General features: G+C 39.6%; 7 protein-coding genes across 16 annotated transcripts in view; 3 read left to right on the top strand and 4 right to left on the bottom strand.

Annotated features, from left to right (window-relative positions):
* Positions 1 to 23659, bottom strand: part of zak (sterile alpha motif and leucine zipper containing kinase AZK) — a 25010-nt gene extending 1351 nt beyond the window's left edge. Inside the window, exons 1-17 of the mRNA XM_039818299.1 lie at positions 23457 to 23659; positions 20820 to 20907; positions 16686 to 16787; positions 15739 to 15804; positions 15618 to 15646; positions 14791 to 14928; positions 13270 to 13356; positions 12525 to 12599; positions 12325 to 12431; positions 6159 to 6294; positions 5047 to 5355; positions 2879 to 2929; positions 2690 to 2752; positions 2511 to 2600; positions 418 to 534; positions 190 to 264; positions 1 to 25 (exon numbers count right to left, since the gene is read on the bottom strand). The exon at positions 1 to 25 is cut by the window's left edge and continues 126 nt beyond it. Coding sequence (XP_039674233.1) covers positions 1 to 25; positions 190 to 264; positions 418 to 534; positions 2511 to 2600; positions 2690 to 2752; positions 2879 to 2929; positions 5047 to 5355; positions 6159 to 6294; positions 12325 to 12431; positions 12525 to 12599; positions 13270 to 13356; positions 14791 to 14928; positions 15618 to 15646; positions 15739 to 15804; positions 16686 to 16787; positions 20820 to 20907; positions 23457 to 23615 — 1717 coding nt within the window. The 5' untranslated portion in view covers positions 23616 to 23659. The remainder of the gene's footprint in view (positions 26 to 189; positions 265 to 417; positions 535 to 2510; positions 2601 to 2689; positions 2753 to 2878; positions 2930 to 5046; positions 5356 to 6158; positions 6295 to 12324; positions 12432 to 12524; positions 12600 to 13269; positions 13357 to 14790; positions 14929 to 15617; positions 15647 to 15738; positions 15805 to 16685; positions 16788 to 20819; positions 20908 to 23456) is intronic.
* Positions 23660 to 27269: 3610 nt separating this feature from the next.
* Positions 27270 to 60126, bottom strand: rapgef4a (Rap guanine nucleotide exchange factor 4a). 3 transcript variants are annotated; one of them, XM_039818974.1, is made up of 31 exons: positions 59968 to 60126; positions 56819 to 56961; positions 55292 to 55380; positions 54606 to 54752; positions 44121 to 44193; positions 40796 to 40860; positions 39686 to 39736; positions 39473 to 39579; positions 38959 to 39080; positions 38675 to 38858; positions 38491 to 38575; positions 37931 to 37991; positions 37712 to 37788; positions 37456 to 37602; positions 35554 to 35669; positions 33584 to 33669; positions 33131 to 33209; positions 32884 to 33034; positions 32283 to 32371; positions 32080 to 32110; positions 31898 to 31976; positions 31038 to 31184; positions 29926 to 30023; positions 29396 to 29521; positions 29109 to 29287; positions 28919 to 29009; positions 28794 to 28844; positions 28510 to 28597; positions 28318 to 28382; positions 28151 to 28205; positions 27270 to 27984 (listed from the first exon to the last, which is right to left on the bottom strand). In XM_039818974.1, the coding sequence occupies exons 1-31, from the start codon at positions 60033 to 60035 to the stop codon at positions 27860 to 27862; spliced, it is 3075 nt and encodes a 1024-aa protein (XP_039674908.1). In that variant the 5' UTR covers positions 60036 to 60126; the 3' UTR covers positions 27270 to 27859. The 3 variants fall into 3 exon arrangements, with proteins under 3 accessions (XP_039674908.1, XP_039674910.1, XP_039674909.1); XM_039818976.1 differs by lacking the exons at positions 54606 to 54752; positions 55292 to 55380; positions 56819 to 56961; positions 59968 to 60126 and adding an exon at positions 53158 to 53370; XM_039818975.1 differs by lacking the exons at positions 54606 to 54752; positions 55292 to 55380; positions 56819 to 56961; positions 59968 to 60126 and adding an exon at positions 48652 to 48907.
* A 6859-nt stretch (positions 60127 to 66985) lies between these two features.
* On the top strand, positions 66986 to 92764 carry ppp1r9ala (protein phosphatase 1 regulatory subunit 9A-like A). 5 transcript variants are annotated; one of them, XM_039819079.1, is made up of 20 exons: positions 66986 to 67100; positions 67718 to 69815; positions 80287 to 80419; positions 80745 to 80865; positions 81278 to 81382; positions 81726 to 81861; positions 83706 to 83864; positions 84012 to 84065; positions 84486 to 84715; positions 85003 to 85099; positions 85196 to 85322; positions 85507 to 85658; positions 87537 to 87852; positions 87936 to 87993; positions 88082 to 88153; positions 88582 to 88783; positions 89318 to 89362; positions 90306 to 90422; positions 91116 to 91301; positions 91537 to 91695. In XM_039819079.1, exons 2-20 carry the CDS (start codon positions 67884 to 67886, stop codon positions 91693 to 91695), a joined length of 4401 nt encoding a protein of 1466 aa, XP_039675013.1. In that variant the 5' UTR covers positions 66986 to 67100; positions 67718 to 67883. The 5 variants fall into 5 exon arrangements, with proteins under 5 accessions (XP_039675013.1, XP_039675012.1, XP_039675014.1 ...); XM_039819078.1 differs by having other exon boundaries at positions 67028 to 67190; XM_039819080.1 differs by lacking the exon at positions 66986 to 67100 and having other exon boundaries at positions 67884 to 69815; positions 91537 to 92764.
* A 1695-nt stretch (positions 92765 to 94459) lies between these two features.
* Positions 94460 to 100433, bottom strand: pdk1 (pyruvate dehydrogenase kinase, isozyme 1). Of its 2 annotated transcripts, XM_039819088.1 has the most exons (11): positions 99941 to 100433; positions 98626 to 98767; positions 98461 to 98532; positions 98188 to 98372; positions 97028 to 97123; positions 96855 to 96932; positions 96637 to 96701; positions 96448 to 96546; positions 96217 to 96327; positions 95590 to 95703; positions 94461 to 95498 (listed from the first exon to the last, which is right to left on the bottom strand). In XM_039819088.1, exons 1-11 carry the CDS (start codon positions 100047 to 100049, stop codon positions 95358 to 95360), a joined length of 1212 nt encoding a protein of 403 aa, XP_039675022.1. In that variant the 5' UTR covers positions 100050 to 100433; the 3' UTR covers positions 94461 to 95357. The 2 variants fall into 2 exon arrangements, with proteins under 2 accessions (XP_039675023.1, XP_039675022.1); XM_039819089.1 differs by lacking the exon at positions 96217 to 96327 and having other exon boundaries at positions 94460 to 95498.
* A 591-nt stretch (positions 100434 to 101024) lies between these two features.
* On the top strand, positions 101025 to 103487 carry nup62l (nucleoporin 62 like). The gene is made up of 2 exons (XM_039819086.1): positions 101025 to 102926; positions 103042 to 103487. The coding sequence occupies exons 1-2, from the start codon at positions 101385 to 101387 to the stop codon at positions 103198 to 103200; spliced, it is 1701 nt and encodes a 566-aa protein (XP_039675020.1). The 5' UTR covers positions 101025 to 101384; the 3' UTR covers positions 103201 to 103487.
* A 512-nt stretch (positions 103488 to 103999) lies between these two features.
* itga6a (integrin, alpha 6a) lies at positions 104000 to 122597 on the bottom strand. Of its 3 annotated transcripts, XM_039819084.1 has the most exons (26): positions 122312 to 122597; positions 115022 to 115146; positions 114847 to 114926; positions 114476 to 114737; positions 114183 to 114314; positions 113359 to 113572; positions 113021 to 113214; positions 112843 to 112937; positions 111948 to 112075; positions 111777 to 111866; positions 111611 to 111672; positions 111354 to 111523; positions 110299 to 110442; positions 110084 to 110199; positions 109375 to 109537; positions 108411 to 108497; positions 108258 to 108337; positions 108075 to 108152; positions 107882 to 107984; positions 107605 to 107772; positions 107409 to 107498; positions 106742 to 106849; positions 106558 to 106656; positions 106336 to 106461; positions 105477 to 105602; positions 104866 to 104978 (listed from the first exon to the last, which is right to left on the bottom strand). In XM_039819084.1, exons 1-25 carry the CDS (start codon positions 122503 to 122505, stop codon positions 105495 to 105497), a joined length of 3216 nt encoding a protein of 1071 aa, XP_039675018.1. In that variant the 5' UTR covers positions 122506 to 122597; the 3' UTR covers positions 104866 to 104978; positions 105477 to 105494. The 3 variants fall into 3 exon arrangements, with proteins under 3 accessions (XP_039675017.1, XP_039675019.1, XP_039675018.1); XM_039819083.1 differs by lacking the exon at positions 105477 to 105602 and having other exon boundaries at positions 104000 to 104978; XM_039819085.1 differs by lacking the exons at positions 105477 to 105602; positions 122312 to 122597 and adding an exon at positions 116930 to 117213 and having other exon boundaries at positions 104000 to 104978.
* A 15757-nt stretch (positions 122598 to 138354) lies between these two features.
* Positions 138355 to 140591, top strand: dlx2a (distal-less homeobox 2a). Its single transcript, XM_039818549.1, has 3 exons — positions 138355 to 138847; positions 139287 to 139471; positions 139570 to 140591. The coding sequence occupies exons 1-3, from the start codon at positions 138529 to 138531 to the stop codon at positions 139882 to 139884; spliced, it is 819 nt and encodes a 272-aa protein (XP_039674483.1). The 5' UTR covers positions 138355 to 138528; the 3' UTR covers positions 139885 to 140591.
* Positions 140592 to 144179: the final 3588 nt, after the last annotated feature.

Below are 144179 nucleotides of genomic sequence, written 5' to 3'. Positions count from 1 at the left end.
TAGACTTTGGTGACTTGACATCATTCTGAAGTGTGAAGTCAAAGGAGAATATAAGGATATTTAGTGTTAAAAATATGTATACGTGTTGCACAGGGTTCTGTGATTGCAGTTGATGCATTTTCAAATAGCTGACGTGTATATTTTACTTTGTTTTGTGAGGTGCTTCCCACAGCTGCTGAAATGACTCACCTCATAATTGACTGTGTAGTCCACTTTCTGGTCCTGCAGTAATCCAACGATCCATTTGTCCATCACAAAAGGTGGCTGCGTTGAAATGACATTAGTTCATGAATAAATCTGTCAATGGCAACAACAATACAACAATCTAATAGATGAATGCAACCAGTTAGGTCAGAAACATAGACAACATTTAGAATTGATTAAAACATGAGTGGTCATGTGTGTTTCTGACGACACCTTAGTCATCCGAAGGATTTCCACATCCTGTCGGTTGGCATTGAAGATGACGTCTTTGATGTAGGTTACTGCAACGTCATCTCCATCAAGTTCCATGTACATTTTCCATTTGCAGTCCTTGAAAGGAAAAAGATAATAGTGAGATAATGTAGGTCTGGTCTGGTGCACTCAGAAACAACACCTGATTGCACGGAAAAGTTTATAATTGCAGTATTCTGTGTGGAGAACTTGGTCACTCTTGTATATAAACCAACAGCACAACCTAGAGGTAGATTATGGGTAGTGGGAAGCTAGTGGCCACAATGCCTCTTATTGTGGGGGGAGGAAAGAAATTATAACATACAAATATTATAAATGAATTGCAAGGGCACGAAAAACGATAAATTATATAAAATACAATTTGTGTGCAATATCTAAAGCATTGTGTAACACCTTATTTAGAGAACAGATCTTAATGGAAATCAGTACTATACTAATGCCTCAACATTGCAGTGAGAATAGTCATATTTCATACAATAATATAACAGAGAGATAGAAACAAATGACAACAGTAGCTAATATTGTTATGTAGACATTGTAAATTCCATGTCAAACATTTGATGTTATTATTCTCTGTGGGATCCAGGATTAATTCCTTGGAGCAGGAATCTGGTCGATTTAAGGTGATAAGGGTGAAGGTTTTTCCTCGTGACTTGCTGCATGCGGCACACATCAAATCCTCACTAGGAGGCACAAATCTCAATTCCCCAGCTCTCTTCTCCTGCATACTGAATGCTGACGAAGCAATAATGATTCTGCCAATCCCCAAAAGCCGGCCCTGAAGCCATAGGTCACCGCTTAACCACACAGGGTTTATGGCACAGGCCAATTCATTGTGTAGTGATCACAGAGAAAGACATCAGAGGAATGGCACTAACATACTCGTCTGAGAAGCCTTCGCCCTCTCCTGTATTGTCCCCAGGGGCTGGAAACAGCTCAAAGGGGAAGCTTCAGCAAGCCTCTGGCTCAGAAACACACCGTGGCCCCGCGTTGGCCTGGTGTCGGCACTGGACGGTCGCACCGGGGCTCCCAGGTCCATGCTACTCTAATCACTCCAGCAGAAACAATGTCTGGTAATGATGCCTTGGACCCGAGTGCGTCTAATGACAACTCATACATAATTCAGCACCTTTCACTTGGCTGCACGGTGATATCCTCATTAGTAGGGGACCCTCAGTGGCTGTCAGATGGTGGCCGCACAATCGCAGGCCCTCATTTTGTCTTTGAGAAGTGCAGCTGCTTCCATGACATCGCCAGCAAAGACGGGCAAAGAAAAAAATGCAGTGCGGGTTTGTTTTATTTAGTGCAAAAAACCTTCCAGTTTGTAAAAACAAGGCTGACACGGAACCTGACACCAGGCAGGGGAAAATAATTAGCTCTCATTTTCTCAGCCTCCTGTTTCCTTCTCCCTGCTGTGTTTTCTACCCACTAAACCACCACATGTCAGAAGAAATGGGAGGCAATTAGCAGGCTCGTTTCAGCCCTGCCGAACACACTGAAAGAGGACTATTTATGATGGGACAATGAACAGCTGAAAGATTAAATAACGTTTGCCTTTTAAAAAGAAAATGACTTCTGGCTTAATGGGCTATTTTTGATTAAATTGAAACAGCAAGTGAAGAGCCACCCTTTCTCCACAGTTTGAGATCCTAACAAAGGGCTGTGAGCAAGTCGAGGTGGATGTGGTACATGGCTGAGAATGAAATGTTTATTTATCTGGTTTTATGCATGTCTAGTGATGTCTTCAATGGTCAGTATAACAGCCATCATCATGAATTCTCAGAACAAAGCTTCAGTGCAAGGAGGCTGATTCAATCATGGCAAAAACATGATTCTGTACATCTACTGTACAATTAATAATCAAAGCAGATACAACATTTATTTTTGATTGTCCTACATTTTTTGGTTGACCTTTACAGAGTGAATTATGAACTACATCTGATGCTCACAGCTGCAGAATATACTGATGCAGTCAGTGTGTGTGTGTGTGTGTGTGTGTGTGTGTGTGTGTGTGTGTCCGGTGTGTGCGTGCGTGCATGCAACGACAAACTTACAGATTTCCCAGTTCCTGGTTTCCAGTGGTACCCAAACACCAGCTCCAGATTCACAGTTTTACTCTTCTGCACCTCCTTTTCCAGCTCATCCTGGGAAGAAAGGGGAGTTTAGGCACCAAAGATGCACAGAAAAACCAAAAAACCAACTCTACCTGAAGATAAAGAAGAAACTTTTATACCTTCAACAGAGGTGGGAAGTGGACAAACCCGAGGTACTCATTCGTTAGCTTTTCAATTTCTCCCTGCCAAAGAGACAATGTGAGATTGATTGTTATTCCAAATATCAAAGAGCAATGATCTCATCCTGTAAAGTATGTATAGATTAAAAGAAATAAGACAGTTGTGGTTAATTGATAACTGTGCCTTGCCTTGAGGTGCATGACGTGACCTTTGGATTTGACCCCCATGTCCCGCTTTTTTTTTTATCGGTAATAGCAACTTCTTATCAAGTTACGTAGTATATAAAAATGTTTTTGCTACGAACGATTACTTTTTCCGGTTATTGTGCTATGCGATTAAGACAACTTTCCTCTAATGGTATATATCAAACCGAAATGTCCATCTGACTGATCTAACGTGATCTGTTTGAAAGATAAATCATTTATTGCTCATTAAATGTAATCAGGCAGAAACTTGCCAGCCAAAATAAAGATTTCATCATTGTGATCATGAGACTGGTGTGTAATGACAGAAATAATGCAATAGAAAATTGGAGGAAAGATGACTAAATGAATGAGTAATCCCCCATTCACTGTCTTCTTCCCACGACATCTGATAACAGCTCAGATTATGAGCTGAATGCCGGTCTCAATAGACAGTTGCTGCCATACATTTCAGTGCAGCCCGCCGCCCCATAAAGCCACTCAGCCCTGCAGCGTTTTCCGCCTCCTCCAGTGCTGCAGTTCGGAAGTAAACAGATTCAGAAACACTCTTCCGCTGCCAAAGTCTCATTGGAGTGACTTAACATCACTTTTCAAGCAGCATATTGAATTTCACAAATGTGCTGCCATGCTTCTTTCTCTAAGCACTATCTTAAATTCAAAATGAGAAGCACAGTTTTTGTGTTTATGATACGTGTATGTGGAATCTGCAGGGGGAAAAAGACTTGGGTTTAGTTCACACAATTCTGCCCCCATGTGGACTAAGTGGATGATGGGTAACCAGACCATGAATACTGGGAGTTACAAAGTGGCATAAAGTTAATATCAGAAGAAACAGCTCAACATACAGTAAATGCCTAGTGAAGCAATATATTTTACAATCTTATTAAAATGGTATCAGTCTCTTTGCTCTGTTCTGTCTTCTATCATAAAAGGTTTGGCAATAATAGTAGTAATACAACATCATTCTCATAAAACAGATTGGCAGAGAGTTGAAAGAGAAACTGATTTATTGACAAAACAGTGAAGGGAAATAAGTCACATCAAGAAGGTCTTATATTGGCAAAAGCTTGATGAGATGTGAAGGCTGAATGTTTCTGAAGTGTCTGGATTTCACACAGGGAAATGTAAATAATGCTAAGAGTCTGTGTTCATTGTTATGTCTTGTCTAGTGTGTATAGGGCTTGATGGCAGAGGAGTACAGGCGATGTTTCAATAGGAATATTAGCTCATGGCAGGATGCTAACAAGCAACAACACAGGAATACAGAGGATTACATCCTCATGAGACTGACTGATGATAACAAGCGAAGGGGACAATTTAATGGGCTATGCTCAAGGAAGCATGTCCTTCCCCCAGATGAAGCCTAATACCTAACTGAACACTAATGCTAATACGATTTTCTCTACTGTAAAGTGCAGGTCTTGAGGCTAATATTCAGTTAGACCATATGGTGTGATACTGTATATAAAACATGTGTACAGAAGGAAATAATTCTATTAAAATCTATATTTGGTCAAATCTGTGATGTCTGATTGAGGCATTTTAGTACCGAAATCTTGTTATTGTTAATTATTTTTTTCTTAATTTTAAAAATCTTTTCAGGCCTAAGAAACAAGCCTGTCTTAAAAAGTAAAATGTAAAATTTGAGAATGAAGCTGACAGTCACACAGCAAAGTCCCTCTCCTGCTGTTTTGAACCTGGGTCAGTCAGAGGAAAAAACATGTACTTTCTCAACAACTGCACTCCACCACATCCAGAACAAATTGGCCAATCTTAATGTCAGCAAAATGTCACTTCATCATAAAAGCCTGGCCTTCTCTAAGCAACTGGCTCACGTGGCTCTTTCTTCACAGCATGGCACTATACATCCAGTACATTAGGCATACGCTAAATGGCATCCATTATATCCATAGGTTGAGGGCTACAAATATATTCTATTATATCTTTATGATTTCTGAATACAACTTGAACAAAACAGAAGAAATAGTAAGCCATTCCTGGTGTTTCTCAAGATTATTGAAATGATTGAAATAATCATGACTTAACAAGCAATTAATTACCAAATAGTGCTTCCATAACACCAATAATGCATTAAGTGAGATAACAGTATTTGACAATGCAGCTGTGGCAACACAGAACGTCAGAGAGCTTTATTCACTGTCGTCAGACCAAGTGAAGCGTCCCATCCCCAGAGTCATGTTGATTTTGTGTCCTTCTCTGACACTGCTCGACATGGAGGAGTTCTGCTTGGCCTGCATGTTGACCTGCATGCCCGAGTGCAGGACAGGCCGGCCAAAGTCCAAGGAAAACATGTCCTCAAAGCCTTTCATCATGGACTGCAGATTCACCTCCTCGTTACTGGAGGTAGTGATCTGACATGACATCTGTGAACTGTTTGATTCCTCCGTCTTAGACTGATAGAACGACTTAGCGCTTATCTTTTTTGCCACAGGTAAGAAGAGCTGAGAGGGAGAGAGAAGGGACATAGGGGTGAAAAAAGAAGAGAGGATAGAAAAGAAAAGAAAAGAAAAGAAAAGAAAAGAAAAGGAAGTAAGTAATCAGACAAACCACAAAATAAGTGTAAATAAGTAAAGTGGACAATTTTAACCCCAACCCAAGAAGAAAACTAGATGGTAAAGGGAAGTTAACAGAACAGAACAATAAGGGGGGAATAGGAAAAGAAAGGAAACACAGGAAACTTTAGTGTGCTTAATTCAAAGGTGTTTAAGTTATCTCTACTGTACAATACTGTGGCATTTGGTCACACACAGTTTTGAGAAAGCAACCACGTTTTGTTCACAGAAACACATAAAGTGAAAACCAGACTGTAATCTGTTGTGTCTTTTGCATGCAAATAATACAATGCTGGGAACAAGAGCAAACAGCAAAGCTTAAACTAAAGTTCTGCAACGCTCACAATTCAATATGAATTCTAGTGAGAAATGCAGCATTCACTCTTCATCATGATGCAAATGTACTTGTTGGGCAACCATGCACTACACTGCACATACTGTAAGTGAAGTACTGGCAATAATATACTCTGCCAATAATATGCTTTTTCCTTTACTTTTCATTTCACTGCTTTCGTCTTTCCACATAACGCCAGAGGAAGAATTCTGTCACTCTCCCAATGTGATTGAGGAAACACGCATGTGAACAGCAATGTAAAAGTGAGATGCTGCTGCTGGGACCACCTGACAGTTAATGGCGGCTGTCCTGAGCGTGAAGGTGGCTCAAGGTGTAGAGGAGATAGAGAGGAACTCACCGGGCTGTTGGACTGTTCGATGAGTTTGCGCTCCCACATCTTTAGACGGCGCTCTCGCTCCTTCAGCTCCTGCTCTTTGGTACTCAGGTCTCTCTCCAGCTTCTTAAGTCTCTCAAGTGTAGCTTCAATCTCACACCTGCAGTATACAGCAACGGAACACTGTCAACAATTCACCAAATATCGCCACATTCAATTATGTTAAAGGCTGGCATGATTCAATATTTTTCTTTCTGTCAACAAATCCCATGGAAAGACCAAAACTAACAATTTATCAGTCCATCTCTCAATACTTCCCTGCCTGTGGCACTCAGCCCAAAGCCCATTTCTATTAATATATGTATATTAAAAAGGCTGTCTTATATCCTTAAACAGGACTACATAGTGCATTTGTTAGGGACAATTCTCAGCTGCAGATTAATACACATTTGGTGCCCTAGAGGCTCTTCTTGCAGTAGGATGGTGTCTGTAGGGTTGACTCAGTAAACCACCGCTTGAGTTTGTTGAAATGAAGAAGCATGTCATCCAGTGCACCGTTGTGTGCTCATGTGTTTTAACCCCCAAAAATCCAGTTTCCCCTTTTTAATATTTTTATTAGCTTTAATGTTAACTGACATATCAGATTTGTATTACTCTGTTTTTTTGTGGCTATGTCATTTCATTAAATATAAACGTTTGGCATCTTTGGAAACTTTGGGATTTCCACTAGAATCTGAAATGAAGTTATGTGGGTTTGAACAATGTTTGGCTGCACAGCAATTGTTTGTAATGAGTAACTCACCGGCAGGTCAGCTGGGTTTAAGAGGTTTTAAGGAGCTCTTAGCTTAAGTTTGGTTCTTTAACTGAATTTGTTGACAATAACAAAATATTAAATATCACCAGCCTTATCCTTTAAACAACCCAGTGTAAAGTTGAGTGAAAGTTAGTTAAATTAATCACAGTAAGAGTACTAGGGCAGTAAGCAGTGACACATACTAAAACAAAATCAAATTAAACTGTGATCAGTGATTCCCTGCAGTCAGAAGGTGATTAGTTTGTGTCTGATGCTTTGAATGCCAAGGACAGGACAATATTCACTTCACGTTGGGGGAAGTTTGTTTTGTGTGTCGTGGAAATCCATGCTGAGCAACAGCCCAACAAAAAGCTAGTTCTCACACTTTCTGTTCATAAACACATGTAGCCCAGGCAGGAAAGCCCATCCTTACTCTTCCAGCCCCGACCCGTCCTCCGGTTCTTCTGCCCCCACTGTAAAAAAGGCCATAATAACACTTGCTCTATCTCCTGAGATGCTCCTGGCAGAAGGGGGTTTTGAGCTGCGCCAGTGAGCAAGCACCCGATCAGCAGTCATCAGCCACCTTCCTTTAGATGCCAGGTCGGACAGTTCTGAGCTCTGGATAGCGCAGGGCCAGCCAGATGGCCAGGAGTCAGCTCTCGGCCTTCACTGGCACTGCCAATCTCATACCCTATCTTACAAGCTCAGAACCCAGACCTACCCACAGACTACTTTACGCATCATCTACATGGTAATAGCAAGCCAATATGACCCCATTGGTTATCTGGTGCCCTTCACCACAAGAGCTAAGGTGGTGGTGCAACAGCTTTGGACAAAACATAGAGAGTGGGATGATCCTGATCTACCTGATGACCTGCTCCAGACCTAGAAGGAGTGGGAAAAGGAACTGCCTGAGCTTCAGCACATCACTCTTCCCAGATGCTACAGTAGCCCCGAGCTAAACAACCCAAACAGCCTGAGGGACATTCATGTGTTCTGTGATGCTTTGGAGAAGGCTTATGGTTCTGTAGCTTACCTTAGAACTGAGGACCTCAGCGGTAAGGTCGAAGTGGCCTTTCTCACAGCAAGGTCACGTGTGGCTCCAAAGAAGCAGCAGACCATCCCTCACCTGGAGCTTTGTGCCGCTCTGACAGGTGCCCAGCTAGCCTCAGTTCTCACCACCAAGCTTACCCTGCCCATCCTTCATGTCATCCTGTGGACTGACTCGACTACTGTGCTCACTTGGCTTCTTTCTGATTCCTGCCGATTCAAAGTCTTTGTGGGTACTCGCGTGGCTGAAATACAGGAATTGGCAGAATGGGGTGCTACGTGGACACAACCAACAATCCGGCAGCTGATATAACCAGGGGAAAGAAATCAGTTGAGCTTGGAGCACAGAGCCGCTGGTACCAGGGACCACCCTTTCTTCGTGAGGAACCAGAACAGTGGCCAGAGACTCCACCAGCTACTTACCTCGACAGTGAAGAACTCAGGAAGGCAACCCTCTGAAACCTCACCACCTTAAACCCTGGTTCCAGAGTACCTGATGCCAACTCATTCACCACATTGGCAGACCTTATTGAAGCCACCATCCAGACCCTGCACGGGTCGGCTGACTTCATCCCATCAGCCAGTGACTACAAAGAAACTGAGAGCCACCTCCTCCAGCAGGCACAGCAAGATTGCTTCATCTCAGAACTCTCATTTCTTAAGGAGGGGAAGCCACTCCATAAAGGTAGCCATTTGCTCACCCTCGCTCCCGAACTAGACACCACGACTAAGCTGATCCATGTGGGAGGGCGCTTACGACGCAGTTTACATCTTGACACTTATATAAACTGCGCCATCCAGGACTGGAATGGGTCTTCACTGAGACTTGCAGAAAGTACTGGATTCTGCGTGGGAGAGAGGCCATTCGTCGCTACCAGCGAGGGTGCACTGACTGCCGCAAATGGCGCGGTAAACCAGAAGTGCAACGTATGGCGGATCTTCCCAAATCAACCTGCCTTTTACTCTACTGGAATAGATTTCTTTGGGCCCTACCAGGTCACCATAGGAAGAAGAAAGGAAAAGAGGTGGGGGATCATATTTCATCAGACCCGGGAACTAACTTTCGGGGTGGAGAACATGAGTTGCAGGAGGCCTTCACCACATTGCGGCCTGAACTCCAAGCTCAACTGGCCAAGGAGCAGATCCATTTTCGTTTCAACCCACCAAGTGCCCCACATTTTGGTGGATGTTGGGAGAGAGAGATCTGTTCACTGAAGCAAGCGCTACAGGCAACCTTAGGTGCCCAGTTGGTGACCGAAGATGTACTCAGGACTGTTTTGGCTGAAATTGAGGGGATCCTCAATTCTAAGCCCCTTGGCTATGTCTCGTCCAACATAGCAGATCCAGACCCAGTCACCCCCAACTCTCTGTTGATGGGGCGGCCAGATGCATCACTGCCCCAGGTTGTGTACCCGGAGTCGGAAATACTCAGCCGACGCAGGTGAAGGCACAGTCAACTACTGGCTGACCACTTTTGGAAACATTTCATCAAGTATTACCTTCCTTGTCCAGAAGCGCGCCACAAATGGACCTCAGAAACTGCCGACCTACAGGTTGGTGTCACTGTGATGGTCGTCGACACTCAACTACCTTGAGCACTGTGGCCAGTTGGACAGGTCTCCCAAATCCACATAATAGAGTCAGGACTGTTGAAGTAAAGGTAGGGGATCACACCTGCGCCTGGTGGCCCGTAACATTCGGCCCTCCCTGCCCTGCCAGACTAGAGACTTATGTGGCCTTTCCGGATTGTTCTGATTTCCAAGGTAAATCTGGGGTCGGCTGTAAAGTCCATAATAACAATTGCTCTCCTGAGATGATCGACCAATCAGTGACGAGAGTCTTTGCTTTGATCTCCTGCCAATCACTCACGCTCAGACAGGAGAAGGGGACAGAACGCAGCAGCTGTAAACTGACTTTTCTTTATCATTCCTTTTGCGTTTTCGGACTTGTTGAAGTGATGTGTGTAGCCCAGAATGTAAGTTAAAACTATTCTGTAGCTTGCTAAACTGTCATAGGTTTTACTGCCTCGTTACCTGTGTAAATGTTAAAGCTACATTTATTCATATTTCAATAAGTGTTCTGCTACAATGTGGATAACTTTAGCCCGTGTTACGATGTGACATTTATTTGGAGAGAGAGAGATATATTATCACCTTGATAATATTGCTGTTGCTGTTTGCATAGCTGATAGATGTGCAGATTGTTTAATATAACTTGTGCAGCCACGTGTTGATATTCAGGTTGTGTTAGGGCAATTTGCTAGCAACATGCAATCGCCAGTAAACAGACTAGCGCTGTGGAGCCACGTGCTTAGCTATTAAAGGTGTATTACACTGTTTTCTCCATTATGGATATGTGTGCTGTAATAGATGTGCCTTATTCTCAGTTTGTGTTACTGAACAATATGTTACATTTATGTTAATTATTACAGAGAAATTAATGTAATTCTTAGTACTGTTTCTTGTTATATGCTGGTGGCTATAACATTTAGTTTTGGTAAATAATGTTCATAGTAAGTCAGATGCTTATTAATGTGCATTATTATTTGCTTATATTTCAGAACCACATCCAACTTCACATGTAACGTCAAATACAATTTCATAGTTAACTTCATGTTCGAGTTGTGAATAAATCTTCCTGGATCTCAAAGTCAGACATCTCTGGTTCAAGTTCTTACCGGACACCCTACAGTGGGCCAGTGTTTCAGTAGCCAGTTTTCAATAGTTTCTACACCCACGCTTCCCACTTTAAACAATTTCCATTCTTGCTCAACTTCCCAAATAATTTGTCTTCTTACCTACCATTTTCCCGAGAAACGTCGCCCTGTACTTTGCTCTTACTTTTTTTAAAGAGTTTTTTAAACTGTCATATCCAGACAGTTGCAAGATGAGCAAGGAAATGACAAGTCTGGCCAAAATGGTCTGATAAAGAGTGTAACACGGAGGTGTTTGTTTAGTTTACATGATATTTAACTAATGTGACTCAGTCTATATTTGCTTCTTAGACAAATAATTAGATTACACAATACCGGATATTAATTTAGTGGTTGTAAGACATAGCAACCATTAAATTATATCAGCTGCTTTTGACTATTATACTCTCAGTGCTTGATATTTAATCTTTGTCTGTACAAACAATGTACAGTGCAGTCTGTAAGTACTGGATTTGACATGAAACAATGACTGTCAGTCAAGTTGTGACTCGCCCCTTTAATTTGAAGTTGTTTGAATCTGCATTAAGAGAAGCTAAACGGTGATGATGCAGAAGAGCAGGAGGACATTGAACTGTGGTTTAACCATCTGAAGCACTGCTGAACACATGTTGGCTGTCTTTTTTGTGTTCATTCATGTTCCCCTCGTTGTGAATTGTAATAACTTCCCTGACTTTTCTTCTAGCACCATCATCAGGTCAAAACTTTATTTATGACAAAATACTTGCAAAACTATTGACACACCCATCAGCCTCACTCAGCTGTACTTTGTGTTTAGTGCTAATTAGTTAATGTTGGCACGTTAACACACTAAACTTGAATGGTGAACATGGTAAACATACCTGCAAAACAGGATGCTAACATTATCATTGTGAGCATGTAAGCATGCTGATGTTAACATTTAGCTCAGTGTGAAGCCTTACAGTGCTGCTGGCATTGCTGTAGACTTGTTAGGTTTGTTATACCGTAGCCCAGCAGATCTCATTGCTCTGAGGTCAACACAATATCTCTCCACCCTTTCTGGTGAAGCTACCACCTGCTCTTATCACCATCAAGCCTGTCCTTCCACTTTCAGCCAGCTAGGCTTATAGTATCAAACCTCTTGAGCTATAACAAATGCTTCTTTCCGTGTCACACATTCTCAGTTTCTGTTTTCCAGCAGCAAGCTTCACTCCAACCTGCTTCACCTGCAGATGGCTGCCTGGACATGATGCCACCAGCACAACTTCTGAGGAAAAACCTCAGAGCACAGACAAGCCCCGCAGAGAGGGAGATAGAGAATAAAGTAACAGCTGAGACTCACCAAACCTCCAGCTGCTCATACAACCCAATTAAACACTTCTACTTGAAAAAGATGGTGATTATTTTTAGGGCCTTATGGGTAAAGAGAGGAAGTATATCCAGATGGATGATTCTCTGGAGGTTTTCATGCCTTTATGTAGCTATCAGTGTAATTATTAAAGATCTATATGCACAATCTCAAGTCCTTTTTGTATTTCACGGCCCCCGTCAGCTACATTTCCACATCATTCTTTGAAAACAGTTGCACATTTCCTTAGGCTGAGGCAGTATATTGGTGAAAAAAGGAGAGTTATAAATACATTTTCTGGGCCTGGGAGAATGGCTGATCACATTACCTCCATTCAGCCTTGTTGTGAAGGAAAGAGTTGCACTGTTGAGGAAGTTGGCTGTCATTAGACATGGACTCCAAAGTAGAGAGGATCTGCTTGAACACTGGCCTTTCCTAAATCAACACACAAACATTTGTCTGTGATTCAAATTAAACCATACATATGTTGTTAATTTGCAAGCTAACGTGACTTAACGGATCACTCACTTTTGGCTCTGTTGCCCAGCAGTTCCTCATGAGCTCAGCAAAGCTGGCAGGACAGCCACTCGGGATAGTTAACCTCTGAAACACAGTCAGATGTAGGATGAGCTGAAGGGGTGTATGTAAATTGGGAAGCAGATTGGAAAATATACAAGCAAGACCTGTACGTACAGTACAGAATGCATATTTACATTAGCTTTTCTCTCCGTAAAGAGGACTATACTTATGAATTGGAAAAAAAGCAAATTAGACTGCTATAACAAATATAACTGGTTGAAGAAGTTTCTGGATTTGCTTTCTATGGAGAATGCAGCATCAACCATTGCAGACTATAATGTCTGCACGTCTCCAATGTATATGTTATTATAATGTATGTCTTTAAGGTATCTTGTGAATTATGTTGTCATTTTTTTTGGTTTTTGAAAATGTCAAAAAAATCTGCTGGCTGTAGCTTTATATTTACCTACGGACATAAGTGTGGTCTCAATCTACTCATCTAGCTCTCGACAAGAAAGCTAAATTTCCTCAACAAGATATTTTACACCTATGATCCCAAGCAAGGACATACAATATACTGTGTATCACAAAACTATTTATATATATATATATATATATATATATATATATATATGTAGTTGTTTTTTTTTATTTAGTGTGAAGGAAGTTTTTTTTAACTGGACAATAATGATGTCCCAGTTCCAAGGGTCAATAAATGTATATGGAATGTACACGTAATTACACACTAGAGCACCTCATTTTTCTCCACCACGAGCCAGGCCACTTGTAAACCTTCCAGGCCTTTGAAAGGTATCTCACGGGTGAGCATTTCCCAAAGAACCTGCCACAGAAGTCAAGAGCCAAGGTCAGTAAACAAACAAAGTGATAATACTGTAAAATTATAAGCATGCATGTATGCTCTGTCAACATGGGTTGGCTTTCACAGAATAAATATTGTTGAGGGGATGTATTTGTTTCTAAAGAATGCATATTCATATATGAATAAACATTAAAACACCTTTCTGCCTTTCTTAGAGGCCAAATGCAACATACAAAATAGACAAAAAGATTAAGTTTAGATTTTCAACAATGATTAAAGGCTGCCATGATTTCTGAAGTACAATAACAGTACTCCCTTGATAATTTAGGTGCTTTTCAGTTGATATTCAGCAGTAACATAAATCAGAAATAACAACCTGCGTCGGCATTAAATTAGATCATGAAAAGGTGGAGGAGAGCCATGCAAAATCCAGAGCCAAGGGCTCTACTGTATATGTGTACCATATTTCTACACTTGCCAGCTGCCTTGTATTACATGTATGTATTTGACTATAGAAAACAGCTCCTCAGAAAAGTGATTGAGGGGGAAAACTGCATACTTAATAAATCTGCAGTCAATTTTGCAGTATCCCTGGCATAGAAAGCACTTATCATAAAATCATAAGAATGCTTAGCTTGTAAAATCTGGGGAAACATATTTTTTGTTAATTGATTGGGCTTTTTATCAGTAATTTACTCTTGTAATACAGGAACTGCAATTTGTAAGCTGTTTCCATTTTGAAACTACTTCCCAAAGTCTTTAGACAGAAACTTCATAAGAGTTTCAAGAAGAAGAAAGACAGAAAGTTTCTAAGAGGCTATACTTATGAAAAGGTCAAAACTACTTTTATTGTCTACTTACGCAGAGAAAGAAATACAGAAATGAAAAAGTCAAAGGGACTGGTTGACTGACAGTTTTGTTTTTTAAACCCTGGGTGACTTCAGTGCAATTTCTACAAATGTATTATTGAACATATTTGATTAAATTTGAATACGTTTTTAGGATATAAACCAAAAGCATTATTCCCTTAAATCTTTCCTTTGAAACCAAAAAGCATTCTATAAATGGGTCAGGGTGTGAGACTCACTGTTCTTGTCAATCATTCATTGTATGATCTTTGAAAGAAATGGTCTTAAGAACGGTCCTAAACTTTGACTCATGAGTCAAAGAATCTTAGTAAAAACGTATAAAGAACCTGGAAGTAAGTCTTAAGGGGCCAGTATACTCCATCAAAACTCCTTGTAGGATAGTCGGATATTAGACCCCGAAAAGATTTAGGAGACATAACACTGAGGAACATTTGTTCACAGAACTTATTCTTCATTATAAGAATAAGGGCAACTGTCCAAGACACTATCACTCAGTTGATTGCTGGCTCTTACCCTAAATTAGGCAATATGTGCCAAAACAGTGATCTACAGAGAATGCCGCTTTCCCCTTCTTCTTGTCACTCACCACACCATAGGAGAAGGTGTCACAAGTCTCAGACACAGGCAGGCTCTGAATCACCTCCGGAGCCATCCAGGGAAATGTGCCCACCAAGGACATGTGTGTTGTGTGAGTCAAGAACTTGGATGCCCCAAAATCACAGATCTGAAGTGACGAAAACAGAATAGAAATAACCATTGCAACTAAGTCAAAATGTGTATTTTGCAATCCATAGCCACCATCCATAGAACAATGTCCTTATTGCGCACTAATCAAACCAGCAATGCAGATTTTCTTTTGCTACTGAAAAAGAACAGTGGCTGTAACTCGCAAGTGTGCATCTGGTGGTGATGCTGGTGTTAGTAAATGCTACAAATGTGGGTATCTACTGTACTGCAATCAACTGCTATTTTCATCACTGCAATTTGCCACACTATGTTCTTGGATTTTAGCTCTATGATACATCAGATACATACAGGGGAGGTTTCAAAATACTTATGAAATTACTTAATAGTTTTACATATTATACTAACTCTCTTGCAAATAAAAGGTACAATATATTGCCATGAGTTTTTGTTAAATCTCCTTTCTACTAGTCTCATCCACCAAAGCACCTATAGTGAAGCTCAGTGGTTTCTTGAACAAGCTAAGTTAGTCACTGCCCTCTTGTGTCGACATACTGTAGGTAAATAACATACCAGTATTTTATGCTCATATTCCTTTCAAATTCTGAGATAAAAGTTGAAACATTCAGCTAACCAGACAATATCACCTCATCAGAGCCGGCTTATTGTGCAGCAAAATGTATATATGAGATGAAACTCTACAGGGTATAAGTCATAATGAAATCCTACCTTTAGAACCTTGTCTGCTGCCACAACAACTGCAAGAGAAAATAAAAGTATGTATTCACTTTAAAGAATATGTAGCATAGTTTTGGAAACAAAAGAATATTCTAGAAATCAAATCCTTTACCATTCCTGGACTTTAGGTCTCTGTGGATCACCTTAACAGGGGCCTCTGAATGTAAATAATGCATTCCTAAAGCGAAAAATAAAAATAAAGAGACATTTTTCAGAAGGAGATCACTGGAAACTCCTATATACACACTGGTGGCTCTGATCAATCACACAAGAAAATAATGCATCTTTGTTTGAAATACTGTATATGTAGAGTAGCAATGAGGGAGACCTAGGGCTGCTTTGAGTAGAAAATCAAGGCTCATTTTGAGTCTTGTTTATTTATATTTCCATGTAAAAGTGCACCTACAGTCCCTGCAAACAGTAAAGCACATAATGACTGCAACAAATTAGGGCTTACGCGAGGAGCAAAGTCAAACACTTTGTCTTGCCTTGTAAAACGTTTGAATACTTTCCAAGCTATGGCTGTTTCTTACCAAAACTTCTGATTTAACCTGCTGACAATCTGGTTTTCAGAACTCCCTAAGTGTTAGGCCTCTGATATTATAATACTTACAGTATGTCAAGATTCTTAAAGAAATTGACTAGTTAAGATATGACGTTTTCAAGGTGAGCTAAAGATGTGAACTCTGAAAATCTTAACATCCATGCTGGTGTTCCTCAGGGTTCAATCTCCATCTAGATTAATAACCTTGGGTTGTATCAGTTAATTATAGTTTTTTTTCTATTTGTTTCCAAATGACACTACATGATGGACAAATGTAGCCAAACTTGATCTTGTGCTTAATGATTTGCAGTTCAGTTTTTATTGCATCCAAAAATCAATCTAAATCTTGTATAAGATGAATATATAATATTTAAATAGTTTTTTTCTTTTCTTAAAATCTTTTTTTCACATATTTTATAATATTTATAATATTGCAACATATCTTGAATTTTGGATAGATAGCAAGCTGCCTTTTACTGATATAATCAAGGAGATAAAATAGTTGTCACATTTACCTCTGGCCATCTCTGCAGCCCATGTCATGATCTGCCCCATGTCCATTTCCTCACTCTCATCGCTGGACAGGTAATCATACAATGATCCACCACTCGCATACTCTGTAAAAAAAAAAAAAATGATTATGTTTTATGGAATTGACAGTTTGTGATGGTAAAATGACTTACAGTCACTTACAGGCGTTACATTGTACATATGAGTGTAGTATGTGAGAGCATTATGTGAAAACAATTGAAAATTGAAATTCTGCCAGATGACTCCTGGACAGTGTCTTGTTTACAAATTGCTCCTGCCACTGACCTGTTGCTGTGGAAGAGCTCAATTTATCACTAACTGAACACAATGAGCCACCCTGTTACCTCAGGAGCCCACACATTTATAAACTCTAAAACACAAAATAATAGTCTAACTACTTTTCTAAAGTTTTAAACACTTCAAATGGGGCACTTCTTATGGGTATTGACCACCATGTAGCCTTTTGCAAAATCCCCCTCACAAAACTTTCCAAAGACATACAGATAAAGCTTTTGTTTAACACAAAGCATATGCAGAACAGGCAAATCAACCTTTTTTGCAATCTGTAGACAGAGATCTCGTGAGGTAAAGTGCTTGTATGAAGATAAACAAGCACTATCATTCCAGCTAAAACAGCAGGAAACCTCTGTTTGTGCATAATAACCCAATCATGGTCCAACACAGTAATGTAAACATGCAGTGGCACCAAGACAGGATTTTAATTAACAATCATAAAACACACCAATGTCTTTTATTATGAATCTGGATTTTTGCATGGCTTTTTTTATTTACATTGTAGCAAAAGCTGACTGACGGCAGACCTACAAATAAGATCACCTCACTTCACCTGTGTGTGCAAGTAAACACTGGTCTGCTTCTGCACTTTTAATACGTTTAGCCACATTCCACAGATAATATCCTGCGGCTATGTTGTAAACTTCTCTTTCGTTTTAGTATCATCTAGCTATTCAGAGAGAATTATTCTTCTGTCATGAAATAGTTTAAATCAGCTTGTGTGAAACCCTTGCAGACAACGCTTTGCAGTGTATCCCACAGGTAAATGTACCTTTACCCCAAAACAATAACTAATTCATTAGGTTTATGAGGCGGCTGAGTGACAGCAGACATTGTAAACCCATACAGGTTAACATAGACAAACGGGATTCTCAAATAGGTTGTAGATATTGGCTGTAGAAAGAGGGAACTGCCTAGCCTGATGCTGTATGTCAACAGACTGAGGCAATTTATAACAGAGCTGATGAATGTGGACAAGGCATGGTCAGGATGGCCATAAACATTTTTCCTGTATCTGGTGCTAATTAGATTCTGCTTTGATAAATAGAGACACCAACCAGCCCCTTGACAACAAAACCTTCCTCTTTCACAGATGCAAAATACCACAGCGGCTGCTAAGGTGGCATGAGGTTTACATATGTTAGCGGTCACAACTGCAAATGCTTTCACCTAACTGTTAACGATTACTCTCACACACAGCTATCACAAAGAAAGCATGGTTTGCCTAACGTTTAACACAAGTTTCACATGAGAGTGTTCTGCTCACAATGACCTTAATCTTCTTCTTACTGAAGAAAACAAAACCTTTGAATACATGATCTGTGTAAAGTCGCATGTAAAGTCACATGCGGTAAGTTACCTGGTGAATGAGGATATACACCTGCACGACATGCAGCTTTGTGAATGTAAGATGGGAAACTCTGTAGAGGCACCAGTTGCCCAACTTTGTTACAGTGTCATTTTGTAGAAGATGAGGTTCCATAATACTGTATGCAGAATTTTAGCAGAGTCTTCTACCACCCAGAAATCCTCAATAAAAGGACAATTATTTCAGCATGGTGATGGAACACAAATCTCAGTCATGGAGATTATGGGTTGACCTGAGATGACTGTAGTCATGCCATCGATGGGTGTGTCACACTGGGAAAACATTTAGGTGAGTGTGATGTGTAGAAGAATATATATCTTGATGTAAATGACAGGACGGTTATCTAGTACAAAACAGAAAAACTGAAAATAATATGTGTTTAAAGAAAGTTTTTTTTTGTCTTGACTGAGGAGTGTTTTTTTAAAGCATTTTCTGAAAAATGCTGATTTTGTTAATTTAATGAAGACAAAACAACTTGGAGCATTGGCTGTTTTGATAACGGCAACACAGTTTTGTTGCTTTTGTCACCTCTTCCCAAAACCTGGCCTTTTGTTTCTAACAATTTATCCAAACAATGGACTGTCGTAGAGAGATATTGGCATTTTTAACAAACAAATACAGGGCTCCTTCTATAACATCTTTACAAAGGTAAAGAAAGAAAGGCAGAGCCACAATCTCTCCATGTTTATCATTCACCTTTCACCCTTCAAACAGCACACATCGAACAGATCAAGTCATGTTTTACCACAAGATACTTGCGCCATTTGTACTGTATCACCATACATGCTTGTTTGTTTAGGTTGCTGTTGGTGTTTTTGATGACTTCTAGCTCTTGTTCTCATGGATTTTGAATGCATTTAGTATAAGGTGCTTTAGCTAAAGATTCTGTCAATACATGTAATGTTTGTAACAACACCCCTGGCTGGGAAAGAAACACATCTCAGTTTACTGTATTAGATAACACACAATGAACACACTTGATTTATTCAGGAAAAATGTGAACTATGGGTTTCATTGACCACAAGAACAAAGAACATCTTTCATGTGTTTGAGCTGCGCTGTGCGGGATGTTGTGTATTGTCCTCATGATGGAAGGAGGTGATACACCCTGTTCAGGATGTGAGTGAGGGCTACTACGACTTGCACTGACAGTGTGTTAAACTTTTTCCTGGAAGGAGAGCATTGTTTGTGGACAAGACATTGAAATGATATGACTCTCTAGAATCACAAGGTTTCCCGAACAAGCAGTAACCCCTGAATGTCACAGACATTTCAATAATGGCACTGTCAAATAGAAATGGTACTTCTTCGTCATATCCCAAGGGGCTCAGTAGTTCAGCCTTTGATGTAGAGTCAGTAAACATTTTAAGAGTCTATAACACAGCTTCTTATCTACATGTAGGCTCAGCTACTGCCTGCTGGACTTTAGGCGGATGGTGCTCTGATGTTTCAAAGTTTTTCTTAGAAAGGGAATGGACTTTGGACATTCGTGCAACTGCAAATTAAATCTCAATTACATACAATGGTTCAATAATTAGTTGATTAATTGATAAGTTGATTGACAGAAAACAAATTGGCAATCATTTTGAAAATCGATTTATCGTTTTTCAAACAATACATGTTGCTGTTTCCAATTTCTGAAATGTGTGCATTTGCTAATTTATATGATTGTTAATTCAATATATTTTGGGTTTTCTGCTGTTGGTGGGACAAAACAAGGAGTTTGAAGCATCACCATGGGTTCTGGGACATTTGGCATTTTTTTTAAGATTATGTTTTGACATTGCACAGTTGACAGTGAAGCGGCGGACAGGAAACGAGGGAAGAGAGAAGAGGGTATGATTTAATAATAATAATAATTAATAGTAACATTATTATTATTATTATTATTATTATTATTATTATTATTATTATTATTATTATTATTATGGGGCATCATCATCAGTACAGCAAACAGCATAACAACACTCAGATAGACCAAACTGCAAAAATGGCAAATTAAGAAACTCTGCCCAAAACAAGAGTGCAAGATGACAAAAGAATCCAGTTGATGGTCTTAAATCCAAATGTGGAGGTTTATTAATGCAGAAGAACAAGGGGAGATCAATGCTATAACAATTAGACAAACAAAACACCAGCAGAAAAAACTTAAATGACATCTCCACAATAAAGTGAAAGTTTGTGCAGAGGCATCGAGGGCCCCTTGCTACATGAGCTTTATTCTTCTCAGCCTCTAACCTGAACACACAAAAAAAGGGGCACACAACTACTGTATCAATGTGTGCACTTCCTGAACCCTCTGGCATTCACTAATGCTTCCATAGAAACCTCTGCACTATTCAGTGTTGAGCAAACTGCAACTGATGCAAACAGATTCAGCTGCTGCGTTTTGATGTAGCCCGGCAACTCTGCTGTACACTGATTATCATTAAGACATACTGTATTTAAATCTTACCGGTGACGATTCCATAGTTGGGAGCCTCAACAATCGCGCCATAAAACTGGATGATGTTACGGTGGCTGAGGACACTGAGGATTTCAGCCTAAACAATAGAGACACAAGAGGAAAACATAACTTTTTCATGATGATGGAGGTTGCTATAAAAATGTCTGAACATCATTCTATCAGTGTCTAAAGAAACAAGAGTCTGCAGCTATGTTAACGCCCAGCAGCGCTTTGAGCTAAATGCTAATGTCAGCATGCTAACATGCTCACAATAAGAATGTTAACATGCTTATGCTAACGTTTACCGTCTTAGTTCAGCAGGTTAGTGTTTGGTACACAAAGTACAGCTGAGGCTGATGGAAATGGCGTTAGTTTTGTACCAAAGTGCTGGACTTAGTGAAATTTGGACTTGATGATGCCACTGGATGAAAAGTTTAGGGATTGACATCACATGCGGGAAATTAATTTTTTACCAAATTACATGGCAATTAATCTATCTAATATTTACTGAGACATTTCACTAAAAAGCACAAATGTTAACTTCATGATAACGGTAGAGAAAAAGTCAAGGGATCACCAAAGTCAGTAATATGCATCCACTTGGGACTATAAATATCTGTATAAAATTTCATGAAAATCCATGAAATACTTGATGAGATATTTCATGGACCAAAGTAGTGGACTGTCCGACAGAGCCATGACGCTAGCATGGGGCAAAGAGTATATATAAATATATGGTCCAGTGTGTTATATTGATTTATTACACATCTTTGTTGAATACTAGATTTTGATTGATGAATTACGGCATTCTACAGACTGCTATTTCTCCATAGCGGGTCATTATTGCGAATTGAACCCCGACAGGGTGATGCAGGGGTCTTAAATCACTCTGAATGGATTTCCTTCACAATAATTACCTGCTCGCTTTACATTAACCTTGCTTATTACACAGCTACTAATAGGGCTGTACGATATGAGGAAAATATGCGATATGCGATAATGTTATTTCAATGTCAATGTCAAATTTATTTATATAGCACATTTAAACAACTGTGGTTGACCAAAGTGCTGAACAAGACAGAATATCAAATACAAAATGATTATGTAAAAATACATAGTTACAAATAACATGAAACAACAAAACACATTAAAAGACATTTGACGCCCACTCAGCTAGGACCAAAGGCCAGAGTAAAAAGGTGTGTCTTTAGCAAGAACTTAAAAGTATATATAGTCTGCGCCTCTCGAATATACAATGGAAGGTTATTCCAGAGGATGGGAGCACCCACCGCAAAAGCTCGATCCCCTCTACTTTTTAGCCTAGCTTTTGGGAGATCCAAAAGCAGGTGGTTGGTTGACCTCAGTGTTCTGACTGGTGTATAGCTATGTAAAAGTTCAGCCAGATACAAAGGGGCCTAACCATTTAAAGCTTTGAAATCAAGCAATACGATCTTAAATCGATACTGAATCGTACAGGAAGCCAATGAAGAGAGGCCAAGACAGGTTTATATGTTCCCATTTTCTTGTACCAGTTAAAAGGCAATGTCTACGTTGTTGAATATCGCGATAACAATATTATTTGCGATAAACAGATATTAAAGTGTACTTAGTTCTGCCTTGCTGCTGCTTTCAGTATTCTGCAAAATATACAGAAAATTGCTTGTAATTTCCAACATTCTTTTATTGATCAAATTGAACATAGAATTTAACATACAAAAGAACCCTTAACAAAATGAATTAGTTAATTAAGTGTAGGCTAGTTTTCTACTGATACTCTCTATTAACTAACTTAAAAAATCTCTTTGGTGTCTTTTGGGATATGTAGCAGCCTTTCGCGATGTGTTTATTGCGCAATAAACGATAAAAAAAGATCTATTGTTCAGCCCTAGCAACTACCTAAAGAAATCAATAAATAAAATATTGATTTTAAAATGATTTTATTGACTTAAAAATGGTCCTCCAGATGATGATCAGAACTGCGTCCAGAGCAACGGTCTGTTATTCACAGCAGCAGTCTGCTATTCAAAAATAACAGAAAGTAGAAAGCCGTAATTGACCAATCAGAATTGAGAATTCAACAAAGCTGTGTAATAAATGAATATAACATACTCTGGCCCAGAAAGATTAATGTGAAACCATTCCTAGAATGAACAGAAACCTGACAAAACCAATCCATTTAATTGTAGCCAAACACTGTAATTAATAGAACAATTGGTTCAATGTGAAAGGATTACATTATTATTTTCACTGAACAATCATCTCTCCAACACTTGAGTGAAGTTGAATGGATATCTGTGATCTTTTACAATTTCATAAAAGAAACCATGAATCACTTTCTGAAGATCCTATCACAGGCCAACAACTATAACACAATTTCTGTGAAAAGATTTTTTGTCTGTAAGACAATGAGCCAGAGCTTTTAAAGAAATCTCAAGAACGGTCCCTGCTGTAATTGGGGCCAAATACATTCCTTCATTTGGCAATACTGTTTCTTTCATGGCACATTTCTAAAAGAGGGGGTGTATAATGACCGTGAGTGATGGGTACAGAAGTCACCACATCGGGCTAAATGGGGTAGCAATTAAAATGATTACTATACTGACAATTAAAAAGTATATGAAAAGCCCAGGCAATTATGACTCCTACCTCGTTTTCAATCTTGAGCAGTTTCTTCACCGCCACCTCTTTGTCCTGGGAGATCCACCTGGCTCGGTACACACTCCCAAAGCTGCCGCCGCCACAGTTCTCGTAGAAGTGGATGTCATCGAACCTGATTTGCACGAAGGAGGCGCTTGGAGACGACATCTCATAATGACACTCAGCACCAACTCTGAGGGAAGGAAGGAAGTCTGGTTCAACTAAGTCCTGTAAGGTAAAACAAACGTACTCCTGCTGTGCAAGACGCTTCAAAGAATAGCTTTACTCTAAAACACCACCTTTGAGAGTGTGACTGCAGGTTAGACGAGACTCCAACATAATCCAAAAAGGGGGCCACTGAGGCTGATTCTGCATGTAGTGATATCCCTGTCATTTACTGACCATCTCTTTTCTATGCTCCACACACTCCTCATCATCAGCACCAGTAAGCAATGAGCTCAGGGTCCAGGCTCTGCTTGTATAAGGATGATGGCATGCCTGGTATGCTGTGATCATGCAGCCAAAGTCAGACACTATTCCAGCATGGTCTACAGTGTCCGGTACAAGTGAGGCCACAGACAGAGAGTGCAAAAAAATGTAGAGAAAACCTCATATTCTCTAAGGTAGAGAATATGAGTATTTGTGTAAACCAAGGTTACAAACGTAATGCTACCAAACTAGAGTCAACACAGATTGATTATCACATTTTGTTTGTCCATAAGAGCATAAAAAGCATCTTATAAAGGACATAATTCCATCATTACCGGAAATTGTAGCTCTGTTATTGTTCATAGGTTTTCCATTTCAAGCAGAGCAATTACGGCTGTTAAAAGGCTGTTACCTGGGTCTTCATTGGGATTGCTATCCAGCCCAGCAGGAAATGCCTTCATTGTCACAAAGGGGGGCCATTGCTTTCTGCTGATTTACTTGTATGTGTGCTATACTTAGCCTCACAGCAATCTGCTCAGTGGACCAGCCCACAGTATTTTCCGTCCACTCAAGAAGCCTGGGTTACTGGGATATGGTAGCGCTCCTTCCTGCTAGTTCTCACTTAATAGTAAACACTGCAACAATAACGGCCTGATAGCCATATGTCAAACCACAAGTAGTTACTGTAATCAAAACCAAATGAAAAATAAATCACACAAAGCTAGCGGATAGTAGGTTAACCTGCTAGCTTCTATTTAATATCAAAACTGTCAGCAGCGTGGTGAAATCTGAGCACAGACACATCCAGATGTTGATATCACAATCTTAAATAGTAACCAATGATCTTACAGTGCATGGTTAGTTTGGATGACTAATGTCACATGGCTTTATAAAGACATGATGCACTGCAAACATTTCACAACATTCAAACATGAAAAAGCCAAGGGCATAGTTTACTGTATTAACAATTAAGAGAGTTGAAAATAACTTGCATTACTATTACTATCAGTATTATTATGACTGTACATGTTATCATCTCACTTTAACAGAAGCCCTTAATTAACACTGCGTTATGTGACACACTCAACAGCCCCAAAACAAACCTGTACACATATAATGTGTATTGTACATTATGAATCAGCATAATACTGTTCATAATCACATGGATGTCAGTAGGCTACCGTGTGAATAGCCTGTATCTAACTTTTACTTTTACTTTCTGACAGGGTAAACATACATACCGACATTAAGTGCGAAGTTTTCGTCTTCAGAGCAGCTCGTCGTCGGTGCACTTTACACACGTTTAAGACGTTTAAGAAGTTCAGTGTTCCGGTAAATCTCATGTGACGTTTTTTTCTGTCTCCACTCACTCACTCACTCACTCACTCCGCGGTGGTTTTACTGGTTGCACAACTTCTTCCAGCAGCAGCCAACACTGACTGGAGTGGACTCTTTCACACTCACGATCCTGATGACAACAGCTCCCCCCGCCGGACCAAAGTGGGACAGACTCCAAGGTCCTCCAATGTTGTTTTCCTACAACATCCTGGGACGGTGGTGCTCCATGTGTGGTCTGCGGACCAGTCGAGGTCCAGACTAAAATGCTACAGGTCCCTTAAATGTGGAACAGCACTGGACCCTATAGCTTTTATTCTTCTGTCAAATGTTATTGGGTCAATTTTTAGTTTTAGTTTTAATGTTCCCCTCGTTTTAAACAGTTTGATGCTTTGAATAAATGAGTTTAATTCCCTTTCCTGGCTCCTGCTCATTCATATTAATTTATTGGTTGGAATTATTATTGGTGGAAAGTAATGAATTACATTTACTCAAGTATTGCACTTAGGTACACATTTGAGGTACTTGTTTTTTTACTTGAGTAAAGATAGAATATATTATTTTACTCCATTAAATTTAAGAGGATATTGCACATTTTACTCCACTACATTTATCTCGAGGAAAAGAAAGAAAAAACAAACAAACAAATAAAAACAAAAACAGAAATCACACCTTGCCTAGTCACCCTCCTCTACTTCTTGTGATGCTGAAGTCATTAGGACTGATACCTGTGGTGCTGCACCTTTCCATAGGTCTATAGTAGATGATTTGGCTTTGTTAATCCTTGCTGTAGAGAGCTCAAGCATAACTATGTCCAGAAAATATGCTAACCACTGTTTTACACAAAGCGAGTGGGCGGGAGCCAGCGCTGAGCTATCATTTTCTTGGTCGCGGTTAAGCCAGCTATCCAACTTTCTTTTGTCTCCCAAGCAGGTGTAATTTAGAGTCGTCATTAAGTAACAAAACAATCGGGTCAGTAGGAATTGGACATCCTATCACATCAGATATTATTGATGTTGTTTTATTCCAAAACTCATGCACCTGTTCACACTCCCAGACCATGTGAAAGAAAGTTGCAGATTGTTCAGGTTGACAGATCGTACAGTAGGGAGTAGGAATGGCTTTAGAGATGTATCTCTTCTTAGGAGTCCAATGTGTCCTATGACATATGTTGAAGTGATGCTGTTGATTTGGGTTCTTGAAACAGTGAGAAATGTTGTCCCAAACTGTCTCCCAATTAATTATGTTCCCCTCCAGGCTCAGCTCTCGCTCCCATTTCTTTACTATTGGGAGTTCTCCTACGGATACTTGCATCAATTTAGCATAAATCCTGGACACTAATCTTCTCACAGGAAAATCAACAAGCCATTTAATGATTGGGTGGGTACTTGTACTTTACTTGAGTATTTCCATTTTATGCTACTTAACACTCTGCTACATATTAGAAGCAATCTTATACTTTTTACTTCATTACATTCAACGTAAATTACTAGTTACTTTGCAGATTAAGTTTATTAATACAAAATATAAATCAACTGTTAAAGCATGATGTATTATTAAAGATTAAGCTACCCAGCAGTATATAAGTATTTTCTTTAAGTGAATGCATGCTAATACTTCAATGTACTTTTAAGATTTTGAATGCAGGACATATGCAGGATTATTTTTACACTGTGGTATTGCTGAGATTAAATGCACTGAATCAATGAGTCTAAATTTGGGATCAGAGTTAGAATCCACTAATATTTTAATAACTATAATTAAGAGGTGAATGCAGTAAATGGGTAATACTGACTTCTGATTAGGTTTCTATCCTTCTTGTGCCCAAAATATTATGCTCCTCTCCTCTTCAATCCTCTCAGATGACGATATCTTAAACAGACCTGTATGAAACTGGGCTCATGAATAAACAAGTCAGTCTGAAATGTTTAGGAACTGTTATTGTATGGAAAATCAACAAAAAACTACAAAAGTTATACTATTTTAACATGGCATGATTGTAAACAATGTATTAATGAAATGGCAAAACAAAACAATAATGACAATACGATGCACAAATACATCTAAAATATTTAATATTTTCAGCACACAAAAGGTTTTCAGACATTTACTGTATCTCCAAAGAGAAATATGCTCACATGAAGCAAAGGCAAACAATCATAACAACTCTTTGCATGCTGATGTCAAAATAAATATTTGTATACAGTTTACAACACATATTTTCACAAACTTAAATATGTATAAATATTGTTTGATACAAAAGATACGAAACAACTGAATATCAGGAATATCAAGACTTTGCATTTTTAAAGCATCACATAGTGTTTACATGAAATGTTAATCTGATAAATGAGATACCCCCCAAAAATTGTTAATTCCTTAAATTGTCGCTCTTGTTTGACTTGGAGATGATGGTGCAGCACAGAGATATGAGAGGTACTTCACCCACCAACAATTACTGCTGTTAAAGTATCACAAATTACTGTAATAAAAGGCTTAACAAGTCATGCATCTGAAACAATATCTCATTATCAGATACGTCATTAGGCCCTCCATGTGATTGCCTGTTGGAGTAAATTCATCTCAATGCAAGCGCATGTCATGAAGTGAAGCAACATCAGAGTGTAACATTTCTGTCCCTGAGTGGTTTAAGACCTGCGGGGCTCAAGTCCATGAGAGAGCTGAGATAGCGTCCTTTGGTTGTCGATCACGTTGAGTTGACGTACGTAAGTCCGAACTTCTGGGTTCTTGCTGGCCAGAGGTGAATCTGGACCTGGTTAAATGAATGATGGATAAGTAATAATGTTAAAATGAAATTAATTCCCTGAAAAATCCACAACAGAGAACTGGAGTCTAATTGAAATTTGTTATTCAAACCATTTTGATACTTTATCCCAATTTTCCTCGCTATGAAATTAACTTTTGGGATGTACACTCACTGAATGGTTGGCTCCTACAGTATCTCACTATCTTCACCGTGTTAGCGATCATCCGCTGAAAACCAAAGAGCAATGATCAGCAACAGATATCAGCAATTAACTGAATAGCGAAAAAAAAAAGATTTACACCAACTGTTAGACAATAATCTGCACCTTCAGAGCCTCACCATTTTCTCAAAATTGACCAAATAATCGATAAACGTCTTGTTGCCCTCATGAGTGAATGTCATGTCTGGAAAAGACCAATTGTTTAGATGGTTAAAGCTGTTGAAGAAACAATTCAATAACAGAACAATTGTGTCATAAAGGTTAAAATGATGTTGAATTCAAAATAAACGGTCATCAAACTAAATTCTGACCTTTGATCAGCAGCGGCATGAAGGGAATGATGGGAGGCTCCAGCTTGGCAACTGTCAGTCGGTACGCCCGGTGGTTCCTGGACGGGTCCTGTGGAAACAATCACACTGTTCTGAGATCTGCCGTCGCCGTGTTAAACAGATCCTTCACAGTGCCATCCGAGGATGATGCTGCTAAACCCACACTTGACCAGCTGACAGTGGAAGATATGCTGATTTTGGACAGAAAACATGACAACTCAAAGATGGAGACCCTTTGAAGTACAAAATGAGTCATTTCAACTTACCATGAAGTTTTCAAATTCTGAATAAAACTTCTTGAATTTGTTGGGAAGTTTCTGTGAAAACAGATGCAACTAAAGGTTAACTTGCAGTTGGGATAAGAATCATTTTGACACAGGCAGGTACCCACCTCCCAGGTCTGCCTCAATCTGCACACTGCTGGGTTACTCAGTCCCATAATGATAGCAAAGAAGGCGTTCAGATTCCTGTACTCTTTGCAGCTTTGACAGAAAACATGAAAAAGTAGAGTAGTGAATGAACAAAACTGTAAGCTAAATCAAAGTAAAAGCAGAATAGACAGTAAAACAAAGTCCACTTACTGGGCCGCAATCTTGATGAACTTCTTTAGAAGCTGCACTCTCTTGCTAAGCTGAGAACATAGACACATCTCTGTGATCACCCAAAACTGAATTTCATTAAACCTCCTCAGGAACAGGTCCAGGTTCACCGTGGTTTTCTTTACGTTTTGCCTCCCAAATGTGTGGTAGATGAGTTCAAGCTGTTGGACACCAAAGAAAAACACTTTTGTGAACAAAATAGTGGATCAACTGAAAGTAAACCAAATTAACTTGAAGTTATGCCACCAAGTCTGGTCTCACAGTCATACCTCATGTACACAGTGAAAGAGCTCCCAGTCATAGGAAGTCATGTGGTAAGCCACATCCTTAGAACTCATTAACTCAAAACCGGCCAACAGCCCTGTAGAGGAACCCTCCTGCTCAGGTAGAGGGGTCTAGTAAACAAGAAATAACAGCCTTTTCATATTTGATAATCATGTAATCTACTGTTTCAGGAATTCTTGTTTTACAATATTAAAAACAACAATGCAAAGACCATCTTCTTGTGACATAAGCCAAAATACATTAACATGTTAAAAATGAAATGAGAAGAAGGCAGCTAAGCTGCATATAAAAGTAAATTCTACAGTTTGACTTTACAATGAAAACATTCACATCTTTATAACAAATCTGCACATTCACTAGGTTGCTTAAAAGCTAAAAGCATGGACATTTACAGTATATAATATGAAAAAAGCTAAAAAGCAAAGGATTTCAGAGTTGTACAGCTATGCATAGGGTTTCAGTGAGCCCTCTTTTATATGATGACAATGTGCTGTGTAATTAGAGATTAACCCACCAAAGAATCCAACTGATCCCTCCGGCAGGCAAACAGCCGTCCATTTATGCTGAGAGTGGAGAACACTGAAACATCATTGGGCTTGAAGATGACTTTCTCTGTAGAACAAAAAAAACATGACACAGAGGGTTAAAAAAACATTTATATTATTATTATTATTATTATTATTATTATTATTATTATTATTATTATTATTATTATTATTATTATTATCTATAAAACAACGAGAGGATCTACAACTCTAACATGGTGGACTTATGGTCTGTCCAACACTATGATGCAGATTGAAATATCTCAATAACTATTAGATGGATAAATAATTTAGTGAAAATAGTGAAATGTCTTGACAACTCCATGGATTGGATGGATTACCATAAAATTTGGTACATACATTCATGTTCCCATCACGATGAATTGTACTAATGTTGGTGATCCATGAACTTTCTATATAGCTTCATCTTCAGGTCAAAATACATTGACATTCCTTGTCTGCAACTGTCTTTTTTCAATTTCTAAAATTATTGAACAATGTGGTTGAGGTAGTTGTGAAGTCTCAAACTTTCACACTGAGAGATGGTAATGGTATTGGACAACAACGTATACCATTATGTTATAATACTTTACTATCTGTCCTTCAAGAGCTCTCTCATGCTACATTGTAGCCTTGATTTTTCCTTGCAAAGCTAAAGTTCACTGGTTAGAGATACAGTATATGAGCTATATGATAATAAACTCCAAGCAAGAGAGCAGCTACAGCTCTGTATCTGTTTACTTGCCTCCGATAAGGAAAGTGCAAGGCCAAGTGTGGACGAGTAAGAGCTGCATTAGAGCTTTCTGGCAGAGACAGTGGAACATCACTACAGTAAGGAGCAGCCACTAACACCAACAGCATCATGCTGAATGTCATGAAAAAAACTGAGCTCAGGTTTTTCCCAAGCTGCTTTAAAGGCCATTCTTTAGCACCTACTGTAGCACCCATTTACAGTCCGCAAAAGGGAGCTAATTTGTCACTAAATCAGTCGGGAATTTATTAGTATATCTCCCTGCTTGGGCTCTCCCTGCTGGTGCCGTCTCCAATCATTTGATTAACATGTAGCTGCCGCCGCTCTCACCTCCTGTCGAACTGAGGTTGACCAGGAGCAGGTCCTCCGCCGACCCTAGCTTGTCGGCCACAGCACCGATGACCTCCCTGACTGAGGCGGCCACAGGGACACGGATTGTTGTGTAGGTGTGGTCACAGCAGTAGACTTTGAGCAGAACTGGAGGCATGAATCAGAGCAAATATGGGACTGTCAGCAAGACGGAAAGAAGGAGTGGTGAAGCTGTACTGGAAAGTTGGAGGCAGTTGGATTAATGCAAATCTGAGGGGTCACTGGGTACATCTGAGGGGTTGTGGATTGATTCACAAGGGGAAAAAACACATGTTTATAAATGTTTCTCTAGTTTTGCTTTTCTTTTGAAACCCTGGTTAGATTTTCCACACACATTGCTTTTTTTTTAAGAGGTCATAAGCCAAAAAGGTTAGGATTCACTAGGTTAAAGCTTCCTCTGTCCAGCAAAGTTCAATGAGAACTGACTTTGATTAAGCATTTGCAAAATGTGTGTGTGATTGTGTAGGCAAAAGATGCACAAAAAAACAAAAACAAAAAAACACACCAATGAAGCATTTCCTCTTACTCAGAAATAATTTCCACATTAAACAAGTAAATCCTTTTTGTTTACAGAAGTGGGTGTATAGTTTTACAGGGTAATCAGTATTAGGTAAAGGGCAGGAAGGAACCAAACTTAAAAGAAACAGGCGTGAGTGTTTGTCTAATGAAGACCTGATGACGTAAAGACATTGCTAAATAAAAGTTTCAAATAGCGGATATAATATAACAGTGACGGCAACAATTTACTGTTTACGATCCAGAGTCTCAGACAAATTTTTTTATCATACACCCAAACATGTGGAGGCATGTCCATTACTCACTTTCGTCATTACTCTTGATGGGCTGACGTTTCTGAAGCTTCTCATCCCCCATACTGAACTGCCGCAGTAGGACTTTGTGCTGTGACAAAGTTTAACAGATTAAGGCATCGTGACATTTTCGCACAATACAATGAAAACTACACATAAGCTTTAGTTTGAAAGAAAAAAAATCGGTATCTTACCTTTTTCTGTGAGACTCTGACATCTTCAGTACTAAAGTATGAAAAAATGAGATGCAATTAAGCTAAAGTTAGGGATGTTGTATTTGTGTTGTTTTATATAACCCAGAAAACCTGCCTATTTGCTTATAATTATGTGCGCAAACAGGAGGATCACAGTACAAAATTAAAAAAGATTTATGATTAAGATTTATTCATTCACTTACTTTCGCTTTACACTTCTCTCCAGTTCTTTTAGTTGATCCCTGAGGGCTGGAATGGCTTTGGCATCATTAGATACCGCCATGAGAAACTCCTGCAAAACACAACAAGCTCTAAATTAAAAGAAGTATTTAATAAACAAAAGGTAACTTCATTCGGTATAGCGTCCAGAGTCATATCATAGACACAAATCGAAGAACAAACATGTAAAATGCAGTCAATATCCTTATTGCATAGGGCAGCCGATAAGTATAAACTAGATTAACAGTTACTGTGCATGCATTATATCATGTTGTTAACATTTAACATATTCTGAATCCCCAAACCAATCTTGACATAAATCTGTTTTATCACCGAAAAATTCTCTAGTCTGAGTGGTTAGCAGATGTCTATTTATAACCGGACACCTCTGACGCAGGTGTTAGTTTGCGGTTGTAAGTTCAAAGTAGTAAACTCAAGATAAAGACAGCAACAATGAGATGTAGCTAAAGAGCTTGGAGTCAGTGTTATTGGTTTCACCAATATACAAAAAAATCAATCATTTGAAACACAGTTGACCCCTGGTTATAACAGTGGTCTTAATGTTACTCATATCTATATGCTGACCTCTAGGAAAGCCACAGAGACATCCTCCTCCTGCAGGTGATCTCCATGTACAGCAGCCCACTGCATCACCAGGCGGATCACCCTGCGCTTGTTGTTAAGTGTATAGTCCAGCTTCTCCTGTTCAGAGCCCTGCGAGGCCTGGGCATGGTAGGTGCACAGCAGTTAAAGATCAAAACAATGTCAGAAGAGCAGAGTAGGAAGGGTTTCACATTTAACCACATTAAGTAGCATAGTGCTGAAAGGATATTGCGCCATCAACACCGGACATAGTTGACTGTTTGGGATGAAGACACAATGCATGAGCACATAGTCATCTAAGGCTGAGTCTGTCACAAAAAAAGAGAGAGAAGGTTATGTCAAACACCTGTGTAAGAGCAGATCAAAGAGCGCCCAGAGCCATCAGGCCTTGATCCTACATGGCGCTGTCTCTGTCACCTCTGCAGACAAAGGAAAACCATATGTATCCACACAAGCGAGAGTAATTAGATCAGCTCTGTGATGTGTGGCTAATCATAGATGAGAAGAAACAGGTCAGTGCAGAGCAGCAGGCTGAGGACAGAGGAGAGAAACTCTGAGCCACAGAGAATAAATATACTGCACTGAAGAAAACCCTTCACAGTAAATCATCATCATGCTGATAGATTGTATTAGATACTAATGTACTAATCTGACATGCTGAATGTTGCATGCTGAGCAGTACCTGACTCTGTGAATTGAGAATCCAATCGCATCATTTCAAGGAGGTGCTCCAAAATCTTCTCCGGAGTCCCTGACATTACCTTGTATCTGAAGAAACACAGGATAAAACACACCCTTCACTAATCAAGAAACACTGGCTCTTAATGCTCTGTGACACCTGCATGGTCCTTGACTGATTCGTCTTACTTGAACATGTTTCTGTGATTGCTTTATTTGATAACAATCCTATTTACAATCACTGGGTTATCGGCCAGGTTGAAGATTAAGGGGAGTCTGGGCTTAGAGCTGTCAGAGAAGCCAAAATAAAAATGTAGGGGCATCTTCTCTGTGAAGGAGAATCAACACGATCCAGTCTCGGTTGTTTTCATTACTTGATAACAGCATCACAAGAGGGAGCTGCACATGTTGTGTCTTCCCCACAGTCTTGACACTCTCATGTGTGAGGAGCCAAGTTGATTAGAGGGCGACCCCGAACAAGTAATTGTGACTTGCCAGGCCTTCCTTTTCCCGTAGGAGCTCGTGCCATCATTACCATTAATGTGTCTTTCTGTATTACAGCAACTGTGGTGCAGTGACAGATGCCTCTATTAAGATAACACTCATTGGCTGCAGTGCACAGAATTGCTCTGTGCTTATGCTGCTGGCACGGCTGGGAAGCATTTTCATCTGTTGGTCATACTGACTGATGGAGTTCCTTTCAATTATAAGGCTGGTGATATTCTATATTTTTCTTATTGTCAACAAACCTCATGAAACCAACAATAAAGTAACAAAGTAATCTTGTGTGGCCGAGGATTGATATATCTCATATCTCCACTGCAGAAACTGTTAAACACATATAAAATAGTTTCCCTGCATGACATATTCCTTCATTATGATGAACATGGGCACTGTAGTTAATGCAGGAGTTTTGTAACCTCTGCAAGAGCAGCCCTGAACAATCTGCCTCGTTGACACTGCTGTGAGCTGGCATGATTAATGCATGTATGGAGATTTTGTGTATTGTCTTTATGTGGCTATATGTGTATATATCTATATTGCTATGTGTTGTGTACTGGCTGTGAAAACAAATATCCTTCTGGGGCAATGAATCTAAATCTAATCTAAATCTAATTCTGAGTCAATCCCAAATACATTAGTGCTGCCTTAAAATATCACCACCACACCAAATGTGTATTAATCCACAGCTTTTAGCTTTTAGCTCTTCGCTAAAAGCCACTGACAGACAAAAGGTTTTGAGAGATACTGTAACACATTGTGGATTTTAGTATTTAAGTGAGATTTGTTGACAAAAAGAAAAATATATAAAATGGCAACACACTTCAAAACAAGTCAAGTCATATAATATTTTTTACATGATATCAGACTGCAAAGATATCTCAAAATATCACAAAAAAGGGAGTCACCATTTGGGAGTGACCAAAGTCATCATCCATTTTTCAAAGATAAATTTCACCAGTGACTTAACTCTTGAAGTGTAAAGTATTGTAACACAGTCAACTATACTTTTTTATATTTTGCTCTCTGACTGTATAGATGTTCAACTGTTGATTAGAAATGCATTTAAGGTTATAATCTTAACTATGCTTGAAGTCCCCTTATTAAGCATTTATAAGCAATATATAAAGATGTAATAAAGGGTTTATAACACACTCTAATGTTTTTAGATGCATGTAAAAGGGCATTTATATTATTGTAACAGTGTTTTCCCATATGGTCATTCATTGTCTTTTTATACAACAGCCTCCACTTATGGGTTTTGTAGTGCGATATTTTACATGTATTCAATGTTTATATATTGCTTATAAATAGTAAATAGGGGAACTAAAAGTGTTGTCATTTTAACAAACACCTGTCAGACAGTTAGAAATCAGTATTTCTGTATATCTGATTTCTAAGATCTACAACACACACACACACCACACACACACACACACACACACACACACACACACACACTGGTGCATTTACTTGTAATGGGAGGACGAGGCTCCATGGCTGGAGGTTCGACTGCTGCCGAGACTCTTCTCTAACACCAGAACATCTTGACCGTGCTCCTTCAGACGCACCGTGTTGGCCTCCACGTCCTTCACACAAATACACACACACAGTGCATATAAGTTATGCATTTTAAACTGTACATTATGAGCAAGAAGCTGTGTGAGCTGGAAGGTTGTGTGTAGTTCTATCTGAGCCTTATTTTGTTTTAGTGAATATGAGCTGTCTCTTCCATAACTACCTGAGAATAGCATGTCATAAACTGAACACAATGTTTACATCATCATACAATCATCTCAAAAATGCCGAGAGGTTTGATTAATTTTCCCTACTGCAGAGAGAGTGGCATGACACTGGGCTCTGGTCACTGAGCAGAGTGGATTAGTTGGCTTATCCAGTGTACAGTCAGCACACACAACACCGCAGCAAGCAGGAGGCTTCAACAAAGTTCCTGACAATGCAATGACGCCAAATAATATTTTGTGAGTTGTAACACAATCTAGTGTCTAGTGTAGTGTTGGTACTTCCCAAGTGAATTAATTTAAAATATAGATTGAAAAAACACAATAGATTCTTAGAATTTTTCCAAGACACTGGATTATTAATCAGTGTTATTGTGGCAAACCTCCAGTATTACACCAATCATGAGGTAGCAGTTGGTTAACTCCCTCAACAAGCAGCAGCCTGCTGGAGGGGTCAGTCTTCTGTGCAGAAAATATCTTGATGATGCTAGAGATCAGAGGAGAATGGGCCGACTGATTCCAGCTGATAGAAGATCAACTTGGACTGAAATAACCACTTGTTACAACTGAGGTATGCAGCAAAGCATTTGTGAAGCCACAACACGAACAACCTTGAGGCGGATGGGCTACACCAGCAGAAGACCCCACCGGGTACCACTCATCTCCACTAAACATAGGAAAATGAGGCTACAATTTGCACGAGCGCACCAAAATTGGACAGTTGAAGACTGTAAAAATGTTGCCTGGTCTGATGATTCTCGATTTCTGTTGAGACATTCAGATGGTAGAGTCAGAATTTTGCATAAACAGAATGAGAACATGGATCCGTCATGCCTTGTTACTACTGGGCAGGCTGGTGGTGGTGGGGGTGTAATGGTGTGGAGGATCCCTTTCGCCTTCAGAACTGCCTTAATTCTTTGTGTCATTGATTCAACAAGGTGCTGGAAGCATTCTTTAGAAATATTGGCCCATATTAATAGGATAGGGTCAGACAAGGTATTAGTATGGTGTTCCTAATAATCCTTTAGGTGAGTGTATGGTGAAATGGTGCAACCATAAAGATTAGGAGTCTTGGGTTTAAATATTTCAGTCAGTGTAAACATCATACAGCTTCAATGAAGAGCCAGTAGAGAATAGGAATGTGATGGGGTCAGACAGAGTGAAATAAGATTATTTTAACAACCTTGAAGCTATTTAAGGAGAAACAAATGTTGTATGTTAAGGGGTTATTAGCATAGACTGTTAATATTATACAGTCTATGGATATTAGTTAACATATTTATGTTACATATTCAAGCCATTAAGAATGAATCTTTTTAAGTTCATTGTTACTAGATTCCTAATGTCTCCCAGTTCATACTGTGTCAAATCTCTGCGGCTGTATTTCCAGTTTTCCACACAAGTTTTCATCCACAGTTAATTAACCCCAAATCTGCATTTTATCTCTAGCTTGAAAGATAGTAACACAAGTCATTACCAACATATTTCATATTTAGATGACTAAGCTAATGGGTGTATTAAATGTGAGTATTAAATATCTTTTATAGCTGCATTGCTGATGTTTTGCCAACAGAGGGCAATAGACCTTTTAAAATGTTACTGTAAAAGCATCAAAAGATGTACAGAAACTCACCCTCAAAATCCTGTTGAAGTCCTCCTTGTCGACTCTCAGGAAGTGACAGTTGTCCTCTCGCAGAACAATGGAGGCAGCTCGGGGGGCATCGTTGACTAGAGCAAGCTTTCCAAAGTCGTCTCCCTCATGAAGAGTGCAAACAACACCCTGCGAGACACAGCGTACTGATCAGTTACTGACCAATTAATCAATGCTCTGGTCAGAGTAACATGATCATTTTATTGTTTTTAGAAATAGTGTAAACTCAAATTCCTACTTTTCCATAGATGACAACGTTGACTGAGCCCTTCAAAATAATGTACCATGATGTGCCCTCCTCCCCCTGACTGAACACTGAGAGAGAAAAGAAGATTTTAGTCTGATATACCCTAAATTGGGATTTGTTGGATTCATTCTGACTCTTTAATGCAATTATTAATTAAATTGTTTGGCATCGGCTGTTTGAAAAGGTCACTTATTTTATCACATTACTTACACACTGTTCCTGCCTTTGCATGAGACTCAAAGATCAGCACTCCTGCCAGTTCTCTCTTTACCTGCAGAGGAGAAAGATGTATAACTCAAGCAGATCAATATGAACACAAATTCTCTTTAGTGCAACAGGGAGCAACCAGAAAGAGTACAGCCATGCAAAGTTTTACTCTCCCACTAGTCAATACTGCCAGTGTAAAACAGATTTTCCTAAAATTGAATGCAGTCAAAATCCATAAAAAGCCATGCAGTTTTCAGCAATTTTCACATAACTTGTTTTTCAATTTTTTGTGAATCCTAGCAGCAATGCAAATCAATGAGTTTAGTTGCTGAACATGTATTAAACTGTTTATAAATATGTGATGATCAGTAATGAGATGGCTACACGGGTACAGTAGGTGTGTGCACTTTGCATGCTTGCATTTTTTCCTTCAATCTGCTCTTAAATGTTACAAGTGTCTGAAGAGCTGAGTATGTTTTTTCTGCCACCGGAAACAGAATTAAGATTAATGTCTGCACAGTGACAACAGGGGTTCATATGACCTCATAAAACAGAAAACTCACAGTGGTGGATAGGTGAGATAAGGCCTTTATATGGAGCAGCTCTTCATAAATGATCTCCAAATCATCTGCTGTTCTTTCAGAGGGACTGAAAAACAGGAAATATGTAAAGAAAATCATAACACCACCACTGCACTGATTCACTTTATTTAATTTTGCTTAAGAGACCATTGCTGTATAGCCATACTGTTTCCTCAGAATCATCCTCATGTGGGCGTCAGGTCCAATCTGTGAGAGGAGAAGCAGGGTGTCCTGCAGCTCCTCTTGGCTTTCCTTCCTCTCCTCCTCGCCGGGTAAACTAGCATCCTCCTGCTCGTCATCCAGGAAACGGTAGAAAAGGTACTTGTCCTGGAAGCTCAGCTCCTGGTCCACTGTGTCACAACAATAAGGACAGCAGAGTTTAAATGTATTTAGAAATCACTGCTTTGCATGTACATGTGGTGCAGACACAGACATCACACAGAGTCTCACCATGGTTGAGAACACCTTCTTCTAGCAGCACCTGCCACATGCCCACAGCCTGAATACGAGAGTGGATGCATGAGCTCTGCTGCATTTGCCAGTCAACCAACTCTGTCCCCACGCAACACTGCCTGAGAAAGACAGGAAAAGACTAGATAAGATCTTATACAAGGCTGAGCAGCAGTTATATATTATATAATATGTTTGGTCTTGAGTTTAATTGAATCTCCCTGTTCTTTGTTTTTTGTTTCTGTTGTTTTACTAAACTGCTAAACAGTCAGGAGGTTAAATAAGATAAATAAGGTGTTACATTTTATTGGTGGTTTTCATTTTTTTCTACCTTTCTTTAAACTTTACACTCTCATATATGTATTTTCAGATTGTTTTCATGTGCGTGAATGAATTGTTTGTATTGTTGCTTGCCTCACATTGCCCCTTGAGGGACTAATACAGTATTTTTAATCTAATTGAATTGAATGTTGCAATCTCCCACAAATAATGAAGAATTAAGATGCCAACTAACCTGTACGTCTTCAAATGGTACTTCCTGTCTCTGATCATGTGAGGCGCCCTGGAGAGGATGGCGTTACGGAGAATCTTCCCCGCCCGCAGGATCTTCTCAGACGGGACCTGCACAGAACTCAAGTTAAATCTCAGCACAGTAGAGTCCCACTGAGTACCAACCACATAAACAGGTAATGAAACCTACACTCAGTAGGTTGATTGTGTTTAATACCTGAGAAATGCATTTAAGATGAGATTTTGCTGGACTTTCAATGACTGACTTCTGCAAAATAAAATGAAACAAAATATAAGAGCAATTGAAATAAAACAAACCATGGATGACAATCAAACTAAGGCTCAACATCACAGGAATCGGATGAGATTTAAAGCTGTTGTGGGAAACAACAGTCCAGTAATTGCTAATAAAAGACATCAGGAAAACAACAACATGCCAGACAAGTCAAGTGTTTTTCCTCTCACAGGATGTCTTCCTCACTGACTTTAGCTGTCAACTTTAATTGAACGTATGGCTTTCTATATTGCTTCTCTGTAATAATAATAGTCTGTTACCAGACTCTTGACTGATTCATTCAATTGCTTAATTTGGACACAGATATTGTCAATTACTGTATGGAAATGTATTTTTGTTTAGTTCTTTTCCCACTAGGGCCATGGGGTGGGCTGCAGGGCTGTGACATTTAAAGTGCACTCTGCATGCTTCGGAGAGCAGCGTAACTCGTGCATTTATGTGGAGGCTTTAAAGTTCATGATTTATTTACAAGAAAATTACTCCACTCAGTACCCAAAGAAGCTGGGCTTTCATACTTATAATTTATAGTATAAGTAAATTAGAGCTGTTTGTGTGTTATATAAAAATAAAACAAGCTATTTTTAAATAATCTTGTGGCCATGTTGTGACTAAACTCTATGTAGGAACAAAGCACAGGGCACCATAAATCAGCTGTAGTGCAACGTTATCAAGCGAGTGGTCAGGAAACGACAACAGGAGAAAGGTGGGACAGGAACTGTTATGGATAGAGACAAAAACTCCAATCTTATTGTTTATATTTAGACCAATTTTAAACAAACTTCACATTCCACGCTCTTTTCCATCCTCTGTTAGAGAGGCGAGTAACGGTAAAGGATGCCATTACATCAAGCAAAATAAAAGCACAAAATGAGTTATTATAGCCTATAGGTTTAAATGTCAAACTGTCCACTTGACAATGACACTACCCTTGACAGGAACAAGGCCAAATAACCAGTATCATCTCACTTTCTGTTTCTCTCTATCACGTAACAATAAGTCATACAAATATTTCATGTGTGTCAGTTAAACTACCTTATTCTGATGTTTGGAGACTGAAACAAATGAGTTGTTGCTTATGTTCTCTTTGTCCGGCATTCCTTGTGGGAGAAAACAGAGACTATATTAATGAAGTGAATTAAGATGTGTGACAAACAAAGATCACTGAGAAGAAAGTCCTATTCTCCAACCATAGAGGAAATGTACAGTACAGAGACTCTGCAGGTCCACGTGTTGTAAAAAAGTGTAAACCCACTTAATCCTTGAAAAGGGATTTAAAAGTAGGCTAAGTAAACATAGAACAACAAAGCACTGTATATATAAACATATAGTTATACTTAGTATGACTTTAGAACAATGAAATAAATGCAAAATACCACAAACAAACTTATAAAAAAAGTATAAAATACTTTACAATCTTTATGCTTAATGTGATTTTTGCATATTAAGTTGTTGTGGCTGAAAACTAGAGGGTCCTCATTTTCCTCTTATATTTTTATGCAAAGTAATCAGATTCTTCTGTAGATCCACTGTTTGAAACTTCAGATTAATTGTTTCTGGTGTGAACCCGCGGCTGCTGCGTCAAGGAGTAAACCTCTATATATGGGCGCACGCTCTACCAACTGAGCTACCCGGGCGCCCTTCAATAAATGTTCTGACATTTTTTAACAAATCTATACCGAATATTTTTTTTATTATCATTTCTTCTTAAATAAACATGCCATTAGACTTTATTACTCTAATTGTTACTGTATGGTCAGCGAAGGGATGTAAATGAGGAAATGTGACAGTCCTGCAGATAGTTTGTAAGGTATAGTTATTTCTCAGTGTTAGGAGCTTTAAGCTTGTACATATATGCTTCTGGCTCTACATCCAGGAATAAAACTTGAGCAACTTTGTTCACAATGCTTTGTGTAATTCCTGGCTACTTTAAATTCCTGATCATTCTTGTAAATGTATGTAAAAGTTGTTTCTATTGTTACCTTCATGTTGCATAATATTTGTTAGCATGTAGACCAACTAACCACTGGGCAAACACTGCCCAGGGAAAAATACAATCCGTGTTACAAATGTAACACAAGGACCAACACAGTCAGCAATAGTAACTGTTGCTGGTAAAGGTTTGCTTATATCAGAAACCAATAAAACTGGATGTACAAACCACAGTAACAAGTACAGTCTTTCCCAAACCTTAAATAATAGTTTTAGTTGCCTAAATTTAAACAAATTACTCATCATTTCACAGTTATAGAGAAAGCAAACATTGCATTTTGTCATTTACTTATGACGACGTTAAACCTGCAATAACACATTTTTGATCACTTGTGTTGCTTATTTACACATCCAGCAGTTACAGAGCAACAATATCTTCTGTTTGGAGTCATGTTTTTGTCCACCTGATGAATGTCTAATATTCACCCTTTTTTTTTTTTTTAAGATTATTTTTTGGGGCTTTTCCCTTTATTGACAGTGGATAGACCAGAAAGTGGGAGAGAGATGGGGGATGACACGTAGCAAAGGGCAGCAGGTCTGGTTCGAACCCTGCGCCGCTGTAGGTCTCAGCCAACATGGGGTGAACGCTCTTACTGGGTGAACTAGAGACCGCCCCGTATTCACCCTCTTTTTTTGCTTCATTTTTGGTCTCCACCGACTCCTGAGGGAAATATCTGTCACTTTAGCTGCTAAATGCTCCACTATATTCACCAACTTGTAGCTATTTGTGTCTGTTCAGCGCTGATAATTCTCTGTAGGTTATCACATTGTTTTTGTATGGAATCTGTACTTGTTGGCTTTTTTTTTGACGTTAACACAGCTTTCCATCATTTTATTTATGATGCTGCCACGCTGGTCCATGTGACATCACACCATTTATTTTAATGTCACATCAATTCAATCACATTAAAAGAAAAACAGTATGTACGTAAGAGATGAATTCAAGATAAGACGTAAGTTATAAAAATCTAAAATTGAATTTGTTGGTCAAAGATCAGATCTAGATGGAGTATGTCGAGAGCAAAGTGCTTCGTTTTATTGAACAATAGTGGAATAAGTTGTGCTTTAAAAGGTGCTCAGTTAGAGTGGTACTGAATGCATGACTGAATGAAACAATGCTGACTTTAAAAGCTCTACCTGTTTGCACCAAAGTGCTGTAAAAGCACAGCGTTGTTTTAACAAAGAAAACTATTTAAAATATGTTTAATTCATTCGACTTTGCCAGTACAGTTACAGAACCACTAAGCTGCTGTAGATGTATTCTACAGAAGAGTGCATCAGCCTCCAGCTGCTTGATGCTTGCGTGATTTCTGTCTTGGTTTATTCATGCATAGAGTACATACTGTAAATCCCCTAAGTACTCCACTGTATACTGCAAAATAAATACTCAGAGCCTTGCTTTTACAGTGCTGCTCCACAGTATGTTACAGCGATGAATACTACAACAGACACATCAACTTTTAAAAGCAGCCCAAAAGGCTACAGTAGTCAATCAAATCCTCTTTGATTGGAACATAAACCAGAGAAACAGTTTCTTTAAAATGTGTCGTTCATTTATGAACTCTTAAAAGATACATTAAAACATAGTAGTGAACCCACTGCCAGTGAGCTGACAGACTCTCTGGATTTTCTCACTGCTGTTCATCATTTTTATGGTACATGACTTAGAAGAAGGTAAGTGGTCTGTTTAAGCAAAGTCAATATTGAGTTAACTTGCAACAGAAAAGCATAAATAAAAGTATCAGCCTTTATCACAATGCAAGAAGATGGACAGTTGGACAGTAATGGAATTAGGACAAAAGTATTACATATTGTACAAATAAGATTAGCTATGTTATATTACACTACCTAAAGATTGTAAAATATTATTATACAAACAAAATCAAAGTTACTTTAGGGAATATTTACAAAGTAAAATTATGCCATTTTACTGTGAACAGTGTTCTACATCTTGATAAATACATCAAAGACAATCTGCATACAATCTGCATACTCTTTTTTTTCTTATCTGTACCTTTAAATCTCGAGTAACTGATATGAAAGTAGCTGAAAGTAAACCAAATGCACCACTGTACTATGTATTATGTAACACTGTCACAGAACGTCCTTCTGTGTGCACCAACTGCAACCTTTGAACATTTAGGAGCTCCTGCACTGTTATATTTTACAGTCAAATGTTGTCTTGAAGATCCTGTTACAATTCAATTTAATTCAAAGTTCAAATAAAGCTTTCAAATCTCTTACAATCTGTACTGTGTGAAGGTGAATATGACAACAACAAAAAAACTGTGACAAATTTAGGAATAAAATGTGTGATTGCTGAGCCTAAACCACTCAGAAATGTAAACAGTAATTAAGGGCTACTTACTGTCACCACTACATCCACTGTCCATCACACCATAGGGTGGGGCAAGCAGGCCAGCCATGCACTGATGATATTTCTATGAAAATCAGAAAGTACAAGGACAAATCAGTCACAGCAGTCAATAGCTTGCAATAAATTATCAATTTTACAGAAATGTGTAATATTGCAGCGCATTATGTGTCAATAAGAAGAAAATTGTAGCCTCGTAAACAGCAGCACTTTTATAATTGGGTAAAGAAAGCTTTGTCCTTCTGTCTTATCACTGTATCAACTTGTCCATGGGAGGCCAAGGTAATGTCCCATTGCCAAGTGTGTGTGGTAACTTGCTGTAACTCAACAGCTGACTTTCACAGTTTATACTCTGGATAAATACTGAGACTTTAGTCAGAGATCTTGCCTTTTTCATTAAACCGCTCACACACAGCTCTACAGGGCAGGATCACCATCAGTGAAGACATACTCAGATCATTTACATTTGTGTAAATGTCATGTTTTTGTTCGTTAGTGTACAGAGGTCAGTTCAACCGTAGCCAAAGAGACGTACAAAATATATGGCCTTATACACTAACATTGAAGGTCCCTTGGCAACATTTCCAAAAGCTGGATTAGCATTCATTAGCTAACAAAATATATGGAAAATATTTGAATTTTCGCAAACCAGGGGCAATTTGGGGTTCAGACCTTTAGGGGGGCTCAGCCCCTAATGAGAATGTGACACAGATACAGTGCCTTGCAAAAGTGTTAACCCCACCCCCTGCTTAATCAGTAATTTAACTGGAACAATGAATATACATATTTATTATTATAACAGAGGATGAATGCTAAATATTGAACATATGAAAAAACTACGAAAGTCCCTTTATGGACTACCAGAATCAAATTAAATGATAATGAGGTGTAAACACCTCTAAAAAGGGTCTAAAATCGCCACTGTTGCAAACTGAGGTTGACCATTTAGTTATTATCATCTAATAGGGATTTCTATTCTGCTTTGAATGCTTTTTCTCTTATAGAAAGTACTTAACTCTGCATCTATAAAAAAAAGTATCCCCACCACTTTTAGCATCTACTCTAATAGGAGCTGATTTTTAAAATTGTATTTTCTATCTGATTTATAAACAATTTGTCAAGTAGATTCATGGTTCAAGATTAATTTATGGTAAAAGACAAACAAAAACTGATTATGTGCCGAAGCAACTACGTTCTGAGTCGATAAAAAGCTGATTGAGGACCACTTAGTGACCGATCAGTTCTCTCTACCTTCCCATCATCTGGTCAGAGAAGATTGAACAAAAGCTAGAACTATAGAGCCATTTGTTCCTGGATGTGTAATCTACTCTCAGAGGTCATGTTTTAAATTCAATTCTATCCCCTTAGGTCAGTTTATCACTTTAGCAACCCTTTAGGGGCATACAGCTTTTTACCTCAATTAAGAAGCAGTTTAGAAACATCTCAGTGACCTCAGTTTTTAAAACACATATCTACTCCAAGATGAAGATTGACTTGCTGCTCATTAACCCAATAACAGATATTGATTAATGTCGCACTAACGCCACACTCAGATTATTAAAATGTGTCTTTTGTGAAGCAGTGTTTGTACACATGCAAACACACACACACACACACATAATATATATATATATATATATATATATATATATATATATATATATATATATATATATATATATATATATATTAAAAGTTGATCAACAGAACTGAAGCCTCCAGAGTCACTTCAACAAGCCTATCTGTGTATCTTTGTTGACAATTAAAGGATTTAGGATTAGGGAGGAGCACTTAAACTGAGCAGCACATGAACAAATGAACTCAACCCCTTTGAGTCAATAAAGCCATGCTCCCTGAGGGGTTAAATACAATATGCAGGGTGGGTGTTGTTTTAGAGGAGGATTTAAGACCATTGTCAGGTGTGCAAAAAAGCACTCCATTTCTATTTTGTTAGTAATGATGTCTCTGACTCTAATGACACACTTTGCATTTGTTTCTTTTACAACCCTCAGCTTGTCATTGAGTCACTGACTTTTCAAGTGTGATTTTATTTTTCATTTTATTAGCGTATTTTATCTGAGCTGAAACCATTAGTCGTTTAATCTATTAATCGATCAATAGAATTTTCAGCAATTTTGATGATCGATTTATCCTATAAGTCATTTAACTTCTCCTTATAACGTATAACCATAATACTGACAGAGATGTCCTTCTCAGCTATTGCCTCCTCCAGTAGTACAGGAAAGGCAGACCTGTAGCTAAATGCTTTATTGGCTCACTAAGTTGTTGCTTCACATCAGCATGTACTGAAAAATGGACAGTCAATAGTCATAAGGGACAAACAAACGCCACTGGGACTCAGACACCTCCAAACAGAACGTCCACTTTTGTTTAAGCGGTACAAATGTTTCTCACTGCAGCATGGATACACCTTTAGGCGTATTGGACTGGGTCAAAAAATCTGTCACGATCTGACATCCAGATAAAATGGTGTAGTCAGACAGCTTACAGCATCTCTTACGAAATATTTTGTTATTTCTAGAAACTGATTCCATTACGTTAGAGAAGATTATGATCTGTTCCTTCAAGCGGGTTTACTCACAAACACTTCCACAATAAGGAGTCTAAATCCCATCACATCCATGACTTCCACAAAGGCAGCCTAAAAGGCCCTTTTGAAATGAAATCCATCACTAACATACAGCAGAAACATGAATTTATATTTTCCTCATTTGTAGTAGATCTCCCAAGTTAGAAAGCCAATCATCTTTTATATATTTAGTGACTCACGTAGCTCAAAGAATATGACTGACAGACAGTGATACAAGAACATTTGGACATAAAAAATATCTTAAAACGATCAGATACACAATAACTAAAGAATTATGTTAAATGTGATCAACAATTAGCAAGTGCACAAGTGCTCTTTCTTAATGTTTTAGGGCCCAGCTTTTACAAATGCATTATGTTTATAAAAGTAGGTATGTACTGTATGCTTGTCCTTGTGACAGCGATATCTCAGGAAAGCCTTGAGGGAAGCTCTTTAAATTTGGTACACACGTCCACTTGAACTGATAAGAGTTTGGAGGTCAACGGTCAAAGGTCAAGGTCACTATGTGAACTCACAAAACGCAATTTTGGCCATAATTTAAGAATTCCTACACCTTATTATGACAAAATGATAAAATAAATAAAATGATGACATTTTATACAAAAAAGGTCAAAGTGTGTCATCATCATAATGTTCTGCAAACACACTTTTCTGGCTATTATTCAATGCTATAAGAGAAGAGGAGACATTCGGTCGGATACTGAATTGGTGACACTAATTTTGGGTGCCCACTTTAAAACTTTGGTGATTGTAAAGATCTTCTGTGCTGTCAGGTTGAAGCGTCCATGTTTCACCAAAAAATACACTTAACTTTATATTATATGAGTCTGGACAGACATGGATGTAAACTGCAACTATACTGGTTGGCAGAGGCATACAAGTGCAAAGTGGCAATTCTGGTATGATATTCATTTAAAATCTGAGAAAATGCTATTTTATAAACTTTTTCACACTGTTTAAATAAGTAATATTTGATGTACTTGACTAATATTCAGGTAAATGCAGCGTAAAGACATTTCAGAGTCATTTAAGCACATGATCCTGCATTCATCACTACACAGCTTTCATCCTTACATGAAAAGGAGGTTTACAAATGACTGCAATAACAGATGTGCCATTCTGTATTCCTCCAGTGAAGCTTGGTCAACTGTTTTTGCTCATCTGCTCTCATACACTGACTTCACTGTTCACAGCAGCAGGAGAGCTCTTACATATCCCTTAACCCTGACTTCTACTAATGGTTCATTTTTCCCTTATACATCTAAATCTGTATATAATCTGTATAAAAACAGTGTAAAGATTGTCACAGTGGAGTGAGTCCATATCTCTATCTGATGGAATAGCTATGGTTTAAAGAGTCTCATCTAGAGTTTAGATATGTCATAACAACATATCAATGAAGATACTGAAATCATCTCAGTGCAGTTCAAGCTCCTCTACTGCCTTTCACGCTTGAGCACGTGATTGCATTGTGAGCATCAATGTGCATGAATGCACTGCTGTATTTTGAATAATTCACCCCAGATTACATAACCTACATAGGTAAACTGTTCTCAAAGCAGTCACTGATTATTCTGAACTCTCACAGGCACACTTCAAGCCACTTGGGGGAAACAATTGGGGGGAAAGCCCCTCCTAAGAGTTTCACTTCTCTTCTGCTCTGTTAGATTCCCTCCCAAACAGAAACAGTTACAATACAAATTCAAAAATGTCATGTTTTTAGTAGGAAGGTAAATTCTGAATTTTAATTTGACATTTGGATTGCAAATTCTGAATTTCCAGATAGTGTGCAACACCAGCAAGAACAATTCTGTACACATTTCTATCCAGCATTGTTTCACTTTCCCCATATATTATATAGTGTTTCTCATGCAGCAAATGCATTGAATTGTTAAAAAGTTTGGCATAGATTACCGAAAGAATGCTACTAGCGTCCCATGCAGCCTATTATAGTTGTTAATGACTGGAAGGTCCTCCACACCCTCTTAATCCAGGCGTAAAGAAACACCCCAAGCATATAAGTCCAGTTTTTAAGAGTCATGGGTCAGATGGAGCGTGGTCCAGCATGATCCAGCAGCTCCGTCACCACAGCAGCAGACTGTGTCAGCCCAGCAGAGTGCCAGTCAGCTGCTGACTTCTTCTGAGCTGCAGTTGCTAGGTGATAACTCAACTCCAGCCACTGAGCACTGAGCACGCAGGGGATCTCTCTCTCTCTCTCTCTCTCTCTCTCTCTCTCTCTCTCTCTCTCTTTCTCTTTCTCTCTCTCTCTCTCTCTCTCTCTCATTTATGATCAGAGTTGTTGCTCATTTTCAGCTTGACCACCTTCACAAGTTGTAAGAGTTAAAATCTGAAATATCAAAACAATTATTGCAAAAATGTCTCTGCTGTTTTCATCAACTTATAACCCCTCAGGAAGACATTTTTACTCCTTGGACATACTGGTAGAATTCAGTTTAACTTGTGTAATTTTCTTTGTGTGCATCCAGTCCAACTCTAAGATGTACAGACAGTCCCATCCAGTATCCTTTTCCTATCACTGAGCTCCTTCCTCTAAGGACATATGCCAGATGGCGTCTTATCTCTGACCTTGTTACTTATCAAAGTCCCAAGACAGCTGCATTGAACTCCCTGAGTGTTTTCCAGCAAGAAATAAATCACACATATTATAACACCTTATAATATGTATGCATACCCAAGATTAAGTTTTCAATGTGATATATTATTTGTCTGATTTTAAGGATGAAGGAATACAAATTATTACAAATTACACTCACAAATAAATCGCACAAGCAGCTTCATCAGCTCATGTCATTGCTGCGTGTTTGTGAATGACAGTGCTGATAAAGGTTGTAACAGTGAATTTAATAATAGAAAATAGTTGGTGAAGGCTCATGAAATGCTTATTAAGTATATTTGACCAAAATTTGCACATTTTAATGAGTTTTACACCTTTCTTTGCATAGATGACACGTAATCATGTTTGATGCCTCAAGGAGAATAACAAAATAACTTTGTACATGGCATTTGGTGTTCACTTTTATTTAACTTTCTTCATCTACAGTATATCTCCATTTATCACATGCAGAAAATGTGAAATATGATTAAATTGCCATCTCACTGATTTTGAGTCAAAAGATAAAGAAGGGGAATGAATGTACTGTAACTAATATAAACAGAGAGGTGGGGCTGAGCAGGTGTAGGTGTGTGTCACTGAATCACCATGTCAAATATGTCACTGTACACCCCCAACTGACAGTAAAGACGCATGTGATTGGAAATAATATCTTATTTTAGATCTGACAATGGTCATCCTGAATTTGATGGAAAAAAAAGGCTTGTATTAAACAGGCACAAATTTAAGACAAGGCAATTTTACAAAATGTATTTTGAACGTCAATATAATGGACTGAGGCAGAAAATATTTTCCTTATTTACTTCCCATGCCAGTAACAAATTTGATTTGACATTTGAATTTGATTTACTGTTTGATTTGGTTGGAATTCAGTTTAGTCAGCTCCTCCATGCTGTGGTTTAACTTGATGTGCAAATGCATATACAAGGCAATGATATGGAAGATGAAAGCTGAGAGAAATCTAGTTTGTGTGCCAGCTGAATGATTTTAGTTTAACATTGTTCTTTCTACAGCGGACACAGTATTCTGCATTACAGAAATTGAGCTGATAATAAAAATCTGCATGGCCAGTTACAGTTGCACATGTTTTATTTTCCAGGTTGGAGTTCAGATTTGGGGCTTTTAATTATGTAACAACTCTGTGAGCAGAGATAAGGGAATAAAACAGAAATGTTTTGATATAATCTTCTTCATCTTTCCATGCACATATCCGCTGTGCACTTGGAGGGACTCCAGCCCTGGATGTGGCATTCTACTTGGATGCTGAACCACAAGAGGATCCATGTGGCCTCCTTTTTCCAACCCCCCTCCATCCAATCCTCAGACACCAGAGGGCACGCTGCGTCCCTGCCACTTCCTGTTCATCAGCCTTCTCCACTCGCTGCCCACCAGGCTTCTTCTATGTACTGATGACACACCAATCCCACCCACCCACCCACTCTCTATGCTCAGCACCCAACAGATACGCCTCCAGCCCAAACATGCAAGCAAAAATACATGCATACATACATGTATCTATGTATAGGTACAGTATGTATATATACCTTTCTAACATGTGTAATTTTTCACATCTGATCCAAAATATGAATGCTTCTAGATAATGAAAGCAGGTCTATTCAGGCCACATGCAGGCTGAAATGACTGTATGACAGCTGTCTTATGACCCTTTGAACAAAAATCACAATTGTGTTGTTTCAATCACAGTGCCCATCGGAAGCAGGATACAAAGAGAAAATTGATGATCAGGCCATCTAAGCTTCGGTCAGCGGAGCCGTGTGTGCTGAGCTCGGCTCATGTCTGCTCTGTTAAACAAACAGCACGCGGCTGCTCGCTCCCAGTGGTTGTAGCAGTCAGCAGCATAAGAAAATAAATGTTCAAGTTGCATGCATGAGTACCCATAGACACTAATACATGAAGTGACTTTGCCACGTGTACTTGTCATACACTATAGTCACATGCAAGAACCATTAAAACAAACCCAAATACATATCCTCAAATTTAATGAACAATTCCATAAAGATATTAAGAGAAAACTGGAGATATACACTGAATAATTGACATGGACTATCATGAATATATAATATTATATATTGGTTCATTATAGGGCAATGCTTTGCTCACTCTGGCACAGTTTTGTAAGAGTGCTCGGCCACAGGAGGACAGATATGTGTGGGAGGAAGAGGAGGAGGTGTGTTACTTTGTTTCAGGGCTTCCTTCTCAGCTTAAAGCAGGGTAGGTGGTACCTTTCCCTTAACATCACTCCTTTGCTATTTCCCCACATCAGCTGGCATCAATCAATGGAGTACTTCTCTGTTCACCCTGGTTTTCAGGGCTGTAAGCAATAAGACCACTGATCTCATGCAGCTTAAGGTTTTTAAATGCTCAACTAAATGTATTGAAGCCTTAATAAAGCCTGTGTGAACAGATACACTTCATTTATTTGAACAGCCGGGGCACCCAGGGAGGCAGTTTGTCGCCACAATGCATCAGAACTGGCAGATAAAGTCTGAAGTCTGATGCCACCAGTAACAAGATACTACATAAGAATGTCTGCATTGCGGCAATACTGAGAGAATAAATAAGCACAGTGCTAGGCAGAATAATTTTGTGAAAATGTTGTACTAACAACACATGTAATGATTATCTGTCAACAAGCTGATAATGTAAATGTTGACTTGATAGCCCTACAGTTACAGCTTTTTTTTCCACCTCAAAGTTAAATTACCTTGTTAAAAATATATTTAAATGACATCTACTCCTTCTCCCTTATTGAAAAGTATATAAGTATGTAAATTGTTTACATGTTTAACTGCTGGACAAAGGATGTCTGCTACTTAGCTGAAAGGTCCGTTTTCAGTGTATGTGCACTGGAGGTTTCTGGTTTCCATGTGATACTTCTATAAGATGCATATCATAATTGATGACCATGATTAGCTCACAAACTAGTTGTGATCTCACAAAAACCTGCTCATTTGTACATGTCTTTAACTCAAAATTAAGGTGAGCACAGAGAAACTTTCCACCTCCTGCAAATTTATGTGAAAACTTTGTGTCAAACTCTGCACATACATTATTTTGCACAGCGAAGTAACAATAATCAAACACATTTTTGAGTGGAGGGGGACTTTAACATAATACATTGGGTGATAACACTGCCAGATACAATTGATTCTCCAACATAGATTGATTTACTCCCTTAAGCAAGTGAGCTGGAAAAGATGACACAAGACCAGAAATGATTTACCTAATACTGCCAACCTAATTGTTTAATTAAAAAATATGCTGCATTAAACCAACATACTATCAAACTAAACTACAAACTACAAAACTGGCTTGATGGTGTTTTTTGCCCCCAACTGCTCCTTCCAGGAAGCGCTGTGACCGCTGCCTTCAAGGTACCTAACCCTAACCTTAACCTTAACCTTAACCCTAACCATAACCAGTGCCTCCCAACGGCGCCTTCCAGGCAGCGCTGCCTGGAAGGCGCCGTTGTGGGCAAAAAACACAGATAAACACAAAACTGCAGCTGCATTAGGGGCAATGTGTGATACAAAAAGGGATTTTGCTTCTTCATACCTAGGTTAATAAAACTACAACCACACCAGATATTTTCCCAAAAGAAATAGTCCCATTATATCTGTTAAACATTCTGTGCTTAAACTACAGCTTAACACAGTAACTTCACAGTGTGTCATCACATCACAAAACAACCTAGACCAGAGAGATCTAAGGACAAGATACGACAATGTGGGCGTAGAAAAAGCCATAGCATCTCATCTGAAACACACCTTGCTGAAGAGGTCGCCTGAGGGCAGAAGTGAAATGTGTAGCGTAGTAGTACTTCCACGTGATCCTCAGCACACATCCAAACAGTGTTAAGTATCCGGTCACACTTCTGCTGGACACTACACTGACACAGACACACAGCCCATAATCTAACAGCCCCTTACGCCCTTCGGTCCCAGAGGAAATGGGCTGCCTCTCTCTGTAAACCAGCCCATTGCAGTGGCTCCAGCAGAGGGGGAGCTGAGAGAGGAGAGGGACCTCTACACAGCATGACAACTAACAGCTAACATGCAGGAGATGGAGGGATGAGTGTTACATGGTGACCAACCATAAACAATACTAAAGAGTAAATATTTGTAAGACGGATTGTGACAGTCACTATCAATCTTACAAATATTTACAGTATGTTGAATTTCATGTTTGTCCTGACACAGTGAGATATACTTCTATTGTATCATGTTATGTTATCTGAATAGTTGGTCTGTGTTATAATTGTGCTGAGTGATTAAATTAAAACATGCAATAAAGACACCAGTTAACACACAGAACCAGAAAGAATGTGTTTCTCCTCAACACTGCACTTCCATCTAGTGGTCAAACAGCGTAAACCTTTTACACCCTGATAAAACCCTTATTTTGTGGAATGCTTACACACAAACTTGGGAGCAGAAGGTTACAGTATAATAAGTGGGCAGCTCACTTTATTCCTGCAGGGGGGGAAACAATATATTCACAATCAAACCACTAATTCACAAGACATTGTGCCTTTAAGCCACCTACGCTTTGGCTTGTGCTTAGCTCAATTTGTCACAGTTATCACATTCAACATTTCAATTCCAACAAGAACAAACTAAAACAGGTGGCTGTTCCCTGGCTCACAGCAGCCCCCGCAGTAGGTCAGAAATTAAAGGATGAATGGTCAGAGATGCATGCTGCCTTTAGGCATCCAACTCAGCTGTTAAGGAGCGGCTTTATGTGTGCAATCAATGACTTAAACAATGAAAAAATAATCACATTTTTACTTTAAATAGCCTTATTTCACCTGTTACTGTGGGTGATTCTACAAATAGGATTCCTGTTTCATTACAGCCTCATAATCAGGCTGAATTTTGTTTTCACCTCCTCATTATTTGAATTGCTAAAAAAGAGGGGTGTCAGAGATTCTGAGATCTGAAAATGTAGTTAAATGCATCCTCTGCATTTTTGTTTTAAGAAATGTGTGTACTTTATGTAATGTCTCTAATCTTAGTCCTGTGACTAAAATATAATAAAGTCAAACTAGAGAAAATGACAAAAACATGTTTAGACATATTTTGCTAGCAGCCCTTTCAGATCACTTGATACAAGCACTTACTTTGAGTTATTCTGTGTATGTGTCACAAACTGCAATGGAGCCAGAGAATGTCTGTAGGATGATACAAGTACAGATGGAGCAGACAGAGGTACTCACCTCCCACAGAGACCTGAACTCCCTCTGCTCAATGCGTAGGAGCTCACAGAATTCCCGCGTGACAATGGTGGCATGCCGGGGGGTGTTATCCAGGATTGACTCCCCAAATGCCGTGCCAGTGCCCAGCGTGCATATAGTAACAGCATGCTATAACAGAAACAGAGATGTTGCTCCACATGGATCATTCCTCCATAAAGATTAAAAAAATTCAGCTAGACAAGGAACCTGTAAAATGCTAATGTATGGTCCTTATTCTGCTGGGGGGAAAAAGGCGTTTGTGTGATGCACTTGAGGAGCACTGATCAGATCACTTTTAAAGGCTACAGGCAATCACCTGAACACTTGTGTTAGATACTGTAGATGGATACACTTCAATCTGCAAAGAAAATACTCTAATCAGTACCGAGACAAATTGTCTGAGGAGGTGCATGAAGCTGCAGTATTAAAAACTAACCAGTAATGTCCCCTAATGTAATAAGCAAAATGCTCTTTACAGCCCACACACCAAATAAGCTGGAGGTTGGATGTGGATTCTTTGGCATTCGTGATGAATTTCGAGTGCACCTTAACTGACAAAATCATTCAAATATTAACATATAGATTGTCAAATTTAGAAGATGATGCAGATTTAGGCCCACATTTAGTAAATTAGCACATCAAATGACCATTAATTTAATCAGTCGTACCTGATAACTTGCTGTCTCTGAAACTTTGACATCCAGTGAACCAGAGAGGACGGCATACCAGCTGGTGCCAATGTCTCCTTGGCGATACACTAAAAAACACAGCACAGTTAAAGGGGTGATAGAATGATTATATAGGGTATTTCACACTGTTCCTTAAGGTCTCCTAATAGGGTATGTAACATTGGTTGGGCTGAAAATGGCCCAAGTGATTTTCTGTGGGCCATTAACTACCCTGTGAATATGGCCCTATTTTGAACAAGAGCTTTTCTTCCAAATATGGTATGCTCATGAATATTTAGATGAGCTGCGCGCTGATTGGTTGAGCTACCCACACACATACATTGGATTCTCACATTACACACACAACATACATTGGATTCTCACATTACACACACACACACACACACACACACACACACACACACACACACACATACACTCAGTTACTTCCCCAGAAATGCCTGGGCGCATATTGTACAAATATTGATGTATATTTTGATACAGCCTGCAGGCTGTAGCCGAGACAAAATGTTTCGACACTTTCATTATAACTAGTGTAGTTGTAACGTTACCCTTGGGACATAAAAAACCTCCACCAAAGAATCACAACTCACCTAATAGCTAGTAAGCGCAGGGAGCGGAGAGTGAACCCCTGCAATGTCCTCTGCCAGTGCCTCTGCAGCACTGCGTTAGATCCGCAACTCCCGCTCCATTGTCCGATATACTCGTTCTAAACACTTTTCTCTGGGCCAGTAGGCTATTCTGTTGTACAGTCTGGAACACTGCATTTACGACCGTGGTTCATTTTCAATATCCTTGAAAAACTTCCAAACTTTGCTCTTTCTAAAGTCCTACATAGCGCAGCTCGTGTGTAAGATCCTAACAGAGCTCCAGCTCAGCGGGTCTGTGAAGGGGGAGAGGCCGACAGAGAAGGCAGCAAACACGGCCGGCAGCCGCCGCCTGTCCCAGCAGATTGTGGAGCTCGTGAAGAGAAATCAAATATGTAAATACTGTCCTACCAAATTTGCAATTAGCCATCAATTTTCATGAAACGGCCCATATTTGAGCTTTACATAGTTGATTTCTCGCATAAAAAAGTCTCAGAAGTGAATTTAGTGGTAAAATAGCAGATGAACTATGTATACAATTTCAGAGAACTGCGTGACCTAGATTCTGAAGACTAGCCGACCTCAGGTCAGTTGTGTAGCCTATGTAAATGTTGGGGCGTGACAAAGACTAGAGCCAAATGAGGAGGAGTTGAGAAGTTGACGTCAACTTTTAGCTTTGTTGAGATTCTCCCGTTTTCAGCAGCAGTTTCAAATTGTGAGATTTGCAGAGGAAAGAGGTGTCAATGGGATTTTGAGGTTCTATGTATGTCCTATTTACCCACCAAACTGCCGTTTTTCAACTATGACAGGGTAAAATCGGTTTTGCATTCTATCACCCCTTTAAAGGAAAGAATCAGCAAGAAACATGATGGTGCCAGATATACAATATGACTCTTTCAGAGCCTGTATTTTGACCTACAGGTGATGCCTTTCTCCAAGCATTCATAGAATCCACACGTGCAAATCTGCTGCAGCAAACTGGGGTGGAATCTCTCGAAGGCCTTCACATTTTTCAGACGTGCCAGGATTATGTCAACATCTTCTCCAGAGCGCTCTGCTGGTCTGGAGAAATAAAAAGAAAAGGGTCAATGTACAGGTAACTGTGAAAATAAATGTGCATAAGGTACCTACTGTAAGTAGGCTGCAGCGCTTGAGTCAGCATAAGTGCATCTTGGCCTGGATTCTGAAAACACCATTGGTGACACCAATTTATCCCTGAGAAACATTGTCCTCTGGTTTCATGTTACAGTTCTTATGTCATAACTTAAACTTACAGTTGCACATTGCCAGTGCCCTGTGAAACAAGCAGACCACAGTGGATCGAGAAACACGTGGAATGGCAACAACATTGTTTTTATCATTTCTATTCATGGCAGTCTAATGATGTTAAGAAAAAGTTCAGTCAGGAAGAGTATCTTTCCTTTCCCGCTCCAACTCAATCAGCTGACTGAGGGCGCTCACACTTTTCACAACAACCAATCAGATTTCGTCACAACCTCTGTGAGCCAATCTCGTTGCTGTCAAATGTGAAATAATGATGTGACAAAATGTGTCTAATCGTCAAAGACTCACATGCCTCATCGTGCTATTGTGTACACACACCATGTCAAATACCATCCTAGATCAGAATAAGTCATCCTGAAGGGTCTTAAGATGAGATAAAAGCCTTGTTTCGATGTTTAGGAGTCCTTTGCTTAACAATAAAACACCGTGAATTGAAAGTGTTTGTGAAACTTATCTCATTTAGTCTGTATTCTAATCAAGAAAATTGACACAGTTTTGGCTCCTACTCACCAAGTGGCTCACTGGTAATTTGTTTCAGGTGTATCATGCAAAAATAGTTTACATAAGGATAGAATTGCTTAAAGCAACTCTATAGATTGTTGTTTATCACATTGGTCTCTAAAAATGTGAGTGACCTAAACTGGGACAGAAAATGCTGTTCACGTCATCACAGATGTGTCGGTGTGTGTTTTATCCCTCTCACTCCTCTTTTGCCTGTATTACACTGCCCCAAAATGTGTTCCACTGAATCTGGAGCCTCTGATGTAACATGTGGGTGGTTGTACTGTAGCTTACATCACCTTTGAATCCATATCCATCCCAAAAAAACGAAACATATCAATAATTCAGAAATGGAAACAATTGCTTGCTTCACCACTGCAACAATTCTCTGACTTAATGTAGCTCTAAAAATGATTTATTGTACTAAATATATGTCACAGTACAATAAAAGTATGTTCACTATAAGACTCATCATGTATTCCCTGGCAACCTTTCAACTCACAGTAGTCCCATTAAAGTATATATGCAAATCGTGATTGGACTGTATAATCACACCTGAGAGCCACTGGTCCACTCCAGTATCATTTACTGAGGAAGCCTACCCTGCATTATTTCAGCACTGTGTACTTTATAAAACACACAGTGAGGACAACAAGGCATCAGAGAGATGTGTGGGAGCCTGAGTTTCAAAGCCAAGGTGTCTATTTGGAAACCAACCAAGTCATCAAAAAAAAAATTATTTGAAAAGGTACTGATTCTGAGTCTAAGTGAGGACAGAATGTTTTCATCACGAGGCAGCTTGTTGCAGTATGAAGACTACAAACGGCGAACCTAATGTAGCAACTGTTTCTAATTTACAATCCAGTTACAGAGTGTGAGAAAACGTGTAAAGAGTGAGATCCTCAAAGCTCTGTATTAAACTGTGACAATAAAAAGTTTAAGTGACACCTGTGTTTTTTGTGCTCACTTATATTTTGTATCAAATACTGAAAAGTCTGTTGAGTTTTCACAGTGAGAATACACATGGAAACATACATGTTCGTCACCTGACTTGCATTTCATTGTAACATTAGCAACAGGCCAATAAAGTGAAGCATACATGCTACAAGTATTTTCTCGGAAAAGGTGAGTCATACAAGAACTGTTTGATTTGAGCGACACAGGTGGCTTCTGGGACTAACCAGAGGTTATTACTGTGTAAACACGTCTGGCACACAGCGTCACTTTTCTGTTTAGAGCTGATGCACTTTGGACCCTCTTTCTTCTCCGTTTACAGCTGTGTCCAACATCCCTGCCTGTGTGACTCCTAAAGCACTAATGTTCACTTTCCACTATTTTGACTCTAAGTGTCCTATCACAAATCCCTCACAGTGGAAGTGGAATTATTCAATTAATGTGCATATCATGTACACATGCACACACACTGCAATTCTTTGCTGTAGATTATAGAGATGTATTTTATGCAACACTGCACCTGTTGTGATGCAAAATGATGATGATTCATAAATATCTGAAAGACCATTCCGTTTTTGAAGATTTCAAAAGGTGTTGTTATTAGATGACTTTTTAAAGCAGTCCATGGCAGCTGCTTGGTAGTTTACCTCCTCTGGCAGGTGTTCATGCAGTGGTGTCACCTGCTGGCCAAGTGTTCTGCAGTGATTTAGGGCAGAATGTAGAAGGCTTTATGATTAGAGCTACCACTCAGCATGTTAAATATTTTAATGGCTTATTGACAATAACTTTGGTCTCTCCAGTAATCTGGCGGTATATTAAAAAACAGACATCTGCAGGGATGTAGAATCGTATAATATTATACATAATGTGCCAAATAATCTGGTAGCTCTATATATGCATTATCGAGCATCAGTTTGGCTTCTTTTCTGCTCATTACAGAGAGAGCATGATGCCAAGTGACCTTTTTAACATGTCTTTTTGAAACTTTGTTCTCGTTAATCCATATTGTGCATGTAGGCTACAGTGTGCAAACAGCATGAACCATCCCAGTATTTGTCCTAGACATTAACAATAATACAGTGAGTAGGCTAACTGAAACAGCTGGAAGGTATAGTCGTATGCTATGCATGGCGCTTTCAAGGATACCCTAATTCAAGATCTGGAGCATTAAGTCTTAATTCCTTTCGGAAAATTAAAACTACAGAGCCGACAATGTTTTAATTCAGTTACGGAAACACAACGCCCAAGTGCAAATCCAAATGGCGTTAATATTCCGTCAATCGTCGCTCGCAAAGTGGCCTAAAACGAGTTGCAGTGACATGATAATACCTCTTATCCAGACAAATAATCCACTCGGCAGATTCCGACGAATGTGAAGAAGTGTGCGCTGTTACCATCTTGAGATCCTGCTGCTGCTGCTGCTGCTGCGGAGGTGGAGAGAGCTGGACCACCACAACACTTCATCTGCCTTCACTCATCCACTGCTGACAGTCGATATACTGTCCCTGCTGCTGCTGCTGCTGCAATGAATGTGAAGCCAGTAAAAGTAATGATGCTCAGTTTGTTTTGAGGAAAAAACGTGACACGCTTTGCAACCCCAAAAAAAAAAGGCAACAGTTTTCAACATTGCTCAGTGTATCCAGCCTTCAAGATTATTATGTTCAATTGAAACATCATATGAATCTTAGAAGGAGTGTTTAAATTGGGCATTAATACAGCACTGTGCCAACTGTACGCCAAGGGAGTATCATCTTTGGAGGGTTTTTTTCACAGTTAATGCAATTTTACATAAGCTACACTCAGTTGCCAGCTTTTACATAGGCCTAACTAACGCAGTCTATATAAATATTAAAAACACATTTTAGTACAACTCAATACAATTCAACAAACCTTCAGGAAGTTAGCATTTATTACTGGGCTGCTGTAGTATTAGATTAGCTTTAGCTGTTTCCTAATAAACAGACAACTGAGTGTAAATCAAAGTGTTTCAAGAATATGTCTGAACACTGGGTGTGATGCTATTTGTAAGTTAGTGTCGGACCCTGATAATGATTTTTAACAGTTTTAACAGCTTTAAAAGTGTGAAATGTAGCACACATTGAATAGCTGCTCATCCCAACTACTGTCTTCACTCTGCGTGTGTCACAATCTCCCTCCCGCAGCTTACTAATGTTAAAAACATGACTGTGAAGTGATTTTCTTATTGAAGCAGCAAATATATCAAGTTGCCATGTAGCTACGTGACATTGACCGTGAAGCAATTGGCAGCTGTCTGCATGTGGAGGACATGGGTACATGTGCCTTGAATAAAGTGGCCAGTCAGCACAATGAGTGACTTCTCTACTGCAGGATATTAGCATATGTTGCAAAGGAGTGACCTTATTGTTAGCCTATAGAATAACATCCAGATTATCATCATGAGCATCCACATGATATAGCTCATCAGGAATATACAGGGCTTGCCTTCTATCAAAGTGTGAGCATGTTCATAATGGCCCTGCAAAATGATGCTTTGTAATAAGAGGCCACATAATGAAAGGGACATTGGTCTCTCACAGTTACCTTGGCAACAAACTGCCACAGAGACAGAAGTAAGGAGACTCAGTGGTGCAGCTCCTCAATGCCTTCTGTGCAGACAAAATTGTGAAGAAAACTGTTTGTGTGCTTCTTTCTTTCTAATGACTTTAAACTGAGTTATGTGTTACTATTAAGAGTTTTTTTCCTCTCATGTTCCATTATTATATAGGCTACTACACTGAAACATCACAAAGCAAAAGAAAAAAACTAAACATAAAATAGCTTAAAAAAAATGTTCATGCATCATGTAACCACAATACCTAAGATGACCACAGTAAAAACAAAAAGGTTATTCTTTTTGAAAGGTTGATTTATTGAGGGCCCAATCCATAGTTTTTTGTTTTGTTTTTTGGACCACCTGAATTACAAGTACATTTTAACCATAGTCACTGTTAGTTAGGGAAAGTTAGGTATTTGTTTTGCAAATCTGCAAAAAAAATTCTTACCAATAGCTTTTTTTTACCATGTGTTCCTATAGGTGTCTAGTAACATCTCCCAATTTCTCCACAGCCAAATCCTCGGGAAACACCTGGAGAGCCAATCAAAGTTGGGGTGCCCAGAGGGCCTGGGTAAAAATAGTGTTAGTGTTATAAAACTAATATTAGCTTTTGAGATGTCTAACTAGAGGTTTTTAGGGGTGCTGAATCTATCCCAGCCATTAGTTTTAAGTAAAAATAACTCCAAGTCCATACAAAAATCCATAAAAAGTGATTTTATTGAACAATTACAAAACACTTCCTAAATCAGTTTAAAATGTAACAATCCTCATCCAACTTTCCTGCATCTCCCTCACTCCTGTTATCATCTGGCTGGTTGATGTTCTGGCAAGAGTTACCATGACAGTTCCCACAAACAGAAATACACTTGACTCCTTGCTTTTTACAGCAGCACCTGAGAGTGTAGAGTGTCACAGATCACAGTCCCCTGCACAGTTGCAGCTGACAAACTTCAGAAGGTAGTCCGGTGCAATGGGATCTGTTGTAGGGACTGGTGCATAACCTTGTTCTCCTTGTTTCAATCCATACTCAAGGACATCCAGTGCTGCAAAGGTGTTCAGCATTCCAATTATGCAGCTGAGGTGACCTGTGTGGTCTGGGACACGCTCACTCCTGATAAATACCTTGATGAGGTCGATTCTGCCATAGTACCAGACCCAGAGTGCAGGTGTCCTTCCTCCCTTAGCCAAAGTTTTCAACCTCTCCTCCATCCTCTCCTTGAACACAGTGACTATCCTTGGTGTGTCCATGGAACCTGTTAGAGATAGACAGTTTGAATTGTATTACTATATAATAAGATAATATAATATATATATATATAATATAATTCTGCATACTCTGAGATAGTTTGAGACTTACAAATTAGGGAAATGTCAAATTACGTATTTTCATTTCTTTTGCAGTCCTGATGAAGTTCTCCATGTTTTTATACTCCTGCTCGCTGAACACATCTTTCAGCACAAACTTGGTAATTGCCACTGATGCAAGGAGGCGAAACCAGATGGCCTTAGCATAAGCCCTTCCTGAGAGAATGTGTTCTGCAGTGTTGCTGCCTGGGTAAACTAGTTATATCAGCTCTTGCATCACTGAGTCTGCCACTATAACCCCGATAGAGCCCAGGAATCTTTTCAGGAGATGAAACCCTCCTAGTCTTGTGATGATGGGCAAGTCAGACTGGAGAACTATCTGAATTGCTTTCAGCCATATTGGCATGTCAAACGTGATGACAGCAGGAGAGTGACTGCTGTGTATGCACTCAATTAGAGTAGTGTAGATAGTGCTGTACTCGTTTGGGTCAGTGATTGGAAGAAACTCAATGAGGGACTTATTCTTGCATTCAGTTTGGTGTATGGATTTCATGAAGCCATTCCAGTTTGGATGTTCAAATGTGGGGTTGTAATTCTTGATAGCCCATCCTGCCATCCAAGCAATGTCCTCTGACTTCAAGGCTGGAGGGTCTTGGTGCAGCTATGGGAACCAACCGGATGTCTGCCAATCCTGCTTTATTTTTTGGTACAAAGGACAGTATTGTGCGACTCCCAACAAAGATGGTACAGAAATGAGATGTCTCACTCTATAGCTAAAACAGAGAGCTCAACACACAGGGTGAAAAGAGGAGCTGCAGCAATGTGCAGTACAACACAAATATGGTGTTTTTTGAAAATGAAACCATGTAAACCTATTCTGGTAGGAGAGGAGAGGGGCAATTATTATGCATTTCCTGCTTTCCATGGTTTGGACAGAGTGTACATGCTAGTCGCTACACTGCTTTTGATGTTTATCACATTTTTGGGACCAATATTTAAAAATCATGTCCTTCTATCTGCCACTAGATGGTAGCATCCTCTCAGTAAATGCTAAGAAGGTGAGCATATCAGAGCAGAAAGTTATTCAACTCCCCATTCACAGGGAAAAAGGACTATCATTCTGCCTTGACATTGATTTAAAAGATTGTTTGTGAATGTAACCAAGGCCTCAGTCTGACACTGAAATATTTACTGGCATTAGCATGAGCAAAAATGTCCACACTGTGTGGTTTCACAGAAATGTTTGGCATCTTAATTTAAAAAATAAAATGAGATTCACAGTGTTGCCGACATTTTATACATTTGTATTGTCTGCATGGGTGTCTGTCCTGTACCTGCAAAGGGGTTTTGATAAAATATCAATAAAGGTCAACTTACTAGCTTTTTATTTTTAATAAGTGGACCTAATAAGATTATTTGTCAAATTACGGTTCTTGCTAAGATAAACAGGGATGATGTGAGACTGAGCTCAGGCCATGGCATGTACAACACAAAACACACATTCCTGTAACGCTACATACCACCAATTCACAGCAGCACCAGACCAACACATAACAATGTGTGAAGATGTAAATATGCACTGCAGTACTTTGCCACTACACCTTTGTTATTACTTCTTGTAAACTACCAGCTCACAAACCACTGCATCTTACTGTTCTCTCAGAGAAACCATTATATTACACATGTCTGCATGTAGGCCTACTCTAGAAGTAGGTATCCATTGCAAGTAAGTGTGCAAACAATCCTGTATCCTGAAAAGGCTATAACGTTGCTATTTATACTAAGACCCCTACAAACAGTGGCAATATGTAAACATCACACCCTCTTCAGCACAAGAAGGAACAACGGCAGGCAGAGACAGTTTTCTTCTGTTAGCTGTGCCTGGCTGGATTGAGTTTGAGACATTGTCTCAAAGGTTCCACTGGCTACTCTGACTTGCTCCTCACCTGCTCCTGTTTCCATTTGGTTTGACTTGTTCATTCGATGTTGTTTGAAAGGTTGCTATAGGGACCACTGGCTGGGCTGCGGCGAGTTACCCCTGAGGGAAAGCCCATTGACTGTGTATACTGTATATGGCTTTTCAGTCCCACAGTTGCTAAGAGATGATCCTGCAAGCTGGAAATGGCAAACACACGGACACATGCAACCCTTATGTGCACTGTCAGCATCAATTTAAATGCTGATGAGCATTTGGAAAGATGTTTGTTACTGCTGGTATGTAGAACTATTATAAGTTAGTATAAATACTAAATGTTCAGGGTCAAATGGCTAATGTTTATTTATTCTTGTCAGATGACATTTTTGAGATGTAAGATTTGTTTTAACAGATATAAGTCTTTCTTAAAAGAGCAAAGTACAAATTCCAGAGTCAAAGGAAATTATGTTAAAAACAGTGTGCTCCATAACTGACACTGTTCAAATGTTTCACTCCCGGTCTAAGAGCTCACATCCCCACACAGAGCCAAATGTCAATGGATTTACATTAAACAGATAAATACAGAACACATTAGAAACCCATAATGTACAGTGTAAACAAACAGACATAATTTCTGTACATGTAAGTGGCTATACAAAGCCATATAAAACCTCTTACATCAGATAACCAAGCCTCAAATGGAATGTGAGGGCAGATAACTCCAGAGGAAATGCCTTAGGTCTGGACCTTTTCCAGAGACGTCTTTCTGAATGTTTTAAAACACTAATTTACAACGTAGATATTATGGTCTGAAAGAGCCCAAAATGAGGCACCTATTTTCATAATATACTTTCAAGAGACTCTAATAATTAAGGGTAAAAGGTAATGCACTCTGGAAGAAAAAACTCAGTGTTGAGGGTTCAATATTTAATGTTTTGTGGAATTAAAAATGTAAATGGGATTACACTTTAGGCAACTGAAAAAATGGTCATGCCTTCTAAATAGATCACCATCTGCCTAGGCCTCCTGCTGCAGTCTGGTTCATATTTATTACATCCCTGTTTGCATTTTGTTACATCATTTTTCTCATGTTTAGTTTCATTGGTCACTGAAGGGTTTGTGTTCAAAATGTATAAAGATTTGATTAAACATAACAATATAAACTTAAAATAAAAAGATGTATTTCAGTAATGAACTGAAAAAGTGTTATTACAATTTGCATTTAAAAGTGATGCAAATTAATCATCTTGTAAAAAAAAAATTCAAATATTCAGTTGAGATAAAAAAAATAATACATCTTCTCCAACTTGATCTGGCTTTTCTTTCCTAGGTCCCTTTGATTGGATGATATTTTTGCATGTTGAGAATGTAGGTTCTCAGCCACAGAGGAAATCTGACTTTCATTCAGTATCTTTGAGTCTGATCTCAATGAACTCAGCATCTCTTTGTTTTATGATTTAAGCAGGTGCATATTGTATAGGACATGTCCTTTCTGCAAAATAAGCGCTAACTTGCACTTGCTCTCTGGGGAGGGGACCTGATTTTAAATATGACGAAGTAAAACCTAAATTACGCTTTGAGAGTTTTTTTTCCATATTTCTGTTCTGTGAAATAACTTCAACAGATATGTTAAGCATGATACATTTGAAATTAAAAATATATAAATAGAAAATGTCCCAAAACACTTTTCACAGCCAGAGCAAATGTATGCAGGATATATTATCTCTGTTGATGACCTATTTTAATTGAGGCCAAATTTAGTGTTAAACCAAACCTACTGTATGTAATACGAAAGAGAACTGAGCCACATGACACACATGACCATTCTCCTGTGACTTTAGAAGTGAGACTACACCCACATCATAACCTGGAGTAACAACGGGAGTAACACTAGGCATTCATAATGTGAAGAGAATTGCTTGTTTAGTTACAATGCACAACAGAGCTGGAACAAACTTTCAGGAGCTATAGACTGAATTTTAGACAAAGTCTTTGTTTTCCACTGCAGTCGACCAAGCATTGTGAACTCATCATTATCTGCTTTTAATTTTTTCCCCAAAATTACATTATGGTCATTACCTATGAGAGGTAACAAATGCATTATCTAATTTTAGCCAAAAAAGGATCCACTTCCTGAAACATGGAGCCTCAAATCACCAGTGTGCCAAGTCATGGCTGGGATTACCTGTCAGGGGGCCTCTGGGGCCATGTTAACATTTGCTGTTGGGCTCTAGTGGAAAGGAAAGTTTTTAGGAAAGGCCCCTTTCCATGTCTACTGTGCACGGTGCACCTTTTACAGACCTAGTTGTAATACATGCGCAATGTAAATGAACTCTAGTTGTTTTTGTAGTCTAGGTGTTGACTGTTGCCCGTGCAGAGTGAAGCCTAGGTGAGCTCTACGCTCTTTCCCACGCCTCTCTCCAACAACTCCTCTCCTCGTGTCTCTGTGCTGTGGAGGAAAAGGGGAGGGAAGGGTGGAGCGAGGTGGTGGGTTACAGTCATAGGTTACAGTCCTGGAATGTGCGCGCGCCCCCGATTCTCTGTGTTCTCGTCGGCAGCGGGGCGCGCGGCACAGACAGACTCGTGTGCGCGCGCAGCCCGCGACAGGTCTGTAAGTGCAACAAGGAGGAGGCAGGAAAACGCTGCTGGAGCAGGGGAATGATGGCGGTGAGTAAGAAGAAGGGACAAGTTTGATACTGTAAAACTGGGACATTGTGGGTCATCTTTCGGCGACTAACACGATGAAGCAAGTTGGAGGTAAGTTGTTTACTTTTGTGCTGTGTTGTGTGCATAGCCGGAGTTAACATTTTCAACGGCTCGTACTTGAAATGCCACAATGAATTGTTCAGACTGAGGCAGTAACGTCGGGGCTGTGTTGAACTGTTGGCCCAGTAAGTTCAACTTTGTTTCGCCTTTTCTTTTATCTGGGATATAGCGTTACTAACAACACTAACAACGTTTAACCGGTTGAACTTAGTAGAATTAAAGTACATAGCTAGCTAGCTGAAGTTACTTTCAATTAAAAACATTTTTTGTATAACGTCAGCTAACGTTAATGGCAGGCAACCATCGAATGCATACAAACGCTACCTTCTAACTTAGCTAGCTACTACTTACAGTTCACGTTAATTTTCATGTTCTAACTTACTTTTTCAGGCTGTTTTGGTTTGCATACAGAAAGATATAATTATGTATTAACTAATTTTAAATAATTGATCCATGGTAAGATAGTGGTATATCTGATCTCTGTATTAACAGATTTTACTATCCATTTCTCTCCTTAGATGACTTCGCTGTGAGTGTTTAGTTGAGACAACTGTGCTCCAAATAAGCTGCGCCGGACCCATGGCGCTTGCGTAAAGTTGAGGGATAATAGTTCACCAACAAAACGCATCAGTCTCACCAAAATCGGCATTTCTAATAGGGCTGAAATCACAAACAAAAGCAAAAATGATCAAAGCGGAAAGCAAAGGAGGCGAGAGGACCTTGAGGAGCGCATCCCCTCACAGAAATGCATACAAGTCTGACTTCCACGCCATTAAGTGCTCTTTTGATGGGTCAAAGTCCGACGGCGACTCATATGCAAATGGTTCCAGTGACACCCGGGAGGACTCCAGGGGTAGGCCTTTTGGGACCAGAGTGAACAAGATAAAGAACATATTCCTACAGATGGATGGTCAGCAGCAGGAATGCCAAGAGGGCAAAGTGACTTTAAAGCCTGATGTGTCCCCAGTGTCCCCACCAAAGCTGCAACTTCCAGTCAACACTCACAGAGTTAACCTCAGCACTGCCACAAGCCCAGAATCACTCAATTTAGATAAAACACCCAAGGGGGAAGATGTTGAGATTGACAAAGTGGCTTTGGCAGAGAAGTTTTCTGTGACCAGAAAACTCTTTGAAAGGGGCATCAAAGAGCAGCCTGCAGCTGAAAAACAGTCTCCAAACAGAGTAGTAAATCGTTTGTCCCTTGGAAGTTCCTCTGATGAGGGGAAAAGCTCAAGAAGAGTATCAGGATCCTCTGAGACCACTGTCAAATCAGAGCAAATTCCTACATCAACAGTTAAATGTCAACTGGATGAGAAGGCTGATAGTGAGAAAAAGCATGTGTCTAGAGTGTCATTGAATTCAGGACCCATGTCCAAAAGGTTGGAGAATTACATGGCCGAGAATGACTCGGAAGACAACAACACAGCTGCTGGAATAGGAGGAACTGTGTCTGCTAAACAACGGAGTACCACTGAAACCTTACTGCCTTCCTCCCCAACAAGTGACAACTTACAAACATCTACTTCTCCTGTTAAAGTTGCCACTAACTCTACCACTGTGATTGATGCCACTAACAAAAATACATTCCAGACGGCGTGTGTCATTAATAAACCTACATTGTTGGGGTCGAGTATTAAACCAACATTTCCAGTTACCAATGCAGCATACAAATCTAATTCTCCAACAACTGATGCCACTCACAAACCCCTCTCGCCAGAGCCAACAACCCCGGTTAGCCAAGGCTACAAACACTCCTCATCATCCAGTGATGGATTTAGTAGGACATCTGTTGGTGGGGATGAAGGCAAGCCACATAGTCCGCCCCCAGGGGATGTGAAGCAGCCTCCTCCATCAGCTGGTGGGTTTCAGAACACCAACCGGGATAAATGCCCGGAAAAAGCCAGAAGTAATGACAGCATGGTACATAGACCTACCAGGGACAAACCATCCAGCCAGACCTCCTCACTGGACTCCAGAGGGGTGGGCGTGGTACGGGCAGAACTGGTTGTGGTTCAGAATGAATCCTCAGAGAGTGAGGAGAATGATGATGAGAAAGTTGAAGATAATGTGTTTGAGGAACAGAAGGTGCAAAGCCCCAAAGACGACCTACTAACAGACCTGAAAAGAACCTCTCCACCAGAAAAACACAACTGCAACCCTGCTCATCATGTCTTAGCGAGAGATGCCTCAAAAGAGACCCAAAGGATAGCAGAGACTGTGGAGGAAGGTAGAGTCTTTGAGGACAATGAGCGATTTGGGTTGAAAAGGGAGAGACAGGACAGTTCAGTTGTGAATCAAGATGGTGATGATAATCGTGAGGAAGATGATGAGGTAGCAGAGGAGGAGAGTGAACTGGAGGTGCAGGTGGGCCATAGCGTCCTGAATAGAGCCTCACCAGTAGTGTACGGTATTGAGAATGCAGCATTTGTGGATGACAGAGATGTAGACCAGATCCTCAGGGAAGAGGAGGAGGAGGAGGAGGAGGAGGAGGAAGAAGAAGAAGAGGAGGAAGATCAAATGTATATGGATTATGACGACTGTTATGAGACTACTGGTCTGTCGGATGAGGAGCCTCCCCCAAAGAGGAAAATCAAGTTCTCCACAGACCCCATTCAGGTTAGTAATTTTTGTTGTGTTGTTTACATCTGACTGCGATGTTGCTGCTCAACTCAAGTACCTAAAAACGCATTGCACAGCACCCTCATTATAAACCACCGTCTCACTGATTCAGCAACCTGACCTAGGTGTTTTCCCGCAGACACAAGACAAATTAGCGGAGGCTGAAAATTAACAGTTTTGTTGGGCATGTTGACATCACAGCTGCTGCACTGCACTGTGTATCATCACCCCAGTTCAGAAAATGTAAACTATGGTTTATTTAATCCTAGTGACCAGGGAGGCAGGTATTTTTGATAACCTCATCACCTGGTGCATTAACCCTGCAAAGAGATCAGGAGGGAGAAAAGGAATACAGAAGAATATAACTAACAGAGGGCAGCAGTGAGGTAGATACATGTGAAACTTTAGACTGTACAGTAAAAAGTCATTGCCACCCCTGAGTTACTGCACTGCATGGCTATTTTTTACTGATTTAGAGTGGTTCCCCTCTCTTAGTAAATCATGTGTTGCACTCATGAGGGACTTTTCACTTCTCTCCAACATGGATTTGAGGAATTCAGGGATTTTATTCACCCATATGATCTCTTTTACAGACCAGGCTATGTTATGGTACTACACTTGGGGAATTCCTGATTTTTAATGTCCATTAATTTGTAAGGATATGAAGCTGTGGGTGGTGATGGCGCAGTGGATAGGACACATGCCTTTGGTGTGGGAGATCTGGGTTCAATTCCCACTGTGATATATCAACCAATGTGTTCCTGAGCAAGACACTTAACTTAACCCACTCCAGAGGCGTGCAGCCTCTGACATATGTAGCAACTGTAAGTCACTTTGGATAAAAGTGTCCGCTAAATGACATGTAATGTAATGAATCTTTTCTCTGAATTCCCTCATGTTGATAGTGGCTATTAGTGAGAGGTTTAATATCTCTTCATTGAGGATAGAAGTCCTACAATTGGGTTTGTAGAGTTGGGTTATTATTTATTATGTTAGTATATTGGCTACTACTAATTTACAATTGGTCAAAATTTTTTGACTTTGACAGTTTTTGAAAATGACTGCTGGTGCTACTATCTAATCTTGGCTAGGGATTTTCCGAATGGTCTATGTACAATTAGCATAACCAATAAATGATTTGTTTTATCCTCCCTTAAACAAATACATTCTGAGAAACAGACAGGATCATACTGTAATTTTGCAGTACAAAATTCCCTGTAGTCTCATATCATGATATCCATAGTACATATTTGATATATCTTCAAGCTTAACAGTTTTGTAGTCCAGCTGGTGTAATCTCTTTTTGTATTGCCACACATCATGTTTTGTAAACAGTAACAGTGCTTGTTCAAGGGTTGTGATGGAAGTGGAGGGAATATATTTTACAATATATATTCCAACAATCACCATATCTAACATTTTGCTAAATCAGGGGGGAAAATCACTCCAGTGAATTCCACATAGCTCAGTGTTTATCCAGGCCTTAAAATGCACTGTTATCTCAGGGTGTGACCCACCCCCAGTCATCTTGGCAGGGGGTCCTGGGAGAGGGGACCAGAAGCTGACCTGAAGTGGACACAAACAAAAGTGCGCCTCCTCCGCCCAAAGTGGAGCTATGACAAAGATAAACACAGCTTTATAGTTCACAACAATATGCTAGACTGTGTCACCTCTCTGTTGCAGTTCACATACTGCTCATAACCATGAGAGGGAGACTTTATGCAAAACAGATACAGCTGACACATGGTTGATTTGTGAGCTAGTATCAATTAACATCCCCAGGACTGAATGAAAGACACTGTGTACCAGTTTTTCATAACGTATCTGAATAATGTGTGAAGTGCAAGCATGGCAATGGGAATGTAGGGCTGCAACCAACATGATTCAAAATCAATGAATCTGCCGATTTTCTTTTCTCAATTAACAGATTAATGATTTGAGCTATAAAATGTCAGAAAATTGCATTAACATTTCCTAAAGGCCAAGTTAATGTCTTTAAATCACTTATCTTGTCCAACCAACAATGCAAAACCCAAAGATATACAGTTTGCTATCGCATAACACATAGGAAAACAGCAAATTGTCATAGCTAAGAAGCTAGAACTAGGTAATGTTCAACATTCATGCTTAAAAAATAACTTCAGTGATTAATTGATTATTGAAGTAGTTGCAGATACATTTTCTGTTGATTAAGTGATTGATCTACTTGTTTAAGATCTACTGAAATTATCAAAGTGTCGATGATCCTTGTACCTCGTCATTCCCATTACAAAAACCTGCTTGGTGCATGGACTAATAGTATGTAGTAAGCCGATTTATACTGAATATTATTTGGTATGTACTATGTTCAAAGAATTCAGACATCTTTTTTCCCCACTCCCTAATTTAACCTCCAGGCTGTGAGTGTGCAGATCCCCAGGGTAAAGCAAAGGATGTATCGGTATGCAACAACAAATGAACAAGTGTAAGGTAAAGATAAGTAGCAAGTCCAAAAATGTCCAAGCATTCTTTCAGGTTTCCAATTAGCTTTTTATATAATTGCATGAATAAGTGCATGCAATGGACAGGCTGGAAATAACAGAGATTTTTCAAAACAATGACCTGCGCTTGGATTAAAACTATGGGGTCAGGGTTACGTGGTATGCGGAATGCGTGCGTGTTAGCCAATTAAGTCACACCAATGTAGATCAGTCAACTTTTCTACCTGTGGCCTGGCTAACAAAGGCCTCCCACTAGCACTGCATCATTCTCCACAGTCTGCTAGTCATAGCTGACACTGGGATCGAGCACACTTGAGTTGTAGCTAACAAGGAGAGAGGAAGTGCTTTGTGCTTCTGGCTCACAACGGGATTAGGTCCCTACGTAACTCGAGTCTTCTTCACAGAGGAGGTGTACTGTGTGGAAGAAAGGTCCTCTTTGTGAAGTAAAGGAGACGTGCAGTTTCAACATGGATCACCCTTATCCGGGTTGAAAAACAAACTTGGTTGAAGAGGACTTTCTAAGGCAGTCAGGATTAGTGCACACAGTTTCAATAATTCCTAACCGTCAAAGTCTTGTGTCAAGCCAAATATTGCATGTTTATGGTTGCTAAATGCATTGAAAGTACTTGGTGTATTTGCATTGTGATAAAAATATTCAAAATGTGCAATGTTAGAAAGAAAATAGCTAAAATGAATGCACGGTGTTGAAAATTTACTGCAATTATTTTATGCATTATGCTTTGTGAAATGATTCTTCATCTATGGTAACAGACTCCCACTTTGTTAGGGCATAGAAATGCTGCAATGCCATTGCTGCTTTGTCGGTATATAAGTTTGCGCTACCCTCTGGCTGTATGAGCAGTATAAATATTTGGTGTTAGTGAGGAGGTTGTTTCCTCCTTCCTGCAAATAAAAACCAGGCCTGTAATGTTAGTGTGTCTAGGCATGTCCTTAGCCAGTGAGACTTTTAAACCTTTGATCACTTTTTTTTTTTTTTTTTTGCAGTTTACAGGTTGGCATATACTGGAATTCATTTTAACTCTAAACCCTATAGTTTTGAAAAAAGCCCAGAGTTTTTGAATGATTAACTCTCCCCGGTGTAGGCGTTTTATCTGCTTAGGGACAAAGACTTTTTCAGTGTAGTTATGTGGGAACTCGAGAGGCTGTCTTGGGTTTTGTGTGTCATGTTGCACATCGGAACAGGGGTCGAAAACCAGTTTACCATAACAGAAATAAAAATGACTAAAACCAGGATCTGCACCTGCTGCTTTGCCCCACCCTTGCAAAGTCACAGAAAGTACCACTAGCTGTACCACCATTATGCCTTCTGGAACACACAGGGTGTGGTAAAGGATTGTAGAAGTTCATTGTAACTGAAAGTATTCAATTAAAGCTATAGTGCGTAGTTTCGGTCTCCCCCATGAGGAATTCTAAGCAATGACAACACCACTGTCGGCGCGTCCACATAATACAAGCCTTCTGTGACCGTGTACCGCCCCCAACCCTCCCCCACGCAGTTACTTGTAGCCGAGAAGGACACGGAGGATTAAAAAAACATGATAGACTCTTCATAAGCGGTCATTATCTTTGCTCGAGTTTCTGCGCAGGAAAGTCACCGGACGCCACAATCTTCTGAACATAGCCATACTGAGAAATACAGAGTTTTGTGGAGCTGATCGTCTTAATTAGCTTTGTAGCAACTCACTTGGCAATGTCTTGAATGTAACGGACGTTCATTAATATCAAAAAGTTACGCACTAAAGCTTTAACTATCAACAACGTACAAAAATCTATTTTTGGCATTTGTGATTCATTTGAGAATCATGGAGGGTAAGAATCACGATGATTATGTAAACTAATATTTTCCCCCACCCCTATTTGCTGGAAAGTTAAAATTGAATTACAGCAGGACAGAATCCTTTACTCTTCTATCTGTGTTTCATGTGATTAGTGAAAAGCAAAAAAGGGCATACTCCACATTTGGACTCTGGCCTCTGTTGCAAACCCATCCCATAGTGTTATGCTTTCCATTTCCTATCTGTGATAGGTCTTCTGCTGGCCAGAGGAATGTGTCTGACAAGACTCCACCCTCATCCAACCAGCAGACAGGCCCTCCCCTTGTGGGATTGTGAGTTCCCCCCCAGCCACCTGGACAAGTGGGTGACTATCAAACGAAACAGGGTTGAATACTAATGCAGTCAGCTCAATACTGTTCATTAAACAACTTGGCATGGGATGAGTCTTGGGCTGATTGTGATTGCCTTAAACTCTTTCATTATGTGTTGATTACAGACATACACATTAGCAGATGCTGTGCGTTTTCACTGAAAGTTAACAGTTATTGTGTGTTAAAGTTTTCAGCAACCCTTGCAGGACAAGAGTAGCTTTTATGGGATATATATATATATATATATATATATATATATATATATATATATATATCTCTCCAACCATAATGGAATCATATTTTCCAAAGGACTGCAAACAAAAACAGGTTTATATATATATATATATATATATATATATATATATATATATATATATATATATATATATATATATATATATATATATATATATATATATATATATATTATATACCGGTTCCTACGTAAACGGACCGGATTAGAACGAAAATTTCCGCGCGGTGTGAAGCGCGTGTCCGCGCTATTCCCCGACATGCACTCTACAATCACTGCTGATAGACGGCTTTTTATACACGCTCTGAAACGGACGTAAAAATATCACCCTTTCTCTGTAGTCTACCGTTAGCTAGCTACCGTAAATGTAGGCTACTTTTAAAATGGCATATTTTCCCTCTGGGCTCACCAAAACGGACGTGAAAGCATATTAACCAGTCACTGACTGCACGTGATCGCTAGTAAACATTACACTTACTCTGCTAGTCTATCGTTCAGGACAAGAGCCTGTAGCCTGGTGGTGGGGGAGGCGAGACAGCCTCCCCAAATTGTCTGCCCTTTCAAACTCATACCTGGGTGTGTACAGACCTCTTGGACACCGTCTGAGAGAGTTTTCTCCTATGCAGTAGGCCTACATGCCATAAGTCAGGAGAGGTGTAGTGTCTTGCCAGGGAAGGCAAATATGGTCATTTTTCTGCAAAAGAACTGCTAAAGTTTGAAGCTGGTTGGCATACCAACTCAACAACATTTATTTTGTGGTTACTTGTTAATAGTGTAACTGTTATTTGTTAAATTATTGTAGTTGTGTGTTAGGTGACTTAGGTTTACTTATTATATATTTAAGTACTTTAAAACGTTAATATATTGTTAAATTTAAATAATTTTCAATAAAAAAAAAAACTCCATTAAAAAGCCTTTCTTTTATGTCATTTTTCAGTTTTTCAAGAATCTGTTTAGGAATCGTTTTAAAAGTACCGGTTCGGCATCGGAATCGTAAAAATCCAAACAGTACCCAACCCTAATTATGGTACTCTGCTCTTCTCAGACTCCACCTCCTCCTGCTGTAGGTCATACATTAACACGTAAAACATAACCATTGTAGGTTCAGTTACAGTTTATGATTGTGAACTTAAAGTGTTAATGATTCCAAGGGCATGCATACAGGAAGTGCTACACTACATAAGTTGACACATGATCTAAAAATTGGGCCCCATGCCTTCTTCCCTAATTACTCTTATGATCTGCGCCAGACCGCCACCCCTGCCCCAGCTCGCTCACACAGCATTTTTGATTTGTTGTCTTTTTGTAAGCCCGCGCGCTGCTTACATTAGGAGCTCCCCAATCCAGTGGTCAGCCCTCGTTTTGCACTGGCAAGAGATTTCTCTGAATTGCCTTTCCTCGCAGCTGCTGACTCATTTCCCACATTGGTATTCTGTTTTAGGGAGGGGAAAGATGGGAAGGGTTTCAGTTTGGGTGTGGGCATGTGGCACATCTGTGCATGTGAGCACACATAGAAAGGACAGACCACTGCAGTTGTTGAAGATGGATGAAAGGCCCACACATACTGCTGGGAGCTACAGTGTTGGAGAAAATGAAAATATGAAGATGGCCTAGCTGTCAGTTGACCGACATGAAAACCTCAGTGATTGCAGTAATACTTTAGGGGGAGAAATTGGCATTAAAAGAACATGTTAAATACCTTGTTGTGTATAAACTTGAGGAGAAATAGTTAGTTATTCTTTGGTCTCTCATTCTTGTTGGGGTCAGTCTGCCTGATTAATAGTTGAGTGTTTTGGTTTAAGCTGATGGTGGACTGGGCGGGCATGTGCTGAACAATAAAGGAAAATGGCACTGGTTTGGTCTGATAACTAGAGACCGTGTTAATAGTGAGCTGTGTGTAAGGCTTGTTTGTGAGGTAGAGGCAAATAAAGAGATTGATTTCTGTCTTTCTTGCAGAGAAAACAGTGGTTGAGTGATTAGGTTTCAGCAAAGAGCAGAACATTATTCGAAGAAGGCCTGGTAGTCCATGGCAACAGGAAAGTAAGACTTTGGAGTCGTGGGGGTGAAGGGGGGGGGGGTGCCAAGCTGACTGCTGCTGCTCAGCTAATGCTGGGGCCAAGGATGCAGTGATGCCTACATTTTCAACCCTTAATTACAAAAGTCTCCAAAGTCTAAACTAAAAAGCATCTTTCACCCTTAATGAAATTTCGGTCTGCTCTGTTCTGTGAATCCAATTTTAACTTCTAAATTAGAAGTTGATAAGCTTTGTCAGTCCTATTTATAGAAGTGCTTTCAAGCTTGTTGTTCAGAGACATGCAAAATAAGTCTCAAGATGCAAGCAGGAAAAAAAATTCTCAAGTAGCTTGTTGAATATTTAAAAAAGTTTTCAGTCTTCTTTAGTGCTATGTGCACTGACCTTGCCTTTGTTTGATAAAGATAACGCAAATCTACCACAATATATGGGTCATAGATTATAAACCTATGGCAATAAGTAAGGAAGGACGAGGATTCAGACAGAGGAGGCCCCATGAATAGCATTCCTGCCTGTACCACAGAGCTGCAGTAGTGTGCATAATCCTCAAGTTTCAAATCTTCCTTCATTTGGTTTGGAAGGCAACGTGAGAGAGGTACCTGCAGGTGTACCAAATCAGTACATGCACGTCTTGTTTCCAAGATAACAAAATATGATCCCACTTAGATAAATGTGTTTAAAAATCAGGATGTTATAGGACAGAAATAGTTGTAGTAATTCACTAACAAATTGAACAGAGTGCTCAGTGAGGCATTCTGGAAATTTACTATCTGCACTCTTTTGGGCTACATGGTGAGGAGACAGAAAGACAGAGGGAAATGGAGATTGTTTGTGGTTGATTCCCCAAGTCTTGACACGCTGCAGGATCAACACCACAGTTGTCCAGATTGGAATTGTTTAGGCCTACTTGATTATGACGTACTGTCCATACTCATGGCAAATCAGTCCTGTAATCCTATCTATCTGTCACCACTTGTTGTTAGATTGTTTTTTTATTGTATTAACCACAACCTGGGTTGCACTCTTTATATCATGGGAGAACAACTCAAACATTTGTCACAGGGATTAGTGTCTCTGTTATCCACGGTTGCATACTAGAATTCAACACACCTGAATGCTCAATGTTTGCATGTAAGCCCATATCCATATTGTGTATTTTGGTGTTCATTAAGACTGTATACAGTTGTACTTGTGGTCCTTTGCTGTAGAGTTTATTAGGCTCTACATAACATGCTTAGTGAATCATTTGATTGTGCAAATTCAAGATGCATTCTGGGTTGGGCTTGGGCATGCTTTGAACTTGTGAGTGGGATGGAGCAGTAGAGGGTGACGCTTGAGGCTTATAAAACTTTTTAATATATTTCTCTTTTAGGCCATTCATAAAAAAGATTCAATGGAATGAAGCTTAGCAAGAGTTCAATAGGAAGACTTCTAATTCTTTCCTTTTATTCATGTTCTACCTGCGGCTCATATCCTTTCCTGTGTCTTCCCACTTTCCTCTGTTTAATTTCCAAAAGGCAACTCTTCTGTTTTAGTTATTAACTCAGTCTGCACCACCTGGACACTGATGTCAGCATCCTGTCGCAACCACCACCATTATGATCATGACTCCACCCAGATTAGGACTAATGATGACCAAGCAGGGGGTTTATGTTACAATGTTGGGTTAATCCCCATAATGAGGCATTAGCCCGTGATGGTGTCTGCCAAGCTCCAATTTACTTTTTAACAATGCTTTATATCTATAAACTAGTCTCTCATAATTGAGCTCTCTGGTTCTTCTCTCCCTGTCATATTAGGACTGTGTTAGATCAAATGCGCAAGAGCCTGACTAGAGCTACAACAACTAGTACAACTAGTAATGCTGACGAATAATCATTTAAGTAGTTTTTAAGCACACAAAATTTACAGTGGTTTAATTTGTTGGTTTCTTATTTCTTTATGTTGTTAAAGTGCTCATATTATGCTAATTTTCAGGTTCATAATTGTATTTAGAGGTTATATCAGAATAGGTTTACATGGTTTAATTTTCAAAGAACACCATATTTTTGTTGTACTGCACATTGCTGCAGCTCCTCTTTTCACCCTGTGTGTTGAGCTCTTTGTTTTAGCTACAGAGTGAGACATATCACTTCTGTACCGTCTTTGTTGGGAGTTGCACATGTGCAGTAGCTAGGTAAGGACTACTACCCAGTCAGAAGCAGAGTATGAGGGCATGCCACGCTAGCATCTAGGTCGAGCATTATAATGTGTGTTACAAAGTGACGCATGTTCGTCACGGTAGTAAAGGCTGGACTACCATAGAGCTGTTTGGAGCTTTTGGTGAACAGTGTTTTCTGTTGGAGATGGTAAGTCCCTTTGGGGTGGACTTTGTTTTTTTCACTTTGTAAACCTATTAAAGATATAAAGGAAAGGGGAAAAGGCAAGAAGCATAATATGAACACTTTAAGTTAACAATCTTTGTGATTTGCCACCTTGACCTTTGGGAAACAGTGAGTCTGCGATTTACATTTTTTCACTATTTTCTGTATTTTTGTTGAATCAGAATAATCAGTAATCAAAATAATAGTTTGCTGCAGCCCTGGTGCTATTTTTGTCTCAACACCGCATGAACTGTATCTACTCTTATTACATTGTAGTAATAACTGAGTCACTACAGATGGTCATCCCATCCCATTTCATGCTGAAAAATTGTAATTCTCACTTTAGCTTGACCCCGGGAGTGTTTTTCTGATTGGATTACAAATACCATTTCTGTTTGGTAGTATCTGTGCTATTCAATTTAAATAACCCTTAGTGTTGTTGTATGTAATAACCCTTAAGGCTGGTGTTGAGTACTGGGTAATACCCAGTGATTGAAGGTTAAGGGAGTACGTTTTTCTTTGTATTGCTCTTTATTATATTTCTTTTTACTGTGCTGCTGACAACTTGCCTCCGAACATTGATCTTTGCTACATCCACTGCTCAACTCTCCCCAGCTGTGCCCTACTTTCCACGCTGCTCATGTTCTGCTGTACTGTGTGTATGTACTTTATAATTCCAACCAGAAAAACGGCCTCTGGGACACAACCAAGAGCTTTGCGGTTTCTGCCTGCAAAGTTAACAACTTCTTAAAACTCTGATAAAACTCTCATGACTATGTCTTGGGAATGCATCTTCTGCTTTAGTGTTATTGACACTTGATTTACATCTGTTCAAAAATGCAATTGATAAATCTTTCATTAAAGACACAAAAGATCACCCAGGAGTTGACAGTGCAGTCATTACAGTTAGATAACTAAAGATCATTCAGTAACGCTTACGCTTTAATTTCCCTAGTAATGTTCCAAAATATGGAGTGTAATTCTCCCTCCCCAATGCTATTTCTCTCAAATGAAAAATGTGTCCTTTTTCTGCCTGTGAAGATAATTTTCCTCTGTCTGCGCAGATCCTGTAGATACCCCTCAACATAAGTCTGTCTGATGCTTAACTACTTGGTAAAGACATACAGAAGGTGGTATACTGAAGCTATGCACTTGATATTTTGACCAACACAGGTCTTCAGTACCTTCTCCAACGAGGAATATGATCGCCGCAATGATGATGTGGATCCAGTCGCAGCGTCTGCAGAGTATGAGCTGGAGAAGAGAGTGGAGAAGATGGATGTGTTCCCTGTGGAGATTGAGAAAGGTGAGTTTAGTAAACACTGAAGGTGCATTCCTACATGTCAACCAGCAACCAATGAGAAACATTTCATAAGGGGAAACCTGTTTTCACCTAGCTGCACATAAAGCACAGCCCTACAAAGGCAAACAGTAATGACTTTGTGTATTTAAAGAATTAAGGGCTGTGACAAATGCTTTTAAATGGTACACAGTTACTGTTCTTAATCCTTATATGTAATATTTATTATATCTTTATATGTGTGAGTGTCAACGGCATAAGCCTGTGGAATTGAGCCTATTTGTTGGTAGTTCTTTCTACCCACCCTTTTAACATACTTTTTTGCATTCAGGAGACAATGGACTTGGCATCAGTATTATAGGAATGGGAGTGGGAGCTGACCAGGGTCTTGAGAAGCTGGGAATTTTTGTGAAAACCATAACAGAGCGAGGAGCAGCTGAAAACGATGGACGGTGAGTTAGAGCACTGAAACCTGCTTTTTGCACAACCCCACATTTAAGTCTTGTTACAAAAAATCCCTGATAATGTTTTGTATACAACAGAAACATGGTACACACACTCACTCTACACTGCACCACCATAACAGTTTTTAATGTCACACTAGGAATTGCTCATATCCCTCAGGGCCCAGTGACACACAAGACACAAACAACCAGATGTATTTATAACTGGACAAGGAAGCTAAAAAAACTAGTTGATACTTCTGTTTCCCAGGCATTTTTAGATTTGCTTTATTGCCAGCTACATTGAGGCTACTGTATTATTTTTTTTCATTTGTACTACTATTCTGAAGGTGGTGCATAACTCTTTGCTCATAATGCTTTGAAAATCTCTCCTTATAATTACTATCTTCTGTGTCTCTAGCATACAGGTGAATGACCAGATAGTGGAGGTGGATGGTATCAGTCTGGTGGGTGTCACCCAACTGTTTGCTGCAACAGTCCTGAAAAACACCAAAGGCACAGTGAGGTCAGCTCAAAGCCCATCTCCTCAACTTCTAAAATCAACCTTGTTGATGACAAGTGTTCTCAGAAATAAGTGGTCAACAGTCTTTCAATCTCCTGAGACTCCAGAGGCCATGAATGAGTATTTTGTATTTTTTCGTTTAAGTGAAATAGGCAAAGTATTGTGGCATGTAAATGATTTTGAGTGAAACGCCCACACATGATGTGGTCGGGCCTAAACTGCATCTCAAAATTTGCATTTAGCTATAACAAGTAAGACAGGACAGAAGCTGCAGTGAGGTATATTCAGGAAACATGCAAACTATTCCATTATATGGGCCAATAACACATTACATTCTAAAAAACAGCTTCCTGATTGGACGGGAGAAGCCAGGGACGCAAAGTGAGGTAGCCCGCCTCATAAGCGAGACACTAGAGCAGGAGAAGAACCAACAGCAAGAGCAACAACACCTGGATGACCCCTATGAACACTCTACAGAGGAGGTGAGTCAGGACTTCATTAGAAAGCTCAGTTGCTGTTCAACCTTATACCATGTTCATGTCTAGGGTTGGGTATCGTTTGGTTTTTTCGATTCCGGTGCTAAATCGATACTTTTAAAACGGTGCCGGTGCCTGAACCGGTACTTTTCAATAAAGTAAAAAAAAAAAAGGGTAGTAAACAACAGTCAGTGACTTGTTTATGGCTAAGGCCATGGTCAAAATTAAAGATTTAATAATAATGTAATAACTATAACAATAACAATAACTTATTTCACCAGTAAATTGCTGTCGAACCCCAGATGGGAAAAGGGTATTTTACAATTACTGTGATTGCACCACGAGGCTGTGTTGTTTAATTCCGACAATGGCGCTGCAAGTGAACGCACCGTCTGTGTTGTTTAATTCCGACCATATAAACATACTGTATATCTATGAATTGCGACAACGGTAGCTGCTGCTGCGCTGCAGTGCAGACTGTTACATCCCGCTGTTGAAGTCCTCCACAGTGAAATACAGTCACACTTTACACTGTTTAACGTTAGCTGTCAGCATTTTACCGGTGTTTAATCCAGCTGCTAGCTAAAGGTAGGCTAACGTTACATGCTGTCAGGTGTAGTGTAAAGTCAAGCACCGAAATGAGGCACTGAAACTTTCGTTCTTATTCGGTCTCATTACTACCGTTTACGTCGGCACCGGTTCCCTATTGGCACAGTTTCGGTACCCAACCCTATTCATGTCATATGGGATGGATGGGAAAGATGGAAAAGATTTGTGTGTTAATGACTTGCGAGTGTTCACGTAATCAAGGCAGTTGTCTAATTAAAGATCTGGTCATGTGAGGAGGGTTATTATGGTAAACAAAAATGAAAATAAGTAGTGAAAAATTATTTTAGTAAACTGAAACTAAATAAAAACTGAAACTATATTGCCAGGTTTAAAAAAACGAATAAAAATAAACATATCATTTAAGTTTTGGACTTGGCATTCCAGGAGATGGAGCTGTGCCATAATTGCTTCACATCGGACAATAAAGTAGTGCAAAGGTTAAACATTATGGCCATTTCTGTACAGTTCTCCAACAGTGTGTTTTGTATGTATATGTAGCTACAAACTTCTGAGAAATTATATCTGGCCCTGACAAAAACAAACCAAAACTAAATAATTCTGAAAACTATGTATGTATGTAAGTATGTTTGTGTATATGTATGTATCTGTGTATATGTAGTGTGGTTTTCAGGTACTTATTAAGTGCCCATCCAATACCCGAGATTCGAGAGAAATCTGAGTTTCCTAGTCATAATTACAATTTGGATGTTGATGTGAACGCTATTTACAAGTCGGATACTCGTAATTGCGACTACTCCGACATAACACGAACACGGCATTCGCCCCTTTGCCACACCTAGTCCAATCCCGCTCAGCTCAACCAGGAAATGAGCAGCTGGCTGTGAGAAAGCCATGTGTCACCAGTCTGCTGTGTTGGAATGTGTTCAGTCAACCGCTGCCTGTCTGCCAGAGTTGTGAAATGTTTGCTTTCTGAAATTCAAGCAGCCCCAAGCTCCTGTTTTTTACATAGAGAGACTGGACGGAGGACATTTGAGGGATTCACTGGAGCAGACAAAGATTTAAAAAGAATGTTGCATAGTGAGGAAGTGGACACCATTTTGAGTGGCTGTTGAACCAGCCCACCCATGTTTGGTTATGATGCATTGATTACAATGTTCCCTTCAGACTATGGTGAACTATGCCACTGGGAGTGTTGTTGACACACGCTGAGCATGTTCCTGGGCATACAGGGTGTGCCAGTGTTTGCAATATGTGATGCCATGTGTGATGTCATATTTCAGGAGGAGCGCTATGAGGAGGAGGACGGAGTGGATGAGAGGATCCTATGCTCTAATTTCTCTCCAGGGCAGAACGTAGAGCTGTTTCAGCTGCCTGATTCAGAGGCTTTATTTATGCCGAGCAACATGGACAGCTCTCAGATGGTCTTCAAGTTCAAAGAGGTATCACCCACACCATGACTTTCAGTCTTGTGTGATTTAAAATATATATCTAAGTTTCAGTATTTTGTGTAGACAACAAACGATTATTAATAACATACAGTAATGGATGTAACCAAATCTTTTTTTGTTCTTGCTTTTGTTCCTTAGTTGCAGCTCAAGCACAGCATTGCTGCAGCTGAAATAAATCAACTAAAGGAAAAGGTATCATGGAGATGAAATTCACATTTTTTTTGTTTAAGATATTCAACATATTCACATAACACACAAGAGAAATACATACAGTACCAGTCAGAAGTTTGGTCACATTTTCTCATTCACTTGACCTCTTGTATTTTTGAAAATTGTGGTTTCTTAGCAGCCTTTTAGCTTCTGAACAGTGATGATTATTTCTAGGATCCTTATTGAAAATTAGCTTCGATAGCCTCTTGGTAGGCTGGACACTTAAATTCTGTTGTAGGATGTGAAATATTGATGCATTTACAGTAGGTTGTTGAATAAATCAGGGTTCTTTTAAATTACTATTTAATACTACAAGTATAACTACAAGACTGTCCAAGGCCAGTGGCCCACCTGCAAATTAAATTTAGCCCACCTAAGTAACATGTCACCATCTCTGTACAGCTAAGGGCTTCTGAGGAGGACAGATCATTGTGGGAAGCCAGGGAGTCTGCACTGGAGCAAAAGATTGAGGATAGCAACGACAAAATCCTGAAGTTGGAGAGTTACTGGCTGGAAGCCCAGGGTCTGTGTAAGACTGTGAATGAACAATTAGCTGAGTCTCAGGCCCAGCATGAGACCCTGGACAAGAAGTATAACAAGGCCAAAAAACTGCTCAAGGACTACCAGCAGAAGTGAGTTTTTCTGGAGCTACACAACCATGCACACTGTTGGAGGGCTCAATGCCGTTAGATTCAGTGATTTACTCAAGTAAATACAATTCATACAACACATTTGAAAACAACAAATGTTGACCAAATAAAATATTTTACATCGATATTAAATATTGGTAAACCAAGGTATAAGCTCTGATTTTCCATTTTATTTTTAAAATAAGTGGTTTAGTGATAATCACGAAAAATAGAACGCGTTTACAAGCTAAAGTACTGATGGGAAACCACATTTCATGTTTTCTCCCCAGAGAAATAGACTTTGTGAAGAAAGAGGAGGAGCTGAAAAGAATTCTAGATGAAAAAGACAAGTGTTACAGGGAGCAGCTGGAGAGCTTGCAGGACCGGGTAAGACCCCAGCTTGAAAAATAAATGCTTATACAGTACACCACAGCAGACTTGCTAGAGACACTGAAACAAGCCCAAATGTTGTTTTGTCCACAGATAGCTGTCCTGGAGTCCAGAGGGGCCTCAGATGTGGAGCGTCAGAGTGGTCTGGACTCAGCAGCAGATAAGAGATTAATTGGCCAAGATCCAGTCACCAACACACAATCTGTTGACTCGCTACTAGGTACAAAGGGTTACAAGAATTAAATTGAATTTAAAATAGAAGTACACACGTCCCACTTTTAATGTGTGATCCGTAAAACATTGACAAGGAAATATCATAAACTCCTGTGAGCGTGGTAAATAATTTAAACTGTGAACAGTGTCTTATGACTTATTTGGTATTTGTTTTTTTTTCTACTGTGTAGAACAAGGCTGGAGTGAGTTGGTCCCTGAGACTGAGCGCTTGGACACCAGTGCACACAGAGCAAAAGGCCTGCTGGCTCAGAAGGCCAAACGTCAGCCTCCATCTCGGAACAAACTGAAGGAGAGCCTCGCTGTGGCTTCAAGTCACTCGCAGGTCAGCCAGCAACAGCTGATAGTGATACCTTGCTATGTTGTATGAGCATGTAATTGGATTGAACAGTCAGCCACCTGACGCCAGATGTAAGGTATGACATGAAACCTGGAACCCCATCAAGGCATGTTATACTCAAAATGCTATCTTGGATGTAAAACTAATGGTGACAAAACACCCTGGGTCTCCCTTTTATAGAAGAAGCAGAGCACTTATTAACTAGAGTAATATTTAACGTTGTGTATAGAGTGTGGTCTAGACCTACTCTATCTGTAAAGTGTCTCGAGATAACCTGTGTTATGATTTGATACTATAAATAAAATTGAATTGTATATGAGTTGACCCATCACAGTTAAAAATGTGGGATTTTATGCAGGGACAGTACAATTTTAGTGCCATTTATTCTGTGGCTAATCTGTCTTCTTGCTATGTTAAAGCAAAATGTAGAAAATAGTGCTGTCAAACGATAAAAAAAAAAATTTAATCGCATTAATGTAATAGTTAACTCGCAATTACTGTAATCTAAAATTGTTATCTATTCTAAATGTCGCTTGATTTCTTTTTGTCCCATTTAATTTTTCTCATTTTAATGCTCTTATCAACATGGAAAAGTGGATAGGCTTGCTTTGTGCAAATGTTTTTTTTATTGAAAACAACATTGGCATATACTGTAGTGTTCAATTTCACACTAACATTCTCACTTGGAGCAGTCATTCACAGTTTGTTCTTAGTTGTGGTATCCATGTGCTTCTGTCTGAAGTCATCCATTGTTGCCTGGCTTTGACGAGGGGGCGGAGAATTCGCATTAGAGCTGTGTGCTTGGCCATCAAGTGGTATTTCAGACTGGACGTGCTGCGATGATAGCTCAGTTCACAACGACAAAACACACAGATCACTTTGGTCTTGTCAATGGAACCATTTGACCATTCCGAATCTTATTGGCATCCATTTCGGCGTATCGCGCTCGCCATCCACTAGGGGTGGGAATCACCACAGGCCTCACGATACGATATCATCACGATACTTATGTCACGATACAATATTATTGCGATTTTAAAGATATTGCAATATTCTGCGATATATTGCAAATTATTACCTTTTTTCCAACTTCAAATTTTTCCAAATTTCAAATTATGTTCCCAAAAGAAAACTGTCAACATCTGTTTTGTCTAAAAAGATAAATTTCTCTGTTTGTTCATCTCATTTCAATTGTATTGCTGCAAAATGGGATTGTCAAGCAGACCAACACATATACAATAAAAGATCGATACTTGGCGTCTGTGTATCGATACAGTATTGCCACGGAAAATATTGCGATACTATGCTGTATCGATTTTTCCCCCACCCCTACCATCCACTCAAAACGTAACGTTAGCCTACTACTCTTTGGCTGGCTCGCAAACCCAAACAAGTGTGTGCAGCGTGCCTGTTTTGTTTCCAGTCTAGCTAGATCCGGTGTGGTGTTGTAGTTTTTCTAACGTTACTAGTTGTTGCAACAGCATGTGAAAAAAACTACAAAGTTTGCTAGGACAAAAAGAACGTTAATTTCGCGATTAAAAAAATTTATGCCGGTAAAATGGGTTTGCGTTAATGCCGTTAATAACGCGTTTAACTGACAGCACTAGTAGAAAAACTTCACTGCTCTGCAGCGCTTTCCCTAAAAAAAACGGAACTGCCTTAAGATACTCACCAGCTGTTCTAAAATACAGTAGGGAACCTCATTGAGTGTCTTTTTGCTTTAACAAAACAGTAATGCACCTTTTTATAATGTGTTTGTATATGACTCAGCCAATCCGAACTGAAGAGCGGTGGTTTCTGTTATAAGCTTTTATCCCCTCTTCCTTGCATTGTCCTTGTAAATAATAAGCTTTGTCCCCTCAGGAAACTGAAGAAGAGGAGGAGCAGGAGGAGCAGGAATCTCCCAGGAGGAGGAGGTCGATCCAGGAGAGCCTGTCCCTCCCAGTGCCTGTCTGCTATCCTGGGAATGGACAGAAAGATGTTCCAGGAGAGAATAAAGATGGATCCAGGAGTCAGGCAGAGCTCTCCAGCAGCCCATCTTTGTCACTATCACAGGGAGACAGTGTTGAAAGCAGCGGAAGTCCTTCTTTTTCCCTTCCAAAAGACACCTTGTCGCCACATTCCCCCTCTGGATTCATGCACAATGTCAAGAAGAGGGAATCAAAAGGAAAGAGCAAAGGTATGGAAGACCAAAATGTGATGGCTGCAATAGTAATACTTTCTGTTGCATTGTTACGTAGTCTGCTTATCGTTTTATTTCAGAGGAGCTAAATGAGGCCTCATCAGCAGGAAAACCTAAAAGACGATTTCCAGACTTTGGGTAAGTCTCCATAGTGATCACTGTTATTCGTCTCCAAATTACCATAATTTTTGCACAAATGAAATTTTTTTTTACTGGTCATTAACAGAGGCCTCCGGAAGTCAGGTGGCAAAGGAAAAAAACACGACAAGGAGGCGATGAGATCTTCTTTGGACAGCAGGTACGTTCAACTGTGTTTAAATCAATTAAAAGGTAACAAATATTCCAAAGATCTGTTTTGGTTCTTTTTCATGTTTTGTAAAACATTTTTTGGGGTTATTCATTGCTACCCATGTTGCTGTTAGTGTTACAACTACAGATAGTTGGCTAAATTCTTTTTTTAAACTGGAATATTAATGGAAACAAACATTACTCAAACAAACAAAGGCTTGGGTACAGTAAATGGCTGAACTCCACAGAGACCTTGACTGCAGTATTGCTGAATCTGTTACTCTGTGGATGTAAATATTGAGCTACACAAGACCAGCTTTTTACTTTCTTATTGCCGAATCTTAATATAGTTAGTTTTTCCTCATCAACACATCATGCATTAAGCTGTCACATGTGTAAGCCTGAGTTTAGATAACTTCCTATTTCTCCAATGCCCAGGGGATCAGCAGAGTTACTGGAGGAGTCTGGAGGGAACCTGTCTCCTGCAGATTCAATGACTTCCATCCCCACCTGTATGCCCTTCTCCTGGTTTGGAGACAAAGACAGGGACAGAGACAGAGAGCCCTCCTCTTCCAGCAGCAGTCTGCCATACGCTGCAACGGAGACCAGCAGTGAGCAAAGCCAGGACCGCAAGAATAAGGTTTGTAACTTGTAGCATCCAGCACAACGTCGATAAGATATTTAGTTATATAGTATTGAGATATGCCATCAGCAGGGGTCACAAACTTGATCCCCTTGGCCAGCTGCAGAACAGTCCTTGTCTGTCTTCTCATAATATATTCCTATCTTCATTGATAGAGTAAAACTAGTAAAAACTTAATGGCAGGCAGTTTCCAGGCATGTGCCGTTATTGACCAGTTCTCCAAATAAGCTACACGATGCAAAAGCTACAATAACTGGATCCATATGTTGGCCATTAGAGAGGCAGCAGGGAAGGATTTGGTGGCTTTCCAATGAGTTTGCAAATAGTGACACATCAAATGCATCCAGTGAAATGCATGGCTAACTGTCACACAGGCGTCGGGCTGGTGTTCCCACGATGCTGTTTAATGAGTTGAAGACACGGGCTGAATGATTACTAAGGGAAATGTTTTGGTTTTGGCATTATGGTACTTTTTGTCAGTGCTTTGCTGCCTGGACATTTATCTCACTGAACCGTGTTTCCTTTAAACAGACAAATCTCTCCTGGTCCTCTTTATTCAGTCGCTCATTAGATTTGGTACAGTATACGCATCTTTGTTTTACCTTTTTGATTTTAAATGCCACAGTAGAGCATTACTAACATATTGAGTTCTGCGATTTGTAGTTTCTCACCTCAACACATCCTATGAATAATTTCTTTTTAACTGGGTATGTGGTAAACTGTTATCTAATTTTCCTTTTATCCACATATAGAAAGCCTCGTAGCTTGTATTACAGGAAATGGATGAAGCCAAAAATAGTTTCTAGGGCTTGTTGCACCAGCTAATCAGAAGTTTGATTGGAGATTTGTGTGTAACGTTAACACTAACTGCTACGTTTTAACTAACTTGTATTGTGCAACCTGAGTGTTATTCTTATGCTACATTAAAATTAAACTGCATATGAACTTGCACATAGCTGGTGCAATAGCCTGCTGGTCTGGGTAATATTTCCCTGATTCCAAATTTAACCCACATTTGTGTCTGAAAACAATTCCCAGTTTAACTTTAAGACTACATAAAAAAAAAAAAAAATAATGACTTGATGAATCTTTAATCTCATAGCACCTACTCAACTAAATGAAAAACCTTACCCCATACCTGAATTGGTTTGTGCTTTTCATTAGAAGTAGTATGGCTAGTTGTTGTAGTTTAGAGGTTGTTGATATAGTTTTGGTGGTGGATTAGTTTTGATCACCTTGATTTTTGTTGTTGTGCTACATAGTAGATCCTTGATCTTCTCCCTTTTTTCACATGTCGAAGATCAGTCACTCATTGCTCAAATCAATAACCTGGATTGCTGCCACTGTAATCATAGTTTCAATCATTAACCATAATACTTTCTGTCATTATGGGAACAGCACTGCACTTACCCCTCCCTCACACCTGTAGTGTTGTATTTGTTTGCTTCTCCAAGTGAAGAACTGTTGTTTGGTGATGTGTTGCTTTAGTAAATGCGTTCCTTGTTTCCACTTGTTCCAGAGTTTTTCAGTCATAGATGATTCTAGCCCTGCCAGTCCCAGTTCAGACATCTCTGGGTTAGTTGCTGAACCCAATCTGTCTGGGCGCTCACACACTTTAATCTTCTCTTCCAGCGAGGTGAGTGCTCTCCTTGTTGCACAGTCACAAAAGCTGTGTGGGACGCCTTGATGCAGCTGAAAGGGGACATTCTCAAGCATGCTCTTTGTGCCTCCCCCCTTTCATAGCTGAGATTAAATCGTGAATGCAGAGGAAATAGAATAGAGATGCATGTATGTTAAGCTATTTTGTTTTGTGTTAAAACAAGTCTTGTGGCTTAGCTTTTCTTAAGTCAGCTGTGATGTTAATAGTTTGTTTGTACTTTTGCCTCTGTTAAACCATCAACCAGTGCTTAATGTTCATTACAAGCTTTGGCAGACCACAGACTGTTGACTGCTCTGCTGCCTGCTCAGTGGTGTTTCAGCAGCCTCATTCTCTGATATTACAGTTTCCAGTGTCTCAGTCAATCTCAGTAAAACATACAGTATGAAGACGCACATAGACCTGCTTCTAAGAATGTTATTGGTATTTGGCTGTCATTGCCCACTTGTGTTCTTGGTGCTAGCTTGGGAAATGTGTGCACTGCACACAGTTTTGTTCAACAGAACTTTCACTACATGTTCTTTTTGTTTGTTGAATATATATGTCATTGGCTTTACTTTTTTATTCTGGTCCGTTAGCCTCGCACCCTCACTAAGTGGAACTGCTTTTCTGCAATCTCTCCACCTATAGAAATAAATGTACGTATTTGTATTATCTGTGTGTCTTATGTAGACTTTGGATGATGAACCAGCTGCAGGAAAAGAGTATCATTGGCAGAACCGGCCTGTCTCTGAATGGACCAATCAACAAGTCTGTCACTGGTTGATGGGCATGAATATGGACCAATACACACCTGAATTCACAGCTAAGGGAGTGGACGGCCCGCAGCTCTTGTACTTGGACAGTGACAAGTTGAAGGTAAAAAAAAAATAAAACTGCGTGGTGATGATAATTAACTTAGAATTACCTGTATATTAATGGAATGATGGTTTAAGATTGATGGTATAATTATGTTGTTTATTTTTACTTTCTTTTTTATTATACAAGGCCTCTTTCATTGCAGTCAAGCCATGTCAGCCTTTTACTGCCACCTTGTGGCCAGAATATGGTAGCATTATTATTTTGCCCTAAATCTGTGCCCTTTTTCCATCAGGCACTCGGTGTGTCAAGTCAGAGCGACCGTTCAACTATCAAGAAAAAGCTGAAGGAAATGCGTAAGGCCCAGGAGAAGCTGGAGAAACAGAGAGAGAAAAGAGAGAAGGAGGTCCGACGCAGCGGGAGACTTCCAGTCAGTACTGACTCTGTCTGCTGAGCAGCTCTGTTCTCTGATTTCATGCAGCTCATAAAGTTAATCACTGGCAGAACCCTGAGCAACCCTTTTTTTTTTATACTTTTGGTCCCATGACGTTCATGTCACATGGTTTTACCACCAACAACCACCGAACATGGCTGCCAGGATCATAACCTGTGCCGACTGAGGTGCCAGTTGTGATTTATGTTTATACTGTAGCTCCTGATTGTTTTCTCATCACTGTTCTAACAAACTTCAGCTCAAATCATTTTAACAGAAAGATGGGGAATGTCAAATTTTTTGGGTATGTGACCAAAAAGGAATCTTTTTTTACCACTAGAAGCTATAATTACATTAAAGTCTGTTTTCAGATTGAATGTAGTTGTTGCAGATCATGCACACATTTACCTATGGACATTAAATGTATTCTGCTTTTTCAACATTTTATATTTTTGCTAACCTGTTTCTATGTACAACTCTTCTGCACGAACGGTTATTGTACAGTTCAGATAAAAGCACTATATTTGTCTTTTAAGCTTCAATGGGTGACAAGGTTTAAATGTATAAATGTTTTATACATGTGCTTATTAACTGCATATCTTTTTTTTTTTTTTTTTTTTTTACTTAAATACCATTGTTCATTTTATACTATCTAAATTTTTCTACTAAGTAGAATAGCTAGATCGTTGTTTTTGCTGAATGAAAAGCAACAAACCATTCAAGTAGGGACGAGGTGACTGCTGCTTCTGCTGTCCCTGACTCTGGCTGTGTCGCTGAGATGGTACCATGATGCTCCATGTAAATACACACAGCATGCAGGTCTGCTACACAGACACCTCACTGCTCCATTAGACGCTCCCATGTGTCTATGACAAGGACTTGTGTGAGTCGGGAGCACAGCGTCGTGTATGAATGTGAAGCTGAACGATGAGTTGTTCACAGCCAAACCCAAGTGCTTCCTTTCTTCTTTTCACGCACGACTCCATGTTCTGTATACAATACGACATGTTGGACTGCAAGAAAATCATGTTTTCTGAATCTGAGAAACATTTCTTGGTACATAAGCATCAATAAACTAATTTTTGCCTTATGTGGTGTGTTTGTATTGTGTTCTTCCTCCCTCCTTCAGTTAGTTTGCATTTACAGCGAGCACCAGATAACTGCAAACCGGTAGGTTTGTATATATTGACAAGAAAACTACACCAGAGAAATGAAATGAAACACATTCCTATAAAGTAGTCCTGTAATAAATGTTTTATTAAACTACTTAATTTTTTTTAGGCTGTAGCTTGTGGTGTTTTCATTATACTGCCAGGCTTTTTTCATATGTTTGCTTGTCCATATAATGTATGTAGTCTCACCAAAGACCTGAGTCAACAGACCCAATAACTAAAGAAACTTTTTTTAAGTGAGGTTGTTCTGATTGCAGGGCTGTTCTCTTGTTCTTTTAACATTGTATGATTGTCTTGTCCCTCAGTAATCAATAATTGATTATGCAAGGCTTCTGTCAGGAAGCATTTACTTTGTGTTCAGTCACTTAATTTGCCAGACAAGCAGTACAACTATTTGTGCTGCTTTTACACAAAGTCTCACAGGATTCTTTAGATTAAATGTAATATTCACTTTTAAAATACATTCTACCCTTGACGCTGTTAAATCATCAGAACATTTTGCAGGTGCAAATTTCACTGTATTGATGTTGCACCATTTAAACAAGGAGAAGGCAGAAATCTGATCATCAGTAGCATGATAACCAGTGCCATCCATCTTTACTTCACTTACAGGAGATTTCACACGAATACAAATCATCTCCCTTTTTGAAATATTTATTTTTCACTGAACATGATCCATACAGCATAACTGCTTCAGTGTAACATGGGAGGTATTGATTATAGTTTATTTACCAGGACGGGTCCTTAAAATACCACAGCAGCCCAAATATTTTGCTCTTGTACTGAAAGTTTTACAACTCATGAGAAAAGATAAGCACCTTGTTTCAAATTAACTGAGTTTCAGAAGAAAACTACATATGTTGCAAACCCAATTAGTCATATCAGCCTACGTATTTTCCTCCAGCTTTGTTGAATTTCAGATTCAGTTTTCTTGTTAAGTAAAAAACAGGTGCAAAACTTAACTATAGAGATGGCAAAGCAATGTTTTTGATCACGTTGCTTGTATACATCATCCAACTAAAGAAGAAATGCCCCAAATGAAAACATTTGAACCAATCAGACGCACACAGATTAAAAAACAAGCAGCGACTTATTGTGAAACAAGTTTTCCATTTTCTTACCTAGTCTGGTTTAGCCAGACCTTCCTCTACCGCGGCGCCACAGAGGAGGGTCTGGCGAGAAAAACGTACTCTGGTTCATTGGCATTTCTTTAAACTAATCACAATCGTCACTAAACGCCGTGCGGAGCAATGGCGCCTCTGCAAAATAGCCTCGGGAAGGAACTTGTTTTGGTGGAACGTGTACTTTCAAAAGTTGTTTCATTCATGTAACAGACTACTCAGATTGAACAGATAGTCTAGCTAGCTGTCTGGATTTACCCTGCAGAGATCTGAGAAGAGGTTAAAGGTCCCATGACATGGTGCTCTTTGGATGCTTTTATATAGGCCTTAGTGGTCCCCTAATACTATATCTGAAGTCTCTTTCCCAAAAATTCAGCATTGGTGCAGAATTACAGCCACTAGAGCCAGTCCCACAATGAGCTTTCCTTAGGATGTGCCATTTCTATGTCTGTAGCTGTTGAGGAGGAGGGGAGGGGAGTGTGGCCTTGACCAACTGCCACTTTGCTCGTTTGAAAGCCATGATGTCTCTCTCTCATGGGTGGGCCAAATTCTCTGGGCGGGCAAAGCAGAGAAAGGGGAGGTAACCTTGCTCCTTATGACCTCATTAGGAGAATCTCCATGCGTACCACACATTGATCGCCTGGCGTTGTCCGCCGTGTCTGTTCACGAGTAGCTCACGGATCCACGCAACTACGCAGGTGAAGTGTCGCCCCCAGTGTGAAAAGCCCTTTTAGCTGTAGTGGGTAGAATACAAAACATGCCAGAATTTGAGTAGAGGGAGACCTCTTCTTTACAGCGCTCCCTCTCCCCTCTTTGTCGCATGGTGCAATGCATGCACAGAACAGCCAATTGGAACCCTCTCGCTCTCTGAAATGACCAGTGAGTGAGGGTGGTGATGGCGCAGTGGATATAACACATGCCTTTGGTGTGGGAGCTCTGAGCAAGACACTTAACCCATAGTTGCTACAGAGGCGTGCGACCTCTGACATATATAGCAATTGTAAGTCGCTTTGGATAAAAGCGTCCGCTAAATGACATGTAATGTAATTTAATGATTGGCCAAAGTCTCCTGTGATGGCTAGATTTTCTGAAGCCTCAAAACAAACCCAAAAGGAGATGCAGAAGTCTAGTTTTCTCTCAAACCAACTGAAATACAATATGCTGAAAGATTATTAAGACATTTTTCCCCAACAAGGTAAAAAATGAAGTGCCTACCACAGCTTTAATTACACACACACACACACACACACACACACACACACACACACACACACACACACACACACACACACACACACACACACACACACACACACACACACACACACACACACACACACACACACACACACACACACGCTGCTACATATAGGGCGCCAGTTATTTGGATCTAGAAACTGCGAAACGTTGTCATGTCCTTTGGCTCTTTGCTGGGGATGCACCAGTCGTCAGCCTCGTGAATCGTCTTGTAATGTTTCCAGGCCGACTTGTTGTACACGGGGAGCCTCTCAATGGACTCTGTGGAGAGCGCCTAACAAGAAGATTAAGAAAATAAGTTCTCACACACACACGCACACGCAACACACACACACACACACACACACACACACACACACAATTACCCGAATGTAGACCACAGCATCAGTTCCATAACCCTCCAGAGAGTACAGCTTCAGGTCCCCTTGAAAGTAGCGGGCGTACAGTCGAGAGATGGGCAGGCCATACCCGTAACCAGCCTGGACAAAAATAAAACCGAGCAGTCAGCAGTTTCACGGCAGAAAGCAAATAATACAAGAGTTGTGTGTGTTAGAGCTTGGACTGTGAAGTAAGTCTGGCACTGGAACAAACTGATAATACATACAGATTGTTTACATGAACAGGAGGGGAAATTACAGATATGCTTTCAATGTTTTTTCTCTCTTTGAAGCAACGTTACAATAAGAACACCATGTGATGCAACTGAAAGCTCAATAAAAAAGCAAGTAAGTGGGTCAATTGTGATTATTTTCTTTGTCATCTACTATATCAAAAGGTCAGAAGAAGCTGGTCTGTTATTAACATACACAAACAACAACTGCCCTCGTAATTTCTTCTGTGACAAGGTCTATAACTGTTTCTAAGTGGTTGTCTTTTAAGATTTTGAAGGTGCAGAGTACAAATTGGAGAAGTCGACCGCAAAGTCAGAAGAGTGAGCTCACGTCCACCCACATGAATCCACACACTATTGATCACACGTCAGGACTACTGACCAGAGGAGCAGCACGGGCCCCGTCCATGCTCGGTCGAGGAGCTGTGGAGTACGTGTAGGTGAACAACCGGTCAATCTTGCGCAGCGGCACGCCTCCTCCGCGATCACTCACCTGAAGAAGAACATATGGTCTGAACGGTATCCTCATCCAGTGACTCCATTTTCCATCTGTACAGGAGTTTACACCGCCACGTTTTGGCAAAAAGACTCATGTGCAGCAGCACAGCTTTACCTTGACGGTCAGATCTTCAGTTCCCAGGGCGACCTGAGCATGGATAGCAGGATACTCCATGGCATCGCCGTATAACTCCATGGTGGCCCGCATGGCGTTCTGCAACAAGGCGACAATGTGAAAATGTAAAATTGAGTCATGTGAACCAGCTGTCCAATTATTCAGCTCAAAAAGCAAATCCGTACCTACCTTAAAAAGTTCAAACACCATATGATACAAATGAGATGGGACATAGACCACAGCGGTGGGGTTGGCTGTCAGGACAGAGGATCAAAGATTAGACTAAATTTCATCAGACATGTTTGAATCAAACCATTCTTATTTATTTATTCATTCATTAATAATGCAATTTAAAGTGCTTCAGATAAACAAAGGCGTGTGCTTGTAATGTTCCTAATTAAAAGTACCTGTGAATTCCTCCAGCACCAGCTCAGGAGAGTTCATGTAGTACCGGTCACAAAGGGTTCGCGCATTTTCGTAGGCATCTACGAGGAAGAAGGTTTGTTTTCAGGGAACAACACGACGCTTAAATACTTGAAAAGTGACATATCTGAGCGCTCTGTCACCGTCATTAAATCACCTCTGATAACCTCGCTGACACGACAGTTTGGGTCAATACTGCCGATCTGTTTGGGATGAGCTGGGTTCACCTTCACCTTCCCACCAAAGAGGAGCGCTGGAATAAAACACACAGGGATATAACCGTGCGCTACACTACAGTATAAACAGTGTGAATTATTGAAATGATAATACAGCCACAATAGACATATTTCTCCCTCGTTTCTCAATTAATCGTCTTAAAAATGCAACATTTAATCAGCAGCTGGACATTTTCACTGCGATATTGTACAACTACCTGACAATTAACTCTCTCCAATTGTTTGTCTTGTAAATTGTTACGTTTTTCTTTCCGATAACTGGAACCCCCCCCCAATTCTGACGCACAACACACTTTCACTACATCTAGACTCAACGACCCAAAGCAAAGAAACTTTCTAGCTCTGCACTCACACAGAAAAGCCCGTTATGAATGTTTTTTTTACATACATTTGATTACAAAACTTTGTTTTTATGTCAGTTACAATACTGTTACCAGACAACACAAAATCCACTATAAATTATGGACAGCAAAAAGAAAAGTGTGAAATTAAATTTTAAAAAGTGAAGTTGACAGAGGCTTACCAAGTATTCCAACTAATATAATATCCCTAAATGTTCTCTTTCTTTCTTTCTCATAATCTAATGCTAATGTTTTGTTTGCCTTTATCAGTATGCCCTCATATTGCTCCTTTGTCCTTGTTGTTTTTTTGTCAGGCACACAGCAGGAACTGTGCACCTTAATAATACTAACATCCAGCAGGTCTATGCAGGTTCACTGTCTCTTTGCCCTTTACAGTATGTCTCACACTTGAGTAAACAATTAACTCATTCAAAAAGGTGTAGATAGGGTACAAGTCCTTTCAAGTTCATTTCAAAAATATCTCTGGGTGTGGTCTGTGGATGTTTCTTGGTTCACCGTGGCGGTGATGTTAAAAGGTTGCAGAAAGGACGTGCCCCAAACTGCTCCAAAATCAAGATGGCTACCAGGGCACTGTGATCAGAATAATTAAGCCTCTGGTTTCCTAATGGAGCGACCTGGCTCTTTGTGACAAATCAAGTACAACTACTGTTCACACATGATATTATTCATGACTGACAAAAAGAGTTCATCTTTTATTAAGCAGAAGAGAATCTACTCACTGTGCTGGTTGAGCAACATCCTGATGGATATTCTGCTCATGTAGAAACGATCTAGAAAATACTGAAGATTTTGGCTGACGACTGGGTCTGTGCCGTAGGTCTCCTTGTACTCCACAACTCCCTGAGCCATGGTGGGAATGACATCATTGTGCCGATTTCTGATCTTTATTACCGCATCTGTGAAACTGAATAAAGGCATAAAACCACAGAATTGAATCATCATAAATAAAGAGATAAAACTAAACTGCATAGTGTTTGTTTCAATTTACTTACTCATATGTGACTTTCTCATCATCTGCATTTTTGTCTTTGAACTCAAGAATATCCTGAAAACTTTGCATGTACCTGCACACGAAAAAAGCATCACTATTTGCAGGCACTGGCATCAGCGTAATTTGAAAGATAACCAAGAAAAAGCAAAAAAAAAAAACTGCGTACCAGCCCTGGACCAAACGCACCGACGGAGTCCTCAGCAAGTTGTCTGGCAACAAGTTGATCTCTTTCATGATGTTTGCCAACCTCACAGGTAATTCCTGTCTGAGGAAGGCGAATGATGTTTTCTCACATGCATTTTCTGAGCCTGAAGGGTGTAAACACAAACATCAGAATTATCTTTATTTATTTTTTAAATAGTATGGGAGGCAAATGATTTTTTGCATTTATATTGATATGACAATGTACAATAGAAATTTGTCTACTGTAATTTTGCCATACAGTTTATACTGTTGTAGCTATCAAGAGGCCATTGTGAGCAATGTTGCAATTTAAAGAGATAATATTGGATTTTTAGGCTTTTTGCATTCATGTTAAGCACTTCATTGATTTGTCAGGTATTTCATTTGCTGGATTAGTCAAAAACAGACATTCTTGTGTGATTATTTTAATTAGAAGCGGTTTCTCAACTTTTAAGATCTTATTGTAATTCATCCCATTGTGTAAATATTTTATTTAATTTTCACTGCTGTGTAACTAGTGTTACTTAAAGGGGTGGTCTCTTTATAAGCCTTTTATTGGCTTCTAATCTCCCCTGCACAATGTTTTTACTTTGTATCAAGCCTTATTGTTGTTCTTTTTTTAACAATGTGCTAATAAACTAAACTTCTAAATCATGTTTTCAAATTATATTTACTACATCATGTTATACAATATATCAATCTTGTGTTATAAAATACCTGTACCTTGATCAAAGATTTTCTAATCCTCCACCCCTAGCTGCCACCAAGGCTACATCACGACAGTCCCAGACACTCAGGCCTCCATGTTTATTTGTAGCAATTAGCCTGTGGTAGCACATTGTTTAGTGAAATGCACCACTAAGCATAATATAAACTGACATGACAAGGGCCTTAAGGTGGCTCCTGTATTTTCTACCTGATCTTGAATTCAGTAGTTCCCAACCTGGGACCCTGGACTTCTCAAGGGGGTTACAAGTTGCATATACAGTGTTGCCAGATAATTACCAGGGTAGGATTACAACAACTATTTTTCTCTAATCGTTGCATGTGTCTTGTAAAACAGTGCATATTTTCATCTTCTCAGCAACATGTGAGGAAGGAAATTCATTATTTAATTGAACTGCTCACAACTCGTGAATATGCAACCTGTGAGGTAAGGTAACGTGTACTTTGCATTAGGAGATCACAACGCAAAAGAAGTTGGGATTCACACCACTGCCTTAAATGTAAACACAAAGACACAAGCATTTAGTGTGTGTACCGACCATACAGTCTATGGTAACGTTACCAATCCTTACCAAAATCCAGAAACTGCTTCATTGACAGAGGAGAGGGTGAAAATTTGGAGTAATAGTCAATGTCCTTTCCTATGGACACGCTGTTCCTCAGAAACCTTAAAATCCTCATTGTGACAGCTCCAGTGTTAGCTCGCTTGGCGGACAAATGCTATTCAGGTGGTGTCACAGATGGTGCTTAATTATTATGTTTACAGGTGGCATCCACAGCACAGACACGCAGTTATACTTAGCTAATCTATGTTAACATTAGCTTCTACGCCTCAACTTCAGCAGAACACACTCGTGAAATGAACGTTCTGTTATTGAGTGATTTGGTAAAATGTGTGCAAAGTCCCCGTAACATATTTCTAAATCGTCTTTAATTGCTCATAGCTGAGTGCCAAAGATATCAACATGGCAAGAAGGCTAGTATATGCGTTAAGGTTAACAGCATAGGTTAACAGTCATGAATGTAGCAACCGTGTACTAGTGTGCACAGCCAGCTAAACCAGAGAGTCATAACGATGTCAAGAGAAGAAAGGTGAGTAACGTTCCCTTTCGACTTTGTTAAGATGCTTTTTTTCCCTTCTTTTTTTAAACTTTATAGTTCAAAATGTGCAATGTGCGTCTGTTTTTTTATTTGTCATAACAATATATAGTTAAACAGTAGCACATTAAAGGTACAACTTTAAGTTTGTTATTAAGAAAGCTAAAACTCACGTAAAAACCAATTAATCTAAATGTAATAGACAAGATGCTTTTGAAATGATTGAACACCTTTAATCATTTCGAAAGCATCTTTTCTATTACATTTACGTCACGGTTACAGACCGTTTTATTTGCCCATTACATTGCCCATTTTTATTAGATAACTATTGAACAACGTCATTTTTGTAGTTGTCACACAGCTCGTGTTCAGCACATACATTTTGTTTTCTGGTCGTGGACTCAGTACTCTTTGGACAATCTAGGGTCTGCCTCCCTGAGGTTTGTCTTTCAGGCAGCAAGCTGTACAAATCAAATTTCAGCTGGGGTCTGGTCGGGGCCATGATTGGGCATTGGACCAGTCAATCTACCCAGGGAGGCGGGGTTTGTGCGCTCGCAGACAAGACTCAGGGCTAAAATAACGTAACTAGATTTTGTTCCTAACTGCCGTCATTTCCTTTAGTCAACTACAGAAATGCCTGCTTGAATAAGTGAGAAGCAGCGGGCCACGTTTTTGTGAAGGATGTTTTGTTAGTTTTTGGTCGTCGTCTGGCTCAAGGTAACGTTAATTGACTTTATTAACCGCTTATGTCTGGAAAGTCATCGTAGGAGAGAAACTATTTCCTCTGTTACATCGGTTGAACCAGCTCGTATTTGTGCCCCGCCAAAAGCCTCAGAGAAGTTCAGCGAGGAAGTGACCATTTTGTGAGTTGGCTGTTTCCGATAACGTTATAATTAAGTCAGCCTCCTGCTAACGAAAATGAGTGGCGGATTCAACTTTGGGGGCTCCACGGGCTTCGCTTTCGGAGCTCAGAAGCCCGCCACAGCCGCAGCCCCTGGCACGGGCTTTGGGATGACCAGCTCCACACCTGCAGCCCCCGGAGGGAGCTTCGCATTTGGCACTTCCGCTCAGGCCACCCCCAACCCCAATCCTGCCGGCTCTTTCAACTTCGGCACCCCAGCGAAGAGCACAGCAGCCAGCGGAGGAGGCTTCTCTTTTGGGACCCCTACCGCCTCATTTGGAATGGGCGCTCCTCAAACCACAGCAGCAGCACCCGCAGGAATGACTTTAGGCTCAGCAGCTCCAGCTGCGGGGTCAGGGTTCACCATGGGCTCGGGTTTGTCTGCACAGACCACCGCTGCCGCCCCCGCAGGAGGGGGCTTCGCCTTTGGGACTCCTTCTCAAGCTCAACCCCAACTTGCAGCACCACCAACAGCCACAGTAACGGCGACTACAGGAGCAGGTGGCCTTTCATTCGGAGGATTTAGCTTTGGAGCAACCAAGGTCCAGGCTACCACAGCTGCAGCCCCTGTTGCAGCCCCTACTGCTGCCCCGGGAGGGGGCTTCAGCTTTGGCACCAGTGCTCCATCCAACCTCACCTTGGGCGTCCAGCCCCAGCCAGCCCACACTGCTGCAACCACAGCGGGTCAGGGTGGAGGATTTGCCTTTGGGATTAAACCTTCATCAACCCCAGCTCCTCCTGCAGCGGCCCAGACAGCCCCAGCTCCAGGCCCATCTCTCTTTGCTGCACCCATCTCTACAGCTGCTGCTGTCGCTGCTGCCACTGCTGCTGCTACTGCTGCTGCCGCAACTGCCGCTTCAACAGGTACAGGCTTTACTTTGGGTGGAGTTTCAACTTTAGCAGCAAGCACTGCTGCTGCAACGACCGCAGCAGCAGGTCTGTCGTTTATGATGAAACCTCTGGGGACAGCGACCATCACCTCCGCCTCTGCCTCCGTCCCTTCTTCCACTGTTGCAGCTGCCACAACAGGTGCTGCTACAGGCTTTACACTTGGGCTCAAACTGCCATCCAACACAAGTATATCAACTACTACAGCAGCAACCATCCCTACAAGCATTGCTCCTCCAGTGATGACCTATGCCCAGCTAGAGGGTCTCATTAACAAGTGGAGTCTTGAGCTTGAGGACCAAGAGAGACATTTCTTACAGCAGGCTACTCAGGTGAATGCCTGGGACCGCATGCTGGTGGAGAACGGTGAGAAGATCACATCCCTGCATAAGGAGATGGAGAAGGTGAAGCTGGACCAGAGGAGGCTAAACCAGGAGCTGGATTTCATCCTGTCCCAACAGAAGGAGCTGGAGGACTTACTGTGCCCGCTTGAGGAGTCAGTGAAAGAGCAAAGTGGAACCATCTACATGCAGAATGCTGACGAGGAACGTGAGAGAACGTACAAGCTTGCCGAGAACGTTGACGCACAGCTGAAGCGGATGTCGCAGGACCTGAAGGAGATCATCGAGCACCTGAACACATCCAGTGGCCCAGCAGATACCAGTGACCCAGTAAGATGAGACCTAATTCAAGTGAAACCTTCCTTGACAAATTTCTGGTGCTTTAGCATTTATTGTTGCACATTAAATTAACTTCTGCCTCTGTTTTTCTTCTTCTCCTCCTCAGCTTCAGCAGATCTGTAAAATTCTCAACACCCACATGGATTCACTTCAGTGGATCGATCAGAACTCTGTTCTTCTGCAGAGAAGAGTGGAGGAAGTGTCCAAACTGTGTGACAACCAGCGTAAGGAGCAGGAGAAAACCTTTCGTTTAACATTTGACTAATCGGGAATAACTATGTTGACATGTATATTAACATAATGATCTTTTTAATGGTCTTCCTAAAGAGGGATGTCTTTTTGGGACTTGTGATGTTTTTGCAAATCCAAAACATTCATCACAACTCCTGCTAACTTGCTTTTTTCCTTCTGCTGTTTTGAGTCATTTGGTTGCATAAAGATCAATATTTTCATTGCAATAGCTTTTATAAAGAGTAGTAAATAATATGTCTGTCCCCATGTAAATGCTATGGTTGTTCTGAATAGTGTGATTAAATAAATCTTTGGATAAAGGCTCTGTTTTATTGGTTACCAAATAAGCATTTCTGCCATTTGTTTGTGTTTTAGATGTAGATCTTTGTGCACATATCCAATGTCCCTGTAACATTTCAAATCTCATATTTTCAAAAGATGTGTGGATGGAATTAGTCATAAATGCTAAACACTACCAAATTCCAGCTTCTCAGTTTTTAAAACATTCTGATAATGGCAATGGCTGTCAATTGGCTGATATATGTTGACATCTATTGGATGCAAAGTTGTGAGGACTTGCTGGTTTTCTTTGTCTTATGTAATAGCAAACTGAATATCTTTGGGTTCTGACTGTCAAACAAAACCAGCAATTTGAAGATGTCCCATTGGGCTTTAGGAAATTGTGATGGGAATTTATCACAATTTTCTAACGCTTATAGACCAAACAATTGGTAACCTAATCGGCAGATTAATGGAGATCAAAAATGATTAGTTGCAGCCCTTCTTTTGTATAGGATTATACTTGTATTGGTAAGAAAAGTCCACAGTAGGAATCAGTTTTTAAGAATTTTATTATACTTGACAATTTCAACAAGAAAGACAAACTTTGAATTAAATCTATAAAACATACATTTCAGTCTCTTTTCACCATCTTCCCTTTGGATTCTGCACATGGAACAAAAAGTCTTACTTCAGTGATGACCTACAGACAGTACAGTGGATGCTACCTGAATGCCACAACAGTGAGAAGAGGTGAAGAATCAATTATCATTTTTATTAGTCATTTGTGCACCTTTAATTATTGTGAAATGATAATGTACCCAGTGTACCTAAATGTCATTCCAAAAAGGACCGAAGCATTTTGATGGAAAGTAGTGAAACTAGACACATAATTATACACAACAGAAACATTTACTGATTGCATGCAAAACGTGCGTTGGCCCCTTACATTCATATGACACTGAGCTAGCTGTGCCTTCCTTGCATAGACTTTCGGCTTAAAGTAAGACAGTACAACTCCATAGAAACAGTAGTAAACTTTGTCCTTTGTCGATCTGCTCCAGGACACATAAGACTAAAAAGAATTCTTTGGCTGCATGAAATTATTTTTTTATCAAAAAATAAATATACAGTACAGTGTGCAGAAGTATTTAAATATATACAAAACTTACAAAAAAAAAAAACATTTCATCTATACAGTGTAACAATTCAAATACATGAACCCAACTAATATCTGAAAAGAAAAGATCACTGACGTTCAACAAATAAAAATAAAAACAAAGTTCAGTGTGTTTGTGCCTTGAGATTGTTTAAAACAAATCAGGTTATACCTGTCTGCAAAAATCATTTGGAACAGAAAGAAATGAGTTACGAGTAACTCTCATCATCAACCCAAGTCGTCATCCACTGCTTTTTTTCAAAAGAATCAAGCATGACTTTTCCATCTTTGTACTCAGGCGTTTCTTTTCTTATCCGCACTGCGTGGTAACGAGGGACGCTGTCCTCTTGTTTGGAGCGTTTGAAGAATCCACACTGGGAAGGGAGATTTCACACACACATGCATTATTAAAAACGGATAAATTTCAGAAATATTCATGCACGCTGTAGACAACAAGAGGAGAGATGTTCAGGAATGTTAAGCATGCTTTGCCGTTTTTAATGGGATGTTTCAAACTGCCAAGCAGTGAAAGCGGTGATGTCAGCGAAAGCACCTGCAGGGCAGAACAATTAACCCCAAAAAAAGGAAAATATTAAGCCTGTTGGTAAAAAAAAATGCATTGATTTCTTGGCAAAATTCAGAGACCCATATTGTATAAATATCAGAAACTTTAACATTGTGTCAATTCAATATTTATTTTATGTTGCATTTAGGCTAAAAGGTTTTTGTGTAATGTAAATTTTCCTGTTCCATCAGCTTAGTACAATATGCGTCTGATTGAATTTTTCTGCATGAAGTTGGCTGATTTGGCTGGAAAGTGAGTTCATTAGTCACTGCAGTAATCACACTTCATGCTGACAGCTTGGTTTTACCCCTGTTCAGAGTATAAATCAGGCCTCAGCAGAGAGTTTGTCCTTGTCAGAGGGCTGAACATGGATCTCTGCCTTGTGATATGCAGCATCGTATTGGTCTTTTGATGCTCTCTTGAAGAAACCACACTGAGGGGGAGCAAGGGTTGATGAAGTGTTAAGAGTGACAAACTGAATCAGTTCTGATAGTCAATAGCCGTTATGATTTCTTCCATCAAAACACCAGAGAAAATACTTTTTATTAACATAATACTTGATCTGGAGAGTCCAGTGTTGATGCTGAAATTTCATAAATGTTACAGAACATCTACAAAGTAACCCCCTAAACTAACCAGCTGAATTAACTATTAATTCTTTTTAGAGACTATAGACAGTACGCATTATGAACAAAGCATCTGTTCAGTTACTCTATTTGTTCTAAATGTATTTGGTATTATAGAGAATATAATGTAAAATCACAAGTACAACTGCAGTTTTTCAATTTTATGATTTCCAATGAATCACTTATTATTTTTTAGTCTAGAAATATCAAAATGTATGGTTACCACAGCCTGAAGTGGGGCCTTCAAAATGCTTATTTTGACAGCCCAAAGATATATAAAGTTTTCACAATAATAAGAAACCAAAGAAAGCTGAAAATCCTATTATTTTTAAACCTGTAACCAGCAAATAAAAACTAGCAAACAAGGTGAATAAATTACTTTTTCAAGTCGTCTTTCTCATATATTTTACTCTTCACAAATTACACCTTTTCTGATCTAATATCCCTATGGTGCTTGATGAAGTTTATGTTTTATCTCCTATTTTCATCCTGTATTACCAAATATGGGTGTCATGAAGGTGTAACGTCCCAGAATCTCACCTTCCAGAGCAGAAACACCAACAAAGCCAAAATCAAGATGCCTGCAAGAACAGCCACCAGTATGATCCACCAGGGAACTCCACTCAGCTGTGCTACTGCACCTTCAGGGGACACTGCCACTGTGACCTGCAATAAAAGGCCAAAGCCAGGAAAACCAAGAGATGAGATAGGATCAAGATAGCAAACCGTTAATAATTTGTTGATAGCTGTCGAGGTGCTTACATCAGTGTGAGGAGTTCTCAGGATCATGTTTTTAGCCTGAGTATGAAGGACGAGCGAGGCCTTCACAACGATGTGCAAGTTTGAAATAGAGGCGTAATCCTGCGTGAAAACAAAAACAGCTGCTCAGGTAAGACAGTCATACCAAATCACAGACCAGACAAACAATTAAAATACAATGTGTCACCTCAATAAAGGTCGAGTTCCAGAGGCGAGACCTGAGTTTAACTGCTGTACCGTCCATGCCCTGTAGGGGGCACTTGAGCACCACACATTTGGTCTCACTGTCACATGTCTGGGAAGGAGAGAGTCCATTACATGTCAAAGCAATCTATACTTTTATAAACAGTGATAGATGAAGTATCCAGATCCTAACACCACACTGTTAAAATACTTGCTTGATTGTTTGATTTGTAAAAATTCTGAAAATAGTAATACATGCTTGTCACAATAACCCACAGCCCAATAGTCCAAACCTTAAACTTGTTAGAAGTAAATTGAAATAGTCAAAAGGAAATGCAGCAAATCTTCACATTTGAGAAGCTGGAGCCAGGAAATGTTTTAAGAATAAAAATCGAAATAGTTGACAATACATTTTCTGTAAATCGACTAATTAGTTAATTGACTAATCGTTTCAGCTGTACTTGTGTAAACTGTTGGGTAATCTAATTTATTAGAAAACATATTTTATAAGCTCCTTGTATGTTTTGTGTGCAAAAATCTGAATTTTTAAAGTAAGTATAAAGTGGCATTAAAAGAAAAATACATATGAATACGTATCTAAAATTTGTGTAGTACTTGAGTAGATGTACTTTGATTTCTAAACAAATGTGACTACATTCATAAAGACTCACCAAAACCTTTTTTTTGCCTGACAGGGAGGACATTGTGCCAACAGTTTTTCTTTCTCCAATTTCACGCTTTGTCCTGGACGCAGAAGTCTCCTGAAAGCACATTTCTTCTCATTAACTCAAAGTGGAAGTAAGCAGACTACTGGTCAATGCTCATTTCACTTCAAGTGCATGACAATAAAGGTGGAAAAAATACTACCTGGATGTGTTTGAGAGAGTTGATTTCAGACTCGGGAGAGCAAAGGATGTCCTCCGGTCCTGTTGCAGTGACCTTTACCAGGTACAGAAGCCATTTACCGTCTTTGTTCCATTTGGGCCACTGAATGTGAAGTGAGGCCCGGACAGAAGACTTCCACAAGTTGTTTATCTGAAGGAGAAATCAATATCTCACAATTTCATATACTAAGACTATGAAATTATATGACAGCTGTGATTTAAAAATCATATATAGAAGCAGGTCAGATGAATACACTTACTCTGAATGTGTAAGTAATCAAACTTCCAATCTCTTCTTCTGTCTTCATGGCACTTTCACCTTTCACAACACCTCCAAAGGAAACCTGATTAGGGCTGACTTCCCTGATGAAATCAAAGCAAAAATCTGTATGCACATACTGTTGGAGTCACTTTATATTTATCTGTAGTCAAACTATAGTTTAACACACTTACCCACTGACCGACAACGGCAATTCAATGATTACTTTAGCCTTCACTTTAACAGGGGCAATATTTTCTTGCACACTTGTTCTAAAAGAAGAAAATAATACACCAATATGGTAAAATAGTTTTACTTATGTTAATGGACAACCTATCTGAATATACAGAAAAAAAGCATGTAGCAGCGGTTCTTACGTTTGGAGCTGCAGGTCGATATCAATCTCTGTGGTGTCGAGAGCCATACCCACAGTGCTCAGGATGATGTAAAATGTAGCCTAGTGTGAAAAAAGGAAACATTTGAAGTACAACAGCTAAGTGGCAGGATGAACATGTGAAACAAGTCCGTACCTTAGAGTCTCTCTTAAAAGGATTCCCCAGCTCACAGTCTGCTTGAGAGCCGTTCTGATTGGCTGTACAGATGATTGGCTTTTCCATCTGAAAAAGAACATATTGTACATTTTGAACAGCTGGATATTAACTACAAATCTTAAATTCAATTAATACATAAGAAAGTAATTAGACCATACAGTTTTGGCATATTTTTTAAAAACATTCTGATAATGGCAATGGCTGTCAATTGGCTGATTTATGTTGACATCTATTGGATGCAAAGTTGTGAGGATTTGCTGGTTTTAGCAAACTGAATATCTTTGGGTTTTGACTGTTTGTCAAACAAAACAAGCAATTTGAAGATGTCCCATTGGGCTTTAGGAAATTGTGATGAGCATTTATCACAATTTTCTAAAGCTTATAGACCAAACAGTTGAAAATCTAATTGGCAGATTAATCGAGGATTAGGTATTAGGGATCATCAATCATTCACATTTATTGCCAAAATGTATCACTACACAGGACAAACATCTTCATATGAGATTTTACTGCTTCTTCTATTTTGTCTTAATATTTTTCATGGAAAATGCATGTTGTTTTTCATAACTTCCATGTATTGTGACTCAATACCAACATGAAGGCCCGCCTATCACTTAACTGGACACACAGGACACAGATCTTCATATTGGATTTTAGTGCTTTCTCTATTTGCTATTAATATTTTTATGGCAAATGTATGTTTTGTTTTTAAGTTGGTTGTATTGTATTGGTTGTATGATTGATAGTCAGTAGCCAATAGCAGATAGCAAAGTGCCATCTATAGTAAAGGAATATTTTGTTGGTTTGGACATGAGGTCTCTGTGGTGTGATGGCAGGTTAATGCAGTTTTTAGATGATGACTTTGTCTGTTTAATTTAATAGGTCTACCATATAACATCATCAGAATCATCATCATATACATTTTTTCCCTGGTCTTGTTTACCGTTGTTTGATGTGAGCGGACTCCAGAATATGACAGCGTATCTGGGAAAGTCCCCACCAGCTTTGCTTCGTAAGCATCATCTTCATTCATGTTGTTGACTGTCACACGCAGAGCTAAGTCCTTCCTCTCGTAATTTAGATGAAACACAGGGACGTTGTTCTTGCTGCAAATACACAAACATAACCACCCACCCCCCCTTAGGTTGAGTTTTATAGAAAAAGAAGCCATTATAGTATGGTACCATAACCACTACTCATTTGTGGGCTACATCCAGCTGACACAGAGCAAATAAGCATACATGTAGGAAGAGCAACAGAGTCATGTTTCTGGTGAATGTAGTAAGTAATATAGTTTAGCTCTGGTTTGTATACTCGGCTTTTTTGATGTAATGTGCTGGGCAGGTTTCATACTGTCGACCTGTCTGAGCTTGCTTTCTTGCTATGTTTTCATATCAGAGGGTCGTTCGAGCAGTGAGACTCCACGATACAGCCTACAGAATGTGCGGCCGAAAAACCAAAACAAGAACGAGTTAATGGTGGCAAAGCTGGCTGTATAAGAACAAGCAGTTTTTAAGTTTTTTTTAACTTTACACAAAGTGATTTGATTGAATGTTAATATTAAAAATGTTGTTTCATGCAGATTTAATTAATGCAATTACTGCATTTTACCTCATTTTAAGACCGTTTTTTAAGTATCACATTTTACTCACATGGGTAATGGGGAGTACTCATCTAGGTTGCTTTGTTTGTAGTATAATTTATACTCCATCTTCAGGTTACTCCGGCAAATATGATCACTTCCACATCCCTCTTTTACAAAGTTGACCTGCAGCAACATCAAATAACAAATCCATATACAAACTTTGCTCCACTGTGAACCTTTTGTCCTTACCTTAATAGCAAGTGTTGCAGTCTGAATATTTACCTCAATGACGTCTTTGCTCGGCTGAGAGGAGTCTAGTATGGGCATGAGTTGAGGGAGGCCGTTCCTCGTCTTCTGTCGCTTAGTACCCGCAATTTCTGCAGACACCTCGATGGGAATGCTGCGCATCTTGTCCTTAATATTGTCCTGTTCAGAAACAGCCACCATAGTATGAAGCATAATATCTACTTCTACATGGGTTTTATGATACAGCAGTCATAACTACTAACTTAAGACTGTTATGGAGAATATCAATTATAATAAATAATACAATTTGACAATATATTCTGTGGCTTTTACCATCCCTGCATACATACCCCACATTGACTGCAGCAAATGTAGCAAAAATGTGTGTGTGAATTACACTATTTTTTATTTTTTTTAGATGTAATGTATTTACGGCTGCAATGATTATTTTTTATTATTATTGATTCATTAATTGATTAATCCTTTGGTCTCCAAGTGTCAGAAAATAATGCGAGAACACTTGTTTTCTAAAGAATTAAATCAACAGTCAAAACTCAAAGATATTTAATTCACGATCACATAAAGAAAAACAACAAATCCTCACAACTATGGAACCAGATAATGTTTGGGATTTTTACTTAAATAAAATATCTGAGATTATTTATCGATTATCAAAATAGTGGACGATTAATTTTCTCTTGATCAACTAATTGTGTAAAGAAGGACTTGCTATTTATGTTCTGGGTAACGGAGATCAGCCAATCAGCGCCTTTGTTTAATGAACTAATTGTTTCAGCTTTATAATATGTGCATGAAAGGATTTAAGAATCTGACAGAAAAGGGAATTGTTTGGTATGTAAGAAAAAAGCTTGCAACTTATTATTGTGACATCAAATTTATTGATAAATGGTACTTGTCTGTTTGACCAGCACCAACATATTTTGCGAGCAGTATTGGCTGATTGTGATTATATATTTCAGTAAGTTCCTCCAACAAGCACAGACTAACTCATATTGTTTCTGACTGTTGCTGTCTGAGTGGATTATATCCTGCAAATGTGATTTAACTATTTGGCATTTGACATGTTTTACCTTCAGTTTGGCTGTTATCTTGATGCATGTTTTTTGGTTCTGGCCACGGAGGTCCAAGGTGCCGTTAAACTGGTAGTCTGTTTCAGTGCGGGATTTGTTCAGGAACGTCACTCTGGCAGGAAGTCCCTGTTTCCTGCGATCTCCATCTGCCTCGACAGAGTAGCCGATAGCTGCAGGGAAGAGGGAAGCATGTGTAAAAGCAACTGAACAAATCTTGGATTTGTAAAAGTTTTTGTTTTTTTTACCATTTCACTTACTTAGTCTTGGGGTGTAAGATTCAGGGTTTGCTTTGTAGGTGAAGCACGCGTCCACTGCAAAGCTATGGATAGGACATGGATTATTATTATTTTTTAAATTCTAATTCTAACAAAGGAAGTTTTGATCATGAGGTGTGTCTAAATGTAAGAATATTAGGAAACCTACCAAATGCTGTTATCACAGGTTTTAATTGTAAGGTTAATTTCCTTTGGAGATATTTTGATATCTTTCCTGATGCTAATGACTGGCCGTGCCCTGAAAGAAAGGTTGTTAAATGAAATTGTGGAACAAATCAGTAAAATTTAGTTTAAATGTACTTATATCTGAAATAATTACCTGTAGATCAGAGCTGTGTCCGACAGAGAGCCGACAGCCACGTCTGGATAAGAGTTTCTGTCCAAGTCCATGTTCCCTGCCAGAGAATATCCAAAGAGTCGCATGTTGTGCTCTTTTCCTGAAAGGATCTGTAATGAAGGAGGAATAATTCAAGAACCGGCACTGACAAATTCTCAGATTTCAAAAGGGGTACCTCAGTGATTTACTATCCGCATGTGATTCGTTGTTATTATGAAAATATTAGGGCTGACCTACTTAGTCAACTAGTCGACTATTCGGTGGTTTTGGTCTTAGGCCAGCTGCACACTGGCTGCGTGAGCGTGTCAGCTGCGTGGCGTGTCCGTTTTTATTTTGACTCCCATGTTAACAGGTTAGAGCTTGCACACTGTCTGCATGACACACACGTCTCAGGCGCGGCTCGAAAACGCGTGCATGCTAGAAATAGGACCGACGCATATTTTTTACGCGACACGCAAGCGTGTTGGAAGCGTTTCCAGGCAAACTAGAATAGGAAAAGATGTTTATATGTCATTTTGACACGAATACATTTAATAAATGACATTGCACCTGTCAATTACAGAACGAAATATTCTGTAGCCTATTTTGCCGTCACTTATGAGCACATTTCTGGTGAACACAAGATTTAAAGTGGTGCTTTTGCAGGATTAATTGTGGAGAAACTCAGTTTTACAGATGGTTAATTAACTACATTTATTTTTGGGCTTTTCTAGTCTTAACCTCCTCTCAAAGCGCACAGCTGTGTCGATTAAATCAATTAATCGATTAGTCGCCAAAATCATATAAGTGTTAGTCGACTAAGAATTTCTTTAGTTGAGGACAGCCCTAGAAAATATCGATTACAGCCACTTAAAAAAAAAAGGTTCACAAAACCGACCTGTGCAGGGCTGGTTTTGATTCCTTGTGCAGAGCCGTGATAAATGTAGACTTTTCCTGCACCGCCGTCATCATAAGGAGCTCCGATGGCAATGTCTGTATGAGAAAGAAACAAGTTTACGTTACAGAGAGTGATAAAGAAAAACGTATATAAAGCTACAAAATGACAGCTAAATGACCTTCATAGGTGTCTTGATTGATGTCTCCAATGTTCTCGACTGCCAGTCCAAACATGGAGTCCTTGGTCCCGTTTAGACGGACAGGAGTGATTCTTTCCCACCTTCCTGCCTGATTAATGTAGACGTAAACAGCTCCTCCAATGTCTCTGTCCTTCATGTAGAACTGAGGGGCTCCTACAACTATGTCTTGCCATCTAGATCAGAGATCAGAGGTAAATATTTAATATCGTACAGAATATGAAACAGATAGAGAAAGTCCACTGTGAATGGAAGGTTGAAAAACGAAGTAAATAATCTGTATACTAAAGCAAAATAAATGGGGTGAAAAAGTTTCCTACCCATCACCGTTCAGGTCAACCACAGCCACGTCGTATCCAAAGGAGGAGGCGAGTCCTGGCCCGTACAGAGTGTGTTCCACCAAAAGTCTGGCGGATGCCTCGTTCTCTTTCTTCAGCAGGACCACGGCTCCACTGTGATTGGCTCTGGGTGCTCCAGCCACCACCGTTAGGCCACGACTCCTGGTGATGCTGTGTCCCGAATCGAGGGAGAATCCTAGAGAGGTTGTAGGATGTAAATACCTTGATGTTACACTGAAGAACAGGTTTCTTTTTACTCTTTTTTTCTCCCCTAATTTTTGAATAGTGAGTGCCCCTGTTTAGCTGTTCCCAGGGCTACCTCCCATTGTTGGACTGGTGAGGGTGTAGACAACCTTATGTCTCAGTCCTTTCTTTACACCTGCCAGTGAGGTGGCTTCAACACCTGCCCAGATTCCCAGTGTCCTCCCATCTCCATGCAGTTGCCCTGACCAACCAGTAGGAGCTGCTAGTGCAGCAACCAGGACAAGATCTCTCTCAGCTTCTACAAACACTGCATATTATTACTGCAGTGTTTCCAAAACATTTTGTGTCATGCCTGTTTTTTATGCCTTTTTTTAAGACGGACAGTAGCGAGATAATAAACAAGTTAGAAAGAGAGGAGTGATATGCAACAAATCCCACTAATCTTGAGGCTAAACTGGAAACTATATTAGTAAAACACTCATGCTCAAATTTGTAAGCAATGCTATGACCTCCAGCAGAAGTAACTACAGTACATCTCTGTACCAACAGGATATAGGTGATCCACAAATATAGCTACATCTGTTTTGTGGGTAGACACCCACCGAGATAGCTGTTGGCAGGTACAGGCACGAACCCGGGGTTCAAGAGATGGTCGTCTCTAACTTCATATGGGCCGTCATCATACACTCCCATCTCTAGCAAAGTGTTGTTCTTTTGCTCCACTCGTACAATGCCTGCAGAAATGTTTATTTTAGAATATAAAACACTGCATTACTTATTTTAACAGAATGAGAAATGGGATTCTGCCAGTAAATACTGTAAAGTGTGTGTGTGTGTGTGTGTGTGTGTGTGTGTGTGTGTGTGTGTGTGTGTGTGTGTGTTGTTAGTTACTGACCTTTCCAGTTGTAAGCTCCTGGTGCTCCAAACACCACATAATGGTAGTCCTTGGTGAAGGTGGCAGCCAAACCCTGCTGGCAAGATCCAAACATCTCGTGGCCTCTGGCTCTGCCCTCGCAGAATTTCCAGTTACCTCCATCCTCATCAGAGGACGAGTCAATGGTCAGGTCCTGACTCAGGACATAACAGCGCCCAATGATGTCCCGGGACTCTTGAGGGGTGTTCACAAACAGGCGCCTCTGATAGCGATGAGCACAAGTCTGGAATTACACAACACAGCAGTATAAGCTCATACCTTAATAACAGATAAGACCACACCAGGACTGGAGGTTACTGGGAACGATAGTTCAGACGCTCAGTTTGACTCACCACAATCTTTCCCCCAGGTCCCTGGCTCTGAACCGTCACCCCCATCCACTGATTCTCCTTGTTCTCAACAAGTATGTCCTCTTTCAGAATTTAGCAACACAAGACAAATATGTGAGCATTTATATTCATTCTTGACTTTTGAACACAGTACAGTAAATGCAGACGGCTAACTCACCTTTACTATCAAATTCAATGCGCTCACAATCATTGGACTGTGTGATTTCACACTTATAAAGGCCTCCTGTAATGTTAGCGGTCTGTTTTCCCAACGCTCTGGCTCTGGGTGCACCAATCAACAGCCTGAAGAAAAAGAAAAGAAAAAAATATAATCAAACTATTATTTGCTGAAGCATTCCAAGATTTATTAGTTTAGATTTAGTTTAAAAGTATTGACATTTACTTTTTGACCTAGCTACCTGTCATCACCTTCACCAGCTACACCATCAGTAAGACATTTTCTACATTTCTAAGCTGTAGAGCAGCAGCTTGTTGGATTTAGTACATGTATGTGAGAAGATCAACAGTGACTGTGACATTGGTGACATTTCCTGTCTATAAAAACAATGAAACATGTCTTGTGGCTGCTGTCTGCAAAGCTGACATTGTGGCTGGAAAAGAAATTGCTTTGGTTGAGTTTGACTGTCAAGTTGAAAAAAACTGTCAAAAAAGTCTAGAAAACAGCCCATTGACAGTATAAGCTAACATTTGTTCCAGATGAACATTTTCTCCTATTAAATTGCATAATTTAGTGCTGCAAATATCTCTAAAACTATAATTGTCGGTATCAACAAGTTAAGTGGTTTCCTTTCTGAAGATATGCTGTCACTATCAAATAAAGGCAAAATAACAGGCAAAAAAAATTAAAAGGAAAAACATGGATTGTAGTTGCAGTCTCAAATAGTTCCTATGTGAGAAAGTGAAAGATCTGTTGGGCAAATATGATTTAAAAAACAAACAGTTTAGGACAGAACAGGAGACCCACACCCAGTACTTTAAGGGAATGGCATGGTCCAATCTGTCAAAGACCATGCTTGGGTCTGAAAGCAAAAGGATAAGCCCAAACCCAGGAGGTCAGATTCAGTACTGTAAAACGTTTTGAAACAGTTGGTTAATAGAATTAGCTGCGTGTCACAAATCCATACTACATACTAATTCTAAGCAAGTTTTTAGTATAGTAGTGTTCACAGTGTAAATGTGACTAAATGAGGTATACTCAAACCAGACAGAAGGTTTGATGGACGCTACATGTTGCACGAATTGCATGATTTCAAGATGATTTTTGTTCATTTCCAGATGATTTTTGCTAATAATATCTGCTAAAACAGTATGAAAGTATACAGTATGTAGTTTGTAGAATAAATTTCAGATACACAGCGAAGAGTCACACTGGCTCTGTGCAGCTAAATGCTAACGTCAGGCTCATTATGACAATGCTAACAGGCTCATGTTTAGCAGTTATAATATTCACCAACATTCTATATTCTACATGTCTTTGGTTAATGCGCATATTGCATATTTCATAAGAATGATGATTTAGCATGTTCAGCCTTTGGAAAGTTGGTTGTGTACAAAGAGCTGTTGTATTGTGTGGTAAAAAACAAAACTTCGGTACAGGACAGTAGACTATTGTCCTGTCATTCTGCGGAGAGCAAAGGAGAAGTGAAGCAGACAATTTGGAGCATGTTCACATAGTTCAATCATAGGCCATTGACCTCATCTTTTCCTGCTAAACCCAGTCTCAACAATGTGTTTCAAGGGTGACAGCAGTCACTGGGACGATCACCACTTTTCTTTTACATATCAACAGTACTAGACAGACATAAATCAAATAAATCACAGTTGTGCTTTCTCTTTTTGTATTACCACATGCATGTGTTACTGCAAATGAACATAATTGGGGACAACTGGGACATAATTGAGACCTGTACTCACAGAAGTATCAAAATAAGCCTTGCATCTTGACAACTCTGAAATGTGGTGTCAACTTGCTGACCGCATTTGTAAGCTTTTACATATTGTCAAACAACTTGCAAGCTGTACCATTCTGAAGCAGAGAGAGAAAACCAAAACTGGTCATACTTACGCTCTTTGGCAGCCTGCATAGAAAAGTCATACTGAGAAATCAACAGAGAGGCACATTTCTTTCAAAGAATAAAAGTCCACTAATCTTGGTGATGAAGTAATATCATCTTATGTAAGACTAAAATTCTTAGGTCACAACTTTTGTAGTTAACCTCTGAGTTGCTACATCTTGTCAATCTTGTCGGCAATTGACCGTTGGCTAATCCCCTTAATAGCTACTGTTACGTCTCATGCATTCTGTACTTGCAAGGCATATACGCAGTTTACATTGATAATGGAGACATGTTTGCCACTTATATTTCACTGGCCCCTTTATTTTAGACAAACAAAAGCAGGCTTCCAATGTTTTGCTGGCGACCGCCAATTTTGTCAGCTGAAATGATCAGCTGTAGCTAATTCAGTAATTTGGCTCTGAGTTTGTTTAAAATGCTGTCTCTGGACGACGTTTTCAGCTGACTTTATTTTGAATAAATAAGACAGTGACATACCAAAATTGCATAGCTGCACACCATAAATATTATTAGTTATTATTATTATTATGCATATGAATTGAAGAAACTTTGTGTCATGACTTTTTGTGTGTGTGTGTGTGTGCGTGCGTGCGTGCGTGCGTGTGTGTGTGTGTGTGCCTTAACTATTAACACAAAATTCTGAAATGGGAAATGTATGGTGAGCATCCAGAGACCTGACAAACTTGAAGTGACTCGCAATGTTCTTTTAGAGACTACAACTAGTCTTTACTACAACTGAGACTTAGAGGTTTGATTTGGATTTGCACCAAAAGACTTAAAACTGTTCTGCTAGAAGCCTGAAAATAACATCAGACTACTGGATCACTAATGACTTGTTAGCCCAAATAAATTTTTCCAACCTCAAAAAATCTGCCTGATAAATAATAAATGAAAGTATAATATAATTTGTATGATTGCCAAAACTACTGAAATAAGAGTTTTATCTTTGTGTGAAATATAATTTAATATGATTTGTGTCACAATGGGTAAGCTGCACTATCATGTGCGAGTTGACCAGCCTTCTTATTGTGTAGGACTTTTCTCAAAGGACTGAGAGGAAATCCTCTCCACCCTTTTTCTCCTCCCTGTGACTCTGCAGTTCCCTCGGTAACCTATTGATCTGTGGGATGGCCCTGTGGCTCTTCATTTGTTAAACAAGGACTCTCCTGAGGAGGTCTGATGTTAGACTGAAGACCAAACTGCAAACTCTCTCCTCAAACAAAGCCCAGTGAAATGCAAATACAAACAAGAGTCTTTACAAAGTTCAATTCAGTTTGACATTTCAGCTTCTGAGCTATGGTAGTTTATATTTACCAACACATACAGCCAGATAAACAACCTCAGAGTTGAACAAATACATTACATAGGATTGCTTTAGATTTAGAGCAGCAATGAATAATTGATTAGTGGATCAACAGCCAATGAATCAGCAACTATTTGGATAATCAATTGTAATTTTACAAGCAAGAATGCCAAACATTTGCTGGTTCCAGCTTTTCAAATGTCAGGATGTGATGCTTTTCTTTGTCATATACGATGGTTAACAGTATATCTTTGGGTTTCAATTGTTTGTCATATACAACAAGCTGTCAAAATAGATCACCTTCGACTGTGGGAAATTTCAACAGGATCAATCAGCATCTTTAATGAAAATAATTGTTAGCTGCAGACTTATTTAAATTTAACAGGTGTGTGTTTATGGAGGAACACACCACATTTATGAAGAGACAGGTGAAGTAAAACACCTCCAATACAAAAGCCGAGCTACTCTGGAAAGTGACAGTTGTGGAATTTTGCAAGTAACTGAGGGACAACATTGACATTAACATGCAACACGTCCATCTAGCTCACACTATTTTTTCAGTTTGGAAAAAGGCTAAATTCCTGTATTTTTTCTCACTTTCTGCAGCAGAAGATAGAGTTGCTTATATAGACTCCTAGAATGTAGCTTTAGATTAGTCAGGAACATCATACTCGAAACAAATCAAACCGTCTTGCCAAGAGCAAGATTCAATTAAGGTTGCAGGCCGTATTCTTTACACTACAACTGCTACAGAGCCTGAATCCAGTATCAGCCAGGGTACAGTGTGAAACCACGTCCCATCATGCAGCGTGTCTTTCAGTGCAGTGTGAGTTTACATAGTGATCTCACTGGTCTTTGTTAACAGATGTGGTCCAGTACTCTTACAGCTGTGCACTCAAACCCACAAGAACGGCTGCAGCTGTTCTAACTCTTACAGTTTACACACTCAGAATTCAAAATTAGCACCATCTACTAGCCAAATGCTGGTAAAATATGAAACTGGCTGGTAGATTTGCTTCACTCACTAGCCTAAAAAACAATGGTAATGTATTGAGTGGCTTGTAAAATTTGAACATTCACTAGCCATTTGGCTGGTAAACAAAAGAGTTAATTTTGAACCCTGCACACTTTGATGGTGCTAACTTTTGATTGGCTGGGTACACATCACAGAAGAAATCATGAATATTCACCACAGATAGAGCTCAACTTTTAAGTAAAGAATAAAGTTTAAAACAGAAGTCCCGTCTTAACTGTTAACCATATTTTAAGCTACACAATCTCTTTCAAACTTCAGTGTGAAGTTGACTGGAATGTCTTGACTGATGATTCACTGATGTGTTCAATCTATCGAGTTACATGTGCACAGATGGCCGTGCATGTCCAGTCAAATGTCCTTTTTCTCTGGTTTCATTCAGAGGATGTTATATCCACATCATTAACCCAACACATTATTCATGGAGAGACACCCAGTCGCCTCTTTGCAAGACGCCACATTATGTTCATTCTCATGTTGAAACATGGATCTCCTTGTTTCTTCCTGTCATCACAAACCAATGTAAGAAGGAAGACATAATAACAAAATTAACAATGTGAGAAGCCAAGCTATGCTTTCAATGAATGAACCCATTAGAGGAAAAACATGAGTTGCATAAATGGTTGTAAGCAATATGAATAACAAATCACTTTAACCACCAGAAGATTTGTTTTTTAATACAGTAAAGTGGGGAAGGTTTGGCTTTCAGCTCTGAAGGGATGAAAGGCCAGTTGGGGTTTGACATTAGAGGAATTGAATCTAACTAGTCACACATGTTACTCACCAAACATATTCAGCGATAAAAAAGGACTTCTTTCTTCACATATGAGTTATTATAATCATATTAATGTATGCAGTGACAGCCAGTAGAGTTTTACAGCTGCTAGTGATCATCAGAAAGTCGTCTGTTTAAGAACAAAAGAGATACAGGCAGTGTTTGTGACACATTGCTGGTTTCAATGTGCCTCACGGCTTTAAGTTAGAAAGGGCTGTTCATTACCTACTTCTGTGTGCTCTACTGAGCTTTCACATGACTCGTCTGGTTGATAATCTCAGGGTCACTTGAAGATTTGGAGCTAATATGGCCGAGCAGGGGGAGCTGCTATCAGTTGCAATAGCATGCTGCGTAGAGTGTTTCTATACAGTAACAGACTTTCAACCAGGATGTGAGAGAAAAACAATGTGGAGAATTTAACTAGGCTGCAACTAAAGTGTGAATTCTGGTTAAGCAATTCATTGTCAGAAAAGCTGAAGCAATTAGTTAATTATTTATTAGTCAGAGAATTGTTTACTATGATAAATGACAAAAAAAACAGTAAATCTTCACAGTTGAAAGTCAGAACCAGCTATTTTTTGGGCCTTTTCCTTGAAAAACTATTAGCAAATCTATTGCAGATGAATTTCTTTTAATCAAATAATTACTGGTGCCTTCAATCACTTTTAAATCGTAAGCTAACCTAAGCAAATAACAAAAATAACTAACTGATGCAATAGCGTTTCAATAGCTTTTGTACACGTTGCCATAATGTTGTGTAGTATGTTTGCTAAAACTGGAGCAGCTTCCTCATAGATAAGCATGTAAGCGAGGTGAATCTTCACTCTCTTACTTTTACTGGCTGAAAACCAACTATCAGGCCAGTGTCACATTTCGAGCCTCTGTTTGCCCAACAAATATGACTTTCACTCTCTTTACTCTTGTCAACTTTGACGAATGTAAAAGTGGCTCTTTTTAAGATGCAAGCTTCTTTGTGCACAAAAGAAGCCTTGTGGGAAAAAAAACTACATTTTAAAGACAGCTTCCAGTTTTGCATGACCATACATTCACTACACAATGAGCTGCCTTTGCACAATAGTCAAAACACTAGTTAGATAACATTCCACAAGTTAAGCCTAATCTATGTGATCTTTGGGAAATATATTAGTCCTGTTATCAGGGCTTCTAAGCCATGCTTTGTGCTGCTGCAGGGCCCTGTGCCCGCTAACCAGTGGATGATAAAGTAGCTCTCTTGCATGCAGCCTCACGCTGGTCGCAAGCTTGGACATGCCACGGTCTCTCCTCACTTTACCCCCGTTACACTCTGGTGGCAGGTTGACCAGGCTCACTACACTACACTGATGTCTTTTCTGCCCCCTCAGGGCTGGCCAAAGGAAATTATTTACTGTTACATAGCATAACCGGGAATCCTTGAAATGCTACTTTACAATTTAACCGCTGTTTACTCAAATTTCTTCATTTGTGCATATATAATGTCGACATGAAATGTGCGCACACCATTAGTGGGAAATTACTGATATTAACAGGAAAAATCAATATGCAACACTTGCACAGAATACTTTGAAAAGGCTGTGACTACAAAAACAAGTTTAACCATCTAAAGCCCTAACCATCATTTTCATTTCAATAACATGCCAGAAAATAGTGAGCCCATGGTTCAAACTAACAAGTCTCACCAATAGTCCAAAGATGTTCAATTTAAAATAAGCAAAGCAGCAAATCCTCACAAGCTATCCAGAGAATCCCTTTTTGTCTTGACAACTTGCCTAAAAGATCAATTGATTATCAAAATAGTAGGCTACATATAGACCAACAGTTACAGCTCTCCTCTCAGTGCTCCTTCAGCTGACCTACAGGCACATTTGCATCACAGTTAAAACCATTGTTTATTCACTTGTTGTCTTTAAGCTCCTTCCCAGTTCATATTCAAAGCACCACAGGGAGACTTCTGTTGAAAATTAGAACAAAAACACGACAAGAAACACTATGGGCTTTGGTATAGTTACTACAGTAACGTTTATAGGTTGAAGCAATGCCTGACATCACAACCAGTGATACAAATCTGTTTATTAGTCTTGCAAAGGCAGAATCCCTAAATTAACAAGATGTTTCCTGCCCAGGATAAGCTTATTGTAGATAAAAGAAAAGTTAAGATTTAAACTGAACCTGTAGCCTACCCTCAGGTGCACATTTTAACAACAATCACGGGCAGATGAAAACAAACGGAGCAGTAGAGATGTACAGTTAAACACAAAACTCACATTCTTTCATCCGGGTTGAGTTGCCTGTGCATGGCGAGAGAAAACCCGAACAGACTGCCCGGCTCTCCGTCTTTTCTGATGACATGATTGGTGTCAAGGTTGAAGGCGAGCACCAAAGTTGGCTCCAGGAAATAAGAATAAAATAAAAGTGATACATAAACGGCAGAGGGTCCTCCCTGTAGCAGCAGCAGCATTGCAGCGCAGTCCAGATGTGTCCAGTAGTCCAAAGTGAAGAGCCGCTGACCCCGATGCTCCGCTCCGCTCCGCCCGGTGCCGTTTGACTGAAGGCTGCCGCTGCTTGTGTTCCCCCGCCGGGCTCTGCGCTCCGGCTCCACAGCGCCCCCTCTGGTTACCAGGGCGAAACAGTAGCCTACTGCTGAGGGGAGTCGCCTGGTAGAGGACAGTCAGGTTTTTCCTCGTCAGAGTTGGTTGAGAAACACTGGAGGAGCTTTAGACTAAATGAATATCACCAAAATCGAATCTTATCCACCTGACATATGACAATTTAAATAATTTCACCAGTTTTCTCCTTTTCCTTCCAAATGCCTTATTTAAAGAGTCAAAAACACAATGATAATTCCATTAGAACCAAACTACTGTATGTGTATTTTAACATTGAGTAGCTTGTGTGGTTATAAAGGGCTATGATATTTCATACATCTATCTTGCAGGTAATATAATAAAACAAACTAGAAAATGCATTTCCTGCAGAAAATGCGTGGGAATGCTGAATAGCTGAATTGCTAAAGCTAACTGGATAAATAGCTTAAATCCGTAAGAAGAAGTTGTAGTGAGAGTAGTAGAAAAAAGTGGAAATCGTTTTAATAAGTATAAATTTCATTAAAAAGTTAAAAGTTAACGCTAAACTGAACTGTTGGCTTTAAAAGTTGAAAAATGACAAAATATGTAGAACAGTGTGAGGTCTGAGTATATGTTCTAACTGATAATGACTCACATATGCAGAAATATGAAACAAATTGTATGAAAAATCTTAAAGCCCAAATGCATTGCACCGCACTGCTGAAAAATCTGGAAAATTGTCAGAGATGGAAGCTAAACTGCATTACCTTAAAAAGGTAAGAGCTGAAATACATTTCTAGAAAAGCTGGAAGCTAAACTGTAATACTGTCAAAAGTGGAAGTTCAAATAAATTGACTAGAAAAGGCTGAAAGAAGGAATACTTTATATATACTTTATAATCATCTTTTTCGTATAAATATATATATAAAGTATATATACTTTATATATATTTATACAAAAAAGCATCAATCTTAGAACGACTGCATAGAACGAAAAATCATCAATCTAGCTGAGATGAGATGTGAAATATATTGCCTGAAAAGAAGGGGGCTGAACAACTTTGCATTGAAAATGAAAAATGAAATGCAATTATGACAAGGATGTTGAAAAAAAAAATAGTTTGATTATTAATGCATCGAAATTGCCTAAATATGGATTGTTAGTTTACAGTATTATGTGATCTGAAGTTTACTGAAACAATGTAAGTTTGAGGTCTTTAAATTAACTTTTAAATTATGTGTGTGTGTTTGTGTGTGGTGTGTGTGTGTTTGTCTGTGTTTGTGTCTGTCTGTGCATGTGTGTGTTTGTCTGTGTTTGTCTGTGTCTGTGCATGTGTGTGTGTGTGTTTGTGTCTGTCTGTGCATGTGCTTGTTTGTGGTGTGTGTGTGTGTTTGTCTGTGTTTGTGTCTTTCTCTGCATATGTGTTTGTCTGTGTGTTTGTGTATGTGTCAGTGTGTGTGTGTGTGTGTGTGTGTGTGTGTGTGTGTGTGTGTGTGTGTGTGTGTGTGTGTGTGTGTGTGTATGTGTGTGTGTCTGAGTGTCTGTGTGCGTGTGTTTGTGTGTATGCGTGTGTGTGTGTGTGGGTGTCTATGTGCATGTGTATGTGTGTGTGCGTGTGCAATTGTGTGCGGGTCTATGTGTGAGTGTGCGATTTTGTGGGTGTGTGTGTGTGTGCTTGCATGTTTGTGTCTGTGTGTGTGTTTGGTTAAGAAAAAAAGAGAAAAAGAGATAAGAGGAAAAAGGAAAAAGAACTGTCATTCAAAGCAATTTCCAATTGCTACATATGTCAGAGGTAAAAATCCTCATAAGTGGGATTTGAACTCCTGGGGCCTATACCATGAAGCTGGTTTAGGTGGCTAGCCAGCTATGTTTCAGTTTAGTTTCCACCAACCCTGGGTTTTAGGTACTATGAAAGTAGCTCGGCTTTAATCGGTGTTCGTTGCCATGGTATCTTACGCTGCACGGCTAACCTGCTCCGGGGCAGGTTATGTTCTGGATTTGAGATCTCAGTCTGAAGTTTGACCAATCAGCGGTGAGCAAAGAAACATATAGGTGACGTAATTAATTCCCAGCTGCTGTTCTCTGTTGCAATCATTGCAATGGCTTCACCTTTGGCTGCAAAGAAGTGTTTGTGATAAAATATTCACAAAAATAATAAAAGGTTGTGATAAATACTCACCACTTTGAATTATATTTTTTATATTTTGTCTTGATCTGCTGCCAAGAACGTTTGGAGTTGGGGTTGCATCTAAAAATCAATTAATATTAATCTTTCTTAGGATGTCAAAGCTAATACATTCACATTTTACAAACATACATATATATATATATATATATATATATATATATATATATATATACATACACATTTTCATTTTATTTAATACATTTTTAATATGATTAGCCTATATTCATAATTTCACATTAATGGCCTATAGAATGTATTTCTTTAACTTCCGCGTGCTTACGGGAATCAGCAATCTTCCTCCAAGATTGTTCTCTTGCTTTGGCGCAGCAAGACGGCGATTACTGCATGCTTGAAAAACATTTTTATATTCTAAAATAATTTCTTGCTCCTTTGCAGAAAAATATATTGCGCTCGCTCTATCCATATTGAACGCGTGATTGGTTGTTCGGGTGCCGACGTCACTCTTTTTATGTACCGCGAGCGCCGCGGGGAGTAATCAGAGTTTAAGGATCAAAGCCTGAGTTAACAGAGAAAGTTGATAAGCTGCGTCATGGTACCAATAAAGCCTGATTGCATCGGTTTGGTTTTGTCAACTCTAAACCAATCCTGCAACCCTGAGTTTGTTCAACTACCATCATGGTACAGGCCCCTGATCTCCTACATCAAAGTCAGATGTCTTAACATTACACTACCATCACCTTCATCCATTTATTTGTCACACCTGCTAAATCATAAACATTGTAGACCAGCCAGCATGAGAGAAAGTTGAAATGAATTACCTGAAAATGTCTTAATATTTAAAAAAGTATAAATAGTAGAAAAAAGTTCTGAAAGAGAAAGAAGTCCTGTCCATAAGTCACGGAGAGCCAAAATAAAACATGAGTACAGAGGAAATAGGACAGAGAACAGAGAAGACAGACAGACAGACAGAACAGAACAGAGAAGACAGACAGAGAGAAGTGTAAGGCCAAAGATATAGACTACTGTTCATATTACTGCCTGTAGTATCTGTATAGACTAATGTTCATATTACTGCCTGTAGTATCTGTATAGACTAATGTTCATATTACTGCCTGTAGTATCTGTGTGTGTCTGTGAAAGTGCTGTCATGGTAACCAATGGCCAGTGAATGTTTGTAAACATGCTTTGAAGTTTAATTAGTTGAGTAACACCTGCTGAAACTTTCAGCTGGGCCACATGCAGCTCAGAGACACTGACAGCAAGCTCTCAAATAAAGGCTCAAACTGGCAAAATGATAACTGCTATCAGTCAAGTGAAGTCATCCTGAGCACCACAAGGCCTTTATGAACGTGGGGGTTTATATTTTTTTTTTTTATATTAAAAAATTTTGTGTTATATCCGTTATTTAAAAAAGGGGGGGGTTTTTGTTTTTTTTTTTGGAAATGTGAAGAATGTTATACAGGAGAGTGGATGGACAAAAGTGCTGAACTGTTGTCATTTGGAAGTTCACTGAGCCAAAAGTAAAAGGTGTATCACAAAGTGTAGCACATTGTCTGAAACTAGACAAAAATACCTACGTTTTGATGTATAAATTGTGTATGACAAGTAGATATTGTGGGCGTGAGAGCAATTTATAGAGAATGAACTAAGATAATTTTTTCAAAGCTTCACACGCTAGAATGATGACGTCATCACTCTAAGAAGCCACATACACACTCATTAGAAACGCAGAAAAATCCTGAAATTATCACTAAACTTAAACAGCTTTTTCACAAAAACTGTAAAAGATGTAAAACTGAAAAGATAAAGCCGGATAGCTGAATATTTTGTGAAAATTTTAAAGTTTGTTTGGCATCTGTAGGTGAAAGTATGAAGGAGCTGAACATTTTGGGAGCGGAAGAAGATTTTAAAGGGTGATAGAATGATTATATAGGGTATTTCACACTGTTCCTTATGGTCTCCTAATGGGGTATGTAACATTAGTTGGGCTGAAAATGGCCTGGTTGATATTTTATTGGCCCTTATGCATCCCTGTGTTTTGGCCCTATTTGTAACAAGAGCTTTTCTTCCAAATATGGTATGGTCATGAATATTTAGATGAGCTGCGCGCTGCTTGGTTGAGCCTTAGCCCCGTACACACACATAGAGACGCCGCTGATTGGTTGAGCGACTCCGCCATACACACGCATTAGAGGTCGTGTGCTGATTGGTTGGCGAATCTCCAATACACATACATTAGAAACGCGACAGAATCTCATATTCCAGACACTGCAATGTTTCCTTACCAAATTCACTTCTGAGACTTTTTATGCGAGAAATCAACGATATAAAGCTCAAATATGGGCCGTTTTACGAAAATGGATGGCTAATTGCAAATTTGGTAAAACTGTGTGTCGGAGTTCAGCTGCCTGTGTTGCTGGCTCGGCCTGGCCTTGCCTTCCTCCACAGACCCGGCTTGTTGTGAGCTCGATTGAGCTCCGGAACGGCTGCTGCAGCCCACAGCACCTCATACCACCGCAAAGTCACCGTTTGGGCTGGTGGACCACTACACAACGCGCTGCCCTGACAAAGCGCCAGGGCCTGCATCTCCTCTTTTCCTGCTAGCTAAATGGGTCCGCGTGTGAGAGCGCGGTCAGCGAGCTTGTTACACCAGCAATCTCTTACCAAATGTTACACACATGTCACACCACTTAGCTATACAACATATAACTATATGTTTTATAAAGCTAACAACGGTGTCCGATTTCAAGTTAATGAATATTTGTGAGCTGTAACGGGTTTCGTTAGTTGCGACTGTCCCTGCAATCCTATGTGTACAGATTGCGGCTAGTTAGCTTCATTTTTGGTCGTAATTTGAGTATATTTACAGTTTGAATTTCGCTACCACTTATACAACATCTAACTATATGTTTTATAAAGCTAACAACGGTGTCCGATTTCAAGTTAATGAATATTTGTGAGCTGTAAGGGTTTCGTAGTCGCGACTGTCCCTTCAATCCTATATTGTACAGATTGCCGCTAGTTAGCTTCATTTTTGGTCGTAATTCGGTATATTTACAGTTTGAATTTTCGCACGCCACTTATACAACATATAACTATATGTTTTATAAAGCTAACAACGGTGTCCGATTTCAAGTTAATGAATATTTGTGAGCTGTAAGGGTTTCGTTAGCTGCGACTGTCCCTTCAATCCTATGTGTACAGATTGCGGCTAGTTAGCTTCATTTTTGGTCGTAATTCGAGTATATTTACAGTTTGAATTTCGTCCACGCGCAACTTATACAACATCTAACTATATTTTTATAAAGCGCTAACAACTGTGTCCGATTTCAAGTTAATGAATATTTGTGAATTCCAGAGGAATTCTAAGAGGAGGCTAGCTAGCTCTCATTGATAGAGCTCCATCCAGCCGCAGGCTCTATCAATGAGACTCATGGACAAGCGGTGTTATTTTCCCAATCGTTTGTTTAAATAACTCAACACATTATAATTACACACATTATAAGATTAACTAGAATCTGTGGTAAGAGAATGCTGGCGTAACAAGCTCGCTGACCGCTTTCACCTCACATACACCGGGCATTTAGCTAGCTAGCAGGAAGAGGGGAGTTGCAGGCCCTGGAGCTCTGTCAGAGCAGCGTTGCGTTTGGTGTAGTCCACCAGCCCAAACGGTGACTTTGCGCGTGGTATGAGGTGCTGTGGGCTCGCACGCGGCGTCGGAGCTCAATCGGGCTCACAGCAGCAAGCGGTGTTAACCGGGGTCTGTGGAGGAAGGCAGGCCAGGCGGCGAGGCAGCAACACAGGCAGCACCAGCCTCTGAAGTCCGACACAGTCGGACAAAATTTGAAATTAGACATCAAATTTTCGTAAAAACGCCCATATTTGACCTCTAAGTAGTTGATTTCTCGCATAAAAAATTTCTCAGAAGTGAATTTAATGGTAAAATAGCATATGAACAATGTATACATTTTCTGAGATCTGCGCGACCTAGATTCAGAAGACTAACTGATCTCAGGTCAGTTGTGTAGCCTATGTAAATGTTGGGGCGTGACCGTTCTCTTAATACACCCATGGGCTGACAAAGGTTCCGGTTTTTGGGATGGCGTGACCATTCCCAGCTTTGTTGGGATTCGCCCGTTTTCAGCGGCAGTTTCAAAATATGAAATATTCATAGTAAAAGGGTGTCAATGGGATTTTGAGCTTGTATGTATGTCCTATTTACCCACCGAACTGTCGTTATTCAACTATGACAGGGTAAAATCGGTTTTGCATTCTATCACCCCTTTAAGGGTTTGAAGCATGCTCTCATTCACTTCAATGTTAAAAAAAAGTGTTAAAAAGCTTAATATTTAAAAAAGTATAAATAGTAGAAAACAAGTTGAAGAAGTCCCATCATTAGCTGAAAGAGCTGAACATTTGAAAAGTTGAATGGTTTTAATAGCTCAAAGTATGCAGAAGTTATGCAGAGCCAAAAAACGTGCGGAATAAGAATAAATAAAAAAACGAACAATAGTGGGAATGCTGCTGAATCAGCATTCCCACTAATGACAGTCAAGGAAACACTAATTAGGTTTGTTTTACTATTCAAGGTTCACTGAGAGGCAACCTCTCTTTTGCCCTGATCACATTCACACAGTTGCACACATTCATACCTGGAAGCTGCCCAGTACAACCACAGTCTGATCTGCTGGCCACTGAGCAGCAGATAAACAGCAGATAAACAGCAGGTGTTTCAGTCAGCTATACAAATAAACCTCCCAGATTCTGTGAGACATGGGGACAAGCTGCTGTAGGTCACTAAAAAGGCTGAACTATCTTTGGAAGGGTTGGAATTTCAACCACTACAGTAACAGGATTTATTGGAACACTCTGATTTACATGTGTGACTACTTGGACATGGAAAATATATTCTGGTTTGGGGGTTGGTCATCATAAAATATTAATGCACACTCATCAATAACACCTGCTAAGGACCATGTTCATAAATAAGTAAGAAAAGGTTTTTCGGTTCTGCATTCATGAAACACGTGAGAGATCTTCAGTCACCTCAGGACATGTCAAAAGCTTATCTTTGCAGTTGTGTTTTAAGATCATCCAGGTTTAAGAAATTCAGCTCCACAAGGATCACCTTCATAGTTCCTGAAGACCTGGCATTTAAGAGGGTTGAGGTTTCCACTGAGTGGCAGCTTTGTTATCGTCCAAACCTGCAGGAAATATAAAACAGCTTCATTGTATGGCCCACTCACATTTATCAGTGTATCTACCAGTGTTTGATGCTGGTGTGAAGTTTGAACCAGGCTGGGCCACAATCCCTTAGAACACAATGTGGGCATTGTTTGGTTTTTTTTTGTGTGTGTGTGTGTGTGTGTGTGTGTGTGTGTGTGTGTGTGTGTGTGTGTGTGTGTGTGTGTGTGTGTGTGTGTGTGTGTGTGTGTGTGTGTGTGTGTGTGTGTGTTTGTTGGCAGAGGGGGGTGCGTTAAGCTATGTGAATGGCATCTTTGTTGCTATGGGTTTGGTAACAGATGCATCAGATCTTGACACATCACAAGCCTCTTCGCTGATGTAACCAGTCCGGTGACCTCTTCTACTGGCCTCTCATTAATTAAAAATAATTGTTTCATTGATAGATACATCCCCTTATTCATACAACCAATGTCTCAGTAGGAGATAACAGACTTAACTTTAAGCACAGTTGTTAGAATCCTTTTCTGTCTCAAATTCTGCTGTGTAATGATGTATGATTTTTATGAATCCTTTACCTGTTGCTCTCTATCCTAAATCATCACATTTCACTTCAAAGTCCACTATACAATCAGTGTGAGACATTTGTAATGCTCCATATTAACCCAGTAGAATTAGCAATTATGCAATAATAATAAAAAATGATGACCTGTCAAAATAATATCCCTCAATCTAATTCAATATTAATTAGATTGCATCTAATTAACACTTTAATTAACACTGATTGCATTATTATTCTTGATAGTTCTCTGTAATCTTAATGAGCCAATAAAAAACAATTTAAAGCTTTTATGTGGACAGATACACATCATATCATGCATGTTATGAAATATATACAGTAGTTGAAACTTATTTGCAATATAATTTATTTATTATTATTTTTATAGGAACAGATGAGGTGCAGTATGGAGAAAAGACAAAGTTCATTTGCGCATGCTTGCAAAACTGTAAATCCCTACCGGCACTATGATCTTCTATTGATCAAAAGAACAATCTGTTGCTTAAATTGCTTGCTGATGGTCTGTGTTTTTCCCGGTGAGCAAAAAGATCAGTAGCTGCCTTTACCTGCTTTCACCCAACCACACAAACAGCACTTTCATGTCCAATTTTGCCCTGGGTGGTTGTGTAACACGAGCTGCGAGATCAGGTGAAGCCGCCCATCCTCTTATTGTCTCAGGTCAGTGGGAATAGGGAAACCGGAGAGATGGTGCAGGTTGAACAGGTGGACCCCTGCAGCTGACGAGGCCTTTCTTCACAGATTAGTTGCACTTTTGTACGAACAAAATGAACACCAACTTGAGAAAGTCTGTGTGGCCCCCTGGTCAAATCACTGTTGAAGATATTAAAGTGCCCATATTATGCTGATTTTCAGGTTCATAATTGTATTTAGAGGTTGTGCCAGAATAGGTTTACATGGTTTAATTTTCAAAAAACACCATATTTTTTTATTTTAATGTCATACTGCACATTGCTGTAGCTCCTCTTTTCACCCTGTGTGTTGAGCTCTCTGTTTTAGCTACAGAGTGAGGCATCTCACTTCCGTTCCATCTTTGTTGGGAGTCGCACATGCGCAGTAGCTAGGTCAGCACTACTACCCAGTCAGAAGCAGAGTATGAGGGCGTGCCACGCTAGCAGCTAGGCGAGCATTATAATGTGTGTTACAAAGTGACGCACATTCGTCACGGTAGTAAAGGCTGGACTACAATAGAGCTGTTTGGAGCAGTTTGTGAACAGTGTTTTCTGTTGAAGATGGTAAGTCCCTTTGGGGTGGACTTTGGGCTTTTTTACTTCGTAAACATATTACACACACAAAAAAAGATATCAGTCCTTTTCTAATGCTACCCACATGCATATTCCACAGGTTTGATTATTGGCAGAAGTTAGCCAGTTAAATTTAAATATTGCTCACCCTATCTACGTCTTAATCAGATAAACAAAAGTGGCTGCCTCATTTTCAGTACAATTTAAACTTTAAACTAATATTATATTTGTAAGCATTTACACTCACTAGCTACAGTCTGATGAGTCTGTTCTTCTGAACATTGCGGGACAAAGTACTGAAATTAAATGTCTGATCTTTTAATGTCATATGTGTACACAGGTTTGTTCAGATGGATTTGGTTGGATTTCTCCAATTTGCCACCTTCATGCTAAAATTATTAGATTTTAGAAGCTCTAAAACTCTCTCTGTTCTGAGACAGACGGGCCAGCTCCTCGAGTTTCACAGTGATGAAGTCAATATAACAGACACTGGTGGAGGAAACCAAACCCCAAAGTTATCAGAGAGGCAAGGAAACATGCCCAAAATGCACAGTTGGCATTGGGCATAAAACCACAGATGTTCTTACTTTAAACAGTAATACTTAAATTTAGTCCCAGTCTTATTGATAATGGCATTTATACAGCACACAGAGGCATGTCAAATTGATTACATTTCATGCGGATTTAGCAATCCTGTGAGGATTTTACATCTTGGTTGCAATTTGGACGACTCGTGCCACCCTTGGTAGAGCTGCTGAGAATGATACCAGTGTTAATGATTGGATTCCACTGATTTGCCACCTTCATGCTGAAATGATTACGTTTTAAAAGCTCTGAAACTTAAACCCTGGTAAGACAGAAGGGCCAGCTCCTCGAGTTTCACAATAATGAAGTCAACATAACAGAGATGGGTGGAGGAAACCAGACCCAAAAGTTATTGGAGAGACAAGGGAGCATGCCCAAAATGCTAGGCATATTTGTTTTGCTTGGTGTTCCAAGAAACCATACTAATGAACACAATGCAAAGTTAAAACAGATGGCTGTTGTTGCTTTAAATAAAGGACTGACTTTTGATAGACTAAAGTCAATGCCTGACTCTGCTGATAATGACATTTAGCACCACAGAGGCATGTAAAATTTATTATTATGTTGATCAATCTACATCTTAGGTTAGAGTATAACTTATCTAACTCTATACATAAATCTGTGATAAACATGGTCTAAAATATGAGGGCATGACCAGTGAGGGAAATTAAGATATACAGAGTTAAATATTGGACTTTTGGACCTACCGCACGATAGTAAGATTAGAATAATGCAATGTAAGTAATAGTAAGTAGTAAGTAAGTACAACTGAAGTGTCTTAGTGATGTCTGTATCCAGAAATAGGGAAGAGAGACCCCTAATTGTTCTGCCCTTGAGATACTGGATGCTGAGTGACTGCAGAAGTTGTGTCTGCATCAGTGGCTGTGTGAAGCACGGTGTTAATCACACTATGTGAAAGAGGGAGCAGCTGATCCTGGTCCTGTTGTGACAGTGCCATGGTCCTTTTGTAGGGAAACCATCCGCGGTATATCTGCTCCACTCCCCTTGCACAAAGGATTGCTTCCATTTATGGGTCCTGGGTGGGGGGTGTTCCGCTGAATCAACAATGAAGGGAGTGGGACCTTACATACCTCTCTGAATTCTTTCTCAGGCGGGCCGTGCAGATGACACAGGGAATTCTGGGGATTCCTTTGTTATCCATGCAAAGTGCAAACCCATTTTTGCATTAGTGTGATGGAATTCCCTCTAGGGTGTATTTTCATTATGTCATGACAATCATATAGCAGGCAGGGACAAACTTATTTTGTGAAAACCATCATCACTAATCTTTCAAAAATAATCAGATTTTCCTGACGGAGTTTTCACATCAGGCACATCAGGCACCCAGCAGTTTTTTATATTATTTCAGTGGCGGTTTTGATCATTCAAATAAAAATAAAGCACAAAGATTAGGTTAGGTTTTTTAATTCAACCTCAGCAATGGATCAGTTATGTTCTGCCTTTCTTTTTCTGAGTATAAAGATTGTATTGTAAAATATACTTTGTTGGTGGGCTGTAGCTTAATCAAACATTAACAGATTGTCTTGGTGTGGAGCATCAAACATTAACCATACATCTGTTATTGGCTCAAAACCGTGCACTTCCTTGCAAATGTTTTGCCCTGCCTGTGCTCATCATTAAAGCCTTTGTTGTTAAAAATAACTTCTCCTCACAGGAAAAGCCTCCATGACTAATTCTAAGGAAGCACATGCTCAATCATGAACACCATGCTGAGGGTTTCCAACTTAACACTCATGTCCGCAGCCATGCAGTACAGGCTCAACCTCTCAGACGGAGAGGTCAAGATGCACATGGTAAATCATTTCCATGTTTGCAAGCAGCAGATTCATGTAATAACCTCATCTTTGGTGACCCTGTGTCTTGGGCTAATGCTTAAAAACATTTTGGAAACCATGGATAATCCTCCTACTGTTCCTTTGGTTTGTTTGGGCGCATTGTAATTGAGGTATTTAAACTTTTAAGCCAAAGCTGAAAAACTTGCAGTAATGTGATTTGACGAAAAGGGTGAGTTGCCAAGGTGATGAATGCTCCAATAGACCCAGCAGGAGATCAGCGAAGAGAATCTACCAACAGCCAAATCACTCTGCAGAGCTAGAAACCTGCCAGCTTTAAACACAATTACTACCCCTGTTGATCCTAAGGACAGTATAATAATAAAAAAACTACATCTATTTATCATATCCAAGTTTGTTTTTTTGTAAGATTATTTTTTGGGCATTTTCTGCCTTTATTTTTGACAGGACAGCTGAAGACATGAAAGGGGAGAGAGAGAGGGAGAATGACATGCAGCAAAGGGCCGCAGGTCGGAGTCAAACCCGGGCCTGCTGCGTTGAGGAGTACACCTCTGTTTAAAAAACATTTATATTAATGTGTTATTTTGTATTATCAAAATAAGTATATGCCTTAAGCTGTGCTAAATTGAACCAACTTCAGTTATACTTAGTTTATTAAAAATTGTACTTGTAGTAGGGCAACTGGGTAGCTCACCTGGTGGAGTGCGTGCACATATAAAGGGGCTTAGTCCTCAATGCAGTGGCCGCAGGTTCAACTCCGACCTGCAGCCCTTTGCTGCATTAAAATAAATAGGTTAATATTTATTGTAGCATTCGTTGTAGGTGGGAATAGTGTTGCTACCCTTCTGGCTCATGTATTGCCCATTGTACTGTAATCGTTCCCTACTGGACATTGCCATTGCTATTGTAAACACAGTACACACTGTGTGTTCATGCAGTGCTATGTTGATTTCTGTTACTCCTCTATTGAGCTCTGACTTCTGTTACTATTTCTGTAACTTCAACTCATGGTGTGCAAATGGTGTGTCATTGAAAAGATCTCAGCTTTTGTTTGCCTTTTTGAGCTTCTGCAACACAAAAAAACCAAGATAACAGATGCTCAAGATCAATAACTCCTCAGAATGTCAGGGTTGTTATCTTTCACAATGACTTCCTGTTTGGTGCACTTTGATTCCTCAAGACAAAATGTCAATATCAGCCAGTGTTGCCTTTTTATGAGCATGTTTTTTCTTCACAGCCTTTTAAACACGGTTGAATGATAAAAAAAAAATTGTAATCCAGTGGTGATTGAAACAGCACACATTATAACCATATTAGACAGACTACATACTCTACAGTAGCCTATATAGCAAGAATGTCTCCAGTACGGTTATGAGATCTTTTTTTCCACTTGTTTGCAAACTTTTGATTCAATACGTTGTGTGTTCTGTTCATTATACTCACAATAGATGCTCTAGAATCCGCAAGTGTTGTCTTTGTCAAGCATGTTGAAATCTGAGTAATTAAAATACAAAGAAAAATACAAGCTGTCTGATGGTGCCAAGTCCAAAGAAGCTCCTGTTTAAGTGGGAATTTGGAATGCATGATAAAAGCTCCATACATCTGTGTCCTGTCATTTGGCATCATTTTCATGTCAGTGAACACTAGGAAGATCCACTATGCCAGCTGCTCTGCAGCTGATGATCGAAATTATAATCAACCAACTGGGTGTGGGTGGCGTCAAGAACTTAAGTAGCAAAAACAACTATCTATTTCATGAAAAGCTGAAAGAAAAGGTATGATAAGAACTATGTTGCTGTTATGAATGTGTTGGCACATATTGATGTTGACTGTGAACTCTGAGATTAGGGAACTATGTTGTGAAAATCCTCCCTGACCGCTATCTAAAAGTCTGATGACTTGTGCATTCTCCGGAGAATCCTCCTTTTTGTTTCAATCAACTTTGAAGCTGTTTTTCCTTAAATATCTCAAGATTTTGCACGTAAATATACAGTAACACAGTTACTTGTGCAGTTACACATCCAGAAACACAGTTACTGTGTGTGGCATGAGTTACATAAACGTATAGGTTTCAGGAAGAGTCCCTTTTTTTCCAAGGAGATAAGCTCAAACAGTATAGAGAAATATGAAAAGGTGTTAAACTCAAAAAGTTTGGATATCTTTTTAATCTAGAAAACTACCTCATCAGCCGAACCTTGATGAAAATAATCCTGAACAGAGAAGGTAATTGCTTAAATGGCTGGTCTTTCAATGTCCTTTTCTAGAATTGTTGCTCATTCTGGCTCAGATGCCGGGCAGCAGAGTACAGAGACTGTGCTCCACTAATGAGCAGTGACATGCAGCCCCACTGGCCCGAGGTGGGAGAGGATTGCTTGCCTTTCAGAAAAACAATGGGCAGATAGAAGCCTCCCTGGACTGGATATAGGGGTCTCATCGTGCACTCGCTGACAAATGGGCAGAATAAAGGAAAATAACAACAGTGGGTAATGAAATTAATCAAAAAGAGCAGTTATTTACAAAACATATAACAGCAAGCATAAGGCTTTTCACATACTAAAGAAATGTAAAAGGGAATGACACCAATTTTACACATGAAGATTAGTTTACCATTTAGTCATAGGGAGGACTAGTCATAGGGAGGACTAGTCAGACTGTGACTGTTGTATAATGTTTTCTGTGGCTCTGAGGGAGTTTTCTTAAGTCGGAGAAAATTACTAAAGATACCTCATCCATGAATATCACTTATAACGAAAGCCTGCGTTACAAACTGGGTGCAATGAGTTTGAATGGTGTTGGCGTTTGCCAGGCAGGGAGAGTCACAGACACTATCAAGTTGCAATATGGTAATTGTAGGATCCAGCATTTCTGGAGCTTGACCAAATGGACCAGGGTATCTCTGCCTTTGCTGCTTTGATTTGGGCCATTCTCTCTGTGAGTTATAATGTACATTTTTTGTAGAGACTCTGTGGCTGTGGTGTTGTTTTGTAATTGGTGTTATTTTTAATATTGGACGCAAAAAAACAACAAATTCAAAACCTCAAAGTTACTATAGTTCAACAAACTGAAAAGCTTCATAAAGATAATATTGGGCCATTGTTTTGGTTTGCATTAGATTGTAAAAGTGTTATTTTGTCATCTCTGTATGTCCATGACTCTGTCTGTGGTGCTTAGTGACGTTCTTGCCGACAGAACTTGAAAAAGCAAGTTGACAATTCGCAGCTTAGTCTGATCAAGTATGCAGTAGCATTACAGAAAACTGACTTAATGTACCCCAGTTGTTTTGATAAAAGGAACTATGCTGCCATCTTGTGGCGGTGAACACAGACGCCTCAACAACATCACATGAACTTCTGTCCTTCAGGAGAACTAAACGCATCACCAACACTTTGGACTCCGTGTGAAAGTTGTATTGGTGACCCATTCTGTGAACCTCTTCACACAGAAGGGAGTTTGTTTAAAAGGCGGTTCGTGTTTCTGTTGTCTAGCTCAATGCAGACAAAAGGAAATACAAAAGAAAAAAGGTCTGTAAGACAGATTTCCAACACCTGGGGGCGCTGTAGCTATTTCCTGTAGTCACCTTAATTTAGTATCAACACATATAGATCCCTCTTTAACCTACTCCCAGTGTCACTTCCTTTCTCTGTGTGGTTCCAATTCGTTTTGTACTTGTCAGTTAGTTTTCTGAGGGGTTTTCAGGCCAAAATGTAAACAAGAATTAGGCCACCATGAAAAGGTCTGGTTCTACCATAAACCTACACAATGTAGGCTACTGAAAAACGGACATAAATCTGTACACTGACAAGCGTAAAATTCAAATGAAGAGGGATAACCGCAATGCCAGTGAAAACTAATTTGCGGCAACAACTTAATGATGCCTTTTTCTGATGTGTGGTCTACATGTTATCCATATGTTGAAGTCACATTTTATCTTCTGTAGCCTATGGCCGATTGCGCATAGAGACAATTACTAGGACCTAGGACCAGACCTGTTGGGCCTTGGTCACCGTACCTTTCTCTGGTTCTGTTGAGATGCTTTAATGGAAACTCTCTGCATGCAACCAGGACAGACAGACCTGAACAAATAATGGAGGGTGGACGCGGTGGGGAGTAGTCAGTCGGGCAGCCTACTCATTGGTTGCCTCAGACACAGTAGCTCTCCCTCTCCCTCTCACATAAATGCGCTCCCACCACCGACCGAAGCAGATAATCACAGACCACTGTGAGAGGGACACACCTCCGCTGATTTTCCCACAGTTTACACGGGGATGCGTTTCGATTCACGAAAAGGTGTCATCAGTCCAAGATTTTGAGTCGTGTTTCAGCTTTTTTGCGCATAGGTTACGAGGGTGCTCCACTCCAACTCGAAGATGACTGGGGTTTTTGAGAACTTAAATACTGATATGCATTCAAACCAGATTACCTCAAGCAGTTACCACAGCTTGCACAAATCGCAGGAGTCTCCGACTCTGCCAGTGTCCACGGCGACGGACAGCAGCTATTACAACAGCCAACAGCCTGGCCATTGCGCAGGGTCTCCATTTGGCCAACTCGGCTCTTACCAGTACCACGGCAACGCCACGAGCACTGTGCCATATAACGCAAAGTCATACGACCTTGGTTTCAACTCATCTTATGGTGCATACAGCTCCTACGGCTCCAACTCCTCTCCTACTCCAGCAGATACAGGTAAGGATGCTCTTAAATTCTTTTAAAAATACATTTTAATTAATTTCATCTTTTTGTTTGAGATCGAACTTTAAAACTTGCTTATGGCATGAAATGTACGAGGAGGACGTTGAATCATGCATAACATAACTGACAAGATAATGATGTGGTCAGAAATTATTAGACACAAAGCCTACTTGTCTTGTAGGCTACAGATGCGCACAAAACACTGATAGTGTATGCTTAATTAATGTATTGCTAAACACAAATCTTAAACAAACTCTGATATGTTTCCCATTGCATTATAATATACAAATCTGATGAAACCAAATTAATTATGAGGTTAACACATTAACTACTTAACACGTATGGCCGTGCAAAATGCCTAAAAGTTATATGTAACTGAAAAACCGCAGTATCCTTTATGCATAACATGAATTGTTTTTGAATGTTCCCTCAGAGAAAGAAGAGCGCGAGCCAGAAATCCGGATGGTTAATGGAAAACCAAAGAAGGTCAGGAAACCTCGAACCATTTATTCCAGCTTTCAACTGGCCGCACTTCAACGGAGGTTTCAAAAGACGCAGTATTTGGCTCTACCAGAACGGGCCGAGCTGGCAGCCTCGATGGGCCTTACGCAAACACAGGTGGGTGCATCTAAGACGTGGATTCATACGCTGTCAAATATCTATTATGTGTCTAATGTGAAAAGAAATTATTATGCTTGTATCCGTTTCTTTCTCAGGTCAAAATCTGGTTCCAAAACCGCCGCTCCAAGTTCAAGAAGTTGTGGAAAAGTGGAGAAATCCCTCCAGAGCAACACGTTGCTTCCAGTGAATCTCCCCCCTGCACGTCTCCACCAACTATTGCCTGGGACTTTCCACAGACTCAAAGAATGAACAGTGTCAACTCCAGTTTACCTCAGAGCAGCAGCCCTCCCAACACGACTGCGTTTTTGGCAAACTACTCCTGGTACTCTACCACGAACTCTACGACGCATCTGCAGCCTCTGATCCAGCACCACCACAACTCCGCCATAAGCGCTGGGACAATATTCTGAAACAAACAACAACAAAACATCGGGTTTAAATCGGAAAATACTGGTGAAAAAAAAGAAAAATGCCAATACCTTCATGTTACAGACCTCGTTTGTGCGTCATGCGAAGTTGCAAGCATATAGAAGTTAATGGAGCCAGACAGGCTCATGGGCCTTGCCAGTTTTCGCGCTGGCAAATGGTAGTTACAGATTTCTACAGTTATTTTTGTATTTATTTATTTTGTTTATGTCGAGGGGTGAATGAACCACTATTACCCAAAGCAATCACAGCCTGGGCGCAAGCCTACTTTTACGCGGACGTCACTTTTTTGCCATTTCTGCAAAAACAAAACATTCATCGCAGGACAACCTGTCACAAATGTAGCACAAGTTAACGGTATCGTGCCTTTTTCAATATGACCTCATTTTGTTGTGCGATAAAACAGCGTAGGCTACCTTTATTCATTCCTTATGCCATTAGGCTAGTTGATTTGACTATAGGCCTAAGTGTCTGAATCTACGTTTGTAAATATTTTACCACAGCTTTTTGATAGCACTCTTTTTTTAGGCTATTGGTGCAAATTAACCACCATTAACCACCGTAAGCTACTGATTGTCCTACCCTCTGATTTACTTGTATCACAGTTAATTGTATTTTTGTCTTATTTATTTTAGCAGTGTTCCATATATGACCAGACGTTATTTAAATAAAAATGTTTTCTGTGAATATATGCATACCTCCTTTTTTTCTCAAAAATGTTTTCTCTGCACACACATTTTCTTTGCTAACAGGCATTTAGGATGACATGGGGAGATTTGTGATGCCTTATTCCTTTAGCAATGAGCAAAATAACAAATATAGCCTATGTCTGGGACTGTTTTTGTTTTAATTTTTATATTACTTTGTATAGCAGTTTAGACATTGATTTATTTTAAAAGCATACAATTAATGCTTGGTGAGTGTTGCATTATTTTTCACACGTCAATTGGTTTTATTTCAGAAAAGAGCTACACATTGAATCTTATAAAGGGAAACTCCTCTATATCTAAATGGAACCAGGCTGCCACAAACATGTCAGTGATTTATTTAAACTATAGGCCATATAGGATAAACGGACACCTGTAGCTGACAAAATGAATAGCCTTGCTAACTTCTAGTTGTATTGCCTGGTAACCATGTTAGTAGAGCGGTTAGCTGTCAGTTAGTCAGGACCATATAAGGACGGTTGGACTTTAAGAGTTAAACTAGCCGGCCTTTTAAAGCTAACGTTAGATAACGTTAAATTAATTAAAGCTATTTCTTAAGTAATAGGCTATACTGTATGTTGTTTGTATAAGAAGAGCGTGTTAGGATGCTATCACAAGCGTGGACAAGCGTAAGATAATTCCTCAGCTGTTTGGGGTTATTTTACTCGGTTCTTTCAGCAGATGATTAGCCGAACCGGGGGCTCATTCAGGCAGGCAGAGGCAGAGGTTGGGCCCGGGGCGCAGGCTCGGTGGAGGAGGCAACAGAACAACACGCCTTGGCATGCGAGAGGGGAAGATGAGGGTGGGTATGAATGAGCACAAACTCCTCAGACTCTGTGGAGTCAGTGAGTCGCTTTCCAGACGTTTTATGAACTCAGTCTAACAAAGAGAGGAACTAGGTCCAAGAAAGCCTGGAGCTACAACATCATGGAAACATTTCTCACGTCTCACACGTAAAGCCTCTGATCTCTGAAGACGAGCACATTGACCTACATTATTTACGGGGCTCATGTAGGGCCTGTAGGCTATGGTAAACAGAGGCACGCGTCCAAAAAGCCTTTTTTTTTATAGGCCTAGCTATTTTGTTAGAGCTATATTGGCCCTGAATCCCTGATAGATATATAGGCCTAGTGGGGGGCTTATTATTAATACACATACCCATCACTTAGTTCTCATTCATGATCATCACTGTCTACCCCACACGCTTCCCTTCCAGCAACCACGGGCCATCAAGTGGGATCGTTTCCTTGTACATAATTAGGACTGTAGCTTGTCAGCAGTTGCTATATCTTCATGATGGAGCCGAGCCTCCTTCCTGGAGCTGACAGGATCAGATCCCAGGCATGCAGCAGGTCTGTGCTGTGCGCCAACACATTAAATAGCCTGTATGCCATATAGGCCCGTAGGTATAGCCTACGTTTGTGTGGACCTTTGCAGGATACTATTATTTCTTGTACAGAGAATATGCATCATGACAGGCCTGTATGATCACTGCACCGTGGACTGGAATAACACTTAGCCTAGCTGGTTTTCTCCTTATGTCTGGCTTTACTTAGTCTACGTCAGTGAAGTAATCTGCACAGATGTAGGCTATAAATAATACAAGCTATCGATTTCGTCCTAATAAAAATAATAATAATAATAATAATTTCTGGAGGTTTTCTGTTGCTCCATGACTTCCTACAGGGATTAGAGCTATGTGGTTTATACTTTTGCATTTCTCCAGGCAACTTGTAAATGCCATAGGCTACCCCCTATCCTAATTTATACCCTGATCTGTAATTTCATCCACATTCGCTCTGGTTTGAGCATTCTGGCTTTCAAATCTGAAAGCCTGCAATTACTATATAATTCTTTGCAATTTTAGATGTCCTAATATGGGGTGTTATTTTTACACAAGACAATTTCCCGCTATTTCAAGCATCAACATTGTCAAAGTTGTATGTACATAATAAATGGGAATATCAATGCATAGTTTTTAGCCTAACATCTTGACTCAACGATAATTATATCCGTGTGGAGCCTACGTAGAATTATCCTGAATTGCATGGTAACTGCTGCTTTAAATTTTAAGAAATTACTCATAATTTCCCCCAAAGATTACCAAGATCTCGAGTGCACAATGTCATCAGCGTAATGAGGAGTAAACATTTATGCTAATAATCTACATTTTTTTTCCATCAGCTATAAAGAGGGGAAATAAAGCAGACATTTTCAGTCATATTCTGAACTCTGCTGCTATAGCTTAGACCAACACATGGGACACATTTTGTGGGATGTAAGCGCTTATCTTGTGTCTGTGCTGTAGGATGCTGCTGCTCATCTGCCTCCATGCTGATTTCTGCAAAATCCAGAGGGAGCTTCCCTCTTTATTTCAAGCTGAAAGGTGTGTATTAAATGTTTACTTCTTAAATACTCATTGAAAGTAGCGCCAGGATTGAATTGCATAAGCAAAACAGGAAACAGGCTTATAGTCTTTACAGGCATAAATTATCATTTTTAGTTAATTCCTACAACATTTATTTATTTTAATTCTTAGTCAAATCTGTGAATCTTGACGATTCTGTCATGATATGAAACTATTTCAAAGACTGGTTCCTTTCGAGTAAAATGTTAGGCTTATTTTATTCTGTAATTTCGGTAAAAACATAAAAAAAAAAAAAAATAATACGTCTTCAGTTTATTTAATGTGCTGCTTTTGTGAAAAAAAGTCATTTAGCAAAGCTGTTCACACCGAGAGGAAATGTAAGAAAGGGGAGACACAGAAGTTGTTCTTTAATCTAGTCGCTGCTATCATTACTCTTACATTGTGCTTTGCTAATTTTGAAGCCTCTTTGCATTGACAACTCCGTGATGTAGGCTACACCTGCAAGCAATTTGCCAGCCTTTACACATAGCTAAGTCTAAGGGAACAGTGACGAAACGGCACCTCACCTATTTCGCTTTTTTTTTCTATTGCAGCAGCACATTTCTTTCAGAGCACTATCTCTTTTGTCAACGCAGAAAGATCTTCCGTGCGAAAAAAAGAGCTCATAATGAGGCTACCTCAGAGATGGGAAACTGCATTAGAATAAATAAGGGCGAAATTACTGTAATTATGCTGGGTTTGATGGGCTTAGCTCGTATAATCAAGGGGAGAATACCGCAAAATAACGCTGACCCTCTTGGATGTGCAGCTGCGTCTTTCTGCGGCTATAGGCAGATTTATGTTCACTACAGCAGCAGCAAAATTCATATTCTTTCTTAATGGTATCGGAATATAGATAGGCCTATTCTACTTCTGGCTTGTGCACAAAGGCCTGTATATGTTCTGAGTTTTGTATTAAAATAACAATAGAGACAGGGTTGTTACAGGGATGTTACACAAGGAGCAGACAAATAGATAAACTAGGCCAGAGTTTATTTCTTTTCAGTCCCATTGAAGCTGATTAGTTAAACTGATGGTGTTGCTGTATAAGAACAAAACTGCGCCAGCATTCATATAGCCTAATAATTATAATAAGCATAATGATAAATCATTATACTGGTCTGATTTACCATTTTAACAATGAATAAATGAAACAAATGAGAAA

This window comes from Perca fluviatilis, chromosome 12 (assembly GCF_010015445.1).
Source record: "Perca fluviatilis chromosome 12, GENO_Pfluv_1.0, whole genome shotgun sequence".
Taxonomy (NCBI): domain Eukaryota; kingdom Metazoa; phylum Chordata; class Actinopteri; order Perciformes; family Percidae; genus Perca; species Perca fluviatilis.
The sequence above is the reverse complement of the archived record's forward strand: the minus strand, read 5'-3'. Positions and strand labels throughout refer to the sequence as shown.

Bases quoted from the DNA above. Each gene is read 5' to 3' on its own strand.
- pdk1 (XM_039819088.1), bottom strand. From the start codon at position 100,049: ATGAGGATTTTAAGGTTTCTGAGGAACAGCGTGTCCATAGGAAAGGAC. The intron at 98,533-98,625 runs GTACGCAGTTTT...TTTCGTGTGCAG, and splicing joins GTGCGTTTGGTCCAGGGCTG to GTACATGCAAAGTTTTCAGG. The intron at 96,702-96,854 runs GTACTTTTAATT...CTGTCCTGACAG, and splicing joins GGTGCTGGAGGAATTCACAG to CCAACCCCACCGCTGTGGTC.
- nup62l (XM_039819086.1), top strand. From the start codon at position 101,385: ATGAGTGGCGGATTCAACTTTGGGGGCTCCACGGGCTTCGCTTTCGGA. The intron at 102,927-103,041 runs GTAAGATGAGAC...TCTCCTCCTCAG, and splicing joins CAGCAGATACCAGTGACCCA to CTTCAGCAGATCTGTAAAAT.
- ppp1r9ala (XM_039819080.1), top strand. From the start codon at position 67,884: ATGATCAAAGCGGAAAGCAAAGGAGGCGAGAGGACCTTGAGGAGCGCA. The intron at 81,862-83,705 runs GTGAGTCAGGAC...GTCATATTTCAG, and splicing joins ATGAACACTCTACAGAGGAG to GAGGAGCGCTATGAGGAGGA. The intron at 85,100-85,195 runs GTAAGACCCCAG...TTTTGTCCACAG, and splicing joins TGGAGAGCTTGCAGGACCGG to ATAGCTGTCCTGGAGTCCAG.
- dlx2a (XM_039818549.1), top strand. From the start codon at position 138,529: ATGACTGGGGTTTTTGAGAACTTAAATACTGATATGCATTCAAACCAG. The intron at 138,848-139,286 runs GTAAGGATGCTC...ATGTTCCCTCAG, and splicing joins TCCTACTCCAGCAGATACAG to AGAAAGAAGAGCGCGAGCCA. The intron at 139,472-139,569 runs GTGGGTGCATCT...TTTCTTTCTCAG, and splicing joins TGGGCCTTACGCAAACACAG to GTCAAAATCTGGTTCCAAAA.
- rapgef4a (XM_039818974.1), bottom strand. From the start codon at position 60,035: ATGGTAACAGCGCACACTTCTTCACATTCGTCGGAATCTGCCGAGTGG. The intron at 39,737-40,795 runs GTAGTTTAACTG...TTTATTTTGCAG, and splicing joins TCTCCAAACATCAGAATAAG to AAGTCAGTCATTGAAAGTCC. The intron at 29,522-29,925 runs GTGGGTTAATCT...CTTGTTTACTAG, and splicing joins GGGATCAGTTGGATTCTTTG to ACCCCTCTACCTGAGCAGGA.
- itga6a (XM_039819083.1), bottom strand. From the start codon at position 122,505: ATGCTGCTGCTGCTACAGGGAGGACCCTCTGCCGTTTATGTATCACTT. The intron at 111,867-111,947 runs GTAATTATTTCA...CCTTTCTTTCAG, and splicing joins GACACAGCTCTGATCTACAG to GGCACGGCCAGTCATTAGCA. The intron at 107,499-107,604 runs GTAGTATTTTTT...ATGTGCTTTCAG, and splicing joins ACTCTCTCAAACACATCCAG to GAGACTTCTGCGTCCAGGAC.